This window comes from Tiliqua scincoides, chromosome 8 (genome assembly GCF_035046505.1).
Source record: "Tiliqua scincoides isolate rTilSci1 chromosome 8, rTilSci1.hap2, whole genome shotgun sequence".
Lineage (NCBI taxonomy): Eukaryota > Metazoa > Chordata > Lepidosauria > Squamata > Scincidae > Tiliqua > Tiliqua scincoides.
This window is the reverse complement of record NC_089828.1, coordinates 47559943-47700909: the sequence shown is the minus strand read 5'-3', so window position 1 is coordinate 47700909 and position 140967 is coordinate 47559943. Positions and strand designations below refer to the sequence as shown.

At 46.2% G+C, this 140967-nt stretch overlaps 6 protein-coding genes and 4 pseudogenes across 6 annotated transcripts in view; 7 read left to right on the top strand and 3 right to left on the bottom strand.

Annotated features, from left to right (window-relative positions):
- The window catches only part of LOC136659325 (apoptosis-inducing factor 3-like), a 15370-nt gene extending 11089 nt beyond the window's left edge, over positions 1-4281 (top strand). The window contains exons 13-17 of the mRNA XM_066636462.1: positions 97-173; positions 256-373; positions 1475-1573; positions 3693-3768; positions 4173-4281. Of these exons, the coding sequence (XP_066492559.1) occupies positions 97-173; positions 256-373; positions 1475-1573; positions 3693-3768; positions 4173-4281 (479 nt within the window). The remainder of the gene's footprint in view (positions 1-96; positions 174-255; positions 374-1474; positions 1574-3692; positions 3769-4172) is intronic.
- An 18799-nt stretch (positions 4282-23080) lies between these two features.
- On the top strand, positions 23081-45287 carry WDR81 (WD repeat domain 81). The gene is made up of 11 exons (XM_066636326.1): positions 23081-23161; positions 24591-28231; positions 31442-31549; positions 31707-31897; positions 34082-34272; positions 35913-36078; positions 37039-37153; positions 37694-38371; positions 41418-41563; positions 41664-41843; positions 43909-45287. The coding sequence occupies exons 1-11, from the start codon at positions 23082-23084 to the stop codon at positions 44227-44229; spliced, it is 5817 nt and encodes a 1938-aa protein (XP_066492423.1). The 5' UTR covers position 23081; the 3' UTR covers positions 44230-45287.
- Positions 29676-29792, bottom strand: LOC136659569 (5S ribosomal RNA; annotated as a pseudogene).
- On the top strand, positions 40697-40813 carry LOC136659709 (5S ribosomal RNA; annotated as a pseudogene).
- Positions 45288-48389: 3102 nt separating the features above from the next.
- SERPINF2 (serpin family F member 2) lies at positions 48390-58762 on the top strand. Its single transcript, XM_066636461.1, has 7 exons — positions 48390-48452; positions 50711-51149; positions 52357-52500; positions 56030-56233; positions 56684-56826; positions 57267-57471; positions 58437-58762. The coding sequence occupies exons 1-7, from the start codon at positions 48390-48392 to the stop codon at positions 58760-58762; spliced, it is 1524 nt and encodes a 507-aa protein (XP_066492558.1).
- On the bottom strand, positions 52074-52193 carry LOC136659700 (5S ribosomal RNA; annotated as a pseudogene).
- A 6229-nt stretch (positions 58763-64991) lies between the features above and the next one.
- SERPINF1 (serpin family F member 1) lies at positions 64992-76484 on the top strand. Its single transcript, XM_066635849.1, has 8 exons — positions 64992-65023; positions 67705-67778; positions 68540-68744; positions 68829-68984; positions 70868-71071; positions 71863-72005; positions 73264-73474; positions 75346-76484. The coding sequence occupies exons 2-8, from the start codon at positions 67713-67715 to the stop codon at positions 75597-75599; spliced, it is 1239 nt and encodes a 412-aa protein (XP_066491946.1). The 5' UTR covers positions 64992-65023; positions 67705-67712; the 3' UTR covers positions 75600-76484.
- Positions 68141-86634, bottom strand: SMYD4 (SET and MYND domain containing 4). The gene is made up of 11 exons (XM_066635848.1): positions 86501-86634; positions 86239-86383; positions 85913-86002; positions 82802-83909; positions 82473-82655; positions 80931-81100; positions 80192-80324; positions 79273-79389; positions 77461-77584; positions 76649-76835; positions 68141-68787 (listed from the first exon to the last, which is right to left on the bottom strand). Exons 1-10 carry the CDS (start codon positions 86632-86634, stop codon positions 76682-76684), a joined length of 2358 nt encoding a protein of 785 aa, XP_066491945.1. The 3' UTR covers positions 68141-68787; positions 76649-76681.
- Positions 78380-78499, top strand: LOC136659667 (5S ribosomal RNA; annotated as a pseudogene).
- A 4247-nt stretch (positions 86635-90881) lies between the features above and the next one.
- On the top strand, positions 90882-138642 carry RPA1 (replication protein A1). The gene is made up of 17 exons (XM_066635653.1): positions 90882-91042; positions 97237-97284; positions 97593-97671; positions 98909-99017; positions 100722-100810; positions 106044-106139; positions 108496-108625; positions 109537-109639; positions 114607-114675; positions 115282-115474; positions 116062-116201; positions 117062-117210; positions 120114-120246; positions 125812-125988; positions 129780-129887; positions 132626-132712; positions 137592-138642. The coding sequence occupies exons 1-17, from the start codon at positions 91010-91012 to the stop codon at positions 137700-137702; spliced, it is 1854 nt and encodes a 617-aa protein (XP_066491750.1). The 5' UTR covers positions 90882-91009; the 3' UTR covers positions 137703-138642.
- The last annotated feature ends 2325 nt before the right edge of the window (positions 138643-140967 follow it).

Sequence of the window (140967 nt, the reverse complement as noted above, 5' to 3'; positions counted from 1 at the left end):
GAGACTGCAGGGATTGAATGTACCTGCTGCCCAGGCCAAGGTAAGCGTCTGCCTGCCCTCTCACTTGCCTTTTCCTCCTTCTCTTCTCTCCTCCAGGTGTCATTCCCAACTCTAGCTTTCTCCAAGGCAGTCCCATTGCGCTTGATGAGAAAGGCGCGATCCTCGTCGACTTGGTGCGTTGAGCTTGGTGGGAAGCCACTTGCTGGAGGTACTGCGCTGGCTGCTCCTCTGACCTGCCTCTTCTCTTCCCTGCAGTTCATGCGGACCAACGTCCCCTCCATCTTTGCTGCTGGGGATGTGGTATCATTTCCCGTCGCTCTGCTTGGTGGGAAGCATCACCAAATCTGTCACTGGCAGATTGCCCAAAAGCACGGTACGTGGCCCTCTTTGGGCATACACTAAGTATCCGGAGTGGGAGGGGAAAGAGGAAAGCTGTGCATTCCGCCCCTTAAGCCAACCTGTAAGAGTGGCATTTAGAGCACATCATGTCATCTATCCCCAAGGCAGTGTTGCTTTTTTATTTACTTATGGCAATCTTTGAGCTTGTATACCTGCAATGGTAAGCTCCAAAAGCCCTGGTGCCCCACATCTCATAGCGCGGATTTCTCATACCTAGTTACTTCTCCCTTCTCTGGCAGAAATGGTACAAATTTGGCAAGAGATGAGATGAACTACTCCACATTTCATGCATTTCAAGCAAAGTAGACCTTTAAACTAGGAAGTGCAACCATTACACATTTAGGTTCAGTTTCGCTTCCATACCCTGATTCAGACTCTAGCATTTAAAAGTGGCTTTGTCACTGAAGTAGCCATTAGTATAGCATAAACACAGGCTTTGATATTATGAATGGAATGTAACTGCAAACATTTTAACTTGGGCCACACCATTTTTTAAAAAGCTATTTTTTTTAAAGGGCTCTCCCCACAAAAAGCACATACCATTGGATGTTAAAAACCAGATACTAACCTTACACTGAAAGCTGGATACCTGATTATTGAACCATGTATTCTGAACTGGCTACTGTTTTGTGTGTTGGGATGGGGGTGGGGGTGGTTCCAATTCAGATCTAAGGCAAGCAGGAGACTCTAAGTGACGGTTCATGGAAAAAGCCTCTCTGAATCAGGGTTTGGGTTCAGGTCATACTTCTACTTGCCTCTGTTGACTGGTAGCAGCTCCCCAGGGTCCGGAGAAGGTCTTCCTTCCCAGTCCAATCTGGAGACGCTGTCAGGGACTGGATCTGGGAGCTTCTGCCAAGCCCTATGTTACTGCTGAGCTATAATCTTTCTCCAAAGATCAGGCAACCTCCCCATTTTAAACCTAACCAAGCAAAAGCCTCAGCTGAAAGAACACAAACTGCTTCGATAGCTGACCAATTTAGCTGCTTCGACAGCTAATAGGACCCAGTAGTCAGGAGAAGTCTCTTTCAATATATGAACTCTGGCCCTTTGGGGTCTCCTGCTTCCCCTCTTCCAGGTCATGTGGCTGCACTCAACATCCTACAGAAGGAGGTGAAGCTGCACACAGTGCCTTACTTCTGGACCAGGCTGAAAACAAAGAGCATCCGCTATGCAGGTACAAGGGCACTGAGCTTGGGAGCTAGGAAGCAACAGCTACTTCCACTGGCTCATGATGTAAGAGGAATCCAAGAGTCTGGTTTTTAGACGTTGTAGCCCCAAAGCAGACACTGCTCCTTTGGGGCTAAGCTGGGTTCAGAGAGCACTGGCTGTCAGCCTCGCAGTTGCAAGCCTTGTAAGGGTGAACTCCTTCAGGTCCCAGCTACATAGCTCATTCTGTAGCTGTGAACCTCCACCCGCACTGTTACCAAAAGAGCCTGGTTTAGTTGTTTAGGGGAATTAGTACACCTGGTCTATTGGAACACTGGGACCTTAGACTGGATGCGAACCTGCGTTCTGCAGAAATTCCCTTTACGTAAAGAAGAGACTGAGAAAAATATTCCAATAAATCAGTGATTTTCAACCTTTTTCATCTCGCAGCACCCTGGCAAGGCACTAAAATGATCAAGGCACACCATCAGTGTTTTTGACAATTGACAAGGTACACTATGCTGGCAATGGGGGCTCACATCCCCTAATGGTTCTATTGATAAATGACCCCCTCCCAAATCCCTGTGGCACACTTGGGGACCATTCGCGGCACACCAGTGTGCCGCGGCACAGTGGTTGAAAATGGCTGCAATGAATGATTACAACTTTATTAAAAGGGACACAAAATAGATATCCAAAAGAATCAGTACAGGACTATTGTAGTGCTCTAACCAGAGTGTCCTATAGTGGCGAGTGCAGTGCAGAGTGAGAGGGTATTTGGTGCATCCAAAGAAATCAGAAAGAGGATGGTAGGGAAGGATTTCAGGGATCCCTGCTCTGCCAACACCAGCTGCTAGCTAAAGATGGGGAGAGAAGGGAACAAGGGGGGTGAGGGAAGAGAAAGGTTTCGAAGTGCAAGGCACAGCTACCTGTCTGGATGTCTGGTCTGTGCGCAGCAGTTTCTGTGAGCAGCATGTGTGGACACCCTGGAGAGTGACCCCGTGTTAGGGCACTCAGGAGAGTGACCATTTGCTAGTCAAACCTCCTTAGTATTTAAGGATATTGAAGAGTTGCTTACGTGCAAGCAGAATGTTTGGGGGATAAATGTGTAACTTAGGGTGTTTGCTTTTAATGTATCAATAGGTAACTAGGGTATGAATGAAGGGAATTCCTCTTAATCAGCCAGGATGCAGGTAAACAGGGCTAGCAGGATTAGCTGAAATGCAGATTAGCTTTTTGGTGCCAGAGGATGTCTGGCAACTTTAATTGAGGTTTACCTAAGTTTATGCAAAATACAGGTATAATCCAATGTTTTGGTACAAAATACAGAAGTTACTGAAATTGCTTTCAGGAAAGCAAACACAAACTGTAGATACAATGGAAAACTGTCTGGCAGGATTACTGAGTTTCATTCAGCTAGAGCAGGGGTGCCCAAACCCCGGCCCACTTGCGGCCCTTGAGGCCTCTCAATGCGGCCCTCAGGGAGCCCCCAGTCTCCAATGAGCCTCTGGCCCTCTGGAGATTTGTTGGAGCCCACACTGGCCCAATGCAACTGCTCTCAGCATGAGGGCGACTGTTTGACCTCTTGCGTGAGCTGTGGGAAGAGGGCTCCCTCCACTGCTTGTTGTTTCATGTCTGTGATGCAGTAGTGGCACCAAAGGAAAGGCCATCCTTGCTTTGTGCAAGGCCTTTTATAGGCCTTGAGCTATTGCAAGACCTTAATTCATTCATATAAGTTCATCTTTAATATATTCATTTATGTAAACTTATGTAAATTTTTTCAAATTTTAAATATAAATTAATTTTTATTTCCCCTGGCCCCCTGACACAGTGTCAGAGAGATGATGTGGCCCTCCTGCCTAAAACTTTGGACACCCCTGAGCTAGAGATACCATTCAGGATTATCAATTCCAGGATGCGTGATTGTGAGGGGAGAAGAGGGAATACAAACAAACAACCAAGAGTCTGAGCTTGACCAAAGTGGGAATGAGGCCTGTAGGCCGGTGTTTTCTGGGAGAATAGTTCATTTTGCCTGCTGGCATCCATATATGAAGGCCTGTTCTTGATACCAAAGTAGCATAACCAGAAATACAATAAAATGGGGGGAGCTGTTGCAATGGACTTAAAAACCTACTCTTGTCCCTTAGGGTGTGGAGTAGGCTACACAGACACTGTGCTGAAGGGGGATCTGAACCAGGAGAAGTTTGTCATCTTTTACTTAAAGTAAGTAACTTGGAGCTTCACTTGGACTTAACTGTCTTTACCCATAGTGAAGTTAGGGGGCAGACAAGTTAGGGGGACAGACAGTATAACATGGGGTCAGGCCCTCTCATTTCCTAAAGTTCTCATGCTCATGGCAGGTGCTGCCCTACCTCCACTCCCTACTTCCTTTCAACTTCATTCCCTTTCTGAATCCAGGAAACAGAAGAAACCCACCACCATTGCTCTCTGGATCCAAGAAGGAAAAGGAAGTGTAGAGGAGAGGAGGATGGTGGGCTAGAGCAAGACAAATCCAGGAAGTGGGAGTAGTAGTAGTAGCAGGAACCACCTGAGGCAGCTGCCTTAGTCGGCCTCATGAATGGGCCGGTCCTGTGGCTTGATCTCACAACCTGTTATTTCCTGCACAGGGATGGCTATGTGATTGCTGTTGCCAGCCTGAACTTTGACCCCATAGTCTCTTTAGTGGCAGAGGTCATATACTCAGGGAGTCGCATCTCCAAGCAAGAGGCAGAGTAAGTAACTCCTGTGTAATGTAGTATTCCCCCATAAGGGATCCACGCCACTGCATGGGTCTCCCCCACTGGCTGTGCTCACTCATCAGCTTTTCCAGATGCATTGTGACGACATCAGACATAACTGGATTTCCAGAGTTTGGCTTGGGTTTGGGCTTCGCATGACAACCCAAAGAGGTAGATAAGCCTGGCAGCCAGTAGCTATTGCATTCAAGAAATAGCTGCTTCCCAAGTGACTCCTTACATCTCATTTCCTTGCAGGGAGATGACTTACGAAAAGCTGAAGAAGAGCCACGCTAAGGCTACCTCTAGGCAAAGACTCTCAGAGGGAGAGAAAGCTGGCCCAGCTCCTACCCAACATAAATAAATCAGGGCAGCTCCTGGGACCAGACTCTCTTCTAAGATTGCAAGGGGCCTTGAGGGGGCAGCTCCACTCAAGGAGAGGTCACACAATCTGCTGCTTTGGAGGAAATCTCTTCTCCCTCCTCCCTCCCCCCCCCCACACCTTCAGCCTTTTTTCATTTCTGCCCAGCCCACAGGGGTACCATTTGATCCCTGTTGCATATCTGCAACATACAACAGAAATGGCTTAACCAGAAAAATTCCAAGCGCTACTGAATGCCAATGTTTTTTTGAGATTTAAGTCTAAACTCTGGGATTGTATTTTGGGGAGCACCTTTTGAAAAAAATCTTACGCCTTGTTTTCTTGTAAATAATTTTTATTGGCTTTAATGTGCTAACCAAATTAAGGCAATGTTAGACTCCAGTTGATTGTCATTCCTTATCCCTCCCCCCTAATTCTTGAATACATCATCAGTAAAACATGGTAAAATTCCAGTCAATACATTTGGAAGTAAATTCCAATCAGCAAGATTGGACTGAGTTTTCTCCTGTTTGGCTCAGAGCCCATGAACATTGTGTCTGAGAAGCTCCACCCTGAGAATGGAGACTAGCAATGCCACTCTTTTGCCAGTAGATAGCGCACTTGCTTTAGTTATCACAGCTCCAAACTATCTCCAGGCCACCTTGTTGCACATTTAGAGAAGGGGGTGGAAAGAGCCACTTCATTTGGCAAGGGTTGCCTCAGGACAAGGCAGAAGGGAAGGCCTCACATGGACCCCCTGCCCTTCACTATCTCACTATACAAACATGCTACACAGTAATTCTGCCTGGGACCCTGCAACAGTGTGGCTTTCCTTTCTGTCCCTGAAAGTTTTGGACCAGCCACAATGTTTATTGGGCAGTCACTTTAGAGCAGGGTCTCTTATGCAGAGATCCATGGATGAGCTTCAGGGAGGTCAATGGATTAGCTGCAAAGAAGTGTGAGTACATACATACACATGCATTTTTCCTCGGGGAGGGGTCCCACAGCTTTCCTCAGATTCTCAAAGGGGTCCATGACCCCATGAAAGGTTAAGAATAATTGTTTTAGAGAGCAACAAGTATATTTAAGCAACACCCTGAAGCAGCTGCATCCCAAATACAGGTGAGAAAATGAATGGGGGTGGGAGGGAAGACAATATCTGGGGAGGGGGGAGAAGGGCAGGATCACATAGCAAAACTGAAAGGCCACAAAGCTGAGGCCAGCCTGCAACAGAGTTTAATCTGCAGCCTATATGGAAAAAGTTACTTGGTTGGATCTCCTTTTTAGTAAGACAAGGCATGCATCTGAAACAGAATCACAAGTGGAGGGGACTAAGTAGGGGAAGAGAAAGACACATTTTTCTAGACTATCTTTTCATTTATACTGTTAAGAGGCATTGGGGGGGCTCTAGAGGGGCAGAAGCAAGATTCCTACATGCCAACAGCATTATGGGGATAGGGTTAGCCCCCTCCCAACACAAGGATTCTTCCTGTTCCACGCTCCCTTCTCAGGCCCAGAACATTTTCTGTTCTCCCCCCACCCCAAGTCATTTGATTGCCTTTCCTGCCAAGTCATACCTCACTGAAAAGTTGTGTGGGAGGAAACCACACCGTGTGTTCAAGGAGGGCTCATAGCTCAGGGCCAGAGCACATGCTCTGCATGTATCAAGATCCCAGTTTCAATCTCCAGTATAGAGGCATGCTGTGTGGCAAAGGTCTCAGACAGCCACTGCCCATCAGAGCAGCCAAGAGTGCACTGAAACAGACCAAGGCTCAGGCTCTGCAGACAACAGCTTAGTAGTGATAGCTAGGGAATGGGGAAGAATGTCATTTCCAGGCACCCTCCTGCTATGGGGACCACCACACTCTCCTTCAGCCAGATATTGTACATATCCACTTTTTCTGCCCAGGGCTGAAAAAAATATGGCTGTAAGTAGAGGCCAGCGTTAAAAGCAAACCAAGGAAGCCAGCCTCCAGCAAGTTAGCCTGTTGCCCCTTGGCCCTCCCCATTGCTAGTTGTTAACCACTGATGCAATGAAGATAATCTTGGGGGTTGTGCACTCAAGGATCCCCCATTCCCCCCCCCCTCCTGGAGTCTGCAGCACAGATGCCCCTCCCTGCTCTGGCTTGGCCACCTCCCAGCAGCCTCTGCTCAAAGCACAGGCCTCGCAACCGCCGAGTCCATCAGTGCAGCAAAGGGCTAGAAGGATCCCAGGGGCCACCACAATACTCACATAGGCAAGGAAGCAGCAAAAGTCTGAAGAGGTGGTGCTGGGCTGCCACCACTAGTCCCCCCCCCCCCAATTCTTGCTCCAAAAGTCTCCTTGGAACTCCTTAACAGATTGTAGGACCAGGATTTCATTCCTGGATGTGCATGCAACACAACTGTAGGCATGTCTACCCAGAAGCAAGCCCCACAGAGTTCAGTGGGACTTTCTCCCAGGTAAGTGTGGATAGGACTGCAGCCTTTGGCACTCCTAAAGCTCCAACTACCATCACTTCACCCTCATCCTGCACACTTTTGAGAGGTTCATTTCCAAGAAACAGGGGACGCAATCCTGTCTGGAAGCTACACTCTGAATTTAGAAGCTCTTACTGTGGGCAGGGTGGGGAGGGGGCGTCACTATTGCTGAAGGTAGCGGCCTGCATATGGTTTAAAACCACACCAAGACAGGCGTTCAACACTGGCTCAGACTCTTGACTTGACTGCACTTGACTTGACATCAACACTTGACTGCAGTTGATGACAGGGATTTAGCTCGGTCTTAATCTCTGGGGTCCACACAGCCAACCAGACCCTCACAGTTCACATCTAGACAACCAGCCTCACAGGTAAGAGAGATGCAAGTTGCTGTGGGCCAACCCCAAGAAGGCTATAGCAGAGGCAAGCCCTTCGGTGCCAAAAAAGTGCCACCACCCCACCACCACCTACAGCCTCAGCCAAAGCAGCTTTGACCCATCCACCCCTCACCCACTCACCCCCCAGCCAGAGAAGACAAGACTTTAAACTTACCAGCATGGCTGGTGCCCAAAACTGCACCCATCAGGCCGAGGAGAGTGGCTACGGTCAACAGTTCTTCAACTGGCAGCTTTAGCTGCTAGAGGGGACATAAAGCGTGCCACTGAAGAACTGCTGCAGGGTAGCCAGAGAGGAGGCACCAGGAGGCTGCAGGAGAAGGAGAAAAGGGGGAAAGCTAAGTCATGAACTAGTGAGGGGGAGGGGAGGAAGGAGAAGATATCTCCTCCTTTACTACATATGGCTGATCCTTAACAGAGAAGGCCAGTGGTGTAGGTAGAGGGGGTGCAAAGCACTAAGTTTTGCAGGGAGCCTCACCACAGCATGCAAAGCCTCCTTGCTCCCACCACCCAGAATGGCTGTGAAGGGGAGGGGCTGCTGGCACACTGCAATGAGGCTCCCTGCAAAACTTAGTGCTGTGCACCCCCTCTAGCTATGCCACTGGAGAGGACCTCTGCCCCCCCCTTCTGTAGTTACCCAGAGTGACTAAGCAAGGAGGTGCCTGTACCACAGGAGGGTCAGCAGGGCAAGAGGAGCACTGCTTGGCGAAGGCCCCCTCCCCCGCCAGGGAAGCGCAAGGCACTGGAGGAGCTTCCGCCAGCCAGCCGACAGTGACTCATCCTGCAGGCACCAGCAAGGTTTTCCAAACCCTTCCATCTCGGCTCTAGGCAGGGCACACAACCAGGGACCAGAGAGCAGGCTAGGCCCACCTCAGTCTCTCCCCTCCCTGTCCAGACTCCAGGGCCAGACCCAGCTTCAAGCCCCCAGCCACTCCTCCCTGGCACACCACCTCACCTCTTTCTGCACTAGCAAGCGGGTGGTTGCGGCCAAGGGGGGGATCTGGGGAAGGGGCTCAGCCATCCAGCAAGCCACTTCCAATGGGGGTGACCCAGCTGGAGGGGCACTTAGGCTGCAACCCCTAGCCACACTTACCTGGGAGTAAGCTCCATTGACTCCAATGGGACTTACTTCCGAGTAGACCCGCCTAGGGCAGGGCTCATACCCCGCCACCAGGAGGCCCCCTCGAGCCACCAGATGCCCAGCATTCCAGGCACGCTTGCTCCAGATGCTTCGCATTCCAGCCCGTCTGCCGGCCCCTCCGGCGCTGAACTTCGGCCCAAGGGCGGGAGGGCCGGCTCCACCCCTTCCAGCCCGGGCTCAGAGGCATGAATCAGCAGCAACGCCGGAGCGGAGGAAGGCCCTGCCCGAGGCCCCGGTGGGCGGAGAGCCCCGTCCTTGAGCCTGGCGCCGCTGCCCAAGAGCGATCAGGGTCTCCCCCTCTAGCCCGGCAGGGCCAGACAGGCGCCCCACCCGCCAGAGTTCCAGCCACACTTACCTGGGAGTAAGCCCCACTGACTATCATGGGACTTACTTCCGAGTAGACTTGCCTAGGCTTTGACTCAGGCTGCAATCCTATCCACACTTACCTGGGAGTAAGCCCCATTGACTATCACGGGACTTACTTCCAAGTAGACACGTTTAGGACTGGGCTCTCAGGTTGCAATCCTATCCACACTTACCTGAGAATAAGCCCCGTTGACTATGATGAGATTTACTTCCAAGTAGACATGCATAGGATTGGGCTCCTAAGCAGAACTTTCCCAGAGAGCAAAAGTCTCTCCTGCCAGCTGGTGGCACAGAACCGGCTCCGTCCAGAAGGCGGGGAGCCCCCCCCCCCGCCCCAAGTCAGCTAAGCCGGGGCTGCGGTGGGGGAAACGAGCTGGGGGGGGGGGACTCCAGGTGTAGGGCCGGGGTCTCCCCAAAGGCCAGAGAGAGCCAAGGGAAGGTCGTACAGCCACCAGGCCTGGCACACCCGGGGTGGCCAGGATTACCACCCAATGCATCCTTGCCTGGGAGTAAACTCCATGGCGCACAGTGGGACTTACTTCCGAGTAAACACGGCTAGGCTTGCTCTCTGGAAGGCGTCCATCCCCTCCACTCTCATCCGCCGTCCATCCTGGAGCGATCCAAGACCCCTTCGCCGGGGGCCAAGCCCCGAAGGAGGGGAGAGAGGGGAAGGTGACCTCCGGCAGGGGCGCGGGGCAGGGGAGGAGGAGAGGTTGCCACCCACTGAAACCCTATAAGCGGCCTCTGATTGCATAAGCAGCAGTAACGCAGCCGGGCTCCGGTCAGCCGCCTCCGCCGCTCCCCCCGGCAGATGGGCTTCAGGGAAGGCCCTGCGAGACTGACCCGGCCAGAGTGCGACCCTCTCCCCAGATAAGGAGGCAGGACCCCCAAGAGCGTGGAAGGGAGCAGGGGGCAGCAGCTGCGGGAAGCAGGGACCCCCCAATGGGGCTGGGGGTCCCTGGGGGTGGGGAAACTCTGGGGTAGACCTGGGGAACCTCTGGGGTGGGGGCCCCCTTTGAAGGGGGCGGGGCAGGAGCAGCCAGGACAGGGGGGAGTCGGCTCGCTCTTTCCAGCTGCTGCCCGGCGCTCCGCACTCACCGGCTCCGCTGCCTCTGATCAGCTGGCGGCCTCGCCTGCCGCCCAATCACCGCCCAGCCGCACCGCCCTCCGATTGGCAGGCAGGGGGAGCCAATCGGTCCCAAGCAGGGCCCTTCTCTCCTCCTCAGTTCCCACCCCTCTCCATTGAGCCAGTGGTGGTGATTGACAGCAGGAGCCAGAACAGGTCCCAGATCAGGGGGCTGGGCTCGAGAAGGAGGCATGAATTTTCAATGCGGACAGGGGTGCACCCCCCTCGTCCGCGCAGAGCCTGCTGGGAAATGTAGTTTTTGCGGCACCCTCCCATCATGCTCAGCGCACTGTGAGTTGGCATTTTCCAAGGGAGTGAGAAATGGGAAGGTGGGGAGGGGGAAGTCCCCGAGATCTGAGAGGTTCCCCAGTCTGGATGCTTATTTTCCTATCAATGCAAAGACCAATCAGTGCAAAGACCAATAAGGGAACCTGCAAAGCCTCTGTAGAGACCAATAATTGAGGGCCCAATCCTAACTAACAGCCCAATCCTATGCACGTCTACTCAGCAGTAAGTCCCATTAAATTCAGTGGGGCTTACTCCCAGGAAAGTGGATAGGATTGGGCTGTAACAGCACCTTGTCCAGTACCTGTAACAGCTCAATCCTATGCACGTCTACTCAGAAGTAAGTCCCATTAAATTCAATGGAGCTTAATCCCAGGGAAGTGGATAGGATTGGGCTGTAACTCTCCAACACCAGTGCAAACCACAAAGCACCCCAAGTGAGGGAATAAATGTCCCCATACCTCGAGGGATTGCCTCCCCACCACAGGATGCACTGCACGTCCCATTGGCATGGCTGCACAGGCAGCGAAGACCTAGAAAGACTAATCAGTGCAAAGACCAGTAAGTGAACCTGCAAACTCTTTCACCCATCAGTGAACCTGCAAACCCTTTGCAAAGACTTTTCAGCTGGGACGGTGAAAAGGATGAAGGTTGCAATTATAAATGTGCACTTTGCATGGTTTGCACTAAGAAGGAAGCAGCTCAGAGAGAAGCCAGACTTTCACCCACCTCCTCATCCCCCCCCCGCATCTCTGCACGCTCCCTCCCCTTCCTGCGCACTGCCACTTTAAGAATTCTTGCCCAGTGACGCACAGAAGATTCCGAGAAGTTGTTGCAAACTGCGCGAGCCAATCCGAAGTGGAGCTGTCTGCCGCCGCGCGCCAATCAGCGCCCGCAGAGGGGGCGTGGCTCGGGGAACTCGGTTGAACCCAGTGACTTGGCAATCCTGGCGGGGTGGACGATGACTGTGCACATTATTTAAAGGGCCAGGCGCCCGCTCTTTGCTCTTCCTCCTGCTGTACTCACTGCGGCTGGGGAAAGATGGAGAGGAAGCGTTAATGGACAAGGCTCTGCTGGGGGGGAAACCCTGGATATTAGGGGGGATGATGATAAATGAGCAGTGGCGTAGCTAGAGGGGGCAAAGCATTAATTTTTGCAGGGAGCCTCACCGCATTTTGCAGGGTGCAAGGGGTCCTTCCCTTCGGAGCCAGTCCAGCGTGCTCCTGCCTAGAATGGCTCCGAAGGGGGGGGGAACCCCTTGCACACTGCGGTGAGGCTCCTTGCAAAACTTAGTGCTTTGTCCCCTCTCTAGCTACGCCACTGAACAAGAGTGTACTGGAGTACGTGCAGAGGGTTCATCAAGGCAGACTTTCAACCCCCCCATCTGAGATTATTGCATTCATTCCAGGTTCCCCCCCCCCCAGGCTAAACTAGGCTGTGAAGTCTGAGGTCCATTCATCATACCATATACAGTATATACTATATAGGATGACTGTGAAAATGAGGTCACCTGGGATGGGTCACCAAGGGTATCTGGGGGAAATACGTTTGAATAGCCTACGTTTACTACAAAGACCATCATGTTTACGGATGAGTAGTTCTATTCACTTCAGTGGGACTTCACCTGCACCACGGGCAAGGTGAGAGTGTCTCCCAGGTAACCTGCAAGCTTTCATAATACAACAACAAAAAAACCTAACACGGATAGGTAAAGGATATATTGACAGTGGTTCCTGCACTGGGTGGATTGTGTGCAACTAGTCTGTAGTGTAGACAGTGCCTCTGAGCACATGCAGAATGCCTTCCCTTTTCCAAACATCTACATTTCTAGCTTTAGAAGGAGTATGCTTGAAGAAGAGCATTGAACTTGCTCCAGCACTTAGAGCCGGCTGTCCAGCTGTCTCTTTGTTCTGGCCCCATGACACAGAGACCAATCCTATGCATGTCTACTCATAAGTAAGTCCCATGACAATCAATGGGGCTTACTCCCAAGGAAGTGTGGATAGGATTGCAGCTACACACATCAAGTGTGCACAAAGACCCTCCCTCGACCAATCCACTCCCCTTCCCTTTCACTCAGGCAGCTGGTCCTTTAAGAAAGTTTGGCTGCCCTTCGCCCCAGTAACAGCTGATCAATGCAAAGCAGCAACAGGGCCCTGGGGGGGCCAATCAGCTGTTTCCACATCCCGTCCCCGTGACTCCCACACACCCGAAGAGCCGCAGCGGCAACTGTGCCTGCCTGGGGTGTGGGGAGGGTGAGAACCCACATGCGCCTTTTCCTTGGTAGGAGCTGAGTGGCTCTTAAAGGGGCCGCCCCTCCAAGTGCTGGCAGAGAGAGGAACACTGGAGGCAGGGCACTGATTGTGGTTCTGCACATTGCGATGAGTGCTCTTGCCCGGAGGCTTCTCCCTGGATGATGACCCTTGACAAGCAGCTGTTTGTCTGCCACCTGTTTGTCTGAACAGAGGCTACAATCCTACCCACACTTTCCTGGGAGTAAGGCCCATTTACTATCATGGGACTTACTTAGGATTGGGCTCTGAGCTCCCTTCTGAGGAGTCAGCCCATTTAGCCCAGGGAGGGTCTCTTTGCTAGGTGGCAGTGGCTCAGGGCTGTAGCTAGAGGGAAGCCAGGGTGGGCAATGCCCACCTGAGTCAGCAGTTTGCCGACCCTTGCATTTATGGGTCTTGATGTTTCTACATACTTTAATTTTGCACCACTATATATACCTGACATTATTGGCCACCCTGGAAATATAGTTGCCCACCAATCTCTAGAATCCTGACTATGGGGCGTGCAAGGCTGTCTGGAATCCTGTGCAAAAGAAGGAATTTCCCAGCCCTTTAGTTCCATTTTAAGGGAATATAGCATGCCATTGAACCTGGGAACTTCTGTGTTTATAGCAAGTGCCTTACCCCTGAAAGATTAGCCACTCACTCTTTGGCAAGTCTGATCTTTCCTGACCAATGAGTGCTGAGTATATTAAGGCTGCAATCCTATCCACACTTACCTGAGAGTAAGCTCCACTGACTATAAGAATTACTATCTTAGAGGATATAATTATAATAAGAGCTAGGATGGTGTGGTGGTTCGGGATTTGGACTCAGACCTGGAAGAGCCAGGTTCAAATCCCTGCTCAGCCACGAAGCTTCCTGGGTGACCTTGGGCCAGTCTCAGCCTCACCTACCTCAAAGGGTTGTTGTGAAGACAAAAGGAGGGAAGGAATTATGCACACTATCCTGAGCTCCTTGGAGGAAGGGCTGTATAAAAATGTGAAAATAAAATAAAATAATGAGGCTTACTACTGAGTAGACATGCCTACTCAGGATTGGGCTTTGAGGCCATTCTAAAGCAAACTTGAAATGTCCCTCCTGACTTCATTGCCATCATTCATTCCTTTTGTGGCATCCCATCCCATGCCCCATGCTAGTTAACAGCAAGAACCCTGCCCACAGGCTCTTGGCTTAATTAGTGACACAAAGAAGGAGTATTTCAGAAGGCTGTCAAAGGCTGGGCATAGAAGTCAAAAGAAAGCAGAAAGGAAATCCAACAGAGGAAATGAGAGAGTATTGAAAGATGAAAGAATTACAGGAGATGAATAACAAACTAGAAAAACCTAGGCAGAAAAAAATATATTTTGCAATAGTATTCAGAAGGAAGAGAAGAAGCCAGGTGGGTGGATGGATGCAGGGCAAACCTGACACCTTCCAGCAGTTGATGTGGGCCACCAAATGCTGCCCCCTTACCCAGCAGTGCACCAGTCACCTTCTCTACAACTCTTCCTCCTCCTCCTGTAACTTGGATTTGGAAAGGCAGAGAGGAACAGTGTAGGACAGGGGTCTCCAAACCCCAGCCCAGGGGCCAGATGTGGCCCTTGGAGAGCCTCTATTCGGCCCATAGCCAGCCTCTGATCCCCTGAGAGCCTCTGGCCCAGCTGACCAAACAGAACCAGAGTTGTGCTTGTGTGTGCTTTATTTCCTTGGCTAGGTTGGTCCTGGACATTTTAGCCCATTCATTCATTCATTCATTCATTCATTCATTCATTCATTCATTCAAGTTCCATCTCTAATGTATTTATTTAAATTTTATATTTAATTTTTCCCCGGCCCTCGACACTGTGCCAGATATTTGATGCAGTCCTTTGGCCAAAAAGTTTAGAGACCCCTGGTGTAGGAGAAGCAGCAGGTCAGAGCATTATAGACACTAGGCTACTACTTCATCTTCTCCACTTCCTCTATGTCCCAGTCTTCCTTCTAAATTTCAGGGGAGCAGGAGGAGAGCAGCATAAGCGGGCAGATGGAAGAAGGGCCAGGAGCCCCCCTGTCAATCTGTTGCCTAAGGTGACTGTCTTGGGCCAATCCTGAATAGCGAAAGACAGAGAGTTCACCTATCCTCAGTCTAGGCAGTTTTTCGTGGGCATCACCTTTGGAAATATTCTATGCCATGGCAAAGATGTAGAGAAGCAGTAGAGATAAAAGGGCAGGAGTTGGCACCTCCTTGACCTAGTGCGATGGGGCACCTTAGGAGGTTCTGTGGACCAAAAGTGAGCCTGGGCTCTGGCCAGCAAGAAAGAGAGATTTAAGTCAGAGAAAATATCCCAGCTGCTTTTTTTTTTTTTTAATCAGGGCCTGCAGTGGGCCCTAAAGCAGTGGTATAGCTAAGGCATCTGTCACATGGGGCAAAAAATATTTAATACCCCCCATGGCCTCCTTAGGCCTCAGAAGGCCTTTTTTTGCCTTGGGTCCACAGTTGGGGGTGCACATTGGCATTCCCTCAAGACGTGGTGCCCAGGGCCCTTGTCCCGTTAGCTACATCACTGCCTTAAAGTGAGAAGGAAGCTTTTAACGCCCAGGTACTGACACAGCTCTCTAGTCCCCACCTCATGTTCTGCCCTAAGCAGAGATTTGAGTGTTCTCTTTGGTGCTCTTCCTGGTAGCTATCAGTTTATTTTTCAAGGGAGTGACATGGTACCCACATCATCTCTGCTGCTGGAGGACCTCTCACTCTGGCACGTGGCAAGTCCTTGGCCGCCTGCCTCTGATCAAGGCTGTTTGCGTTGTAACCAGACACCCCAGGAGGCTCTTTCAGCCGAACGCCTGGCTGTGACACTAGGGGGCACAGAGGGCCTTTAGAAAGGGCATGGCAAGGAAGCCACATGTCAAGTGCCAGCTCCTCAGTGTTGCAGATGGCCTTCTGTTTACCCAGAGAATTTGGGCAGTGGCTACATTGGGGTGTGCCTGCTGCTTCCTTCCTCCAGGGCAGACCCCAACTCTTTTCTTAGAGGGAGGGCGTCTTCTTCACACAGAGAGACATACTGTATATTCCACCCAGGGCTGGTGTGGTCTGTTTTTGCAAGGCTCCTGAACAGGACCTTCAAGGCCCCTCCTGCCCCAGTAGGGCTGGGCCAAGAGCTATCAAGCAAACCAAGCTGCACATGAGCCAATCCAGCAGGAATGTCAGCTATGTGCCGCCACCCTTCCTGCAATGTGTGGGCCTGACCAAGTGAAGCACAGGGCTGGCTCAGCATCGGCAGCAGTCACCCAGGGAGTCACAAAGCTGCCTGATGGGGGCCACACAGCAGCAGCAGCAGCAACAGGAGGCTGGGTTGGCTAAAACCCAGCTCCAGAGTTGGGCGGACAGCCAGCCAGTCTGGGTCAGCAGCAGGAGGCAGTCCCTCTGGCATGGGGTTCTTCTGCTAGGAGGAAATGTCGTGTTCTCCGCCTGCTTTGAGGCTCATTCCATGGACTCAGACAACTGCCTGGGCAGCAAAGGGGCAGCCAGCTCCCCAAGTTGTTGCTGAGCACTGATAGAACTGCAAAGGGAGCCTGAGTGCAAGGGAGGGACAGCAGCCTTCGCAGTTGGACCCTCCACCCACTTACAGCGCTCCGGGGCCTTGAGTTTTTTTCCCAGACATTCTGAGATGCGTCACCAAGGCCATGTGATTTCCAGGCAGAGGAGGGCTGCTGTGGCCACTGGTACACAGAACCAGCCGCTTGCACCTTCCCATTCCTTCTTTCCCAATCATCTCAGTCCCAATGTATCCAATGAGGCCTGGAGGTTCGGCAAAGGCCTGAAATCCATTGACCAGTGACTGGAGTAACACAGCTAGCTGTGTGTCGGGGGAGGGCTGAAAATGAACCCACACAATAAGGTGTTGAGAAGGAATAGTGACTGAGAACAGGGCAATGCACCAGGCCTGCATTGCTGCTTTCATTGCTGCTGGGAAGCCAGGCACAGTTCATAGAGCTGAGTGCCAAACAGGGGGGCAATTGGGAGAGGGTGGCAGGAAGCAGCAATTGAACTGCACTGGAAGCCTGGCCTGTAATCCCTGTTAGAACTGGGTGCAGTTGTTCCATGGAAAGGGGACTCTGCCCATATTCAGACATTCTTTTCTCCAAGGGACCCCGCCCCCCACGTCATATGGAAGATGGGAGGCATGGGATTGAGAAAAGAAAAATAAGAGGATCTAGGACTGAGCACTAGCAGAAGACTGCAAACTGAAGCCCTTGGGCACTTCCTAGAAAGGGCACCACCGCCCAGCCACCCCAGGCCCTGGCAGCCTGAACGATTTGGGTGCTATTGGGATCCTTTAAGAGCAGCTGCCTCATCAGCTTGGCTTTTCAGATTCCAGGCGACAACCCCGGGCGGCTTTGACGTTGCTCTGACCTCAGCAGAGTCTGCCAGCTGAATGCAGCTCTTCTCATTCCAGCCCTGGGACTGAAATAACTGCAGCCATGCTATACATAGGCACCTGCCCGGGGCATCAGGCTGGGCCTTACATAACTCACATTTGCTGCCACCAACCTGGGCCCACCTGCCCACCCAGGGGGCACACTCATCAAGGTTACACCCATCCACACATCCACCCTTTGGATGTGTTGCACCCATCCACTCCTTTGCTTTTCAGTCACATGTGCTTGTTCAGACCCCCCCCCCCCAGCAAAAGCTTAGATTAAATGGTGACTTGTGAGTGACAGCCCTTGCAAGAAACCTATGAGAAGGCTCCTTCGATTCCCTTTTTCCAGATAGGGGACTGGAGTTGAAAGAGCATGATTCATTCAAGGTTGTCCCAGAAATCTGTGGAAGAGGGAGAGCCTGCAAGAATCTGGATCTCCCTAATCCAGACCCCTTCCCACAGTCACATTGTGCTTCCTTCTTGCTTAAGACACCTTGCCTCATCTCATGCCACTTCTTTTCCTGCCCAGTGCACAGAACATAGGCACAGCCATCCCTTGGGCATCTTCTTTTCCCAGGGTAGGGTTATCAATTGACCAGGAAAATCAAAGGTTGTTCCTGCCTCCTTAACAGTAGCTTAATCTGAAGCTATTAGGTGGTAATTTTAGCTTCAGGCCATGAAAAGAGTCATCTGCAGATTAAGATCCCTTTAAAGGCATAGCTGTTGAAAAATTGGCAACCCCTGCTTCCTCCCCCTGCTACTGTATTCATCTCCTCTCTACACTGTCTAGACTGCAAGTTCCTCAGGGCAGGTAGTGCACCCTTCCTGGGAAGTCAGTCTAGAAGTTTAGAAATTGAAACAAACAACTTTCCTCTCCTTTGAGAGGAACACAACACAGGCCAAAAATGGTTGAGGGTGCCATCTGCCGGCCACAGTGTGGTGCTGCAGCAGTAATGGAATTTGAGTTGGGAGAATGGAATTGTGGATGCCCAAATTCCATCTCAATTCTTTGATGTCCAGGATGCCCTGACCATAAAGCCAGGTCAGTCCAGGTAGGTTGTGCCTGGAATGATCTAAGGCAGTGTTTCTCAAACTGTGGGTCGGGACCCACTAGGTGGGTCGTGAACCAATTCCAGCTGGGTCTGCATTCATTTCAATATTTTATTTGGAATATATTAGACTTGATGCTACCATGGTATGTGACTGCATTTGGGGAAATGTTACAGACCTGTACTTTTAACAAGCTACTATGTATATTCTTTTAACAATGATAGTCAATTGGTCTTACTCCATGGTGTGTGGGTAGGATTGTTAATTTTCCTGTTTGATGATATCACTTCTGGTGGGTCCTGACAGATTCTCATTCTAAAAAGTGAGTCCTGGTGCTAAATGTGTGAGAACCACTGATATAAGGGAAGGGGCATAAATCTATGCCAGAGAAAGATGAGATGCCAACTCACTGAATCAACTTGTGGGTGCATCCCAAAAACATTCATGATGCCACAAGGTGTTCTGGGTGTGTGTGTGTGTGTGTGTGTGTGTGTGTGTGTCCCTTGCTCTTCCAAGGGCAGCATAAGTCAGGGTATTAAACTCATTTCATACAGTGAGCTGAATAGCATTCATTATGCCTGCTAAGGGCTGGAAGTGATGTCATTTAAGCAGGTAATGTCCTGAAATAAACCTTTTTTCTCACCTAGGAAATCCTTAGCTGCAAATGGCAGAAGAAGAAATATGCAAATCTTGATCATATTTTCAAGGTATGGGAGAACCCAATGATCATGTGGGCTACCCTTTCAACACTGACACCTCAGCACAGCTCAGCAGCTGAGATCAGCTGATGGTGCTGGAAGAGCCTGAGGATAAACAGCTTCCACAGACTGCATTTGGCCCACAGACCTTATGTTTGACACCCTTGCCTTAAGCCAAAGGTACTACTTCCTCAAATTGGTGTTGGGGGTGGTGTATCTGCTGCAAGGCCAGAGGGAGAGAGCAAAGAAGAGTACCCCAAGCACCCTAAAAACAGGGGCAAAGAAAGCAATCTGGGCACATTCAGGGGAGAATGGGCAGGGAGTGTTAAACAGTTCAGGACATGGCAAAGAAGGTAAGGGGACTGCTTTGCATGCAGTCCAAGGTTTAATACTGGCCAGCATCTCTAGGTAGAGCTGGGAAAGACCTGTCGGATACCCCAGGGAGCTGCTACTGGTCAGTGTAAACAGTATAGAAACTCTAGTTAGGTCTAGATCAGTGGAGACTGCAGACTGCTGCACAATGGGAAAGATGACCTTGGTGCAACTGGTGCTTATGGTTCGGCTGGTGAGCCGTACTTTGCCGCCGCCAATCTCCCCCAAACTGAGCTCCAGCTTGCCACGCCTGCCCAGAAATGTAGGCACACTGGGTACTGAGGTGAGGGAACCCGGAAGGGGCAGGCCAGAGCTCAATTTGGGGGAGATCGGCAGCAGGGATGGCTCCCCGGCAGAACAGGAAGCACCATTCACATGGGAGGGAAAAGGCAGGGCACTGGATCCAGCCTGCAGGACAGGGTCTGGAGAGCGCTGGTCTAGACAGATAGGTCTGTCTTTAGACTTCAGCTAGACTAGACCAATGGCCTGATTCAGTGAAATTATATAGAAATGTCAGGCTCTACAAGGGCTGTGGAGAGGAACAGAGACATGGGATGAGATCTGTTGAGAGTCAGAGGGAGCAGTGGCTGAAGCATGTGCTCTGTTTTCAGCTCAAGGAAAGTTGGGCCAGGGCACTGGAGGTCCCCTCCATTTCAAACACTGCATTACACAGATGCCAAATAGAGGAGGGTATAATCCTAGCAGTTGCCACTAGGGGGCATCACAGGTCCAGATGCTACATAGAGAAAAAGTAACATGGTTCTTGAGCTGAGAGAAAGAAGTCTGGCAACTCCTCACACTTTGAACACTGGGAGAGGTACCCTAACGATGGTACATCCATCTCAGTCCTCCTTCTTGCCTCAGCTGCTCCTCCACTTCCCCCCCCCCATTGGAAAAAGAAGAGGGGAACAGGGAGAAAGAGGAAAGGGAAGGCAACTGCTAAGCTAGATCATTGGAGAGTGGGAGGAGTAAAGGCTGGCACATCATCAGGTAAGAGGGGTAGCATTTGGCATGCCACATCAGGAGGTCTTGAGCCAGCTGTGGCTGAGAGAGATGGTCCCTCAATTATATGGGTCACTTCAAAGCCTCACACAACTGGACCTTAATGTACACAGACAGTGCAATTAGCGTAAGACAGGCTGGATCCGTGTGGATCCTCCATCAAAAGTCAAGGAACCAACCCTATGTAAAGTCAAACTTGCAAGTTGCAAACTGCCGTGACAAGGTCGGCCATGCTCAGGAAGGAATGGTGAATGTATGATCCCCCCAGCCACAGCTGAATCTCAGAAGGAATGCCTGGGTCCAGGAGCATTAGTGGGCAGGCACCTCCCCTGGTCAGACAGGGAGGTTGTAACAGAAATGGCGTCATACTGTCACTCTTCCAGAGCCTGTGTCACCTCCACCAGCAACACCTCTGCTTTGTCTGGATTCAGTTTACAGCTGCTCATCCTTCCCCATTTGTCCACTGTCTCCAGACCCTGCAGCAGCTTCTGGCCACTCCACCGATGAGTCACACAGTGTCTTCATCATATGAGCAGCACCTGATCCCAAGGCTTCAGATGAACTTATTCAGTGACTTCACATAGATGTCCACCCATGACTCTAATGGAGGCAGTTGATTGGTAGAGGCTGCCTCTTCTGCACTGCTTCTTAGAAAAGAAAGCACAGAGGAGATGAGTCTGCAGGGCAAGAGTGTCTCCACTCTTATCTCCTCCAATCTTCCCCTTCCATGTCATTTCCCTCTTTTTAACAAAGAGCACCAGGGGACTCTGATGATGCACTAACAGCCACTGGGTAAAATAGTTTCAGTAGCAGGTTGCCTGATAACAGTCAGATGTGCAGAATACAGGCAGGGTCCTCCTCCAAGACTCTTGCTCTCTTAATGCAGTATTTGCAATGGGAAGTGTAAGGCACTGAATTTTCTCTGTACTTACAGTAAATTGTAAGAGCAGTTCAGGACCAGGTCAGGGCTGTTTGACTCAGCCTCCAATCTGGATGGCTGATCTCATCATCCCAGGTGGTGGGGTCGGGGTTATTTCTGTCAGGGTCAAGTCTTGGCATTTGTTTTCAATGCCAAATCTCAACCCTGAAATCTATCAAGTAAGAATATGGGGAAGTAAGAATATGGGGAAGTGCTCCTGAGCAAGTGCAGAGCACATTTCCTTAACTACCAAACAACTACAGAGAATCCCAGACACACAAAGAATTGGGGGTAGGACCTGACCTCTACATCAGCATATCTGAGCAGTGAGGTTGAGTTAGAATGGCTCTGGGGATGTAACTAAGAAATTCAGTGGTGAAAGAGACATTTCCACATGTTTAGGACACCTTCATTATGTAACTTCATGGTTTGCCCTGCTAACAAAACTCTCCCTCCAGTTTAACCCTGAAAAGGCCCCGCCCACAATGGTTCCAAGCCTGTAGGCTTTTGACTCAGGCTGCAATTCTATCCATACTTACCTGGGAGTAAACTCCCATTGACTATAATGGGGCTTACTTCTGAGTAGACATGCATAGGCTTGGGCTGTCAGTGTCTAGTGTGAAACAATGATCACAGCTCCTCAAAAGCCCCAAAGTCTTTGGGATACCAGGAAGGACTGAACCTTACAGCCAAAGTGGAAAGGAGAGCCAGACACCTGTCCAGAGCCTTGTCAGGCATTGCTGCTCTGCAGAAAAGCCCCATAAAACAAGAAGCTCCTGCTGAGGTGGTCGGGTGATCTCTGAAAAAGGAACAGGGAAATGGGAATGTTCTGGCAGCTGACAAACAATTAATCCAGTGTTTCTCAACATTTGTCCTCCACCCTACCACTTCACAAAGCCCACCTATTTGATTAACCACCAGAAGTCACTGGCAATGACATCATTGCCAGTGACTTCTGGGTTAGGAGGCCAGATGAGATGTGACAAACACCAGTAAGAGGCTCAGGGTGGATGGGAGGGCTTTTTTGAGCACAGAAAAGCATGTTTTGAAGTCTCTTACCTCTGTTTGTCCTGGTGTGTTCCTGGTCTCTGTGTTCCTGCTGCTGGGCAGCAGGTGTCCAGAGGTCTTGCGGTTCGAATCCCCCCTCAGCCATGAAGCTTCCTGGGTGACCTTGGGCCAGTCCTTTTCTCTCAGCCTCATCTACTGGGCATTATGGTCTGTTAAACTGTTTTTATATTATGATGCATGTTGTATAGAATGTGTGGCTGAGTGTGATTGTTGGAATTGTAGTATATATTTATGCTTGTATCTCAAAGGTGCATAAGTTTCCTTGTGCTGTAGCACAATGACAAGAAAGTTACTCCTCCTCACAGGGTTGTTGTGAAGACAAAAGGAGGGGAGCGCTGTGTACGCCACCCTGAGCTCTGTGGAGGAAGGGCGGTATAAAAATGTGGAAATAAAGAAATAAAATAGCACCTCAAGTACCACAGGTTGAGAAACACTGAATTAGCCTATATAGGGCCCAATCCTATCCCACTTTCCAGCTCTGGTGTAGACATAATGCAGCCCCACGGTAAGGGAACGAGGAGCTCCACAGACTAATCACATGCTGATGGACTTTTCCTCCATTCACCTGTCCATTCCCCTTTGAAAGGCACCCAGGCCAGCTGCCATCACCACATCCTGTGGCAGGGAGTTCCACAGGCCAGCTGCACGCTGGGTGAAGAAATAGTTCCAACTCTGGGACTCAGACTAGAGGGGAAGAAAGGAGCTCCTGAGCACGTGCAGAGTGCTTTTCTTTTTCACACGGAGGAGGAGGAGGAGGGGCCGGGGCCACGGCGCCTCCCGCCCTCCCTGCGCAGCCTCCTACCTCGGCGGGCCACGTGGAGTTTGTGTCTTTCCCGGGAAGCGGCGGCGCCTCCACGTGATCGGAGCATCAGCTGACCCAACATGGCCGGGACCGGAGCAGCCCGGGCTCCCGCCGCCTCCCGGTGCTCCTGCAGGGCTGAGAGCCGCGTCCAGCACCAGCGGTGGGTGGTGATGCTGCGAGCGCAGGCAGGTCTCTTTGCAGCCCCGGGGGCACAGTGCCTCTGAGCATGTGCAGAGTGGCTTTCTGCCCCCGGCTGCAGGAGGAGTTGTGCTGGGTGGGGGTGAGCCCCTTGACCGGTCTGCCCCGCTGGCGTCCCTTTCCCTGCCCGGGGATGACTGTAGCTGATCGGGGCTGCAATCCCGTCCGCACTTACCTGGGAGTAAGCCCCATTGGCTATAATGGTACTTACTTGTGAGTAGACATGCATAGGATCGGGTTTTGAGGCTGCAGTCCTAGCCACACTTACCTGGGAGTAAGCCCCCTTGGCTAAGTGGTACTTACTTCTGAGTAGACATGCATAGGACTGGGCTCTAACTGCCCAGCCCCAAGGCTGTGAGGGGAAGGGGCTGACAGGGCAGAATAACCTCTGGGGCAGGAATGTGTGGTGGGTGGGGAGGCAGGTGAGGCAGTGCCTCCCCACCCACTTTGTGCATGGATTGTGAACACTTGAGCACCTCCCATGGTGGTGTGGCTTTTCAAAGGACTCTGGTGGGGAGTCACTGCCTCACCTGCCTCGCCACCCACTGCAGGTCCCTGCTCTGGGGAGGCAGCACCGAACAGCCCTTAGCCCCTTTGGCAGTCCTCCCTGGAGGAGAAGCATCTGCTGAAGCCCCACCCTGGTAGTGCCAGTTCTTTGATGGAGGTCCAACCTGAATTGATTGGCCTGAATTTAGCCCTGAGATTTGCAGGTGATGGGGTGCAAAGAAGTTAGGGTACACAGAGAGGTGCTCTCTTCTCCAACTGAGCTGACACAACTAAGGCCAGCAGAATACAAGACTTTGAGGGACCTGCTTTTTGCAGGGAGAAGGTCCCAGGCTTTGTACCCAGGAGGGATCCTGAAGGGATCATGGCCTGGAGAGCTGCTGCCGGTCAGGAGAGGCAAGGCTGAGCTTCAGAGACCAGGAGACTAACTCAGGCTGAGGCAGAGAAGGCAGTTTTCTATATGCCTCCGCCATCTGGTGGGAGCATTTCCAGGTCATGGGGGGGACGGGACGGGGACTTCTTTGTGTATAAGCTAAGAATTTGAGAAGTTGCTTCTTGGCCTATTGGGTGTTCAGAGTTTATTTTTAATTTTCTTATAATTTGCCTTTCTACAACAGAAGTCTCTGTTCCTGACCATGAGGACTAGAAACTTCTTGCAGAATTGAAAGGCCCTGGTTTCTATGCCAAGTGCCCTATTTAGTGCTTTTGATGCGCTGGTATGACATTGGAGCATGCTCACCAAATGGATTGTCCGTGAGCATTCTGAACAGATGGGTTTGGTTAAAGGGTAGAAAGGAAGGTCCAGGGCACAAGGGGGGGGGAGGGTTGCGTGTTGGCCTGTACCCTGAATTTGCCCTAGGTGATCTGTGGCTGTTTCTTTTTCCCAGGGAATGGTGTGGTGCCCCCATAGCAATGGATTACCTCCTGAAGCACGTGGAGAAGGACTTGAACATTGACCGCAGCCAGCTGGCTGCCGCTGCGGAGAGATCCCATGTTGTGGCTTTGGTGCCCACCAAGTGGCTGGTGAGCCTAAAGGAGCGGGGAGTGCTGCCCAGCCTGTGCCCGCGTCCGGAGGGCCTCAGTGAAGTGGAGGTGCGCACTTGCCTCCAGCACTCAGTGCAAAAACTGCCTGCTGGCTGGACCAGGGTAGAAATCCATGGGCTGCGGAAAGACCGACTGCGCTATCCTCTGGCTGTGACCCATGGCACGCAGAGTGATCACAAGGAGGGACTGGAAACACTCCACGGCTTCATGCGGAACGTGGCTTCCCAGAACTACCGGAACCTGTGGAGCCAAGCGCACCATTTATACGTCCAGCCATACTGCCATGCCCATGCCCCGCCCACCCTCCCAGCCTTGGATGTACTTCGTAGTGCCCTGCAGAAGGTCTACAACTGCCCTTTCCTCCAGGTGGGAAGAGGTGTGCCTTGCACCTCTCCGGCCAAAGAAGGGGGCTTATCCAGCAAGGCTCCCCTGCGCTGCTCCAGCATCCTTCCAGCGGAAGTGCTGCTGGAGTCGCCGCAGATGCTCTATGTCGTCTTCCCATATGTGCAATACTGCCTGCACGACATTGTCACCTTCAGCCCTGCCAAGCTCACCAACAGCCACGCCAAACTCCTCTTCGTCATCTTCCAGGTCCTGGAGGCCATGCGTGTTTGCCACCAAGCTGGACTGGCATGTGGCGCTTTCTCATTACGCGAAGTGGTTGTGGATGAAAAGCTGTGCGCTCGACTCAGAGTTCAGCTTGGGGGGTATGAGGACATGCCGGAGGAGCTGGAGGCAGCGGCAGCGGGTGATGCTGAGGAGGGCCGGGCTGCCATGGGACGCAGAGCAGTGGAGAGGCCAGCAGCAGGACGAGAGCTCCGGGAGGATCTTGGCAGCCTTGTACTAGACTGGGTGAATGGCCGTATCAGCAACTTTGATTATCTTATGCATCTGAATCGCTTGGCAGGGCGGCGGATGGGAGACCCCAATTATCACCCTGTTCTCCCTTGGGTGGTGGATTTCACCACCAGAAATGGCAAGTTCCGGGATCTGCGGAAGTCCAAATTCCGCCTCAACAAGGGTGACAAGCAGCTGGATTTCACCTACGAGATGACCAAGCAGGCCTTTGTGGCTGGAGGGGGTCTGGGAGGGGAGCAGCCCCACGTGCCTCACCACATCTCCGATGTTCTCTCTGACATCACCTATTATGTCTACACTGCCCGACGGACTCCCAAGGCAGTGCTGTGCTCTCATGTGAGGTCTCAGTGGGAGCCCAATGAGTACCCGGCGAACATGGAGCGCATGCAAGGCTGGACCCCGGATGAATGCATCCCTGAATTCTACACAGACCCCACCATCTTCAAATCCATCCACCCGGACATGCCGGATCTAGAGGTGCCACCTTGGTACGGCTCCAGTGAGGAGTTCATTGCTGCCCATTGGGCTCTGCTAGAGAGCTGGGAGGTGTCACAGGAGCTTCACCACTGGATCGACCTCACCTTTGGCTACAAGCTATCGGGCAAGGAGGCTGTCAAGGAGAAGAACGTCTGCCTCCACCTGGTGGACAACCACACTCACCTCACCAGCTACGGGGTGGTGCAGCTCTTTGACCAGCCCCACCCCAAGCGCTTGGTGGGCCCTGCACTTCTTCCGGCGGAAGCACCATTTGTTACCAGGCCTCTTATCCCAACTGTCCGGGAGATGAGAGTCTTGGAGGACTCGAAGGGCCACCAGGTGGCTGATGGGACAGGTGGACTTGTCTTGGAGGCTGCACCCTGTGAAGGTGTGTGGTCTGCTGGGAGATTTGGGGCCGGTGTGGAAGAGGAGGTGGAGCAGGGAGCCGAGGCCTTGGAGTCTTTGCCCACTGCAGGCAGAGGCCTGGAGCTGTCTGGTCCTACTGGAACTTTGCATGCTGGGATTCCTGCGGACAGCAAGCCTCTTGGCCGGAGGACCAAGACCTCTGTTACAGCGGAGCAGGTGGAAGCGGGTGAGGCCAAGATCATCATCCCCGAGGGCTGCAATCTTCTCCAGGCCTTGGAGGAACTGGAGAAGCTGGACACTTTTCTCCTGAAGGGGTTGTACGGGGAAGTGGGCCAGCTGGAGCATCCACGGTCAAAAATGCCTGTGGGCCTCTCGGACCTCTTCCAAAGGGACATGCAGGCCTTGGGGGTCCTGGTGACCGAAATTGTCTTTGCTTCCAAGCTGCGCGCATTGAAGCTGGGGTCAACCCTGCCAGAGCGCTTCCAGGCTGCCCGGAGGCTTTGCCGATATCATCCCAAGGAGATCCCAGCCCCCCTCCTGCATTTCCTGGAAAAATTACTGCGGCTGAGAGTTTTGGATTCCCAGCTTTGGAAGGGCCAGGAGGTCTCCGGCAGGGTCCAGCTGTTTGACTATGAGCCCATCTGGCAAGGGCTGCCGCCGCCGTGCCCCTCCCAGCTGCTGAGCCCTTTCAGTGGGATCCTCCCCTTCCCGCCCTACTTCCCATCTCTGCACAAGTTCATTTCCACCTACTTGTCCAAGAAGGCAGAAGACGAACGACAAGGCCGCGAGCTGGTCTTCCAACTCTGGCAGCAGCTGGAGAGAGTGCTGAGTGACATCACTCCTGAGGGCCTGGAGATCTTGCTCCCCTTTGTCCTGGCGTTGATGTCGGAAGAGAGGACTGCCATCCACGCTGCCTGGTACCTCTTTGAGCCCATTGCCAAGGCCTTGGGCCCCAAGAACTCCAACAAGTACTTGCTGAAGCTCTTGATTGGTGCTTACGAGAATCCCCACTGTCTGCATGGCCGCTTCTACCTGTACACCGACTGCTTTGTGGCCCAGCTGATGGTGCGTCTGGGACTCCAACTGTTCCTCTCCAACTTGCTGCCCCACATTCTACAGATCCTGGTGGGTGTGGAAGGGTCTGCCCAGGAAGAAAACAAGGCCCTACTGCTGGGAGGTGCTGAGGACGAGGAGAGCGGTGGGGGAAGCCCTGTGTCTTGCTCCTTTGGGGATGAGATCAAAACTGACTCAGAACGGGGTTCAGCAGCTCTGGAGCTCCTGGACTACATGTCTGGAGTCAGCTTACATGACCAGGCCTATTTGCCAGAGAGCGAAGACTTCCAGAATGGCCTCTACATGGCTGAGACCCTGCAGGAGCCGGAGTCGCTGAGCCTGGGCCGCCTGAGTGACAAGAGCAGTGCCAGCGAAGTGTCCCTGGGCGAGGAGCGGCTGGCCACCAACGGGGAGTCCCAGAAGGAGAAGACCAGCCTCAAGTCTCTGGACAGCATCCAAGATCTGAAGCACAGTGAGGAGGAGGAAGAGGAGGAGGAGGGGGAGGAAGAGCAGCAGGAGGAGGAAGAGGAGGAGGGCGAGAGAGGAGATGGGGAGGAAGAGCATGATGACACCACCTTGGTCACTGATGAGCCCACACTGTCTCTGGCCATCAGTGAAGACACCAGCCTGGCAGAAGGAGAAGCAGAACCGGACCAGGAGGAGCGAGATGAGGGGCCTGAGCAGGACTTGACTGTCCAGGATGGAGACAAGGAGCAGACCATCCTACTGGGTAAGCCCCCACCCCCCACCATGGAACATTTAATGTCCTGTGCAAACCCCAAGCTTTGCACCAAAACTTTGTGAAACCTGAATCCAAGATTTTGAGTTTGGGAAATCTCATTTTGCAGGGTTAGACAAATGGTCTTGCTCATCAAAAAATAAACAAGGGTACTCGGTATTAATTGGCTGAAAGTGTTGCTCCCGCTCTGTCCTACGCTGCTTGTGAGTTGCCAGCCTTGTTTGGCCTCCCCCCCCCCCTTTTCCTGGTGGTTTTCCTGGAAGAAGCTGTGGGAAAGCCAAGCAGGTTAGATATTGTACAGGCCTTGCTCTAAACCAGGGGTGTCAAAACTAATTTCATACATTGGGCCGAATAACATTCATGGCACCTGTCGAGGGCTGGAAGTGATGTCATTCAGCAAGAAGTGACATCATTAAGCAGGTGCTGGCCAGAAATAAGCACTTTTTCTCACTTAGAAAATTCATTAGCTGCAAATGATAGCAGAGAAAATATGCCAATCTTGATCATATTTTCAAGATATGGGAGAGCCCAATCATCACACTTGCCACCCTTTTGGCAGTGTTGCTTCTGTTGAGGTGTCACTTGGCAGCTCAGCAACTAACGGTGGTGCTGGAAGGACCCAGCTATCATGTGGGCCTGATAAAGAGCTTCCATGAGTTGCATATGGCCTGCAGGCCTTATGTTTGACACCCCTGTTCTAGATCCTGTTGTTCAATAAGCCTCCCCCTAGACCATTAAAAGAATCTGTAAGAAATGAGTTGAGACAGGGTCACCCCAAGGTCTCTTGGCCGAACACCACCTTCCCTGCGGAGTGCCTGATACTGTGCCAAGTGCCAACCTTCTCACCCAGCATTACGACAACCATCACATATTCTCCTCTCACTCCTGGGATTTAGAAAGGAAGATGGGAACGGTGGAGGAGGGGGAAGTGTGGAGATGAGGTGGGTGGTGGGCGAAGGTGTCTCCTGTGCACTTCTTCTTCTCCATTTCCCTCTTTCCTTTCAAATCAGGAAAGCAGGTGGAAGAGCAGTGGGTGTTTCCCTGCCCCCCCCTTCACTGCCTGAGATGACTACCTCAGTCAGCCTCATGGACATAGGTTGGCAACCTTCAGTCTCGAAAGACTATGGTATAAGCCTACAGCACCCGGTATTCCCAGGCGGTCTCCCATCCAAGTACTAACCAGGCCTGACCCTGCTTAGCTTCCAAGATCAGACGAGATCGGGCATCTGCATGGTGATGCACCATTACTCTCCCCTTGCTGGTTTTTGATGGAATAGAGATATTTACTCGTAAATGTGGTTTGTTTCATTGCATTCTGCATGAAATTACACACTGAATGATATATAACTCTACTTGGTGAGTAGAGTGCAAGAGTGTTCTGGGATAACTTTCTCCCCCTTTGGTTGGCAACCTTCGGTCTCGAAAGACTATGGTATAAGTACAGCACCCGGTATTCCCAGGCGGTCTCCCATCCAAGTACTAACCAGGCCTGACCCTGCTTAGCTTCCGAGATCAGACGAGATCAGGCATGTGCAGGGTAACAGTTGCTCAAAAAGAGGTAAGAAAAGGCTGAGAGATGGATCCTGAGGATTTGGCTGAAGATTGAGGCTGCTGTGGCACTTGCTGATTTAGTGCAGCCAAACAGTCATGATCTCTTGCTTTCTTGCGTGTCTGAAGCAGACTGAGGATAGGAAATGGGTCAGTTCAATATGCCCCAGCTGTGCCTCGCTGTTCCTCTCAAGAGCTCACGCAGCAATGGGAGTCAGTCTCTGAAGGGTATGCTTATCATAAGAACATAAGAAGAGCCCTGCTGGATCAGGCCAAGGGCCCATCTAGTCTGGCTCCCTATTTCTCACAGTGGCCCATCAGGTGCCTCAGGGAACACTCAAGAATCCCTTGCATCTGGCATTCGGAGATAGGCTGCCTCTGAAACCTGGAAGTTGCATAGGGCGAGAATGGTTTATAACCTGCAATGGACTATTCCTCCATGAAGCTGTCCAATCCCCATTGAAAGGCATCTAGGCCGGGTGCCGTCACCACATCCTGTGGCAAGGAGTTCCACAGATTAATTATGTGCTGGCTAAATAAATATTTCCTTTCGTCAGTTCTAACTTCCCCACCACTCAGTTTTAGTGGATGTCCCCTGGTTCTGGTGTTGTGCAAGAGGGAAAAGTACTTCCCTTTATCCAGCCTGTGCATAATTATCCCCTGTAATAGATTAGGTTGAATTTTGTATTTTTATTGGCAACCTTCAGTCTCAAAAGACTATGGTATCGCGCTCTGAAAGGTGGTTCTGGCACAGCGTCTAGTGTGGCTGAAAAGGCCAATCCGGGAGTGACAATCCCTTCCACACCGGGAGCAAGTGCAGTCTGTCCCTGGTCTGTCTCCCTGGCTATGGGCCTTCCTTCTTTGCCTCTTAGCCTCAGACTGTTGGCAAAGTGTCTCTTCAAACTGGGAAAGGCCATGCTGCACAGCCTGCCTCCAAGCGGGCCGCTCAGAGGCCAGGGTTTCCCACTTGTTGAGGTCCACTCCTAAGGCCTTCAGATCCCTCTTGCAGATGTCCTTGTATTGCAGCTGTGGTCTACCTGTAGGGCACTTTCCTTGCACGAGTTCATCATAGAGGAGATCCTTTGGGATCCGGCCATCATCCATTCTCACGACATGACCAAGCCAATGCAGGCGTCTCTGTTTCAGCAGTGCATACATGCTAGGGATTCCAGCTCGTTCCAGGACTGTGTTGTTTGGAACTTTGTCCTGCCAGGTTGAATTAGGTTGAATAAGTCATCTGTAAGTCTCTTGGGGCAGAGCCTTTTTCACTGTTTTGCAAAGTACCATATAGAGACGGTATGATGCTGGACTCCAGATCCCACTTATGTAACAGCAAGTAATTATGTTGTGGAATGTCTGATACAGCAGATGGTTCAGACTGTAGGGAAAGAAATGAGTGGAGTTTACCAGGGACCAGGTGTCTTTCTGGTGACTGCCTGCAGTTCCCACACTACAGTAGTTGTGGGTACATGTGCTTCTGTCCCCTACCCCTACCCTACAGTACATGTGCTTCTGTCCCCTACCAGAGGAAAGGAGACTGGGCAGTGATGGTGGGGCAAAAGTAAGGATGAAACCCAGAACAGAGAATGAGCCTCTGCTGGGGTGTGCCTGGCGTGCCTGCTTATCATTTCCTTGGCCTCTCTTGTCTTCCAGACACAGCCTGCAAGATGGTGAGGTGGCTGTCCGCCAAGCTGGGCCCCACCACAACCTCCCGCTACGTGGCCAGGAACCTTCTCAGGCTGCTTACCTCTTGCTATGTTGGTAATAATAGGAGTGTCCATCTGTTTCTTTGGGGAGGTGGGAGGGGGGAGAACTGGCTATGGGTGGAAATGCCAGGCTGGGTCAAGCCTTGTACATTGGAGAAGGGGAGGGAAGAGGAGGCCTTTCTCCCACCCATGCTGCCATTTCTTCCCTGCAGGTCCCAGCAGGCAGCAGTTTGTGGCTGAAGCAGAAGAAAACAGCCCTCTGCATGCTGGAAACATCTATCAGAAGCGGCTGGTGGTGGGGGATGTGGTGTCCAAGCCAGTTTTGGCTTGCCTCCTGCACATTGCCTACCTGTATGGAGAGCCTGTCCTCACCTACCTCTATCTGCCCTACATCAGCTATCTGGTCAGTATCTCATCTGTCCCGAGTGGGGGAGCTGGCAGTGCAGCCTGCAAGGACTTCTGGAGGACTGGCCCTCCTCAACCTTTCTTTTCTAGGCTGTGCTCCATGTTCTTGGGTCTGCTGTCTGCCCACTGCTCCCAAGGCTGTTCCTGGGCAGTGTATGTTTATTGCTGCTGTAACTGCCCTGTGCAAAGGTGAAGCTTGGTATCCAGTCCAGCGTGTAGTGCCTTAGCTTTTGTTGTTTTGTTTAATACACCCGCCCCTCCCAGCCTCCCAAGCGTCTAGTCCTCATAGCTGCACAGTGTGCTCAAATACTTGGTGAACTCTGCAGAGCAGGGCACTGAGCAGGGAAGGACTCTGCTGAGCAGCTTGTGACTAGCAAGAGCAAGATAAGTAAGTGCAGGCACATTCAAATCACATGATTTGGCTCCTCTTGGCATGGCATTTGGTGTGGATTTAAAAAAAAGGAAGAAAGAAAAAGGCACAAAGTATTTACAGTCCTCCAGGGCTCACACTGTGGCCTAAGAAGGCTCAGAAAATCTTAGGAAAAAGAACCTTTTGTAGCTAGATGGGCCTCCATCAGTTGCTCTAACATGGAATATATACAAAATGCATATTGAATAGTAGTAACCACCCTGTTGTCCCCTGAAGGAGGCTTATTGCTCTTTCCCAGTTCTCTTTTCCCTGCCCCCAAATCAGGCTAGCCAAGAATCATACTCCCCACATGACCCCATTTGCATTCCTGGTGGAAAAGATGGCGAGGGAGAATCAAGCAGGCTATCCAGCTTGCCCTTCCCCCCTGCCTGCGTTCTGAGTCCCCTCAGAGACCGAGTCTCAGTTGTGTGTCTGGGAGACCAGTTGAAGAGTTTCAGTTCCTCCTCTGGATGTGTCTCAGCAGCTTCTGTAAAAAGAGAGACTGACTCATGTTGCTCTGGAGTGCAAATAGGTCTTCTGCTGGGGGGGGGGGGGCTGTGTGCTTTCTGAACAGTGTGCAGGACTGTATGTGCAGGTACATTCCCTCCTGTTCCTTGCCTTCCCTCATGTCATTCATAGAAGTCAGGGAGGAAGTAGATAGTCTTTCAAATGTGGAATGAGGTATTCTCAGAAAGAACAAAGTGCTGGGAGGTGACAGACATGCCACCCGAGTCCCCACCGAGTGGAGGCCCGTTCCACATTTAGTGACAACTAGGGCCCCCCAACCCCCAGACTCTAAATGACCAGAAGTGGCCACCCCAGAAGTAATTTGTTGGTGCATGCAATGATGTCATCACATCACTGCTGTACCACTTTCGGGTGTTGCTTGTCACTCCAGGTGAGCGAGGGGTGGGTGTCACATGGCATGGGAGGTGACACTTGCCCTGGGCAGTGCCCATGTTGGCAACAACACTGTTCAGGAATAAGAATGCAGGACTTCTTCTGAAGGACTCTACTCCTCCTTGCAAAACAGGAGTTAAAGTATTAAAGGTTTGTTAAACTGAAGTGGCTGTCCACAGGACTTGTCCTCTCAAGAACAGTGTCTGGTGGTTGAGTGCAGGTTTATATTAAAAGTGGGGCACCTTGCTGACAAGGCCTTTGGGAAACTGCGTTGCCCTTGGGTTGACCTTCTCAGCCAGTTGATACTAAAGGAGTTACTGGAGTCCAGACAGAGGCAGAGTCCTAACTGAGGCAGCTGGGTCTGTTGTTCTGGAGCTCAGAAAACAGGCTGGCCCTGAACAAACCTTGGGCTCTGAGGGCCATCTGTAAAGCAGAAATAACAAGGGCTTGCTTGTGTGTGGGGGGGGGGGGGGAGAATTTTCATACTAGAAATGCTGAAGACCTTAGAAATATCAAGGAAGAATTGCACCCGTGGGTGCTTCTTGAACTGCCCCAAGGGCAAAATGGGTCAGTGTTCCCCTACTCTTCAGACCAGTGCAGGTAGTTTAGGCCACTTGGCTGCAACTCTGCAGTCAAGACCCTCAAGACTCAAAGAGAGAGACTGTAAGTAAGGTGGGTGTTCACTGTTAATCTGCAAAACATGGCAGGACCGTCCCTCAGTGCAACCAGAGATGGCCCCAGTCTGCCATCTTTGCTTGGGGTTCTTTGGCCAACGGCGCTGTGGGTGTGGCTTATAATGGACTTTTATTCTGTCCTATCTCATAGGGGGTGGGAGAAGAGAGAATTGAACTAGGACTTCTTTCTCTGCTCCAGGTGGCCCCTGGTAGTGGAGCAGGTGCTGGTCGGCTCAATAGCCGCAAAGAAGCGGGACTTCTGGCTGCAGTGACTCTGACGCAGAAGATTATTGTGTACCTCTCAGACACCACCCTCATGGACATCCTCCCCAAAATCAGCCAGGAGGTCCTGCTGCCTGTTCTGGGCTTCCTCACCTCCTCAACCACCAGGTACATTTGAGATGAGTAACATTGCCTCTTTGTCCTGCCCTTGAAATGATATTTTCTGAACATGGCTCTGTGAGAGAGATCTGGTCTAGGGTTGCTGCCCGCACTTGGGCATGTCTCCAGGTGTGCAGCTCTGCTGAGCACCCTGGCAATGACATTGTATGTCATTGATTTCTTCAAAATATTTATGCTCTGCCTTTCTGTCGCATATAGCAGCATCCAAGCCGCAACACAGTCTGAAACTGGAAAAGAGAGAAAAACTGAGAGAATGCAATAATCAATCGGTCTCCCCAGGCTCGTCAAAATTGGGTTATCTGGTGTTGAAATGCCATCTGGGAGGGATTGGGGAAATCTCCTGTGGCAGGCGGTTCTGGCGTACCTCTATGGAGAAGACACTTTCTTGTGTTCCCACCAACCAAACTTCTGATGGTGTGAACATAAGAACATAAGAACAGCCCCACTGGATCAGGCCATAGGCCCATCTAGTCCAGCTTCCTGTATCTCACAGCGGCCCACCAAATGCCCCAGGGAGCACACCAGATAACAAGAGACCTCATCCTGGTGCCCTCCCTTGCATCTGGCATTCTGACATAACCCATTTCTAAAATCAGGAGGTTGCGCATACACATCATGGCTTGTACCCTGTAATGGATTTTTCCTCCAGAAACTTGTCCAATCCCCTTTTAAAGGCATCCAGGCCAGATGCTGTCACCACATACTGTGGCAAGGAGTTCCACAGACCAACCACACGCTGAGTAAAGAAATATTTTCTCTCGTCTGTTCTAACTCTCCCAACACTCAATTTTAGTGGATGTCCCCTGGTTCTGGACTTCCTCACAGGACACAGAGATGACCTGAGTGAGTGGACAGGCTTGCACACCAGGAATCCACAACTGTTGTTTTGGCTTCCTAGCCAGGCTCATTCTTCTGTCACCATTCACCCCTTTGTTCTTTCAGTTTTGTGCAGAGAACCTGGAGAAAACTGTGCAGAGAACCTGGAGAAAGGGGTGTTTGCCCTTTCTTCTGGGCTCTTGCAGATTGTACTACTGCTTCTTGTAAAATCCTGTGGGGAAGGGAGAGAAGCTGCTTGTCTGCTCCTCTATGGAGAAGGGGCAGGGAAGAGAAAGAGAAGTGCTTCCTCTTGTGCATGTAGGACTTCTGCAAAAATGCCAACAGTGTTTTCTGCAAAACTCCAGTGGAAAGGGCAGAAAATTCCCTTCCCTGACTCCCTCCCTTCCCAAGCTCACTGCAGGTAAAAGGAGTAGTAGGCCTTTTCTCTTCTTTGTTGGGTTTTTCATGCTGGTGGCAGTAAGGCATAGCTGACACTTCTTGCAAATCCTCCTGGTCTCCAAGGAGCAGGACTCTTGGTGAACACTCAGGAGCCTTCAGTGCTAGCTATGTCATCAGGTGGGGGAATGTTGCTCACCTGGGAGGAACTGGTGTCATCTTTCAGGTTTCCTGGCTCTGAACTGTTCACTTGGAAGTCAATGACCAGCACGAGCATTTCTCGCCTGGGGGCTGCTTGGGCAAGTGCCCACATTGTGATTCCAGTGTGGATACAGTGGAGGCTGATCAGTGTGGGGTTGGGGGCTCTGGGTGCCTGGAGGGCGAGCCAGCTGGCTGATGTCACATCCTCTTCCCAGTTTCCCCAGCGGGGTCCAGGCCCGGGTCGCCTTGTGCCTCAAGACCATCAGCCTTGTGGCACTGGTTTGTTTGCGGATCGGATCCGAGATGGTGCAGCAACACCTGAGCGACACTCTCAGTATGTTCTTTGAGACATTTTCATTGTCACCGCCACTGCTGGAGCAGGTGAGTGGATGGAGGTTGGGAGACGGGGCTTCCTTCCCCATGCCTCTAGAGCAGTGTTTCTCAAACCGTGGGTCGGGACCCACTAGGTGGGTTGCAAGCCTATTTCAGGTGGGTCCCCATTCATGTCAATATTTTATTTTTAATATGTTAGACTTGATGGTCTGTGACTGCATTTGGGGAAGTGCCACAGATTTGTTTTCACAATAGTCAATGAAACTTACTACTGGGCAAGTGTGGGTAGAATTGCAGCCTGGGATTGCAAAAATTTTTTCCCGTTTGATGATGTCACTTCCGGTCATGACATCATTTCCGGCGGGTCCAAACAGATTCTCATTCTAAAAAGTGGGTCCCGGTGCTAAACATGTGAGAACCACAGCTCTAGAGGCTTAACGGCAGGGGCCAGTGACTCTGGTGCCCCTTGAGCCTGGTAGGTAGGGGCTGGTCTGTCCTGTCTTTGCTTCCTGTACGGCAAGCATCTGCAGCTTCCCCAGGTTACAAGGCTCGAGAGAACAATCTGCCTTCTGTGGGACCGAGATACAGCAAAATCTTACTTCCCCCCCCACCACATCCCTATCTGTGGATCACTGGGAGTTCTGGTAGTGGTGACCAAGGAAGTCCAAGGAAAAACTTGGGGTGGTCTTCAGCGTGCTGGGTGGGACTTCTTTGTTTTTGAGCAAGTTGCGGGGGAAGAATTTAAGGCTACAATCCCATACCCACTTACATGGGAGTAAGTCCCACTGAACGCAACAGGACTTGCCTCTGAGTAGACATGCATAGGATTGTGTTGTAAGTAGATTTAGCAGGATTTAATACATGGGCACAGCCACATCTTTTAAAATGTAACCTTCTGCTCTTGAAGGCGGGGGGGGGGGGGCATGTGGATGCCAGCAACTCTTAAGTTGACCCCACCTACTCCAGCGTAGTAGAGGTATCTCTGTAACCAGCTTGCTTCCTGCTCAGGGTCTAACACCAGACCTGTTGCTGCCTCCGGACCCGTCTGCCTTTGTGGAGCTGCAGAAGGTTTTCAACCCGGAGATGGCTTACACCACCTTTGTGCCCTTCTCCTGCCTGCTAGGTACGACTTGGCTGTCTTTTTTTTTTTTCTTCTGCAAATGCCAAATTCATTCCTCCACTGTTTTCTGTGCTCCTGGCTGTGTGTGAACCTTTTATCAAGACGAACAGAAGTTCCGTCATCCCCTTCAATTGACACCAATTCAGTCTTTGGCCCATGAACTGTTTGCTGCACTGGAGAAGTTCTCCAGCTAACTGGAGAAGTTTTCCCAAGGAAGCTGTGAAGAGCAAATATGAAATGGTGCCCCTTACTGGGGGGAGGGGGGTCAGTGTGCTAGTTCCTCTGGATGATGCCTGTGGGGCTGTGGCTCAGTGGTAGAGTGCATGTCTTACATGCAGAAGGTCCCAGGTTCAAAGCTTGGAAGCACCCAAAGGTGTGACTGGGAAAGACCTTGGCAAGTCCCTGCCAGTCAGCTTATGGAATTGGGAGAACCAATAGTCCGATTTGGTGTAAGTCAGGATTGTGTATGTGTGATAACCAGGCTAAGAGAAAACTGAAAGCTGCGTGGCTTTGGTTATTGGATCTTCCCCCTCTTTCCTACAGGTGATGTGATCCACACCATAGTCCCAAACCATGTGCTGGTTGGACGACTGGCAGGTCTCTACCTGGAGAGCGTGAATCCCAAGAGCCTGGCCTCCCAGGAACCTGTGCTTGGCATGGCTTTCTCAGAGCAAGGCACCCAGGGGGTGGACCCCTTCTCCAGTCCTCGTGAGGACACTCACTCGGGGACATTTGGGAGTGTGCTGGTGGGCAATCGGATCCAGGTCCCCACAGAAGTTCGACAGGATGTCTCTGGTAGCCCCAGAAGCTTCTGTTCCCTTTCAGGAAACAGCCAGGAGAATGCCCTAAAGCAGGCTCTCCCGCGCAGCACCCACCTGCTGTGTGGCAACTGGCTGGCCTACTGGCAGTATGAGATTGGTGTGAGCCAGCATGACGCCCACTTCCACTTCCACCAGATCAAGCTGCAGAGTTTTGTGGGCCACATGGGTGCCATCAAGTGTGTGGCCCCTCTGAGCGGGGAGGACTTCTTCATGAGCGGCAGCAAGGACAAGACGGTTCGCCTCTGGCCTCTCTACAATCGTGGGGACGGCACCAATGAGACAGAGCCCCGCCTGATCTATGCCCAGCACAAGAAGTCTGTCTTCTATGTGGGCACTCTGGAAGTGCCCCAGCATGTCATCAGTTGTGATGGCACAGTTCACATCTGGGATCCTTATATAGGTAAGGCAGAGGAGGGAGCTGAAATTGAAGGAGTAAACAGCCCCTTTCTGCAGGGTCTACCCAGTGGAATGGCTGGGGAACAGGGGTCTGGGGTGCCGAATCTTTTTGGATACTATGGATGAAATTATTTCCAGTATGCAGGCATGCATCTTGTATTTGGAACACATAATTGGGGAGCCCAACTGAGCCCTCACCAGGCTCCAAGGTGTGTTTTTTTTTGTCAGTGAACCAGAACTGATCCCAAGCGTAGACTGTCTCAGTGGCTACCATCCTGAACCAGAATGAAACCACTAAAGACACAACCTGGTAACCAATTTGGAAAGGTGGATCAGTAATGGGAAATTTAGGGGGATCCTTTGAGGGTGATGAGAAAAGTTGCTCCCCTTACTCCAGGAGAAGCTGTTAAGAGATGTCATTTACAAAACAACTTGGGGCAGGAGTTGAGGGGGTCTGTCTTTGCATTAAAGGTGCAAACTGTTTCTCTTGGGTGAGGACAAACATAAAGATAATCTAACTGAACTTCCGGGCTTAATTTTAGACTGTAACAAGATTTATAATTCAAATGTTGAATGGGGTGTGACTGATCCTTCAGTGGAATACCTGCCTTAGTTGAGATGGTGAACATTTGCTACTTCTCAGGCCATAGCCGATGTGTTTCTTTGCTTAACAAATGCAAGGAAGGTGAATTTGATTGGGGAAGGGGAGTGTCACCCTTTCCCCTTGCACTGTTTCCATGGTTGAAGTTGCCCCATCCCTTCACAGCTGCTATAAAGCATGAAGTAGAAAAAGTTGGGTTAAGAGCCTCAGAGATGATTGGTAAATGTGTGGAGGGAAGGTGTAACTTCTTCTCCCTTGGTGCTGAGGCCCTGTTCCAGATTCTGCCTTCCCTCATGGCTTCTTCTAAATAGTGAGAAAACCATCAGCTGATCCTACTCTCTTAACCTGAGAGTGTAATTGTTCCAGGAACTTACAGACTCTTGGCTCCATTTTCTTCCAATACTTGTTTGGTAAAAGTGAATACAAGTCATGGTAGTTGAAGTCCAGCCTCCATTTTTGGAGGCAATATAACTCTGGATACCAGCTGAGAAGAAAACTGTGCCTCGGGGTGTGGGAGTTCCTATTTAAATATAGTGGTGATTGTTCATGGAAGATGAGTCAAAGGCTTTGTCTAATCCAGTGGTTCTAAAACCTTTTAGAGGCCCTAAGCTGCTGCCTGATTTATAAATGCCAAGAGGTGTGGCTGTAATGGTGATTGGGCAGCAATGCTCCCCCCCCCAAGTAGCAGCTTGCTTAACCCTTGATACACACAGCCTAATTTGCCCTGTCAGTTTTTCGACCTACCAAAAATTGGGTCATAACCCAGTGGTGTGTCCTAGACCCACAATTTGAGAACCACTGGTCTAATTCCTTTAAAAAATCCATCCAAAGTAGTAGCCTTTACCATATTTGATGGTGGCGAGTTCTGTAAGTGAATGTCTGTGCGTAGTATGAAGGACTTCTTTTTCAGTCCTGAACTGGCCTCGGTCAACTTCATTGGGTGGCCCTAATCTTCATAACAACATAAGAAGAGCCTTGCTGGATCAGGCCAAAGGCCCATCTAGTCCAGGCTTCCTGTATCCCACAGTAGCCCACCAGATGCCTGAGGGAGCACTCAAGACAACAAGATACCTGCATCCTGATACTGCTTCCTGTTGCAGATCCCTTGCGTCATCAATACTGATGGAAGGGATAGAACTTTTTCCCCTTCTCTTTCCAGCAATTCACAATGTTATGAACCTCTGTCATGTTCCCACAGATCATTGGGAATATTTTTCTTCTCTCCCCCCCCCCCCCCAAACAAAAAATATCCAAACTCACTCCCTAGGAAGATCTCCCAAAACCTTTCATCTCTATGTTTGCATGGGCTGTAATATCCTGAATGCCACATCCCAGGAATCTGTACTACACATTTATATGCACCTTGGCAAGATACTTTCTGAGCTTGGCTGGTGAGAGCGACCAGAAAAGGCCAAAGGGATTTAAAATTGTCTTTTTCTGTTTTTCACATCTATGTAGAAGTGACTCTTGCCTTTTCTGTGGCCAGGTATGATTGATGGATTTCTGGAGAAGGCACTGTTAGTGGATACAAATAGAAGCCTGTTAAAACAAAATGTAACTTTTCCCAAGCTTGAATATTTGAGCCTTGTATTCATTTTGGAGAAGTTACATTGTAAGAGTGTGATGGGTTCAAAGATATTTCAGAGTTAGCTGAGCTAGCAATGGACCATTTTTCCATTTAGTGCCGGAACCTGAAGAGTTAAAAATAATCTTATCGGTTTCACACTGAGCAGCAACTGTTACCCTGCACATGCCTGATCTTGTCTGATCTCGGAAGCTAAGCAGGGTCAGGCCTGGTTAGTACTTGGATGGGAGACCGCCTGGGAATACCAGGTGCTGTAGGCTTATACCATAGCCTTTCGAGGCTGAAGGTTGCCAACCATTGCCAAACCTTTAATTGTTCTGCTCCCTGAGCAGCATTCTGACTTTCTTAGTACCAAACTTGTTTTTGGTCTCTATATTTGTTTTTAATATAATGAGAATATAAAAAGAGCCCTGTTGAGGTTCCAGTGTCCAGCCAGCTACCTCCATAAGCCCCAAAACCAGCCACCCCCGTATATGGTACTTGAATGTATATGTCATTGATTCTACCTTTCCTTTTAACAAGTCATCAAAGCCAATGACTATTTCATCATCTTGTGGCTGTGAGTTCCACAAGTGAATTATGCACATATATATAAGCTCCTGCGGAAAATGAAGGAATTGGGCACTGAAGAGGTCTTGACTCGGGAGAGTGTGGTGGACGGGAGCACAAAGCCAGGCCTGTATTGCGTGCCTAGGTTAGGCTTAGAAACCAGCCTTCTAAGAAAACCTGCTGGAGCAGGGAGAGGAGTTATGCATCCAGATGTAAAAACAAATTGTGCTGTTCTTCCTCCTACCTTCTCATCTGTTCTTTTTTTTGCAAGGCACGATTTTAGTTATGCCCTGAATAGGTTGGTGCTTCTTGCAGGCAAACTCATCCGCGCTTTTGAGGCCCCAGACAGCAAAGTACCCATCACAGCCGTAAGTGCCATGCCGCCCCCCTACAGCAGCATCAGCGTGGCCAGTGCGGACTCGGTGCTACGCTTCATCGACCACCGGAAGCCAGGGCTGCAGGTACCCAATTGCTGTTGCTGGATGCCTGATGCACAAGGTCGGGCTGGGGTGTCATGCTGACCTTTGGCTGTAACCATCTTCGGTTTCTTCTCTTCTGCAGCATGAATTCCGACTAGCCAATGGGGCAAATGCTGGTCTCATCCGTTGCCTGGCAGTCAGTCCCAGTGGGCGGAGCGTAGTGGTGGGCTTCTCCTCTGGCTTCATGGTCCTCTTGGACACCAGGACGGGACTCATCCTAAGGGGATGGCCAGCACATGAGGGAGACATCCTACAGATTAAGGTAAGGGGCTGGTCTGCCAGAGGTCTGTTGACAGAGGCATTTTTAAATAAATGAAATAAAGTGGAAATAAGTTTTTTTTCTAGGTTGCTGATCTCACCTCACCTCAAATTGGGATTTAAATATTAAAACTTTAAGTGACCTTAAATGGCTGTTAAACCATTCAAGAAGATGCCTCTCTCCCTGTAGCCTCTCCAAGTTACTTCCATCTAAAAGACAGCCCCACACTTTGTCTAAACTAACACCCTTCCCGTACAGGGCCTTGGCCCTTCCTTGCAACAAGACCCACTAATGTCTAAGCCAGGGGTGTAAAACATAAGTCCTGCATGCTGGATAAGGCCCATGGAAACACTTTATCTGACCTTCATGATAATTGGGCTTTCCCATGCCTTGAAAATATTGTCAATATTTGCACATTCTCTTTTTGTTTGCCACTAATGAGTTTCTATGTGAGAACAAAGTGCGTATTTCTGGCCATCATCTGCTTAACAACATCACTTCCTGTTTAATGATGTCCCTTCCAGCTGACACCATGAATGGCCCACTATAGGAAATGAGTTTGACACACCTGGTCTAAGCCACAGGGCTGATGGAGACATTTTGGCAGAGACACTTCCCACCCTTTTTCATTGAGAGGCTCACTTTAGTTTTATAGTTAGTTCATGTGATTCTTGGAATGAGAGGCCAGGTTCTGAAGGCGCACCATCCCTCTTGGGCTCCGGGACTTATTTGTTCTTCCCCCTTCGCCACACTACAAACAGCAGTGAGATCCGCACCCCAGGCTGGAGTTGGTCTCTGGCAATTTGAATGTCCTTCTTCCCTGGGAACACAGGGGTCAAGATGCCATTGCTGTGATTGTGGGGAAGCATTTCTAGCAGGGGGAGCAAGACCCAAGCGAGCCCTCCCTTTGCACTAGGGAAACTTTCTGGCTTGTGTGGAGGGGGGGGGTGTCAGGTGAGGAATCTGGTATTACAAAATTCGGAATCCTGAGAACCTCTTCTGCTTTTACTTAAACCAAAAGCAAAGAATTTCTAGCTCTTGTTCAGACAGAAGGTTGATAATATGCAAGCAAAGCCTCATGAAATCTCGGAAGCTCCAGGGATTTGCCACTTAATGGTGTGTCATGCTTTTCCGGAGTAAGATGTGCCGTGACCCAGTGGATACTTAGGCGTGGGAGGAGAACAAAGGTCATTGTGCTGGGGGGAGAGGGGTTGAAGTGGCGGGAAACAGTGTGTGCGTGCATTGCGTTCTGTGCTGTCTTTTTCCACCTGATGCTGGCAGGCTGCCCTCGGGGCCCCATTCTAATGAGTAACCCTTGTCCATGTTTGCCTGCCCTGGGAGCATCATGGGCTTTCCATGTCCTTCACCCAGTGCCAGTCAAACAAAAGTTGCTTACACTTCCTCTGCTAACTGGAGGCCCCTGGGCACAGAGCACGGCCCCCCCCCCGCATCCCTGCCTAGCAGGCCCCTCCCATATCCAGGCATTGGATTGCTGGCTTTGGAAGGGTGGCCAGAATGTGCTTGCTTCCTAACTAAAAGGGGGGGGTTGATCTCTTGTAGTTCTGACTAGAATTGCGGGAAGGGGAAGGTTTGTGACTTGTGTGGCTTCTCTGAGGGTGGCCTTGGAGAAGTCAGGTTGCCTCCTGCACTGTGGGGAGCAATAAGTACCCCACTGCTGATTTGGACTGTGCTGTCCCTCCTTGGGGGTGTGGCAAAGAGGGCTGTAGAAACACTACAGCTCATTTCTGGAATGCTTGGGCTCAGTGCATATGATGTGAATAATGAAGAGTGTCTTGGTGCGTGTGCAGAGTGTCACTCATTACTGAGCTTATTTATTTATTTGCTGGATTTTTATCCTACTTTTTTCCCCATAAGGGTACCCATAGGTGGAAGCTAAGTCATAGAGTTGCCCCTAGGGCAGGGTACATCATCTTGCAGGTCTGAATCCCGCCATCTTGCATTTAAAGAGAAATCCCTGCCACGTGGGGTCCTGGGTATAGCACAGGTGTTTGGGGCAGTGTGGATGTGATCTTCTGCGCTTATGTGGAGCTTTCTCATTTCCCCGTAGGCCACCGAGAATAATGTGCTCATCAGCTCTTCCTCTGACCACTCACTGACAGTTTGGAAGGAGCTGGAGCAGAAGCCACTGCAGAGCTACAAGTCTGCTTCAGAGCCGATTCACGCGTTCGACCTCTACGGCAGTGAGGTGGTGTCTGGCACTGTGGCCAACAAGATCAGCGTCTACTCCCTGCAGGAATCGCTGTCTCCCAGCATCACCAAGCTAAGCTCTGAGAACTTTCGGGGAACTTTAACCAGCTTGGCCGTCCTTCCTACCAAGTGCCACCTTCTTTTGGGCTCGGACAATGGCGTCGTTCGGCTCCTAGCGTAGTCCCCCATCCTAACCACCTGCGACGTCTTTCATTTTCAGGGATGGCGGCAGAGCCAATGGTAGAACAGCCCCCTTGTGGGGAGAGCGGATGTGGCCAGGGAGCGAGAGGGACCAGAAGGCATTGTCAAATCCTCCTTCACCTGTCACCCCAAAGCCAAAATGAATGACGGGGCCTCCCCTATCATCAAGCAGGCTGCTGGACAGCCCAAGGCCTGAATCCTCCCATCACCTTATGTGCCTGACACTCTTTGGGAACTGGAGATGTTTCCCCAGAGAGACCCACTGGAGAGGGGCCCTGAAGCACACCCCTTCTCCCTCCTTTACGTGGCATTCCTCTCCTTTAATCTTACGGAGGGGGGAGTGGCAACCCATTTCTTTGCATTGGCTTCTTCGCATCAGCCCAGGGCCTGAGATGTGGCTGTATCAGCACCCCTGCTGCTGCTTCCCCCAGGTTGCTGTGTCTTCTGCTGCTTCACCCCCCCAGAAATGTGATCGCCTGGAAAAGCTGCTTTCCTGTGAGAAAGGAGTGTGCCTATATGTGGGCAGGGTGCTTGGATGGCAGGAGAGTGACTCTCCCCCCCCCCCGGCTTTTGTTGTTTTGGTTGTCCAAGAGTGGGCACCCCACCTCATCTCCCCAGCCTAGAATAATCTGAATGAGCCTCACAAAGTCCGAGGCTCTTCTCCTAGCTCTTCCTCATCTGTTCTTGGGCATGTAGTCCTCAAGTGGCTGGCTGTTCCAGCTCACGGTGGCTTTCATTCCAGGGAGGGGTGCCCTCCCAATAAAATGGGTCCAACTCTTACCACCTTGAGAACTGCCAGGTCCATTTCCTTGCTGGGAAGTGACAGTACTTAGCTCTGTAGTTATATTCCTGGAGGAGGAGGAGGCCGGTAGCTTCTGGGGGAAACCTCTGCCTTAGGCTTCACCAAGAACGTGGGGCAGCAGAATGAGCACTTGCATCTTTTTCCCGGGTTGGGGAGAAGAGACAGACGTGCTTGTAGCTGATTAACTGATTGCAATAGATGATATAAAGATTCTAATAAAAACACTTTGGAGCTCATGATGGCCTCTTCTCTGGTGGTGCTGAGCAGACACTTTGTGTGAGAATAGACGGAGAACCTTGCTGGATCTGAGCCACCTAGACTAGCGGCCTGTTTCCCACAATGGCCCACAACCAGTCCCTATGGAGCTCACAAGCCGGAGATAGAAGGCGCATATTCCTCTCCTGCCATGACTTCCTGCCATGACTCCCCTGTAACTGGTATTCAGAGACAGACTGACTAGTAGCCAATGATAGACTTGACTTGTCCTTCCTGCAATTGTCCAATCCCCTTTTAAAAGCCAACCAAGCCAGTGGCCAGCGCTACATCTTGCGGTAATTAATTCCACAGATTCATGGTTGAGGAAGTACTTCCTTTTTGTCCTTCCTAAATCTCCCACCCATCAGTTTCACTGAGTGACCCCCCTGGTTCTAGTGTTCTGCATAAACTGCTTTCTCTCACTACACCATGCCAAGTATCATTTTATGAGCCCCACTTGTCTTTTTTTCCTCCCGCAATGAAAAAGTCTGGGTGTTGCAGCCTTCCTTTGCAAAGCAGCTGTTCCAGCCCCAATGATTTGGTCCCCGAGACTTTAGCTCTCTTCGTGGCACAGCAATTTCCCTTTTTGAGGTGCGGAAACCAGAACTGCACTCAGTATTCCAAATGTGACTGCCTCAGAGATTTATAGAAGGGCATTATGATAGTAGCAGTTTTGTTTCCATTCCCTTTTTCTAGTGTGGAACCTGCCTTTATCACAGCTGCTGTGATGAAGATGGGTTGACGTCTTCATTTGCCACAATCCCAAGCCCTCCTTCCTGGATTAGTCCCCAACAGCTCCAACCAGGTCTGTTTTCTGAGCAGGTTTCATATATGTGTGTGTGTTGCAAGATGGAGGGGATGACCAAGGAAGAGGGGGGCTTATCCTGTTTTGTTTGCCAGGAATGTGCATGTTTTTAAGGGCAAGGAGGTGGAACTGCCTAGATCACTAAACAGAGGTTACAAATGCCCTTCATTAAATTTGCTCAACCTGCTGACCTACAGTGAAGCATCCTTCCCAGGCAACAGAGAAAGACAAGAGAGAGGTTGAGTTCCATCCACTGTCATTCAAAGACGTGACAAACTGTAAATAGGTCACATGGCTATCAGTGCTGGCACCAGGCTTCTGGGCACTCCGGGCTCCCCCATAGCACCTTTGATACTACAACTGCTACCAATGCTGAGGGTTCAGGCATGGGTCAGCCTGGCCAGCCCCTGATGGCAATTATATCTGAACTTACCCTTTCTTCTGAGTCAAACCTCCTGGTCCATCTTGCTCAGTGCTGTCCACTGAGTGGCAGCAGTTTCCCAGGTTTTCGGACAGGGGTCTTTCCCAGTTGCCAGGGACTGAACCTGGGATTTTCTGAGTGCCAGCCTCTGTTCTATCTCTTAGGGCCCTATTCCCACAACTAATGAATTCTTTGGGTGAGACTGAACCAGGGCAAAAGAATCTCCATCTTAGAGTTTCTACTACACTTCTGCCAAGTATTTCTATCCCCTCTTTTTGACCATATGCTCCCCAGGGTGGCTTACAAACAATCGCAATACTAATGTTCCTATGTCTCATGACATCTGGAGGGCAGAATTAACCACCCGTGGGTAGCATCTAGCAGAGGTTTGCTGGGCCGGAACTACCCTTCTCCCTCCCTCCACTACCTCAACAGTGAGGGTATGAAAACACAGCAGTGCTTTATACTGAGCCTGGGATGGGCCCATCCATGAGGCTGTCTGTGCTTTGCTTGGGGATTTGCTTCTGGGCAAGCTGGAAACTGATGGCATTCCCTGCTGGCACTGGTGCTCATCCTTGCCATGTGCATATTCAGAGAGGCTTGAGCGGGAATCCAAAGTTGGAGCATTCCAATGGGCTGGCCTCTGCTACCTTCCCCCATTCTCGGATATGTCACAGCAGGACTCTTTGGAAAGAGGAAGGGGTTTGGCCACAGACTCCTTCTGTGCCCACACAGTTCCTAGGCAAATGTTTAACTGGATGCAGAAAATCAATATTTGCACATGGTGGGGGGGAGGGGATTGCACAAAATAGGCGCTGCTGCTGTTGGTCGCTGGTTAGGCTTGGGGGCCAACTCTGCCCCTCCTCCATGGAGCTAGTAGCCAGGCCAGAGTGGGTGGTAACACCTGCAGAGGCACAAGTAAGCGACACTTGGAGGACCAAGGTGAGGGGGGAGTTGAAGAACCGGGGTGTGCCCAGGATGGGATGGTGGGGGGAGAAAAGAAGAGAATGGATCTGGAATGGGAGCTGGCCGCTGGAGTCTGTGCAACAGACAGCTGAGTGCTCTGGCGAGAAAGGGGCTGGATCCCTTTTGTCACAGGGGTTTATGGGTCCTCCTAGGCTTTGACGGGGTACTAGCATGACGGGAAAGGTTAGACGTATGTGTGGGGTGCCTGCATGTAGGAATAGGGAGGTGAGACAGCCTTGCTTTGCAGTAACGTGCTGAGACAGGAAACGGCAGGGAGTACCCAGCTGAGGGTCTTTACCTTAGAGCCCCATCTCTCCTTTCAGACAGGGCATGGATGAAAGCAAGCCATGGAAATATTCCCCTCGCAGACTTTTTTAAAGTTTAAACATGGTAGTGCAAGCAAGAAGCAGCTTGAGTTGGGGGCTGCTGCAGACAAAAGAGCCATTTCCTTCCAGGGACACGTTGGGAAGAGAAACACAAAAAGCTGCTTCTGAAACATTGAATCCAAACGATTGATTTGCAAGCCTTCAATTTGTGGGATGATTACGGGGTTTCTTGCGCAAGGGAAAGTCTGTCCTAGTAAGGATAGGGCCGGGACTGGGTTTTCTGACCACATCTGTGGAGATGGCCTACCTACCTATTCTGGGGAAGTCAGGCTAGGGCTAGTTAAGGCATTCCAGGTTTCAGCTTGCTTAGGGCCAAAGACCACTATAATGTCTGGGAGGAGAAAGCTCATGTCGGGTTCAAATGCCGTAGCAGGAAGGTGACTGGTCCTGCCTGTGGGTTTTCTTTGTCGGTTTCTCCTGATTGGCCCACAGAAAGTGTACAGGATCGTGGTTTTCTTCCTCTCCAGCTGTTCCCCACCCACCCACCTTTTTCTGAGAGGCAATGATGGCTGCCAACTTCGGCACTCTGATGCTCCTTTTCCTGCCTGCTCTGCATCCACACTCAAGGGTAAGTCACAGACATGCCATGCTTCCCAAGCTCTTTCTCTGTCTCAGTGGGCTTCCCACCCCAAGGGGACGAGTGGAATGCAGGGAGAAGTATCGGGGCAGGAGGAATGTCAAACCTGGCTCAGAACCAACAACAACATGATGTGCAAGTGTATCCCCAATAGCAGATGGGAAAAATTATCAGTGGTCATTCTGGAACCTCAATTATGGGCACTGAAACCATTTTAATTTGCCCCTGAAGTTGGCCTGGCCTGTGCGTTGTATATCTGGGGGCTCATTGCTAGCACCTAGTAAGTCTGGAAGGCCCTGTAGTATGTTCTGTGATGCGTCTAGTAACGCTGAGTTCTGGGGGTGAAGTGGGATCTAGTGTTGAGTCCGAGATGCCTCCTGTGAGTGTTTCATGGGCTGCCTTTTTGGTGTGGAAGGAAGTGTAGGGTCAGCACCTGCTGATTCCTCTTCTATGGGGTGATGCAGGGTGGAGGAAGCAGAGGCCTTCATCATGCCCAAAGCTATTCACGGTGTGACTTGCCACAGCCTTTGTAAAAAAATCTATGGTGTGGCCATGTTCGGACAGTTCTGGTTATCCCATCTCAAACGGCAATTGTAGTTTGGAAAGGTGGACAGAAGGGCAAACAGAGTGATTAGGGAATTTGCAGGTACTTCCTTATGACGCTTCCCAACAGTTAGTGTTCGGGAGTTTTTAGTTTTCTTTTTAAAAGTAACTAAGCAAGAAGTAGGAAATGAGCGCTAAAACTACACATAGCATGGAGAAAGTGGAACAAGAGACATTTTTCTCGCTCTTTTGAACTGGGGATCATCTGCTGCAATGGAAGGCCTATTGCTGGCAAGCAAACAATGGGAAAAGGCTGTTACCATCATGCTCTGTTTCTGGGAAACACCAGCAGGACCATTACTTGATGCTGGGCTACATGGGCTCACCTTTGCAGGATCCAGAAGGGCTCTCTTGAAAGCATGCATGCACGCACTTAGGGCCTAATCCTATCCAGTTTACCAAAGCTAATGCAGTCAGGCCGAGGGGACATGCATTGCATCCTGCGATGGTGGTGGTTGCAGTCATGGAGGCCTCCTCAAAGTAAGAGAATGTTTATTCCCTTACCTCAGGGCTGCATTTGCAGCTGCACTGGTGCTGGAAAGTTGCATAGGGTTGGGCCCTTAGTCACCCTACCGGATGGGGTGGTGGTGGAAGGTGGGATTTTTTTTTAAATTTATTTATTTAAAGGATTTTTTTATACTGCTTTTCTAAAAACCTAAAGTGGTGGGTTATGCACTTTTAATATAAATAAGTAATATATAACTCAACAGTGTTCATCTAAAATCTGGGGCAAAAGCCTGGCTAAATGAGGGATGCCTGGGGAATAATCCCCTTGAAATTATGGCTGCAGTGACAAGACTGTAGAGTTGTGGGAGGATTTGGACTGGTTCCGCCCAGAACAAATCTCCACTGCAGCCGTTGTAGTCTTGATAGCTGATGCTACCATTTCCCCCTATTCTATTTCCTGTGTGTGGGGAGAACGGCTGAGCCCAAAACCCCTTTGCCATTCCTTTGGGTACCATCTGGTGAGGATCAAGGCTAATAAAGGACAGCTGGATGTGGAGTGTTTCCTGGGTTAGAACAGGGGGCACGGCAGCTGTTTGTGCGTTTATTGCTTTAGGTCCCAAATTGGGTATCGAGAGGAAGGAAAATGTCATGATGATGATGTGTGCATGACCATCAGGAGGCTGTCCCAGTAGCCATGTCACTAGCTGCACTCAGGCTCTGGAGCAGGCTTTGAGAACTGCAAGGTGGAGGAAAGAAGGATAGAGGAAGGCCCTTGGGGGCGGGGAGCTGCTCAAGGGCAGAGTACGTGCTTTACATGCAGAATATCCCAGGTTCATTCCCTGACAGTATCTCCAGACAGAGCTGGAAAGTATCCTTGACTGAACTGTGAGGAGCAACTGCTGCTCCACGTAATGAGCTGGACAGACAGAATGCAGAAAGTTAGCTCTTTCTGTTCCAAAAGGGGTGGAAGCAAAATGGGAAGTGAAGTGTTAAAAAAGTGGATTCCAGTGACTGTCATTAATGAAGGGAATAAAAGAAGTCTAAGTGTGAGAGGCATCTCGCTAGTCATTGCTGGACTAGAGATGAACCCTTGGCCTGATCCCCAGGGAAAGGTGAAGGTTTGACCTGCCAGGACGTTTAGCAGGAAGAGGATAACCAGTAGTTTCTTCACTCCAGCTTAGCTTCTCCTTTCTTTGCAGGTCCATGCAGAGGATGGATCCATAGGTCAAGTTTCTCAACCTATTGTTGTTAACGCTTCTCAACTTGATGATGAGTTATTCCTGACAAATCAAACGGAGCCAGGCTCGATCCCAGAGGACCAGGAAGGTCTCACCAAGAACTCCACACTGCCTGTCAGTCCCCCTGCCGTGCCGGGCTTAGACAGCGAGGTTGCGGTTAGGGATGAGGGGCAGATATCCGAAGAGAACCAAAGTTCCTCTGAGAGGGGAGAGGAGGAGGAGGAAGAGGATGGACAGGACTGTGATGGTGATGTCCCTGCCAGGAGGATGCATAAGATTGCTGACGCCATGATGAAGTTCACTGCGGATCTCCTGAGAGAGGTGGAGCTGAAGGATAACCAAAGCAATGTTTTCCTCTCTCCCCTCAGTATCAGCCTGGCACTTGCTCAGTTGGCTTTAGGTTTGTATCCCTAAACCACTGAGTTCCCCTTGCACACACTTTTCCCTCTCAGTTGCAACAGAAACAAACTTTATTGTTAGAACCACACAAGATTTACCTTTTCAGTGCTTAACACTGCAATCCTATGCTTATTTACTAAGCCCCATTGCGGTCAATGGGACTTGCTCCCTGCTGTGTTTAGGATTCTAGCCTAAGATGAGAGTGATCTGCCCATAGAGCAGCCCTTGCCATACTTCTGTGTGAGTCACTGATTTGGGTAATAGGAAGGTGGCAAACCCAACACAGAGGGGTCTTTGTCCTGCATGAATGTCACAGGCAACCTCTTCTGAGAACAAGGGGATTCTGCCAGCTCTCTGAATGATCCATCATTACTGAGAGGCAGCAGGGGCTGACTGAAAGGATGCAAGTCTAAACCAGTGAATCACGCAGAGACACTGGCCGCCTCCTTGCTGGCAAGTGCTTTAGGTTTATTAACTGTCAGGTGCATGAGCAGTTTTACAGTGTGGTTGGAAATTACTCCTCCCAATAAATTCTGTACCAGAGTGGGAGGTGATCATGAGCATAGTGATGCATCTTTGTTTGGGCAGAACTGCTGAAGTGTTGCTAAGTGTGGGGGCCACCCCCTTTATGTTTCTGCAATGGGAAGAGCTTGTTCCTCTTTCTAAAGCCTGCCCACTGCCTTAACCATGGGGCTATTGCAACCCTCCACCTGCCAGTCATAGTGCTGCTAGTGGAGCAAACTGATGTGACTAGGGCTGTAGAGAAGATCCTAGATTCAAACCCCAGCCTCTAAAAGTTGGCTGGGGAAAAACCCTAGTCTGAAACCTGGAAAGCCACTATCAGGCGGTCAGCATCATAGACAATACTGAGCTCGATGGACTAAGGATTGGTTGGCAACCTTCAGTCTCAAAAGACTATGGTATAAGCCTACAGCACCCGCTATTCCCGGGTGGTCTCCCATCCAAGTACTAACCAGGCCTGACCCTGCTTAGCTTCTGAGATCAGACAAGATCAGGCATGTGCAGGGTAACAGTTGCTGCCAGACTAAGGATTTGCTCTGGTAAAAGATAGGCAGCTTCCTATGTTCCAGGTTTAGAGAAATGATTTCCCCCTCTCCTGCCATGGGAATTGGCGTTGTCACTTCAATGGGCAGAAGTTTCTGCCTCTGCGACTTGTGGGCACTAACTGTGACCTGGGACTTTTTCAGGAGCAGCAAACCAGACTGAGAGGCATCTGCTTGAGGTGCTTCACATGGAATCAGTGCCCTGCCTCCACCAGACTCTGCACAGTATTTCCCAGCACCTGGACAAGACGATGTTAAACATAGCTGCCCGTCTTTACCTGCAGAAAGGTGAGAGGTGCGAGCAGGGTGGTGATAGTGATGGTAGTGAAATGAACCTACCCTTGTGGATAAGCAGAACATCAGGCTCTTCAACATAGTATTCCTTGGTTTGGGTGTAAGGTCTGATTACTGCTGTGCAGGAGAGAAAGTGACGAGGGGTTTGTAATGTACAGTGGTGTCACGGGGGTGTGTGTGGACCACACTGGGAGACACCCTCAGGGGCGGGTGACACCACTACCGGCCAAAATTGAGAAAAATCTCTGTATGTTTGGATAAGACCATCAAGTTATGTATCGTTCAATGGGTAATTTAATGCAGAATGCAATGAAACCAACTGCGTTGACATATCTGTGTTCTATCAAAAGTTATAGCCAAATAACCAGAAAAGGAAAACACAACTGCCATGTAACAAAAAGTGGATTTCTGTATCTCAAAACTGACCAATGAGATTTGATTGTTCTGACAGCCAATGAGGTGTTGTTATGACACAGCAGGGAATCGATACAGTGTTGGTGTGTGTCAGCTTTCATTTCCATGTATCAGAGCTCATACTAGAACTCCTCTTCAGTTGTGTGAATGTCATCAAGTTGGCGACTGGTTTTTAGTTGGTTGCTGATTTGTTGGGTGACCTGCACTGTTAAATATATAACAGTTATAATAGTTAATAGGGGTTAACAGTTAACAGTTATAAATAAGTTAATAGGGGTTACACCAACCCTAATGATGCCACTGCATTTAGGTTGTGCATATGATATTGTAATTTATTCTGCATGGTCTGGTACAAGAGGAGGTCCATCATAGTGATGATGCAATGAGCTCTTGTACCGGGTGATGCAAACTGAAGTGACACCTCTGATAATGCAAATGTACACTTTGATGAGTGTGTGTGTGTGTGTGTGTGTGTGTGTGTGTGTGTGTAAACTATTAAAGCAAGAACCACACTCAGCTTCCTGTGTGAAAGTGCCAGTAGTGTAGTATGCTCTTTCCGTGATCAAAGTAGTCACCCACAACATTAAGGCTGGAAGCACACAATCATTTTTAAAAGAACCGAAAAAAGTTTGAGACAGCCATTGCTTCTCATACTACGCAGACATTTTTTAAAGTCTGCCAGACTCTTCTAGTGAAACAGGTTTTGCATGTTTCTGAAGTAGTATAAAAAGCCTGCAGCGCCTGTCTACCTGAGGTTAAAGTGGGAAGAATGTATACACCAAAACTAGCAGCGAGCTCACTCCCAAACCACTTCAGAATCTCTTATCTGCCTTCAGTCTAAAACTTTGACCACTTAAGACAGTTTTTAAATCCACAATCCAGTTTTAAACTGGATTTAAATCCACAATCCAAGGTCAGGTAATACTTTATGTAGGATCAACCAAAAGTAGCAAAGTGGAAAAATGAAGAAGCATGCTTCCAAATTCGACAGAATTCTTCATCAGATGGTAAACAAAAGAACAGGGAAAAGAAAGGGCACCATGTGGGAAAAACCTCAACACTCTCCAGACTGTAAAATCTAAAGATGGAGTTTAGAAGATTTCCTGCAGGCTGGAATCAGCTTCTGAAAGCTGTGAGATGGTTTCAGTTACAAGGTTGTTTGACAAAGGAAGCAAAAGTAACTGAGAGTTGCCTCCTGCCCCATTCTAGAGTAATCTAGAAGTAAATTCATTCGAAACTTATAGGAAATGAGGTGAATTTAGTTGGCCCTGATCTGAATTGAGTGCCTTCAGAAGTAGAATGCCTTTAAAGAAGATTGGAACTTTTAGAATTCTCTAAATTTCTAGACAAGATGTTTTTAAAAAGTGGCTTTGCGTCCATTTTCATTGGGGGCTTTTCTAATAGATATACTCTTTTTGGAGTCTCTTAGACAAAATTCCCTCATATTATTAAACGAACTTTGGGGAATTATGATGAATATCATTCTAATGTACCCTAGCAAAACTTGTAAGGTAGAAGAGAGGGGGGAAAAATAAAGAAATGATAAAGATGGACAAGTGAGAATGGAAATGTTGAGCCACGTCAAGGTATCTTGAGCATCAGATTGCAAAAGGATTGGTTGGCCTGCTGAAATTAGATGACAGAATATTGACAGAATGTAGATGACAGAATGTAGCCAGACTCCCCAGGAATGAAAAGAAGACCTGAGAAAACCATCTCATATTCCCTTGTAAAATACCTCTTATAGCTTAAAACAATGCATGGTTTAATCTTCTGCTGTCTCTGAAAAAGAGTAAAGGACGAAGCCAGGAAGCATGGGATGAGAAAAGAAACCTGGTAAAAATAATTACTGTAATGTTTATTAAGTGCCGAAGAAAACACAGTGCTGTACAAAGAGAAAATTAGCACTGGTTTGTATCCTAACAAAAGTCAGTTATGATTTAAGTGCCCTGTAAATCAATGAGACAAGATAGTTGTGCAATTTCACTGGGGCGTAGGAATCTTAGAGGGCATTCCTATACACATGTTCTTGAGAGTAAGTCCCATTAAATGAAATGGGGCTTACTTCTGAGTAGATATGCATAGGATTGTGCTGTAAACTTTCCTAGGATACAATCCAATGACAAGATCCTACTTATAGGCTTGCAATAAATTGACAGTCTAGAACAGGGGTGTCCAAACTTTTTGGCAGGGGGGCCACATCATCTCTCTGACACTGTGTTGGGGGACGGAAGAAAAAGAATTAATTTACATTTAAAATTTACATAAATTTACATAAATGAATATACTAGAGCTGGAACTTATATGAATGAATGAAGGTCTCATGATAGCTCAAGCTCATAAAAGACCTTGCCCAAAGCAAGGCTGGCCTTTCCTTTGCTACTGCTGCTTTACAGACATGAAACAGCAAGCAGTGAAGGGAGCCCTTGTCCCACAGCTCCCGTGAGAGGTCAAACAGACGGCCCTCGTACTGAGAGTAGTTGCTTTGCACCAGTATGGGCTCCAGCAAGTCTCCGGAGGGCCAGAGGCTATTTGGAAACTGAGGATTCCCCACGGGCCAAATTGGGGGTCCTCAAGAGTTGCAAATGGCCCCTGGGCTGGGGTTTGGGCACCCCGGTCTAGACTCTAACTGCACAGTTCTGTGCAAATTTACCCAGAAGAACGTCCAATTTTGTTTAATGGAGCTTACTCGCAGGGAGGTGTGTACAGGATCGCCTGGAGAGTGCAGTGAGGGGGGAAGGAGGGAGGGATGGGGGTGAGAGAAAGAGAGAGAGCGAAATTGGTACACTGGCATACCCTGGGATTGGCTTGGGCAAAATCGTAATCTAATGGTCTGGGAGCCAACTCAGGGCCCAATCCTATCCAAATTTCCAACACCGGTGCAACCGCAACACATCTCCAAGGTAAGGGGACAAGTGTTCCCATACCTTGAGAAGACCTTTGTGACTGCCTCCCTACTACAGGATGCACTGCATGCCCCATTGGCACAGCTACAACGGCACTGGAAAATTGATAGGATTGGGGCCCTCACTCACTCTTGATGTTCTGGCAGGATAACTCAGTCTCAGCTGGCTCTGCTTGACTTGCCCTTATGCTGAGCTCTTCCTAGGATTTCAGGTCAAAGAGAAATACCTGGAAGACTCTGAGCGGTTCTATGGAGCAAAACCAAAGACCCTGTCTGGTCAAAACGAAGCAGACCTTGCAGCCATCAACGGATGGGTGAAAGAAGCAACCAAGGGGCAAATTCCCACCATCCTGACTGAACTGCCTCCCAGTGCTGTGATGGTCCTGCTCAATGCAGTGCATTTTCAAGGTGAGTTCTGCTAATCTTCTGTTTTTTTTTCCACCCTTTCCTTGCTGGAAGCACTCAGTAGCTGTGGGCAACCTCTCTATTAAAACCATAAAGAGCCTTGTGGCATTCTTAAAAACCAGTACAGGCCACAAAACCTTATTTGGAAATAAACGTATAAGTCTTCAGAGTGTGACAAGACACAGTCTTTTGCTGTAACAGAAAAAAACACAGCTGGAAATAAAATTTAAATTAATGTTTGAAAATAGCTCATTTAACTTAGTCTAGACTGTTCAAACTCGGTTTCCAGGAAAATGGCCCATCATGCAGGGATTTCTTTGCTGAGAATTCTGGGCATTGAAGGCTTTCTACCCAGAAAGCAAGTGCTGTTTCTAAGCAATAGGCCTCTTCTGGGTTTTTTCTGGGTAGTGGACCATTCTCTACCTGAGCTATTATTCTTGTGTTTTTGGGCAGGATTTTGGAGGGACAAGTTTGACCCTGACTTGACTGCACCTGGTGTATTCCATCTGGATAATGAGTTCATAGTCCCTGTGCAGATGATGAATTCTCGGAAGTACTCCCTAAGCTGGTTTACACTGGATGCCCTGGAAGTTCAGGTAAACCTCTGTTCTCCTCCCCTTCGTCTTTTGTCTCCCTATGTCAGTAGCTAGATCACAGCAGTGACTTGGCCTCTTATTCCTTACAAAGAACCATGTGGCATTATATAAATAATAGTAAGACCCCATAGTGATGGCTCAGGGTTTTGTTGACTATAGACAAGAATCAAATGGGCTCATGAGGGTGTTCGGGTCTGGAAAACCTTTCCTTCTGACACCTCTCAGAATGATGTGGGAAACTGGGCTATGTGTGAGAGTGGAACTCCTTCCTGTTCTGGAAAATGGAGGGGTCAAGGTGAGGCCTTCAAGCATCCCTTATTCTTCATACCCATGTGATGCCCCCATCAGCCTGGGTGCTTGCTCTGTACCCAAGTAATTCATCATAGTTTGAGCTGCTTCTGCTGTGCTGTCCATCCTTTTGATCAACTTGCCTCTTCCAGGTTGCCAGGTTCCCCTTCAAAGGAAACTTAAGTCTCGTGGCCATTGTCCCAAACCAGTTTGACAGGAACGTCTCCCAACTACTGTCAGAGCTCAACAAGGCCAACCTTCACAGCCACTTCCCTAAAGAGAGGCCCACCATTGTGAAGATGCCCAAGATGCACCTGGAATATCACCTGAAACTCAATGAGGCCCTCACTCAGTTAGGTGAGAGTGTGGGCCAGCAAGAATGACCTGTTCTGCTACAAACATCTCCATATTCTAAAAAAAAATTTGATATTTGCCAGGTTGGTCCATTAAAAAAAAAAGTGGTAAGCTAGAGCAGGGGTCTCTAAACTTTTAGGCCAGAGGGCCACATCAAATATCTTGCATGGTGTTGAGGGCTGGAAAAATAAATAAATTTTAAATATAAAATTTAAATAAATACATTAGAAAGCCCAAGGCCTTCAGACAGCCCAAAATGTCACTTCTGAGTTTTCAGCAAGAAGTGATGTTTTTAGGCCTATAGAAGGCATTCTGAGTGGAGGTGATGGCCTCCCCAGCCCTCAGAACACCCCCCTCCCGACGCAACTGGAGCACAGCACTGATCACATTTGGATGAGCAGGCCAGAGGCTTGCAGGGGTCCAGACAGAGGCTTGTCATAGGTCACATCTGGCCCCCAGGCTGGGGTTTGGAGACCCCTGAGCTAGAGTGTCTTTGATGCTCTAGCCAACCACTGTTTTCTCTACACACTGAAGTAGCAGCTGGCATGCTGCCAGGTAAAGGGGATGAGCTGCTTGGTCTAGGTATGTGTGCTTGCCCCTCCCTCACCTCCTGTGGCACTGCCTGTGTGTGGCTTGAAAGTGCCCTCCAGCTTGTCTCCTTCTATGACTACTATGCCTTGCCAGCTTTGACTAACTTCAGTCTCCATATAGTTGCACCACTTCAGAAGTGCAAATCATTTAAAAACCAGGAAATTGGAAGAAGTAGGAGTTATGCACCTGAGGCAAAAATATACAAATACTTTATTTCAGATGCAGATTGCAGATGCCGAATTTGATGTGGGGAGGACTCCCTTCTCCCCCTCCACCATGTGACATGCCCTGTCAGTCAGCTGCTTCCTTTATTGCATTTGTAGCTTCATCAATGCTGCTGCCTTGTAATACTAATGCCTTCCTTGTTTTCTCTCTAGGTCTAGGGGAGTTGTTTTCTTCCCCAGATTTCCGTCACATTGCAGAGGCATCTCTCTTTGTCTCCAGCATCGAGCACCGCTCTGCCCTGGAGCTTTTGGAAGCTGGGGTGGAAGCATCAGCTGCGACCAGTGTGGTGATGTCCCGCTCGCTCTCCTCTTTCACTCTTAATCAGCCTTTTGTCTTTGCTATTACTGAAGATAGAACAGGAATCCCCATCTTCTTTGGCTACATCCGGAACCCTAATCCCAGTGCTCCCCGGCAGAGGAAAGAGCAGCAGGATTCACCTGATGAGAAATGCACAGCTCTTGACAACATTCCTAAGTAGAGAAGGAACCAGGGGTGGCAGAGAAGAAGTGTCAGCATGTCATGTCCAAGAATGGTTTTATCTTGGGCCTCTCTAACCAGCTTCTTATTGCTGGGAGCTCTCTGTCCTCTTTTGAGCTTTCTGAAGTCCTGGTGCCTGAAGCAGCATTGCTTCTGCTTGCTGCTTCTTCCCTTGCTTCTTGGATTTGAAAAGGGAAAGGGGAATGAAAAGGAAGAGGAAGCAGGGAGGAGGGACGGCATCAGAGAAATTAGCCCATGGCTCTTCTTTTCTCCCTACTTCTTCTTCTGCTCTGTCTCTCCCACTGAATCCAGAAAGTGAGATGAGGAGCCAGTAGTGGAAGGGGGCAACCCTCACTATTCTGCAGCCTGAAGTGACAGCTTCAGTTGTACCATGGATGGGGTTGGCTTTGCCTCAGATCCTCTATGCGTACCCCAAAAAAGTACAGGAAGCTCTCAATTTTGTCTTCTCATTAGCCCTTTGCCCCCTTTAAATGTTCCAAGTTTGCATCCCAGCTAGGGTTTCAGTTGGAAAACTTGTTTCCTGCTCTGGTAGTCTCCTTACCCTTGCAAAGTGTGAAAAGGAAAACATTACAGGAAGGTGTGTGCAGATCACCACACTCTGGCCCCTTCGCCTTTGCTAGCTTATCCTTGTGGCAGCGGCCAAAGCTGACTAAGAACATAAGAACAGCCCCACTGGATCAGGCCATAGGCCCATCTAGTCCAACTTCCTGTATCTCACAGCGGCCCACTACAATGCTAAGTAGTCTGCTACAACTGACTTTTCCTGACAAAGCATCTGCCTAAAATGTGGGGTGTGGGTTTCACTTTTGGCTTCAGCTAAGAGCAACAAAGTTTTGAAGAACTGGAACATGGGTGCATTTCACAGATACCTTTTGGCAAAGTGTTTTATTACATTCTACTTGTTGTTTAAAAAATAACACAATCTGCAATTGTGGCTGTGATTATCTCTTCTGCAAAACTCTGTAGCATCTGCCACTCAGATGAGGAATGAGAGAAAGGTAATCGCAATGAAAAGAGGGTGAGAGGGGAAATGTGGCTGGCCGCGGTCTCTTGCTTTCTTTACCATCCTCCCAACATTTCTGCTTCAAATAGAGGCCTGCTGAATACCAGGTTGCTTCGGAATGGGAAGCTTCTCATTCTGTGACTATACTTTGCCACTTCTTTATTGTGAGAGTTGTCACAGAATCAGGACCATCCTGTCCATGAGGCCAACTGAGAGGCAGTGGAGTGGTGGGATGAGGTGCCCACTTCTGTTATCCTCCCACTGCCTGCATTCAAAAAGGAAGAGGGGAATGGAGCAGAAGTGTGGAGGAGAATCTCCCACTCTTCTCTTCCACACTTTCTCATCTGCTCTCTTCCCCTCTTCCTTTTTGAATTTAAGGAGGAAAGAGAGATGGAGGCTAGTGTCCCCCACTATTCAGTTGCCTGAGACAGCTGTCTCAGTTGACCTCAGAAACAGGCTGGCCCTGGTGCCCCCACCCCACCCAACATACAGGTCCATCCTTGTTATACATGAATTTTTTTATACATTTGACTTGATTTGACTCAACATGAATGGCCACTGCAAATGAGAAGGAATGTGTTGGTCCCTGGAGAAGGGGAAAAATGTTTCCTTTTAAATCAGTTTTAAAAAACTGCTTTTTACTGTTGCAGAGAGATAGTCATGCAAGTGATTACAGGTATAACCTAATTATCCACAGATTTTTCTATTAGAAGTACCCTTTAAATTAAAGGAAAACAGCCCTTTAACAATAGTCTCATTAATGAGAGGGCCATCAATCATTCTCTCTCCAGCTTCACTCCTCCCTTCACCCTGAGCAAGTGAAAGAAGGCTAAATGGCAGCGATTATCACCTCCTCAGTTCTTTTCCCCTCCCTGGGGTTCCTGGTGAAGGGAGAGATTACTGCCTCCTAGTGAAGTTTAAGCGCCTGGAGAGAGACTGATTGCCTCTGTGTGCATTTGAAAAGGTCAGCAAGGTGGTTTTTCAATCACCAGAGCAAAGAGACTGTTTTTTAAATTGATTTGCTTTAGTGTTTTTTTGCCATCCATGAGTTACCAGGAGTCCTGGGAATGGAACCCTCTAAAATAATGACACTCAACCTGTACATGGATCTCAACTCTTCTGTGCCATAAATGTAGTTGTCTGTACTTGTTAAGCAAATCTTGTATTATTCTGAATGAATGTTTCTGCTCCTTTTAATTTTTATTTAGACTTACAGGATGGCTGTGCTACACTGCTGGTCTCTTATCTCCAACCAGTGTTGCTATAATGTGGCTGTTGAACCTACTCTCTCCCACTAGCAAATTCCAAAAAGAAGAATGGCCACAGTAACAGCCACCCTCAGAGAGTCCCTGGGAGCTACATTCCTATCTGTCTGATAAAGTGATGTGTTCTGTCCATGCCCCCACACTAGGCATATATTGAAAACACTGATAGCACATGGTGACATCTGATTGTCCACACCTCTTCTCATATGCAATGCACAAACATGTTGCCATGAATAGACAATAGTGCTTCCCTCTTTAGAGACCTCCCATAAGTCTCCCCCCAAAAGAGTTCAAGTCCTGCTTTGCTACCACACAGCGTTCATGCACTTGCAGATAACACATCTGTGGTGGTGGAATGTGAGAGGGAAATATGCTGTTTCCAGGGACAGAGGTTGGGGCACATAAACCAAGAAGAATGCAGACCACAACAGCAAGCTCAGAGTAGGCAACTTTATTATTTACAACTTACATGGGTAGAGAAAGTCTATACATAGAGGAAAAATCCAACAGAATACACTGCCATTGCACAATGTTTTGGGAACATTATTATTTTTTTAATGCTCTTGTACCTTTAGAAGTCTTTTCCCCCCACACAGATTGTGCAGTATACCCCAAATTAAAGGATACCAGCATGACTAGCATGGAGAATCAAGGAAACTATAAGAGGCAACAAAATTCTTTTTAAAAAGTTAAAGTCTAACCCAAATTAGGAGGACAAAAAGGAACACAACAATGGTGTCAAAAGATTGCTGAATGATGAAGAAATTAATGAATTATTGTAGAAGTTGGACCACTTCTGGTTTTATTTCAGGAGAACTTTCAAATATCAGTGACAAGAGAGAAGTTCAAGGGCTTATTAACAAATTTAAAATTAACAGAGTCCAGATGGCAAACACCCAAGAGTTCTCAAATAACTCAAGTGTAAAATTGTTGATCTTCTAACAAAAATATGCAACTTGCCCCTAAGGTCAGCATCCTTACCTGGAGTATTGGAAGATAGCCACACTAACACTGATTTTTAAAAAGGGATGGGGGGGTCCATTAGCCTAAGGTCTGATTGAGGAAGGGCACAATCCTAACTAGGTCTACTTAGACGTCCTATTTTGTCAATGGGGCTTACTCTCAGGAAAGTGTGATTAGGATTGCAGCCTAAATTGGTAGAAATAATTACACAGGTCTACAAAATTGAAGGTCAGAAAAGTCTTTCCCAAACTTTATGGTGGTTTGATATGAATTTGGGGTGCCAATTCAAAAAATGGCATCCATTTTGCCCTATCACGTCTAGTTTTGGAAATATAGTATAGCCTCATTAGTGAATGGTTCAAGCAGCTTCCTCATGAGGAAGCCTACACCATGGTTTCTCATGAGGAAGCTGCTTGAACCATTCACTAAAGAGGATATGCTGTGTCTCCAAAACTAGATGTGATAGGGCAAAACGGATGCCATTTTTGGAATCGGCACCCCAAATATACCCAGGAATTGGTGTAATGTTTAAGGAAGCAAAATGTGTGTTGGCCTGTGTTATTAAATACACAGAAGAATAAGCCTTGCTGAGGAAGAATAAGTAAGGTTTACAGCAAAGTCCTGCCTCATCAACCTTTGGAATGTCATCCCTGGATAGGGATTATCTAGTGAATATTATATACTTGAACTTCTGAAATGTTTTTAAGTTTCTCACTACATTTGTAAGTGGTTAAGTAACAGAAAACAGAGAACAGAAATAAACTGACGGTATTTAATGTGCCAGGGTGAGCACTAAAGTGATTAAGTTTGGAGATGATACCAAATTATTCAAAAATGAGAACTTGCAGATTCTGAAGGGCTCCAAAAGGAACTCTCTACTGGGTGAATGTGCAATGCTATGAGATTAATAGCCCAATCCTAATCAATTTTCCAGCACCCATGCAGCCCTGAGGTAAGGGAGCAAACATTCCCTTACCTCGCAGAGGACAGCTTGACTGCCCCCTCCCCCCCAAAGAATGCCAGGTACACCCCATTGGTGCTGGAAAGTTGGTTAGGATTGGGCTGTAAATGGAACTAATGGCAAAAAAGTCCTAACCATAGATATACTGATGGGTCTGAACTGACACTGATTAACAGCACAATCCAATGCAGGTCTAGTCAGAACTAAGTCCCATTGTGTTCAGTAGGGATTACTCTCAGTAGTGTGACTAGGATTGCAGCCTGAGAGAGATCTTGAGGTTGTAGTGGATAGCTGAGTAAACATCACCACAAAGTGTAGTTGCAGTCAGTCAAATATACGTTCCATAAATTGTATAATTGGCTCTGTTGTGCTTGTTTTTCTGTTAGTGGCTATGGGGCCATTGATCTGGATCAGGAGTGTGGGATGAGGGGCTTCAATAACCCTTTGTTTCTGCTGTAGTTCTAATCCATTTTGCAGCCCCAGGGCTATTTGCATGTCCTACTAGCATCTTCCTTCCTGGGGCAAATAGTAGGTGCGGCAAAGGGTTAAAACCCCTTCCAATGCATCACAGTCCTGATCTCTATCTACACAGCTACTTTCCAAATAAAAAACAAGCACATTAGGGCCTCTGTTGCAAGTTTGGCCCTCCAGGATGTGCATTCTTAGGAAATGGTTGAAAATACAATTGCCAGTACACCTCTATGGTGCAGCTGTGTGCAGCCTAGATGCCTTTAAAAGGGGATTGGACAAATTTCTGGAGGAAAAGTTCACCATGGGTTACAAGCTGTGATGTGTATGTGCAAGCTCCTGATTTTAGAAGTGGGATGCCTCAAAATGCCAGCTGCAGGGGATAGCACCAGAATGCAGGTCTCTTGTCTTGTGTGTTCCCTTACGCATTTGGTGGGTCACGGTGAGAAACAAGAAGCTGGACTAGATGGGCCTATGGCCTGATCCAGTGAGGCTGTTCTTATGGAACACTGTGTACACAGTTCTCAAAAAGGATATGAAGAGCTGGGGAAAGAGTGTAAAAAGCAAGTCAAATGATCATGATGTTGGAACGCTTTCCCTAGAAGGAGAAAAGCATTTGGAGTCTTTTAGTTTGGGGGAGGGGGGAACACATGTACACTCAAGGTTTATAAAACAATGCATAATGTATATTCAGATTCACTCTGTTAGCATATCCTTGTGCTCTGTCAGTGTAGGGGAATTTAGATGTGATCCTATTTCTGCTCCATTGGAGTAAGTCAGGGAGAGGAACATGCTACTATTCGTTAAAAAAAATAAATCCATGTTTCTCTTGTAGAGGCTGACACCAAAATGAGGCACATGTGTGGTAATCCTATGCTAAATTACAGGGGAACCTTTAATTCAAGTGGACCAATTTCTAAGTAAACATGCTTAGAATTGTGCTGTCAGACACATCCTCCTTTTTAATAACTAGACATCCTACTAAGCCCCTAGGTTTGTCTACGCATTTTCAGGCCAATCTTTCAACGTTGTGGACGAGGTCAGTATTTTCTAGTATAGCTCCCAGCTTTCCATTTGTTTCTGGTGGACTGGAGCCTATGAAACAGTTATCAGTGGTTGATTGATTTATTATAATCTTGTGCCAATTGTAACATGAGCATGTGCAGCTATTTACACATGTACAGAGGGGTGCTCTGTTTCAAGTTCCCTGAAAACTCATTCTGGAGGCATCTCTAGTAATCACCTGCCACTTATGATGGAAAGGTACTCTTAGATATTTGCTCAGCAGGGCAAGATACTGTCTTGCTAAAAAGTTGTAGAGTTAGCAATTCTTCAGAAAGAGGTTCACAAAACGCTTGATATAGCTGGTTAAGCAGAGTGTCAAAAATAGGAGGAGGCCACTTTAAGAGGGCCCTAGGATGCTGTAACCTGAAGCCTGCTGATGGTTGGGCTGGGATAGCGTGTTGGCAAGCTTCGGAAGCAGCGCAAGCAGATGTGGTCCCATTATAAGTGCTACATTTTCCCTGCTCTCTCACACACAGTCTGGTCAAGAAGAACGACAGTGGAGGACAGAAGCCTGAGGTAAGAAGCAGCTCCAGGCAACTGAAATTTGGGGGGCCAGAACCAGTAGACAAGGAGGTCGGAATGACAGAGGGGTCAGGTGCTTCTGAAAGGATGGAATTTTTCTTAGTACAACACTGTGAGGAAGACACATAGGAAAAGACTGGTGTGAGAAACACCACCAGGGGACAAGTGTGCTTTCTCCTCCTAGAGGTCATGGACAAGCAGTGTTAATTTTTTCTCTTTGCTTCCAACTTGTTTCTTCTTACTTATAAGTATCATCATGGCAAAAGAAAAAAATTTAAGGAAAAAAAGTTAAGGCAAAATATGGAGTCCAGAGAGAGGGCCATTTCCAAGTCTACTGGCTGAAAGATGTTTTAGTCCTGTTGGCTCCCTTGTTTGTATTTTGCATTCAGAGGAAGAAATCCCAGGATGAGATTTTATTGAAATGCAGTTATGTAGGTGCACCTTGGGGGCCAATCTGCAAGTGTGCGACCTCTGGTAGGTAACAGAATTTCACCCTGGCAGAACTAAGTCTCAACCCACCTTCTCAAAGAAACTTGCATTTGATTCAAAGCTTCCAGGTGGCAAGGACCATCCATCACCTAGCTCAGGAGCTGATTTTGGTACTTCTTAAGAATGCTCATTCAGCACCACCTCAGCTCCTTTTCCATCCTGGCTTCAGGGCAAGTGTGCCTTCTTCACAAAGTATATGATATCTTTCTCCTTTACAGAAACAATTCAGAGAAAAACAGCATCCCAGGAACCACCCAACTTTGGCTGAAAGTAGAAGTCCTTCCTATTTTTTGGCTGTGTGATTCAGGATTTTGCTAATAGGATCCAGATGTTTAGGCACACTCAAGTGCAGCAAGACTTTGGAGCAGCTTCTTGGCAAAGACAGGAAATTCTGAGGCTGGTGCTAACAATCAATCCAGGACATATGATCTCCCTTCTGAGGCCCTCTCTCCAGAATAAAACATGGTTGTGACCACTAGATCAAGCTCCAGAGCAGACATCCTTTTAAGTCTGTTCACAGCAGATGGCCCTCCCTGTGCAAATCACAGTTGGCTGACAGTTTGCTCCCAAGTTACTTTTCACTCACCTTAAGGGCTTTGTAGTGATGAGACCTACCATCACCTTATTAGATGACTGGAGCTCATCTGTTCAGTAGAAATAGAGTACAGCTTAAGCAAACCAGCCAGATCCCTGTCCTGAACTTTATATTCTAAATTTCAGCTCTGGGAAAGATCAGAGGAAAAGGAGAGGCAATAGGAATATGAGCAAAGATACAGTATATGTATTTCAGTTGGAGATTAGCCTAAGGAGTTAGGCTGAGAATATATGAAGGGAAGCAACACTACATACGTTACACATCCATGCTCTAGGAAGTACTGGTAATCCAGAACAGGACACTGAAAGCGCTTTGGTGTGTTTGTCTGCAAAGGGCGGGTAGATGGGTGGGAAGGGGCTTCTCCAGATATAAGCCTTTGTGGTTTTGTTACCATCTGAAACGTAGACTCCAGGGCTGCATTAATCTGAAATGCATGTGCTGGTTTGCCAGTTTGGCTGCCTTAATTCCTAGGATTGCCTTGCCTTTAATTGTAGGGTTTAAAACATATAAATACTGTTTCTACACAGCCCTTGTGGCGCCAGCTATCAGGGACAAGGCACACGTGTCTTGCTGGGGTTACACGCTACCCTTTGGACTAGATGCAGTGTGATGTAAGCTCCCCTTCTGCAAACAGCAGAGAGGAGTTAAAGCCAGAAATCTGCAAAATAGTCTATCTACTTTCTTCGTCCAAGGGGACCTTATCCAAGCCCACTTGCTCCATTAGGACCTGAAGGGCTAATAATAGGTGAAACAGGTACCCCTGTGGTCAAAATTGTTCCATGAACTTGCAATGCCAGAGCAGAACTTACAAACACACTGTGTATGAGAATCTCAATAATAACAACAACCTCAAGTTATGAAGAGGAAGGAACATTTGGCAACAGAATTCATGCAATAATGGCTGTCTTTTTGTGTGTTCAATGTTGGCAGATGGACAATACAGAAAGACATTCTTAAATTAGGCTGATGTAATGGTGGAGGCTCAATATTCCTACAGGAAAGCAGTCTACATGTTTTTTTTCCACTTTTGTCCATGACTGCTTTGGAACTGTGCAGTTCCTGTCACCACACAGAAGCCCTTCCCCCCATTGCCACGGACCTATTAGCTTCAGCTAATGGTGGCACACATAGGCAGATCCCCTCCCCCAACAGATGACCTCAGGTGAAAGATTGTCCTCATGGGGGAAGTTAAAACCACAAGATCCTTAAATGTATTGTGGACTGATTTTAACCTCAGCTTCGATTTGGATTTTTAGGCAGTGTCTAGTATTGGATGTGAACAGTAACTTTTATAGTCAGCTGTTAGGAATTTTTACAAGGCAAGTGGTAAGTAGCACATCATTTTATTGTTTCTGCTGGCTCAAGAGAGGAGGGAAGCCTGAGGCCTACTGAAATCCTTTCTTTTGACTTTACAGCAATATTTGAAAGAAAAGATTTCCTCCCCCCCCCCTTATAATAAGAGTGGAAATTTCTGGGAAGTTGAGGTTCTTTGTCTCAGTACCACATTGTGGAAAGCTCAGACTCTAAGGAAAGGCTGGGATCAAAGACTGAAGTGGATACCATAACATTTGTCCATTCTTTCCTCCTCCAGGCCTTGCCATGAAGAGTCTGGTGGTTCTTCTGTGGGTGGGGCTCCTAGCTGTCTCTTGCAGAAGCCAGGATGCGGTCAGTGAGCAACATAGCAGCCGACAGGTAGGTCTGCAAGGTTTAGGAACCTTCTGAAATGCTAATCACCATTCTGAAGGTAAGATATACCTTCAGATAGGTTTTTGCTGAAAAATGAACTTAGCCAACAATATGAATTGGGAACAAGCTGGATGAAACACATGGAAAACTGGGAGTGAAGACTTTTTTTCACCTTTGTATTCAGGGAATCCACCAGAGTTGTCTCATTATTATTTGAAAAATTTATATCCCACCTTTCCCATGCCAAAGCAAATGCCCAGGGCAGCTTTCAAGATTCTAAGAGGTACAATATATAAAAATAATAATGAAAACCAAGCAAAACTGTAGAGTCTGGGGGGGGGAGGGTAACTATTTGGTTCAGAGAAAAGCAACCAAGCCACAGCACCATTACAGAAGCACAGAGGGCAGACATCAATCCATAATGCAAACATCAGACAAAACAGACATGTTTTGAGCTCTCGCTGAGGGAGGGGGTAGTTCTTCATTCCCCCACAAGAGAATTCCACAGTTGTGGCTCTACTACGGAGAAGGCTCACCCATGTATCACCATCCCTCTAACTTGGAACAGAGGTGGTACTTGAAGGAGAATCCCCTCAGATGACCCAAGAGATTGGGTTGGAATGTATGGGAGAAGGTGGTCCTTCAGATAACCTAGTCCCAAAACATGAAGGGCACACTTAGAAAAGAAACACTCTCCATTTCAATACTGCTACTCAAAAAGCAAATTCCGTATCTCAAAGGATGCTGCCCATCCTGACACTGACAACACGGGAGGAACAGAGGAAGAGGAGGACCCCTTTTACAAGGTTCCTTTGAATAAGCTGGCAGCTGCTGTCTCCAACTTTGGCTACGACCTGTACCGTCAGCAATCCAGCCGGGTGCCCACTGGCAACGTTGTCTTGTCACCTTTCAGTATAGCTACTGCTCTCTCTGGCCTTTCACTTGGTGAGTGTCTGTTCTTTTCCATTCTGCTCCAGCATCACCCACTCTGGAAAAGAAAAATTCTCAGAAGTTTTTTGTGCTTCACAGGTGCTGGAGAACGAACTGAAGACATCATATCTCGTGCTCTCTACTATGACTTGCTTGACAAAGCTGAGGTCCACAACATATACAAGGAGCTAGTGGCCAGCATCACGGCACCCTCCAAAGGCCTGAAGAGCACCTCTCGCCTCATCATGGAGAGACGTATTCTTTATGCTTGTGTCTCATGGGAGCTGGGGCTGCATGGGGGGCGGCAAGAGGCACTCAAGAGCATAGTGAATGACCACTGCTATTCTGTTTCAGCAAGTAGTATCTTCTCTCCCAGGAATCAAATCATTCAAATTTAAAACTGAACAAAAAGAGGAGACAGAAACAATCCCAATGGGGATGTTTGATCTGATAAGATTCCTTAAGTGGGTAGTAGGTTTTACCCGATCTATCTTCAGTAAAGACAATCAGTTTCCTGAGCAATGGAGCTGAGGCTATTGGTACGGTAGCCATTCATAATCTCAGCCTCTCAGAGTGAGAATTTCAGAGAGGATTCCTTGCAACTATAGTAGTTTGCCCTTTGCTTCAGTCACACAGCAGACTTCTAGCACAGACAGAGAATTTCCTTAGTCATTTCATTCAAATGATTCCCACTGAGAAATAAAAAAGTATTCATTTAATATGTACTTTAATGGTAATATTTATATACTTTTCAACAACAATAAAAATAGCAGTGGTTTATATAGCCAAAAAAGAAGAACAAATTGCTCCCTTTCCTTCAATCTTCAGCTTTAGGGGAGGCACCCACAAACAGCCACTAGAAAAGATGCTATGCTGGGTTGGAATAGGGAGAGGAGTTCTTCCTTTGCTAACTACAGCAATACCCTGCATTTTCATCAGACCAGAGCATGGAGGCAAGTCAAAAATGAATGAATGTCAAAAGGTATAGCCTCATTTAACTTGCAAATTCATTCTGGCTGGTGGAAAATGTAAGTAACTAGCGAATGCATAACACATGCGAATGCATGCAAAACCTAAATAAACAGAAATAAATGAAAAATAAACATAAGAACATGGACAAACGTTGTGGAAGGTTAAATGAAATCGGACAAAAGAGGGAAGTGTGTGGACTAAATTTGAAATGTGGTTATACAGTAATTGAAAACAGTTGAAAGAGCAAAGTGATGAAAGTCAAGTGGATTTGGTTAAGGCATTTGGTGGGCCGCTGTGAGATACAGGAAACTGGACTAGATGGGCCTATGGCCTGATCCAGTGGGGCTGTTCTTATGGATGAAAGTCAAGGTATTGCTGTATAAAACAGCCACTGGTTAAAAAGTACCTCCTTATCCAGTGAGTAGGAATTGGTTAGAAGGGAATAAAATCACCCCTCCCCATTTTGCCTAAATTATACAAGCATGTCAAACTGAAGTGCCAAATGCAGGACTTCTGTGACTATAACTGTGTAGTCTTGTTGGGAATCCCCCCACATTCTTCTCCTGTGTGTAACCTGGTGCTTGAAAATACACGAGGCAAGGATGTTAGAGAAGTGGTGAGAATCTTGGGGGGAAGATATAGAAGTGCTACCCCCCCCCCCCATTTGCAGGCAGATTAACAATTAGGATTGTGGATGCCAAGGCTTTAAACCTAGTGGAAGGAAGGCTGTGGAAACCTGATTTGAAAATAGGAGATGGTTCTATTTACCCACTATAACTGAATTCTCTAGCCCACAGATTGCTGGCTACACAGAAAAGGGGGAAAAAAAGGTCTTATCTATAGGGTATTTGTTCTCTACTGGAGAACACTGTGACCCTGATTGTGTGGGTCAATCTCACAACTAATTTAGGAAAAATTACTAGTCTACAAAAGTTACTAGCCTGCCAAAGCATACCAATGCTAGTTGTTTGTGGTCAAAACTGTCTTGGAAAGGTTTCCAAACTGGAGATTTGGCAAGCAGCTCTTTCTTAGCCTGGCATAGTCAGATGACCCAACATCAGTGTTTGGCTGCTTCCAACTCTATGGTTCTATTATTATGGGTTGGCATTGTTCCACAAACTTCCTCTCAAGTACTAAGTGTGATGGATCTTTCTTGTATCCCTCAGGACTGAGAATGAAAATTGCATTTGTGAATGCGTTAGACAAATCCTACGGGGTCCGTCCCAAAGTACTGAGTGGGAATGCTCGTGCGGATCTGCAAGAGATCAACACCTGGGTACAGCAGCGGACCGGTGGGAAGGTCACTAGGTTCCTGAGGGACATACCCAATGGAATCAGCATCCTCATGGTTGGGGCAGCATATTTCAAAGGTAAGGGAAGGTTATTCATGAAAGAGGTTAGGAAAAAAAATTAACAATGGAATGAATAACCTGGCAAAAGGATATTTCTAATTCCTTTATGTTAGACTGAAACAACAAGGTGGATCATGGGCTGGATCAAAGGCCCAGTGAATTCAGCACTGTTTCTTACAGTGGCCAATCAGATATCTTGAGGAAGCTCAAAAGCAAGCTATGAAGGCAGCCACTACCTGCTGTTGCTCCCCACAGTAAATGGTATTCAGAGGCAGACTGCCTCTGACAATGGAGGTTCCATTTAACCATCACAGCTAATAGCTCTTTGTAGACCTCTTCTCCTTTGTGAAAGTGTCAAATCACTCTTTAAAGTGACCTAAGTTTTGGGGCTTAGTAATCCAGCCAGACACCCACTGTGTCCACCATTTTTTGGAGACGAGGCAACCAGAAGTGAGCATGGGATGCCAAACACAGCTGCACTACAAATTTGTATGAAGATATTATAATAGTGGTAGTTTTATTTGCCCTTTTCACAGCTTCCACAACTGAGTAGAGGTTTCATTGATAACCACGATCCCAAGATCCTTTCATTGGAAATTTGGACTCCCATCAGTACCTATGTAAAATTAGGGTTCCCTCCCATATGAAACATTTTTCACATATAGTGAACCTTATCCACCATTTTGTTGCTCTTTTGTTCCCTCTGAAGAGATTCTTGCCCTCAGACGCAGTTGCTATTCCAATAGCTTATTTTAATTGGGGAAAATGGGAAAACTCTCAATCCAAGTTTTCTTTTCTCTTCACAATAGGACAGTGGGTGACCAAATTTGACCCCACGCTGACCAAGTTGCAAAACTTCCACCTGGATGAGGACAGGGTGGTGAAAGTACCCATGATGTCAGACCCCAGAACCATCCTGAAATACGGCTTTGATTCAGAACTCAACTGTAAGGTCAGTGCAAGAGGACAATGGGCTCATCCTTCACTGGTTACTTTGCCCCACCCCTAAATCCGTAGTTAAGGACAGGTGCATGTATACACACAACCAAAACAAACAAAAATGCATACTTTTCTGCACTGAAATTGATTGTTGCAGTTTTAGCATGCATCTTTTTATTTACTGTCCTAGCCTTCTCTTATTTATTATCTATTGGATTTGTATTCCGTCTTTCTCCCCGAAGGGCACCCAAGGCGGCTCTTCCCAACAACCCCCTTCAAACATTCTCATTTATCAATGTTTTTACTGAGAAGTGAACTGAAACTATCATCTGTCCAAGATCACGCACAGAACCTGCTTTGAATATGCCCCCCCCCAGAACTGTGGAGATCAGCACTTTGCACAGTAGCTACACAAGCTATGAATGTATGCTACATATGTACTAACTACAGCCTTTGCTCATTAACCCATTTCTGCCCAACCCACAGGTGTATACATTTAACGCCTGTTGCATATATACAATGTTGGGCAGAAATGGCTGAAGCTGGGGCTACTTTGGTGTATGAGACTCTTTAATTTTTAAATGAATGTGTCTCCAGTTCATTCACAAACACCTATCAGGGCAATAGTTCTGATTCAAAGGCTTCTGCTGATAGCATACTTCCAGCTGCTGGGCTGGAGACTGAGATCCGTAATGTGAGTGTGCCTAAAGATGTGGGGAAAATGTTAGGCAAATTCAAACCTCCTCTGCTTTTTAAACAACCCTGGAACCCTTCTCCACATATCTATAGCTGTGTCCCATCAGTAAACCAACACTCTTTTCTTCACACAATTGAATGCCAAGGAATTGCAACCCTTAATCCCACTCCAATGCACAATCTGAAGGCACATGAAGCAATCTTGTTGAAGCTAAACAGGTATGGAGCTGGCCAGTGCCTAGATGGTAGTCAGCCTAGAAGCCGCATGTATGCTGTTGCAAGTTCCATCATGGAAGACAGAATATAAATTAAATGAATGAACTCACCCTCTGGCAACAGAGCTTCAGAGGTTGGAAACAGAGGGATTCCCCCTCCTCTGATATTTTTGAAGCCATCTAGGATGCTAAAAGAGTGGATGAAGATGACTGTGCATCATACTACTGGAGACACACACAACAGGGAATTTAAGGAGTTGCAGGCTGATTGAGTGGAAGATTCAATGCCATAAGGAGTATGCAGAACCTATTTTGATATTTCACTGCCTAACCCTTTGCTTTCTTTTACTTTCACACCAGATTGCCCAGCTGCCCCTGATGGGAAGTGTCAGTGCCATGTTCTTTCTACCTGAGAGCGTGACCCAGAATATGACGCTAATTGAAGAAAGTCTCACCTCGGAATTTGTGCATGACATAGACAAGCAGCTGAAGACCGTCAGTGTGGTACTAAGCATGCCCCGGCTCAAACTGAGTTCTGAGACTGGGCTTGCAGACACACTTCAAGAAATGCGTATGTACTCAAGAGGGGTCTCTAGTTTGGCAGGCTAGCATAAGCATTGCTACCACACTCCACTAAGAATAGGAAACTGTTTTATTCTAAGAGCCCATAGGCAGTAATGCAACACCATGCAGCTCATAAGTACAGCTGATGAAATATTTCCGATTGTGGGGCAGCCAGGATTTTTCCAGTTCTAGTGACAGCAACAGGTTTTTCAACCCAGCATCTGGTCATCAGTGCAGTGACACCAACAGCCAATTATGCGTTTGGCTCCCCTCTCTGCATATAGCACCTGAAGAGGGAAGCTGCATAATAGTAGGGAAGAGTTCATCTGGGTCAGACTGTGTTGTGGGGAAACTGGGAGCTTCTGTATCTTGCCCTGACCTGCTATTTGTCTCAGAGGGAGGCTATGTCAAGTAGGAGACAGGGGCAAAAGGTTGCTACTTAGGGAAAAAAAACCTAAGCACAACAGAGCCCATGACAGGCTGCCTTCAAATATAGAGGGTCACATCAAGTTATTGTAGCCAATAGACACTGGAAAGCTCCATGAACTTATCTAATCCCCTTTTAAGGTAACTATAATACTAACAATGTCATGTGATAATGTAATCTATAGTTACTTCCTTTTGTCCATCCTCAACCTGCTGCCAGTTAGTTTTACTGGAAGATTGAAGGTCAATGGAGGCAATAAGAAACAACATTTTAGGACTTACTAGCAATTAAAAAGCACCAGGCCCACATGGGATCTAAGAGTTCTTAAATAACTCAAATATCGAACAGACTTCCTAAAAAAAATATGCAATATGGCTAAAAATGGCATCCATTCCAGAAGAGAGAAATGTAGCCAACATAGTGCTGATTTTAAAAGAGAGATTCAAATCTAATAGGCCAGTTTACATTTAATTAAATTGGTGAAAAGTATGATTAAAAGATAACATTATCAGGCAGAGCAAATCATGCTAAATGAGAGTCAGCATGACATCTATGAAGGGATATCCTGCCTTACCAATTGTTTTTTTCGGTCATGAGAGTCAACAGGCATGTAGAAAGGCAGATTTGGTAGACTTCCGGATTTCCAAAACATTTTTGACAAAGTCTCTTACCACAAATTCATCTAATGAAACTAATTGTCAGGTGATTTCTGACAGACAAGGGAAAGTACTTCTTTACACAATGGCAATGCATAATTAAACTTACAGAAAACACAGTGCCAGTAGGTTAGATGGCTTTAAAGCAGGATTAGACAAATTCATTGAGATCTATCAAGCACTCCTGTTCTTTTAATGCAAAGTTCAGCTTTAAGCAAACCATCAGAAATGACCTCTAACTGCTAATGGTCAGCAATGTCCACTTCTATTTTCCTAGTTCCTTGTTTATTAACGTTCAGAAAAGTTTACAGAAAAAGAAGGAACCATCATGTCCATATCACTTGTGAATGTATAAAGTATGTTGAAAAGCATGGTAACAACTGGTGGGAGTTCTTCTTATCTAGAACTAAATGGATTAGCAGAAGGTCATCATGGCTAAGTGGAACTTTCAGATTCAGGGTCAATATGCCACTGAATATCAGTTGCTGGAGAGCAACAACATGAGAGGGCTACTGCCTTTGGACCCCATGTGTGAGCTTCCAATTGGCCAGTGGGAAGCAGGATACTCAACTTTTGATCTGATCCCTTCTTATGCCTTGTCAGAACTAGCATTCTAGTACCTCTTGAAAGTGTCCACTCAACCTTAACTTTCAAATAATCATATTGGGTTCTTCCAGCCTTCTTACCTCTTTTCCACTAGTCTCTGTTTCCTCAAGACTACCACTTTTTTTGCTAGTTGCACAGGAGATCCTGCTCTGTTCTTCCCAGACAATGAGATATCCTTTTTCTCCACAGGGCTCCAGGCACTCTTTGGAACTCCTGACTTCAGCAAGATTGCTGTTAAGGCTATCAAGCTCTCCCACGTGCAGCACAAAGCAATTCTGGAACTGAATGAAGATGGGGCAGGCTCTATGTCTGCTCCAGAGACAGTGGCTGCAGGCCTGACCATAAACTACCACCTGGACAGGCCTTTCATCTATGTGATTCGGGACAATGAGACAGGAGCTCTCCTTTTTATTGGAAAAATTCTAGACCCTCGGAGTGTCTAGATCACTCCCTGTCCCCACCAGAGCAGCTTGCAGCCACCTGAGAAACAGGTGGGAGGGCCTGGCTGCTCTGCCACACTGGGTCACTGCCCCACAACTGTTATGCTTTCATGCTGCAATAGAAGAGCTTCTGCCTCTAATATGCCCCAACAACAACAAAAATTGTTTACCTAGCCCAGAATCTTGTACTGACAGAGAAAGTGTGCAAAAGCAGATAGCGGAGGCGAGCTGGAAAGCATGAAGCAAAGAGAAAATTGTCTTTATTCTTAGTTTTCCTTCTCAGCTTCCAGAAGTGTACTATCTAGGGAAACCCTCAGACAAGACTCTGCCAAACCTATTCATCAGTGTCCCATAACTGGTATCCAAAAAAAGCCATGCATGCATTCATAGTGCTTGTTTATACACATGAGGGCATTACTAAATTTCCCTTCCAGTAGTAGCCCCTTTGAGCTTACTAGATTCTGTCCGGAGAGTCCTCAATCTATGCTTATGCAGAAGTGCTTTGCATATGCATACAAATGTCTCTGGATTTGGTGATCTGATAGCTACCTTCCAGTCCAATGACTTCAGAAACTCATCATCTCTTCCCCACAAAGTGACAGGATTTCATGGTTGCTGCCACTGGAAGGAGGAAACTAAACAGGCCAGATCTCACATTTGTAGAAGAAGATTTGCAGTGCTTTGAATCTCAGCTGATGTTCCCATCAGTTCCACAAGCATGATGGTCTCTTTCACCATTCACATGTTCTCCTTATCTCTCCTCACTCAACCCCACCTCCAAAGACTGCAGCCTGCAAAATGCATGGGGAAGCTTCAATGTTTTGGGGAGGTTCTCTTTAGGGTCGAAGGGCAGGTAAGAATTCTTCAGATAATAAATACATAAATAACACAAGCAAACCCAGGTAAGAGTGGTTTTTCAGTCTTATAGGGCAGGTTCTGCCGATTTAATGTACACCTGTCTTGCAAAATTCTCTCTTAAGTCTCAAAGATACAAGGGCTGTAATAAAAATGTATTATCCAGACTCCATTCCTTGCTAAGGCAGCAGTCTTACCGTGCAATATGCATCTTTTCCAGTTAGAACATCTTAGTTGTTGCTGCAATTAAGGTTTCCAAGAAACTCTTCCAGGCAGACTTTCATCTCTTGCAGCTCTTGGACCTGGGTACTCTGGGTACCAAAGTGTACGGATAAGACTTTCTCAGCCTTCTGAATGGTGTGCAAAGCTTCCAACACAATTCGCCTGGCCACAAAAAGAGGGAGCTTGAGGTTGAAAAAGGCTAAGAACACTCTCCCCTCAGCAAAAACTCAGAACACTTTGAATACATACTCAGTCACCCACTCTTCCCTGAGACACAATTATCAAGAGCCTGGAAGCAGTAGAAACTAAAGGAACTCAGTAAGGGAGGAGTTGGTATTTAAAAGGACTTCAAAAAAAGAAGAAAAAAAGGGGTGCTAGAAAGGTGACAACTAGAAAGAACATCCTAACAATACAGTAATGAAGCAAACTGAGGTGGTTTTTTAAGGTTTTTCCACAAAATGTGTAGTTAGGGATGCTTATGTGATCTTCTGTCTTGAGAAAGCAGACTAAACTAGGTAATCCCACAGATGCCTTCCAATCCTATAACTCAAGGAGCTAATCTCCTGTTCCCCAGAGAGGATATTGAGTCCACTTGTGGGACTGAGATTTTGAATCTGAGGCACATAACTATTCATGTGTGAAAATTCCAGCTGATTCTCCAGGCCAGTTTTGACACATCCTCCCAAGAGGACTCGCCACCTGCTGCTGTATTTCTACACGTTGCCATTTTGAAACACACAGCTCATGGACCACAACAGGGCAAAGGGGGTGATGGTGGGATGCTTACCCATTAAAGAGGACCTGTGCCAGTTTGAAGAGCTCCTGACCCACTTCTGCACTGGAGGAACCATAATGGGCCTCTACGATCTGTATGCTGCATTGCAGATGCCCTGCTGCTTCCTGCCATTTCTCTGGGTGACAGAGAGGAAAAGGGGGGGCTGTTAATCACTCTGTTAGGGAAGCAGTACTTTATTATGTCCCCCAATGTCACTGCTTCACATTTTTGCTTAATCACAATACTGTTCTATTTATTTTGGTTTGTTTGTATGTAGTTAGCAGCCATCTCATCCCTCCCTTCATTGCCACTCCCTCCATACCTCACCCATCCCACCACTTAAAAAAAAAAAAAGGATTTTGTTAACATTTGAACCAACAACTTATACAAATTTAATAAAGTACATGCAAATACAAATTGCAAAATGTTAAGCATAAAGTGGTGCAAGTTGGGGAAAAAAATTCTAATTTCAAATATACATAGATGGCGGCCTGACCTGGCAGTGAATTACCAGGGAGGGAAATCTTGGAGCTATGATGCATAGCACAAAGAAAATGTCAAGTGGTAGCAGTAAAGAGCTAATTCCATGCTAGGGAGTACCATGAAATGGAGAGAAAATAAAGATGGTAGTATAATAATACCTCATAAATCTACGGTACAGCTGCATTTAGCCAACTGTACAATTACAGTTGCTTCATTTCAAAAAGGATATTACAGAGTGGGAAAAGGTCCAGAAAATGGCAACCAAAATTATGAAAACTTGATGCATGTTCTCAGGGCTGGCTGAAGGTATTGGGTTGCTTGAGGAAACAGTGCCATGGCCCTCACTTGAAATAAACTGTGCATCCCTTACAGAACAAAAGCAGGAAGTGTGGAATATGCTGAGAGTACTCTACCTAGCATGCTCCATGCTCTCTGCTTTAAGAGACTGTACAGCAGCAACTGTTACCCTGCACATTCCCGATCTCGTCTGATCTCAGAAGCTAAGCAGGGTCAGGCCTGGTTAGTACTTGGATGGGAGACCACCTGGGAATACCGGGTGCTATAGGCTTATACCATAGTCTTTCAAGACTGAAGGTTGCCAACCAACCAACCAATGAGAGTAAGGAGAAAAATAAGGGGGCAGGATCACTGTGTTCCAATTCCCAGAGATTCACCAGAAAAAGGCAGCAAGCAGAGATAGGTTGTAGGGCTCACTTGCCTATTCAGTTCTTCCCACCAACTCACTGCTTGATGTGAATGTCATTGCTTGAGCTATGGATGAGCCAGGCGTGCACCTTGCTCACAAGGAAAGGCTAAAGCATTTAGATCTTCTTAGTTTAGAAAAAAAAACTGGCTAGGGGGAGGCCCAGAGGGAAGAGAGAACTTGAGCACCATTCAATTAAATAGACTGGCAGTAGGTCCTGGATAATCATGAGAGCCCTTCTTCACATTAAACATAATTAACTTATAGAATTTATTGCTATCTTATGTGGTAATAGCCATTGGCTTACAGGGCTCAAGCAAAAGCTTAGATAAATTCATGGAGAAGAGAGGTCTATCAACTGCTGTTAGCTGTGGGAGTGCACCACTGAACAGTTGCTGGTGAACAAACAACAAGGGAGTGCCGCTGCTCTCATGCCCTGCTTATGGACCTCACAGAAGCATCTACCTGGCCACTGCTGGAAAAACTAGGAGGATCTTTAGTCCAGCAGGATCCAGCCCAACAGGGCTCTTAAGGATTTATTAATCAGGAAATTTAGTCTTCCTAGACATAGGTGGTTTGAGGGAATGGAGGCCACACACTGGGATCTACCCTGGGCTTATTTTAAAAGGGTATCTTACCCAGGGTCACATATGCCTGTGCCAGATGATCCTCAATTTCACCAATGATTAAGTGCTCTGGAGAGAGAAATCTCTTGGCAACCAGCCTGCATTTCAGCAGCAGCTCCACCGACTGACCTGCAAATTCAAAGTGTATGAGACCAACTCAAGCATACATTATCTCAGCAAACTTTACAACAATCCAGGAAAGTAGTTAATGTTATTATCAATGTACTGTAGATGGGGTGAGGTGGAGAAAATGTCTTGCTTAGGGGATGCCTAATGAATTCACTGTCAAGGAGAGATTTCAACCAGGTTTCCTGGTTCACACCTCCACTCTCAGGATCAAATTAGTTGTGCACATAAACATGTCCTACACAGTCACCCTTCCAATTGGGAGCACCTTTATTGGTTAATAATAGCTGCATGGAGTTGTGTGTGCACAGGGTATTCTGGTAGAGACTGAGATACGCAAGGAAGTTTACTTTTCCCCTGGCACGATTCTAAAGCTAAAAAAATGCAACCTCAAAGAGGCAGTTCCCAAAACTGATTTGAGGGGGGAAAATTGCCACTTTAGGGGCACATCACTGCTCCAGGGGGAAGTTTTGCCTTTAAAATGGCATGTGAGGGAAGAACAAATCTCTTTGTGTATTCCAACCAGGGTCACTCCCCTGCCTCCAGTAATTGTTTTTAACAAATAAATGGTACTTCCAATTGTAAGCACACCTGAGTGCTTGTCTTAGTTTGGCCCTAAGCCATTGTTCTATACTAGCTATCTGGGGATAGACACTGTCCCAGTTTTTGAAAGTCTCATATTTTTATTTAGGACTGGCAATGCTAGTTATCCTCTTTCAAAAGTAATGCTGCCATCTAGTGGGCAAGAACAAGATTCTTTCCACTTGTGTAAAGTTGTCAGCCAACAGAGATAGAAGACTCTTACCTGGTTTGCCATTTCCAAGAAGCTCCAAGGCTGTCTCAATTAGCAGCTGAAGATCATGTAGCTGGCATTGGAAGCGATCCTCAGGGACAAGGACTTTGCAGGCCTCACTAGAACAATGGAGCATGCCACTCCCCTAGGAAGTCCACTTTATAATTATTTCCGCACAAACACAGTTCGCAGCAGATCTATTCCCTCTTAATATTACATAGTTATATCAAATCTATTCCCAACCACATGGTGCAGAAAAACAAGGGCTGCCCATAAGCCTATTTAGATCTCACAACTTCACAGCTGGCAGAGACAATGGCCTACCCATGCCAAAAAGGGTAACCAGACTATCTTTGTACCACATGACAAAATATTATTGTATCATTCATCAATGCTGTTAACACTTTGCGACAAACATAAAGCTCTAGGTCATGCAGCTGTCATACAACTTAAGCAAAAACAAAGAATCATAAAGGTTACTGCTAGGACAATACAGCTGTGAAGCTACAGAGTATAAAAACACACATATCCTAGCTTATGATTATAGGAAAACCTGCGATATTGTGAAAGAACCCAAGGAAACCAAAGGTACGTACAATGGCTTTGAAGCATAGGACAAGTATGTTGCATGATCATGAACAGAGAACTTCCCAAGCCCAGAAACTAGCAGGCCTTATACTTCCAACCCTTCCCTGTACAAGATATGGCTCCTTGGTCCAAAGTTAAATCAGGGATCCTACTTCAACTTTACCTGCATTGGCATGTGGCAGTCAGGACAGCAGAACACATTGTGGGGGGCTGCCTTTTTGGTGGAGTTTGGACAAAGTTCAGCCAAGCAAGCCTGGCACTGACATTCAAAGAAATATTGAGAAAGGAGCTGTTTGCGCCTTTCAATAGCTATCATTCTGCATCTGTGAGGCCCTGTTAAGAGAGGACAAAAAATGTCAGAGGATATAGAGCCAAGAAGGGAGACAATCCAGAGAATAGGGTATATGTATAAAATGTATATCAGAGAAGCAACAGCCTTGTTTTCTTTTCTTTGAAAGTATGAGGCCAGGTTTCTCCTAACTTTGCTTTGAAAATACAAGGAACACTCAATGAAGATTCTAATACCATTTCAATATTCAGTCTTGCACTGCCCCCCCCCCACCATTTAGGCAAGCTCCCAGGCGTTAAAAACAATTTCTAAGGCACATGCCTTTATTCAATTTAATATTCATTTTTTGTCTTTTAAAAATTTATTGTGCTTTTAAAAAAAAAAAGATTTTAAAACTGCTCTAGGCTGCATGTTAATTGCCAGTCAATCAGTGCTGGCCATAGTCAGCTTTCACTGGAAACCCAATTTTCTTTGGGCTTGGTCCTAGACAGGAAGAGGATATCTGCCCATAATATGGAGAGTGCACTTTCACAGCACCGTAATTCCTCTTTCTTTATGCATGTTTGTAAACATTCTTTGCTTTGACTTGCATTTTCATTGAACTGGAAAATTTCAAGACACTTTTTGGTCATCCAGAAAAATAGTGCTGATAATGCTTTAAAAGTTGATATCTCACAAACTGTTGACTAGATACTCAAAACTGGCTTAAAATCTCAGTACAACAATTAAAATTAAAAATCATTAGTTTTTAAGCTGCTACACAGGAATGTGAAACTAATTCTCAGTGCTTCTGCAGCATTTCTAAAGCCCGTCACAAAAACAAAATGGGCTGATCCATGCTTATAGGGTCATATGCCCCCTTTTCAGTAATGAAGGGGAAATGGGCAGGAGCGTTCAGGAGGTTGGGTTGCCTGAAGCTAAGCAGAAGTGCAATATATGCCTGGGAGACAACCAGAAGTTGCTGCCAAAGGTCATGACCCTCAGTGAGAGAGACACTGACATGCATGCTGCAGTGAGAGGGCGCACTGGAATGTTGAAAATGTCAGTCAGCAAGGAGCGATAACAACTGGAGATCCCCTGGGCATGATTTGTGACTGTCTACAAAGATCGAGGCAAGTGCTGAGCAGCTAAGAGAGATGACTACACCGTGGAAGAAAACCATCTGGAGACTGAAGGATTCTATATACAGTACAACATTGTTAAAACCTTTATTGGGTATAGGACAACCAGTTTATATAAACCACCTTAAGAAATATCTGATGAGAAAGATGATAAGAAAGGCAGTAAATAAATACAGAAATAAATAAAAAGGAAAAGAAACAGAGAAGCCAAGGACCTTCTATCTTGGTATGTCATGGCTTCGCTCAACAGGCCACCTGACTCCCTTCTAAACAAAGCAATAACAAAGTTACTTACCATAGCAGTGGAGAATCTCTTGCCCTCTGAGGACTGGCTGCAAAGCTCTGATCTCAACAGTGGTGCCATTGAAAGCAACACTGGTGTTAGGGTCACAGGAATGGTTCAGGAGACTAACCACGGGGAAGATAGCTGTAGCCAGACGCACCTGCTCACTGCTAGCAACTGGTCCATCTCCAGAACCTAAGTGAAAGTGAAAGGTTTTAGGGACAAGAGAGATCCAGAGTTTGGAGACCTTTAAACCTTTCAGCTGATTAGCCGTATTTAGTATCACATCAAGCATCCAGCCAGGCTAGTGAATCAAGCAGAACTAAACCTGTCTCACGGACCTGACTCTCGGAGTGTAGTGATTGCATGTGCATTGCACCGCAGCTGCAGCATATGCCTAAGCATGGCCTCTCCCAAGATCTTCAATTCAGGAGATGTCTTGGCAGCTTTGGATTCTCCTGGACACTCTGATATACTTTTCCCCACAATTAAAGCTGTTAGACCAGTGTCTTCAAGTCTCTTGCATAAGGCTGCTATGCACAGACTGCAGAGGAACTGGAATTCAGGACTATGCTTTTCAGTATGTGGCAAAAGACTGAAGACAGTCTGATAAGAACTGCTGTACTGTCCATCAGCATCACAGCCAGGAATGGAGGCAGAGTCTCCCTTAGTAACTGCCTTGCAAGACTCCACTACGTCACCACCATGCAACTGCTTTACTAAAGTGCAAACTTCTGTAAAGCCTGCCACCAGAACCGCTCTTAGGGTGACATGGCAGAGGACTCCCAATGTGAGAAGCAGTCCCCCAAGGGAGCATTCGATCCTGTGGTAGTTCTTCCATGCCAACTGGGCACACACAGAGCTGCAGTACTTGGCATAGCTGCACCCCTGGCAGGGAACAGAAGCCACTAGTTGCCTCAAACAACAGTGGCAGTGAAGATCTTCATTATCATGCTGTTCATCCAGTGTTGCCTTAGTGGTGCCTTGAAGTATGAAGTTTTCTCCTGGACAAAGTACGCTTACAAATGCTTCTTCCCTCAATAAGATTTCACCAGGAATAATATCTTTGGCAGCAACCAAATGGCGCCCCTTGCATGTAGAAAAGTCCAAGCTCAGTGACGCAGAAGCACATGAAATCCTACTATTTTCTTCCCAGTGCTCCAAGTCCTTCTGGGCACTATCAAGTCCAGTGGGCTGGGAGACTAAGCTGTGCTTTTCCTTACAGGTTTTCACTTTCATTTGACTGAATTTATTAAGCAGCATCTGGTGGGTGGCAGCTTTCAAATTTGGGTCCAAAGACATTTTGTTCTCCAGATCGCTGAGGGTTTCTGCTGCCTCTTGCAATCTTCCTAGAGAAAGAAGACATTCAGCTTTCCGTCGCAAAATCTTGGGATACAACCTGTTTGGGTAGCCCTCTACCTGTGCTCTCCCAATATCTTCCAGACAAACCTGTAAAAAGAGAAGTTAGGCCTACTAAATACTTTGGTAGTGTTCAAATATCCACTGACTGCATTGCTCAATTCTATGATGAAATATATAGCTAAGAACAAGCTCTCATCCATCTCCACCTGCCAACATGACTGTGATGAAGATCACATATCCATGCAAAGTTCTCTCTGCAACTGAGCCCTACTATTAACAATATGAGGCAAACAACCACACAACTGTAGAGCAGAAATACTTATTTGGAAATGATATATTTCGAAAGGGAAGCAAAGCTGAGAGTTTGCTTCATGCAAACATGCAATCCTAAATATATTTACTTGCATGAAAACCCTGCTGTAATTAATCCAATTTGCCTCCAGGATAACACACTCAGGGCACTGATATTGGATGTCAACTCCAAACATGGTACGTAGCTTTAACACACCATCAGGTTCAGCCATTTAACAACAGTTTTTAATTTGCACAAGAACTAGTGAGCATAGTGAGAACTGGTACAGCACAATGCTTAAGAGTACAAAGCTGTAAATTCCACAAGTGCATCAGATAGGCTTTAGAAAGTAACTATTTCAGGATGCAATTCTATCCACACTTTCCTAGAAGTAAGTCCAATTGAACACACTAGGATTGGCTTCTGAGTAGACATGCATACGATTGTACCCTCAGTCCTCTAGATGCAATATGTGTAGAACAGCAATCTGCCTTATAGAACTGCTGTATCAATTACTGAGACAATGTACACAAAGTACCACAAATATCTGATACCTAACACCTACTCAAATCACAAGAGAATGCTCTTTTTTGCAGTTTAGTACCTGCCATGCAGGACAAAATGGTGATAGCCATTTTTAAAGAGCTACCCCTTCTTTTTGGTAATTTACCAGCAGCAGCTAAGTAAATTACAAGTTAGTACAGCAGTTAGTACAAGTAACTGAAATAACCACATAAAATTCTCTGCCTTACCCCGCCTCCATTCCTCTCTCTCTTTATAACTGCGTCTTTTTATACTGTAAGCCTCTCAGGGTAGAGGCCTGTCCTTATTCTGTTTAAAGCACCATGTAAATGGAGGTACCATATAAACACACACAATGTGCATTTTGGTGCTGACACTGGATTGTCTTTTAAGTCTAGTGAGTTGTGACTAAGTCCATGATTAATTATAATGGTTTAGGATACAACACCCTATATGTAAAAATGGTAAACAAATTCTGCTTCTAGGGATACATAACTGAATGCAGAGCTTCCAGCCAGAAGAGACTCCTGAGCAGGGACCCACAACTACACTTGCTAGCTTTGCCATGGTGAGGTGGATGAAGTCATACCTCCATCTCTACATTGGAGCTATGGAGATGAAGGAAACCATCCTCTCCAGTTGCTTAGAGTACTGGGGAGCACAATGCAGAGATGGGAAAAATCTCTACCCCAACTCCAGCTCCAAGGCTAGAACATGCCTCTGCTGCCCAGCACCAAAACAAGCCCTGGCCTTTCCCTCTAGTTCTAGAGAAAAGTTTGTCATAGGGACCAAAGATGCTTTAAATGCCTTGCCTGTCCAGCACCAAAACAGTCCCAGTCTAGAGTTGAAGCAGGAATAGGAACGTCTGACCACTGAAGTCCATCATAATTGTAGGGGCCCCACTCACCTCCTCCATAGCTCCACATTTGGAACTGAGGGAAGGAGGCATACAATTGTCCCTGACTTTGCACAGGAGATGCAGCACAAAGCCAGAAGCAAAACAGCACAACACTGAAGCAAGTTCCACTCTGACGCATTTACTTTCAGGTCAGCATGCACAGGATTGCAGCTAAAAGAATTCTATGTACATTTAACTGGCAGAAAGGCCCACTGAACATAATGGGAATTACTACCAAGTAAACATACATGGGAATGCAATAAATGGGAGGGGCAGATTCCTGCTAACAACACATTTTTGTCTGGTTACTGAAACTAGACAAAATTTATTCGAGCCTTGCTCGTGACTTGAACTATGACACATTTTACCCAAACTTACCTCAAACTGACCCAAGTAAAAAAAGGCTGCAGAACGGTTAGCATAACATACTGCCATTTCTGGACTGCCGATCTCTGTGTGGGATAAGGCCTGCAAAGATTAGAAAGATGAGCCGGTCTAAGCATGGTGGCTATGTGTACTAGCTGCAAAATTCATGGAAATTCACTGGAGAGGAGGTTCACAAATATCAGCCATATTACAGGACTAATGCAGGGGCAAAACATCACTATGCCTTCAAGGGGGCACTCCTTCCTCCACATTCATTACTCCTGTAAGTGGACATGATTTAAAGTGTCATCACCCCATCAACAAACCCACATACTTACCTTGGAATATAGCGCTGCTGCTGACCTGTATGCCTTTTTCTGAAATCTTTCATTCCCTTTCTCTTTGTAGGACAGCGCCAACCTGGGATCTTTCTTCACACAATGATACCTGGACAGGTTGTGCAAATATTCATTGTCCTCAGGACTTGGGGGGAGGGGGAGAGAAAAGAGAGACCTTTGAGTCTGGGGGTGCTGGAGACTTGATTTGCAGGTTTGTCGACAATATCTGTAACACTTTAGTTGCATGTCTGAAGTTACTTACTGGAAGTGGGTCAAGGAGAGAAGAAAGATGTCCCTGAGTGACGCTGTATGAGACAGCTTCTTTTTCAGTGATGGTGCCAGCAAAGACCATTTCTGCGTAACATAAATCTTCCATTTTTCCACAGGCAAGTCCATGATAAGCTAGAGAGAAAGGCAAGTATCACCAGACTGGAACAACCCATCCAAATTTTGATTTACTAACTATAGAGTCAAGCAGGCAGACTAAAATATGAACATATATGAACATAAAATATGAACTATAGGGTGAAACTAGATAAAAGTTGGGGGGAAAAAATCCAAGATGCTGGATCCTCATTCAAGTCTTGCATTTTTAAAAATAATAAGTGCACCAGATGTGTTTTAGGAAATCACTCTCTCTAAGAACAGGTAAAATGATACCTCTTCACCAAACCAATTTGGGATGGGGTAGAACAGTGGTTCTCAAACTTTTTAGCATTGGGACCCTCTTTTTAGAAAGAGAATCTGTTGGGACCCATTGGATGTGATGTCGTGGCAGGAAGTGACATAATCGAGCAGGAATATTTTTAACACCCCCATATAACAAAATCAAATAAATTAAGTAAATTAAAAGTTTATAATAAGTATAAATTGAAAAAGTTGTTTAAAATAAAGTAGAAACCTCCTTAACCCTCCCAAGTAGTTGTTGAACTAATTTAAAAAAATCCCCAAACACCCCAAAAGCTGCAATCCTATCCATGCTTACCATGGAGTTAGCCCCATTGACTATCATGGTTAAAAGCATATACATAGTAGTCTGTTAAAAGTACAGATCTGTAATGTAACTCCAAACTCAGTCACATACCATCAAAGCATCAAGTCCAATGTATATTTTTAAAAAATGCACACCCAAATGAAATTGACTCATGACCCACTTAGTGGGTCTCGACCCACAGTTTGAGAAACACTGGGGTAGATGAATAAACAAGCTTTAGAGTTATAAAAGGCTCTTCATCAAGCGGAAACATTTTGAGCATTGCTGAAAGTTCTTATTCTATTGAGAACAAAAGATAGAGTCAGAGTAGGATGGCTTCCTAACTACGATTTTCTGGGTAACCCAGGTGGAAACTTCACTTTGGCTCAATTTCACAAACAGTTAAGAGCTGCGATGGCTAAATTAGGAATATCCATTGTATAACTGCATAAAGAGCATTTGATATTCCAGAATATCACATTTAATACAACATAAACAATAAAAACAATTCTGGCTGTTTGATAACGGTGTGTAAAAACATTTTAAAAATTCATCCTTGATTTTCTGCATAAGGCTGAAACATAAAATGTAAAAGGATTCTTTTCTAGTCCTACGCTATTTCAAAATAAAGTACTGTATAACGTTCTGGCAGAAAAAAATGGTACATCAGAAATACATCAACAAACAGATTGCACTACCACATTAAAAGAGCATATTGCTCTTCTTCTAACAGATTTTCATCATACTTTTACAAGTGCTGGACACGCGTTGAGAGGAAGGATTTGGGTTTTTTATAAGCATGAGGGTACCTCCCCAATTCAGGAGAGCACACTTGTTTTAAACACTTGCACTTGGTATTGAACAAGAGAATTGTTCAATACCACTGAATAGCAATCTGCAAGCTTCTCAGATTTGCAAATATTGGGGAACCTCCCTACCACCTCAGAAACCAAACATCTTGCCTGAAGTCTGTTTTTAATTGTACGTAATTACACATTCCAATTTTAATTGCCATATTTAACAGTAAACTGTATATAATTGTATGAAATAAGCATAAACAAATATTTTCAAACATTTACAAACAAAATTTTTATCTATGAAGGGATAGATTCTGCTGTTGCATCCTCTTGCATAAGCTACTTTGCAAAGCCCCATGCAACGGCCTCAATCTACAAATTACACAGAATGAGGTAGAATTGTGAACTCTTCCACTTCAGACTGCTGGTGTGTTGTCATTTTTTTTAAATCCTCCAACTCAAAATGCATCCTACATGTAATAAGTCACTAGATTAGTGAGTAGCTTCCTACAAAGGGTTTGTATACATTATTAACAATGCAGTACATTTTCCTACGTTCTAAATTACAACCACCACCCCCATCTATAGTCTGCAGCAGAACAGTTCAGAATTATATTACCCCACCCTGTGCTTAACTGGTGATGGAGGTATACAATTGGCATAATGTTTGCAAGTGGCCCCTACCAACTGTATCCTTGCTCAAAGAGTTAAAAAACTGAAAACTGTTGGCTTACAGCTTCCCTGTCTCACCCCTTTGCTACCTCACAAGTTGGTAGGTTTCCTTTTTTAAACATAAACTTTATTGGCATATAACTTCAAGAGATGTTTAAAGGGGAAGTAAGGGGAAGTAAAGGAGAATAAGGGGAAGTTATTAAAATCCTTCAGAGTCTGATCCTAAAAGAGGCTCTATCTTTCCCCTCATCTGCTCTACCCCTGCCTGCAACCTGCCAGGTGTGCTGGTCTCTTGTGGCGGGATCATCCGCCCAGCTCCATGCCACAGTGCCAGCGCAATGCGCACTGCCTCTTATCCAGGGTCGCAGTGTCATGGCACAGCTGGCCTCCTCACCAACTGCACTGGCCAGGGAGCACCCCAGCAGGCCTTGTGCCATACCAACCAAGAGCATCCTAGGAAACCAAGTGCTATTGGCTCATTTGCTTCTGCTCAGAGGCCACTGACTCATGGGTAAGTCAACCCAGGTTTTCAGGGTCAATTCTGAACCTAAATTTTTATACAAAAATACATACAATAAATGGTTAACCAAACAAAAATATTTAGAATGTTGGTGTTAAAATGTTTCAGCTTTCTCTTTTATTAGTAAAAAAACTGTATTTATCTTAAATATTTGGTAGCCCAACTTTCCCCTCCACATCTAGAGGAACCTACCCTGGCTCACCTTAAAAGACAAGATGGGTTTTACACTATTTATTTTTTCCAGTGCATTAGTAGAAACGGCCATAACTGTTAACTGATGAAGGCAGAAACAAAACAGCATAAAATCAAAATTTTAAAGGTTCCCTCTTTAGCCAACTGCTTATTTAGACAGTGTGTGTGTGCTTTTTAGTAGTATGTGTCTCTTGTTAATGTTTTTGTTTTGCTGTTTGAAAATAGCACTTAATAAATGAAAATTAAAATTAATAACATTAATGAATGAAAATGCACCTCATGCTTTAACTTTTATACTTCAATCAATTTGACTGTACAGTTCATAGGTAACAATTATTGACAAGTTGTTGCACATACGTGAATGACTCTCCCTAAGTTTTGCACTCCACATCCATGTTCACAGCAAATTCCATGACTTTTCTGGTTCAAAACCTACACTGTTGCTGTTCAGTACAGCAGCGTTTCTCAACATCCTTGTCTTCCACTATACCACTCTGCATAGTCCACCTATTGGAAATACCATCAGAAGTAACTGGCAATGATGTCATCATCAGTTACTTATGCACTGGGGGACCAGATGCCACACAACAAACACTGATAAGAGGCTCAGGGAGCATGGGAGGGTTTTTCTGAGTGTGCAACAAGCACATGCTGGAGCCAAGCCTCCTATTGCTGTTTGCTGCATCGCGATGCTGGTCTTGCTGTCAGGCGGTACGTGTCTGGGGGTGCTGTGTGCACCACTGGACACCACCACCTTAGTCCCATTACAGTCAGTGGGGCTCACTCCCAGTAGAGTGTGGATAGGATGGCAGCCTCAAAGCCCAGTCCTATGCGTGTCTACTCAGAACTAAGTCCCATTACCGTCAATGCGGCTCACTCCCAAGAAAGTGTGGGCAGGATGGCAGCCTGAGAGTCCACCCCACTGCTGTCTACTCAGAAGGAAGTCCTACTAGAGTCAGTGGGGCTTACTCCCAGGAAAGTGTGGGCAGGATGACAGACTGAGAGCCCACCCCTCTGCCTGCCTACTCAGAAGTAAGTCCCATCAGAGACAATGAGGCCTACTCCCAGGAAAGCGTGGCTAGGATTGGGCGGCCTTGGCCCGCTGCAGGTGCGCAGTGCCCGGGGGCGGGGCGCACTTCCCCTCCAGAGGTGTGGTGAGGAAGGCGGCCAGGCGGGCCCCTCTCAGGCGGGCTTCCCCAGAGGCTCCCCTCCCCGGGCAGCCGAGCACCGCGCCACCCGAGGCAGAGTCCCCCGCCCCTCCCCCTCAGGTGCCCCAATGAGGCCAACGGCTATTCCAACAGCTCGCAATCTCCCCCACCCCAGCCGAAAGGCGGGAAAGCCTGCTTTACCTCTGACGTCACGGCGGCGCGAGCGTGTGAGGGGCGGGGCTTCCCTCAGCTCCCGCCTCCCAACACGAGTCCGGCCGCCCTCGGCCAATGGCGCCGTCGGGTTTGTGTCACGTGACGCCCACTGGAGGGGGGAGTCAGCGCTGCCTGGTGCTAACTGCGCGCGTAGTTGGCCTGGTGTGTCCATTGGCCTGAGGCGGGCGCGGGGCGGACGGCGCCGCCACAGCTGTGGGAGTTCTCTGGCACGCGGGAAAAGCCACGTCGTCCGAGGATGGCGGTGCGGCTGAGCGAGGGAGCCATCGCGGTGAGGGGGCGCCGGGGGAAGGGGGGCGGGCTGTCGTCCGCGGGAGGCTAGCGCCTCGTGGCTCCGAGCGCTGCTGAGGGACGCAGGTCTCCCCACTCGCCCCCACCGCCTAGCCAGTGGGGGGGGCGGGGTGAGGGAGCCGTCCATGTCGAGCTGCGCCCCTCGCGCCTGCACATGCACCTGGGCTGGCTGTGAGCACAGTTCTAGGCATGTCTGCTCAGAAGTAAGTCCCATTATAGTCAATGGGGCTTACTCCCAGGTAGGCGTGGATAGGGTTGCAACCTGAGAGCCCAAGCCTGTGCCTGTCTACTCAGGAGTAAGCCCCATTACAGTCAATTGTAGCCCAAGAGCCCAATCTTATGCATACTACACAGAAGTAAGTCCTATTTGAGTCAGTGGAGCTTACGCCTGGGAAAGTGTGGAAAGGATTCAGCCTGAGGGCCCTTTCCTATGCCTGTCTACTCAGAAGTAAATCCTGTTAGAGTCAATGGAGCTTATTCCCAGGAAAGAGTGGATAGGTTTGGGCTGAGTGTTACTGTAACACTATCCATGAACATGACACTTTTTTAGGAAGTGAGAGGACAGGTCTATGCCCTGAGGAGTTTGCAATCCACACCAGTGGCTCTCAAACTTTTTAGCACCAGGACCCACTTTTTAGAATGACAAATCTGTCAAGACCCACTGGAAATGATGACATGTCCAAAAGTGAAATCAGCAGGCAGGGAAATTTTAACACTTCTATATGACAAAGTCAACTTAAATTAAGTAAGGTTTGCATTAAGTTTACATTTTAAAATTTATATAAAGAAAAACTCTCCTAATCCTAAGCAGTTGTTGATCTGTTTAAAAAAAATTCCCTAATATCCTAAAGGCTGCAATCCTATCCACCTTTACCCAGGAGTGAGTCCCATTGAGTATCATTGTTAAAAGCACATACATAGTGGCCTGTTAAAAGTACAGATCAATAACATTTCCCCAAGTGTAGTCACATACCATGGTAGCATCTAGTATATTAGAAATAAAATACACCTTTAAAAGAATAGGGACCCACCTGAAATTGGTTTGCAAACCACCTACTGGGTCCCAAACCACATTTTGAAAAGCACTGTTCTAGAGCAGTGCTTCTCAAACTTTTTAGCACGGGGACTTGCTTTTTAGAATGTTAATCTGTTGGGGCCCGCTAGAAGTGAGGTCACTGAACAGGAAAATTTTTTATCACCCCCTACAACAAATTCAAATTAAGTAAAATTGACGTTTACAATAAATATAAGTTTAAAAAATATTTAAAATAAAGACAAACGCTTCTAACCCTCCCAAGTGGTTGCTGATCTGTTTTTCAAAAAAATCCCCAAACACCCCAAAGGCTGCAATCCTATCCACACTAACCTGGGAGTAAGTCCCATTGACTGTCATTGTTAAAAGCATATACTTAGTAGCCTGTTAAATGTACGTATCTGTAACATTTCCGTAAATACAGTCACATACCATGGTTACATCAAGTCAAATATTAAATATATATTGAAATCAATGGGGAGTCACTTGAAATTGGCTTGCATTTCACCTAGTGGGTCCCAACCCACAGCTGAGAAACAGTAATCTAGAGTGGTAAACAGAGTAGTTTAATAGAGTAGGAAACTAGAATAGAGAATACTTATTGTGCCATAAAGTATGAGACTGGGGACGCCACTATTGATCCTGCACCCCTTCCCAGTACCCTATCCATCCACCCTGTCACCACCTACTCCTTGCCCTTGTAATACCCTCCCAGCACTGTTCTTTGTAACCAAATATTCTTATTAGAGAGTGCAGAAAAAGTGACCATGAAGCCCAGCACTAGTGAAAGCTGTTTTAGCACCATTGCTAAGAACCTGAGCAGGACTGGGACACAATCTTGTGTTAACCTGAAGCGGTACACTAGATGTTTCCCCCTTTACTTGGTGGTCCTCCAGCCCAGGGGTCCCCAAACCCCGGCCTGGGGGCTAGATGCAGCCTGCGGCAAGCCTCTATCCAGCCCTCGCCCAGCCTCTGATCCCCTGATAGCCTCTGGCCCAGTTGACCAAACACAACCAGAGTTGTGCTTGTGGGGTGGGGGAATGGCAGTCCTTTTAAGTGTGTGCTTTATTTCTTGGGCTGTGTTGATGCTTGGAGAAGTCCTGGACATTTCAGCCCACTCATTTATTCATTCATCTTCCATCTCTAATATATTTATTTAAATTTTATATTTAATTTTTTTCCGGCCCTCAACACTGTGCCAGATATGTGATGCGGCCCTTCGGCTGAAAAGTTTAGAGACCTCTGCTCTATCCCAATGCTCTTCAACCTTTTTTGTTTTCATAAGTTGCTGTGACCCCATGACTGAGGCTTCGCAAACCAATTGGGGTCTCGACCCCAAAGTTGAAGAACATTGATCTAGAGGTATTGACCCAAGGGAGACAACATGGGGGGGGGGGGGAAGAAGGCAGTCAGGGATAAACTAGGTACCCCCTTGTCTCTTAAGATCCAATCCTGTAACACTTTCCTGGGAGTAAGCCTGATTCAGGGCTGCTGAGAGCTGGCATTGGGCCTGAGGCAAGATGCCTAATTGGACCCCCCCTTCAAATAAATAAATAAATACATTTTTAAGTGTACTGTATATTGTACTTTGATTTGTCATGGCCCTTGCCCTCTGGAAGTCCAGGCTCTGGGAATTTTGCCCACCTTACTGTCCTCAGGCCTGACCCCATTAAATACAATGAGTCATACTTATGAGTAGATATGCTTTTACACTGTTGCCACTCAGCTTTAGGAGATGTATATGAAATAATTAAATATTCTTGCATGCTTACCCTGTTGCCCTGCCTCTGTCATCTCCCCTGTATCGTTTTAGATTGTGATCCCCTCTGAGCAGGGACCTGTTTTCTATTTTAATGCATCATAGCCTATCTGTTGTAATGCACTGATAGCATATCAAAATAATAACATGAGAGGAAACAGATGTGATAGTTTTAGTTATGTGCAGGGGTAAGTACTACTATGTTGTATGATGGACACTTGATAAAATTACTTGGCTTGGTGATGAATATTTATGGGGTGTATTTGTCATTTGCTCTTATTGGATTGGTCTCACCTTAAGAACAGGGTGGTGGTGGAAAGCACCTGTTTGCTTTTTGCACCTGTTCAAATACTGTAGACCAGTGGTTCTCACGCATTTAGCACAGGACCCACTTTTTAGAATGAGAATCTGTCAATATTAAAAATATTGAAATGAATGGGGACCCACAGTTTGAGAAACACTGCTGTAGACAAAGTAATGGAAATAGGGCAGGTAAACCCATGTGTAGAACAGTTTCTCCCAGGTCATTCTTTTCTCCCTCCAAGTAGCAGGCTTGCTGTGCAATCTGCTGCTGTCCTATTTCTGAGAGGCAGACAACAGACTGAGAAAAGTGAGGCCAATAAGGCCTCTCTTTCCAAGGAAGTGTACCTGATTGCTTCTGTTTCCTTGTTGGAGAATTTGTTGGCTTCCAAAATGGCAGGAAGGAGGAGGTTAAGATTGGTGACTCCTCTCCCAGAGGCTTAACTATAAAAAAAGGCAAAGGACAGCACTAAGAAATCAAAGGAAAGTGAATGAAGCTGCTCCATAGCTGAGGCAGAAAGTTTAAGGGATTCATTTGTCCAGTTGTAACAGGCCACAAATTGTTTGGGGGCTCACTGGAGATGCCCTTATCAAAACAAGAGACCAAAGGAAAGCCATGAGTTTCAAGGGTTTCAAGAAAAGCAACTGTCCCTTGAGCCATTCCTTTCGGTCTTTGAAAGTAATTTAGATCTTCTGGTTTTCATAGTCTTAACTTCTAGACCAATTCTTGGATCAGAACTAGAGCCCAGAGCAAGACTTCCCCAGTCTGTCATGGATCACTCAACTCTCAAGCCCAGCAAATATTCATATCAAGCAGTAATGCTCTTTTGTCCTTGTAGGAGGCAGTTTTTCCACATCTGTGAAAATGCCATCTTTGATAAATGAGTGCTCAAAGACAGTTATTCATTAAACTTCATGCCATTTCCTCTTGACGTTTAACACTGTCTCTAAGATTCAGGGAACCGAAGAAATTGACAGCCCATCTAGTATATGCACATCTGACTATCTGACTATGCACATCTAGTCAGAAGTAAGTCACTGTAGTGAATGGGGCTTACTCCCAGGTAAGTATGGATAGCGCTTATTGACACCTTATTGTCATTGTATGGCTTTCCTATGAGAAAAAATTCAGTAAAGCAGTCAAGTCAGCTCTGTTGCCATGGCTTTATCTAGCTCCAGGATTCAGTATCCTGTAGTAGTTGCTTCTTCTGGGCAAGGTTCCACTCCAGACTTCTTTAGTGGCTCCTTCCTTTTCTGGCAATCTGAGATGGTCACTAAAAGACACATTCTCACATGATGATGTGTGGCTGGAACTCAAGGCAATTCTTCTCACCTTTGCTTAGTTCTCTCCATACCTAACCAGTTGACACTTTCTGATCTGATTGACAATGTCATGGCCAAAGCACACAGCAGCTAACTTGGAGGGATCAGGTCCCTCTGACTCATGAATGAGTTGCACCCTCTGTTCTCCTATGCTAGTCAAGATGGTGCTGATTCTCACAGCTGGTTCAGGTGGTCACCTGTCAGTGGTGGGTGCTTTCCTCCAAGGTCCCTTTTACCTCCTGTACTTTGAATGGCTGCATCTGTGTATGTGGAGGCCAAACAGGTGATTTTAAGATGTGACCCCCCCAAAAACACTTAAATTCCATAAATGCATCTAGACTGCTTTCAGCCCTGCTAGTCCAAGTGAAGTACCAGTCCTCAGCACTTATTCATTCTTAAAAGGAACCAAGGATGCCTCGCTCACTTGACATCCTCACAGCAAGCATATTCTGAGGGTTGCCTCCCTCTTATTCCCATCTCCAATCCATAAATTTTCCACATTGTGAGCTCAGTGATTCACTGTGTTAGCAGTTGATTTTTTTCATGTTGTAGACTTTTCAACAGGTCAGTCATCCTGAGGTCATTATTGTGTGTTTTTTTTAATCACAGATAAATTTCTTTTAGCTTTGAGACGAAACTGGGGGAAGTTGCCTCCTCCCATGGGTTTAGGAACTGTCTCATTTGCATAGCTCTGACAATTTAAGTGAGGAACAACCTGTGGAGGAATGCTGTCTGTCCACTAAGTCCTATGTTTCTATTAACTCCAACCCCTAAACCTAGATAATCTTTGAACCTTCCAGCAGCCACTCAAAGGAGACAACAGTAGCAACAGACACTTCTGGCTTGAACTGGAAGAAGAAAATAAGTGAAGGGCAATGTGCCCATGGTAAAGAAAACATGTTAGTTCTATTACTAGGGCTGTAGCAGCAGAAGCACACAAAGTAAGGAAGTTCTTCCTTGTTTCAGCATCCTTTTCTGTACTAGACCCTTTTACCCCATGGCTCTTCCCTTCCCGCTGCTTGCAGGTTTAATGAAGTGGAAGGCACTTAGTCCACCTCCTAGAATATTATTTTTGTTGTTGTTAAGGTATGGTGATAATATACAGGTCATCCCTTATTATCCACTGGGGTTCCATTCCAGAACCCCTAGTGGATTAAAAAAAATCCGTGGATAAAAAAAACAGTGGAAAAATAGATTTAAAGACCCACTTCCAGGTTTCTTGCCCCTTTGTTGCTCCTAATGGAATAAGGGCGTGCCTCAACATCCTCAGGGATTTGATTCTGGGACTCCCTGCTGATACCATATAATGTGTTAAATAAAAGCAGTTTTAAAAAATTAAAAAGTGCATCCCTTCACAATTGTGGTTTAAAAACAGCTCCTCTTACTGTTGTAGAGAGGCAGTCAGCAGTTAGTAATGCAAAGGACCCCCTGCCTTTGCCTGGCTCAGCTGAAGAATGGAATGATCACTTGCATGACTGTCTCTCTACAACAATAAGAAAATCTGTTTTTAAACTAATTTTAAAGGGATGGATTGTTTCCCCTTTTCCAGGGATCAGCATATTCCTTCTTATTCGCAGTGGCCATTCATGTTGAGTCAAATCTGTATATAAAAAATCCATGTATAACAAGGTTGGACCTGTATTATATGGGGATGATTTCTTAGTTCCAAAAAACCTTGTGCTGAGATCTGGCTGACCAGTCCCCTCCTGATTAAAGATACTAGCGCATGCTCTTTTTCTCCCTTCTTCCCTCCTTTCAGGCCATAATGCAAGGAGAAGATGTTGGAACTCCTGTCTTGCAGCTGATGGTGAGTACTGTATTCTTGTTGCTTGCCTATCATTGCTTGATACGTATCTCAGCTTTTTTAAATAAATGCATAAAAATGCATAAAATGCATTCCTTTACAATGTAAAGGAAACATTTACAATCTTGAGTAAAATGGCAAAACAGATGGAATTCTGTTGGTGCAGAGAAGCGTCCAACAATTTTAATAATGCATTTATGTCTGAACTTTACTTTGTTTCTTCTGTGATTACTTTAAGTGAGCTATCCTTGCTAGTCAGTTCTCTGTTCTTCTAACTGAATGAGGAGTAAGAAGTTCTGTTTTCTCCCCAGACAATCCGTCCAATTGCCTCTGGGAATGGGGTGCCAAGATACCGAATGCTGATGAGTGATGGAGTAAACACGCTTTCCTGTAAGCATTAATGCATGGAGGTTGTTGGAATGCTGCTGCTGCAAGCAATTTTTAGGCATTGACACTGACATCTGAACAATAGAGGCAGCATAACTTGGTACTAGAGCATATACTTTTATGCAGGAGTTTTCTACTATCTCTGGTTAAAATGGGTAGCAAGGCAAGGAAAGATCCTTGGCGATCTGGCCCCACACTAGTGAAGTTACTGACCTTGTGATTTATGTTCCTCTTGGCCATTTGCCTGCATTGCAGAAAATTAGGAAGAGAGGCAGGATACATATTTTCTGTGTTTTTTCACAAGAAAAAACTGGGCATGATAACTTGCTTCACAGGACAGTTGTATGGATAACATCTAGATAGTAGTCATAATAATTGTTGTAGTATTTTCTGAACATATAAAGTGCTACACATTCAGTATCTTGACGTTGTTAAAAGAGGTACAGGTCGGGCCTCAGTATTTGCGAGGGATCTGGTCTCATACCCTCCCACAGATACCAAAATCCATGGTTTCAGTTCCTTTAAAGCAGCGGTTTTCAAACTCTCAGGGAGTTTGAAAACTGCTGTAAGTCCTTGCGGGCGCGGGGGGGAAGCAGCAGGGGCAGGGGGGAGGCTGTAATGGCTTGGGTGCACTTATCAGAGCCTCCTGCAGCCTCCCGGGGATGCAGGAAGCCCCGCACGAGCGTCTGCAGGGCTCCCAGAAGCTGCAAAAATGGAAATGGAGCGATCACGCTCTACTTCCGGTTTAGCGGACAATGTTGATCTTGGACTGACCTCTGTTCTTTCAGCTGGCCTTGGCCAAATCAGTGGGTCTCCTTCAGTTCATTGTTTGCAATGGCAATTTTTTAGTGAACCAAAGTACTTGTGAAGACAAAGAATTATGAAGGTCATAATGTTCTTTCTGCACCTACTGATTTGCTTTCATTTTCCCTGGTATTTTCCTTCAGTGAGACTTTTTGTGAAGAATAACATTGCGCCAGCAATTCTGTAGTCATATATATCTTTTGGAAATTATTTATTTTTTTATTATTAAATTAAATTATTAAACGTTGGTGTTGCACCTCAACCAAATCCATTATGTTGGAATGTTTGTAGATTATGGGTTTACCAAACTGAACAGTTTTTAGATTTCTGAGTAATGATCTGCAGTCTTGTTCTGAAAATGCTCAAGTGCATGCTGCCGTTTTGACCTTGTATGGGCTGTTTTGAGTAGGTTGCTTCTCCTGTTTTTGTTCTGTAGCTTTCATGCTGGCAACACAGCTGAATTCTCTGGTTGACAATAAGCGCCTGACTGAAAATGCCATCTGCCAAATTAACAGGTTCATTGTTAATACACTGAAGGATGGAAGGTAACAGTTTGCTCTATACTTATTGCATGTCCATTCTATTTGTCAAGTGCCAAGTGAGACAGAGGAGATAAAATTGTGCAATTTGGTATTTTAATCTGGTTTCTTGATGTGGCCTTTGAGATTGCACTGGTATTTGTCCAATCAACCATGATCTTCTGTTTATTCCTCAGGGGCTACTACAATGACTTGGCCTGCAACTTTTTTCTTAATAGTCCATCAGTCCACTCATACCTATGTTATTCACTTGTAGCACATTGATAATCTGGAAGGGGAAAAAAACAACTAGCTTTTTCTTTACTGGGAAAATGCTCATTTGTGTTATAAAATGTAAGAGTGTCCGACCCAGGATTGGGTTCCCTCCTTTTGGAAGAGCAAACATATGGATGGAGTCATGAGATGTTGTGAATAAAGTTTGGATGGTTTTTCAAAGGACCATTTGGCAAATAGAAAAGCGGCAAAGATGGTCATTTTTTCCCCCCTCTCAAAAAATTATTATGAAATGAATCCTAAAATGGGTAATTTCAGATTATATTGTATTGTCTCTGATATTATAGATTTTAAATTGCATTTTAATTTTTTTAATTGGTTATGTGTTTTGCAAGCTGCCTTGAATATTTCAGTTTCACAATTTAATGCAGGCTTATTAAAAAAAAACCTCAAAATTAAAAAGTGAAAATTATTTCACAGTAATTATAATAAAGGCCAATTAAACTGGATATATCATTGTTTCAGAATAATTCTAATAAAAAATTTATACAATGTACCCGAAAGATAACAAATTAATTATAATTCTGATACTATATCATCTCTATCTTTACGCTTTCTATTTTTTTTCTCAGCTGTTTTTGCAGACATGCTTATCTCTCAAAATCACTTTTGATTCATGGTTATCTTCTCACCTCACATGCAGCAAACATGGAGGGGGGGGGGTTCTATCATGATTGGGAATTGACCTGTAGATTCTTATTGACATTCTTTCCCCTTGACATAAGGCATGCTGGAAGCCCGCTCTTGCGGAGCTTTCTCTCTTAACTTGCCTGTACCTGACAATGTTATTCCTCAAGTTCTAGAAATGGAACTGTGTAGCAGGAGAAGAAATTAAATGCTCTCTCAGTTATGTAGTAATTACCATTAAATTATGTTACATTAGTTGCAAAGGAATGTCATCTCCTCTTTATATAACTGGGCAAGTGCAGAGAAAGACCTGGATATTTCTTTGGGGAGGGAAAAGTTATGTGCTAAAGGAACCAAGTAAGCATGGTACGAAGCTACCAAAGCAAGGGTGAACATCAATTTAGCATGTTCAAGAATTCTTCAGGGTGGCTTTTTGCAACCACTCCTTCATTCCATTACTGAACTTTTATGTTCAGTAATATACCTGTGTATATTCTTAAAGCATAAGGTGTCCTGATAGTTCTTTGTGGGTTTCAGAATAATGGCTGTCTTCCTGGTGTTCTTTTCTCAAATGTTTCTGTATTCTGCAATCACCAGTGAAGAGCTGTATTTGTTTAATAATCTCCACTTCTGCCTATGTGTTTTTGAAGAATGTATGCTCCTGAAGCAGTTGTTAGAGTTTCCTTCTCCTTATCTGTCTTATGGTGATCAACCAGATAGGAGGGAAGTGCCCGGATCCTCTTTGCACTTTCCAATTCGTGGTCTCAAACAAGCAAATAGTCAAAACTCAAAGTATTTTTGTCATTATAGGAGAGTGGTTATCTTGATGGATTTAGATGTTGTGAAAACTGCTGATGCGGTGGCTGCTAAGATTGGCAATCCAGTGCAATATGGTGAAGGTAAGAAGCTTTTCACAGACAGTGGCTCTGCTTCTTGTTCTAAAGACTTTAACTGCTACGCTGTCATTTCCATAATATGTTTTTCCATTTTAGTGAGAAATGGGGATTTTGTGTTTGATTTAAGGGCTTTGTGTCTGGATTAATTGCTTCTGTGTTCCCAACATCCCCTGCATGCTGGGATCACTTCTGAGATTTATTCTCCTTCCCCTTCGGTGTACAGCCTTCTCTGTTGGGGTGTGGCATAGAGAGAGTCAATGTCTAAATGGTAGACATAGCGCTTCTTGGATGTGTGATTAAATGTATCTGTCTTTACAGAACATAGTAGGTAGTAAGGGAGAACTCTGCTGTAAGGGTGTTTGGGCTTATTTTGTAAGCCACTGACATGAGAAAGAACCACAGATTGCAACCACATGGTCACCTGCAGTGTTGCTATGATATTGACTTGGGGCAGAACCATGCCATTTGTCTGACCCAGGTAGTTCCTCTTTGTTTTATTAGATCCATCTGCAGTGACACCTAAATTTTCTTTTTGAGAGTGCATGTCCCTTTGAGAGTTTTGAGAATTACAGGTTCTAAAAAAACACTACTCTGGCAATAGAAGAGCTGTTTTCACTGTCCTTTTGTTGAATTGGCACAATAAATAGCTCTGCAGATTAGATCTCACTATTCATCTTTGCGGCTGAACTTCCCAGCATCAGATGGCCACACTTCTCAATCTATTAGTTTGTAGGTGCTTTGACGTTTCAAAGAGCAGGAAGAATTGCTGGTTTTCTAGACTGGCTTCTGTGTCCTGAAAGCAGCTGTGAGACTGACAAAAATTCAACAGATGTCATGTTTTCCTGACATGGAAATGTGGGGAAGCTTTTCTTATTGAATTTCTCCCTATTTTGCAGCTGTTAATGGCACAAGAACCATGCTGGGAGGGAGGGGATAAGGAACCTAGTGACCCACATAGATGGTGGTGTTAAAATTTAAATGTGCTGCAGTGGTTGCAATTTAAACAGTGAGCAGAAATTCCTTCATATGTTATTCAGCAGAGAGATTTCCTGCTAGTTCTTACCTATTTATTACACTTAAATCTTACCTTTCTTCCATTCTGGTATCCTTGGCTGTGCACATCAGATTGTTGAGCAGCCTTTCACCCTGGCACTGATCAAAGGCAGACCTACTGCATCCTGTACCTTCATGCCCTCTTTTTTTTTTTTTTAATGATGTGGTTAATTCTGACTCACTGAAGACATTACTGGTCAGTAAACTGATTGCCTAGTGCTATTGCGTTGGGAATTAAGAACATAAGAACAGCCCCACTGGATCAGGCCATAGGCCCATCTAGTCCAGCTTCCTGTATCTCACAGCGGCCCACCAAATGCCCCAGGGAGCACACCAGATAACAAGAGACCTCATCCTGGTGCCCTACAAATTCTCTTCGCAGTCTGGCTCCCCTTCTCTTGATTTTGAGGCATCTTTCATAGACCTTTCTGTTTCAGCAAGCTTTTTGTGTGTCACTTTAAATCTTGCTTTTAAGGCTTTATATCTGCTATTTTGAAATGTCTAGGAGGTGTTTGCTGCCTGTCTTGTTCTTGATACTGTTTTTTTTGTTGTGACTTTTATTGATTGGTTAATTTGTAAACCGCCTTGAATGGTTCACAAGAAAAGCAGCTTATTCACAATAATAATTGCCTATCTGATAAGATAGCATACTTCTAATAAACTGTAGAGATCGGTTTCGGAACTGTCATTGGGTTGTACAGCTGTGAGTGCCAGCTGGTAATTGGAAATGTTTCAGAGATGCCTCTTTAGGTAGGCAGATACTTATTCAGAGTTTACATTAATGGGTTAAAGCACTGAAGCATGCTTTTCAGTCTCCTTATCTTAGTTTAATATTATGTTACACACCTATTCTTTCAAATGACTGCCCATTTCCCATTCTGCTCCATAGGCCTGTCCTACATGAAGCCACCTCCCTTCAAATCCTTTCTGAAACCCAGTCCACAGTTCCTGACATTGACAACTGGGTTTTGTGTAACTAATTTATTCTGGCAAAAGATTTGGTGGGTTATAGCCTACTTAATCAGATGCATGAAGTGAAATCCTCAGTGAGCAGGCATATGTGTACATCAGTACAGAGAAGGGGAAAAAAAGAGTGAACAGTGGCATTAAAGAAAGTGGTGCCATCACTGACAAGTGTTATCTGAAGTTAAGTGACAGATTCATAAGTGGTGTTCTAGAGGGAGGTCAATGGGTGCAAGGGACCCTGGGCGGTGCGGTTGGGGGGCCGTCACCACCACCCCAGCTGTGCTGCCCTGGGGACCACTCACACTTACTGCTTTCCCCCCCCCCCCGGAGATGTTCTGAGACCTTGTAGAGGCCACTATGATTCACAGTCACAGCAATAGCAGAAAAAGCCTTTTCTTTGACTGTCCTGAGGTCGTTAACTATTGAGTCAAGAACGATGGCTTCCTACCTGTGAATGAAGGGGCCATATGGCCATAGAACATGAGAAATGCTGTGGCAACTTCTCATGTGAAGCTAAAGTGAATGAGCTAAGTGTAATGCTGATTTACGTCAGGAAGGATAGGTGATAGTACAGTCTCTCTAGCTTAACGTCCTGTAACAGCCGGAAGTTTAGTCAGAGAGACAGTAGCTTCACCATCACAGATGTAAATTTTCATTATGCTTAGTTACTGTGTTTAACTTCACAGTCACCCACAGAGATTCTCACTTTGTATGGCCATTTGGTTCTTTCATTCACAGGTGGAAAACTCTTGTTCCTGCTTCAATAGTTAATTAACAGAAATTGCTTTTTCTCCTGTACTCATGTTCATTGTAACTGCGTTCCTACATAATCATTTCCACTGATTGCACCTCTTCAGTCCAATCACCCTTTAATCTACTGGTTCCCAGCCTATGGTCTGTGAACCACAGGTGGTTTGCGAGACCCTGAGAAGTGGTTCGTGAGGTCTCAGGGAAAATAAAATCACTTTTGATCACTTTCAGTGTCTTGCTGAGTGAGTGCTCCCGCCACGAACCAGCAGAGAGGGTGAAGAATGAACTGTCTGTAGCCAGCACTGAAGTATCCGCTGCAGCTGTCAGTGGTCCATTTTCTGCCCTCTCTGGTAGTCTGTGGGGGGGGGAGCGCTTGCTTGGGAGCATTTCCCCATTGATTACAAGAGAGGTAGAGAACGGACTGCCCACAGCTGCACCCGGCAACTAAAGCAGCTACCGACAAAATCTTCTCTAAAAATAATACAACTAATAAATCTCCCAATAAATCTTCTCTAATTTTTACAAATTTAAATATGTTTTTTGAATACCGGGGAGGTTGGAGGTTGCCTGTGGTCCATGACAATTCCAAGTTTTGCCTTAGTGGTCTGTGGGCTCCTGAAGGTTGGGAACCACTGCTTTAACCTCATACAAAGTTGTGAAACTTTGTAGTTTCTGTGAAGACTACATTCAAAATCTTGTGCTTATTCTCTCCACAGTAAGAATTTTAGTTCACTAAAACATTTTTTGAAATCAATTGGTTAGTCTTTAAGAGCTTTAAGAGCTACAAGACTGTTGATAGTGCTTGCTGCATCAGGCTAATACAGCTGCCCTATCAGTAGGTTTTATGTGTGTGTGCCCAATAATGTATATATTTTTTTGTTTGTATTTTTTGGATTAAACAAAATAATCCAAATGGTTAAAATTCCAGTAATATGTTTTTATATAAATAACTTGAACACCAAATAATGAAAGAATAAACAGATTCATCTGTTGTATGCTGCTATGAGTCAGCTAGAATGTTCAGTCTTGTTCCATAGCCTCCAAATCTGTCAGATTGTAGTGGTGATGAGCAGTCAAGGGATGCTAGAACTTCTAGTGCCTTGCTTCATTGCCCAGAACTTTTCTCCTTGAGATTTCCAGTCAGTGGCTGTGTTCAGTTAGATAACTCCTTGTATCATCTAAATTATTTTGTCAGTGAATATTTGCAAGAAAATATCCACAAAGTATGTTCTTGTTTGTCTTTTTTAGTGATCCTGTGAGGCTGCCGTAGCCCAGATGGTGTTGTGGGAAAGCAGTGCACACAGCTCATGCACCTAACTTTCCCATGCACTCTCCAGTATTGCATGGGCCATGAGCCTCCTGGAAAAGGAGTAATTGCAGTCAGCAGGAAGGGAAAAGATGCAAAATAGAGCACGCTTCCTCCATCTCCCTCCCATTTGGAAGGGGGAATGAGTCCAATTACTAGGTTCTCCCAGCATGGAAGCCGGCTGCTAGGGAAACCATTTCATGTGACCCCCCCAACTCCTCAGCGCCTTTCCTCCTTAGCATCTCCTTCCTCAGAACCTTCCCTGAATCTTCAAGGAATGAGAGGCAATAGCTCTGTCCTCTGATTTGAATAAGGTGGGCATGCTTCTTGAAAAAATAAGTTTATCAAGAAAAGTAAAAAGGAGAAGAACAGGTGGTGTCAAAAAGACAAAAACAGGCACTTGTTCTTAGAGGCAAAATGAAAATAATAAAACCTGACACGCAATGACCTACATGCTAGCCCTGTCTAAAGATCAATTAGGGCTCAATCTTAACCCCTTATGTCAGTGCTTTCCAGCACTGACATAAGGGCAATGCAGAACAAACATTCCCTTACTTTGAGGAGGCCTTTGTGACACTCAACTGCAGGATGCAGCACATGTCCCATTGGCACCGCTATGCCAGTGCTGGAAAGCACTGACATAAGGGGTTAGGATTGTGCCCTTAGTTGCTGTTCCCCTGTTCACCTCTTTGGGTGGGTGGTGGAAGGACAGTCAGAAGTGTACAGGGAGCATTCGTAAGTGCTGGAACAGCACACATACTGCTTCATGCTAGTTAACTGTTTTTCTGAGATGGGGGATTGAGATTTTAGCTATTTAATTGGCTAATACAAAGGAGGGAAACTTTTAGTCAAACCAAAACCTTTCCTTATGCATAGTCGAATATATGGCTGTGAGCAAAATCCAACAGTGTCAGTGGTTTCTGTTTGTCCCCTTGTTTCACCTAAACCAGGGCCAGCCACTCTGGCATGCCCAATACATACTTGTGGTTAAGCCTTCCTAGTTGACATGCAGATTACCAAGATCAAAATGCAGAAGCTGCCCAACTAATCAGCCAAACTAATACTGTGTTACCTACACATGCACAGAGGTGAATGGGTTCTTTTCACATCTTCATTGCCCACTTATGACCCTGAAGTGGTCTGTCTTCTTTAAATTGCCAGGAGCTGGGCAGATGGGGCAGCAGCAACAGACATTTGCTCCAGTAGCCAAGCAACCACCAGCCAAGCCACTGCAGCAGAATGGGAATCTGGCATCAGGTAAGAGACCTTTCACCTAGGTTGGATGGTAATGAGCAAAAAAAGCAGTGTTTGGAATAGATCTGAAGAATGACTGGGAAATTATGGGGAGATTTGACCTCCCTTGCTGAATCTTTTGAACAGAGTGGCTGTTTAGAGCAGTGGTTCCCAAACTTTGGGTTGGGACCCACCAGTGGATCTCAATCCAGTTTGTGGTAGGTCACAAAACTGACAAGGCAAATTAGGCTATGTGCATTATGGGTTAAACAAGCTGCTGCTGGGGAGTGGGGAGTCCTGCTGCCCTATCACCATTATAGCCACACCCCTTGGCATTCATAAATCAGGCAGCTGCAGCCTTTATGTCTGTAGCAGAATGGTCCCAATCCGATGAATGCGAATCTTAACAAACAAGTAGCCAGTGTCATCCCCCCAAATAGTGAAAAAGATAAAAACAGAGGCTTGAGCAGCTGGTATAATCAAACACTTTTTAAGGCTCGTAAAGCTAGGTGGGTCCTGATAGCGTCATTTTAAAAAGTGTGCTCTGGTACTAATGTGTTTGGGAAGCACTGTTTTAGAGCAGCCCTGGCCAACCCTCAACCTGGGGCGTGGATGCAGGGTTTGGCCAAATCCTTCCCAACTGGGACCAGTGCTTAGTGTTCCAGAGCACTGCGGGACCTCATGTCCCAAGATTGAAATGATGCAATGCCCCAGGCATTCACCGCTGTGGCATTGCGTCATAGATGCAACTTGCCAGAGTGTCGCATTGTCCCGATCTGGGGACATGAGGTCTTGTGGCACTTTGGAACGCTAAGCGCCGATTGCACTGGGGAAGACTTTCGTGGCACATACCGGTCTCTAGTTTGGGGCTGCTGGTTTAGAGGTTTCTCTTTGCTCAACAGATGTCCATTCCTAAAGCCAATGCCATATTCTGTCTCTAGGTGCTTTTTTTTGTGCTGTATGTTGCCTTTGTTCTGAGATTAGAGAATGCAAAAGTACATAGTAGCATCAGTGACAGGATACAACTTGTGGTTCTAGGGCTCCACCCTGTACTTTTTTCTGTGAAAGCCCTGTTAAAATGAATGGAAGTTGCACAAGACACTTGAGAGCTTCCTGGAGAATTGGTCTCCTGAGCTTTAAATGGAAAACAAGAAAACTTGATAGGCATATAAAACAGTAGGCAAAAGGATGTCAAATAACACATGAATTGATGACAGTGGTGTGCAGCACTTGCTGATTGCCAGAATCATCTCCCAGTGTGTTGTTCACAATGTCTGAAGGCCCATTCAAATGCTTTTCATTGGATCCTGGTTTGTTGGCAGTAAATGTTTATAATTAAAACGCTCTTTGTTTCCAAGAGAAGATTGGTGTTACTGGTAAGATGATGATGTACTTTTGAAAAGCAACTTGAAAAAGAAAGCTAGAATGGAAATTGAAACTGAAAAATCATTTTTAAGTCCTGGCAGGTTGCAGTGGAGCTTCATTAATAATGATAGAGCCAGTCATTTTTGTAGCTTGCTGAAATTATCACAGGCATGCACAGTAATTGTTGCCTAAATGAGGAAATGCAGCCCTCTGTTGGCAGGTGATAGGCAGCTTAATTTTGTGTGTGTGTGTGTGTGTGTGTGAATTTTTTATTAAGGCATTATTTCACAACAAAACAAAGTACTGTACAAAGTGCTGAATAATTCAGGGAAAGGGAAAATAAATTATAAAGAGTTTATATATCTGACCTGTGTATATGTTAGTATAATCATATAAAGCACACACAGATGTGGTGTATTAGCTAAGGAGTTTTTCTTTTTGTGTATGACAGAAGGCAGAGCCGTCCTTTGTATAGGGCAACTGGGGTGGCCGCCCTGGACCCTGCACTTTCATGACCAATGTGGCCATAATAGCCCCCACACGCAAACAATGGTTGAGTTGCTCTGGGCCTGCCCCCTTCCTGCACCATTGTAGGAACTGTTCTGACAGAAGGGTAGCCAGTAAACCTGGTTTTCTACAAAACCAGGTTTTGTTGCTTTTTAATTTTTTTTTCTTGGGCAGCTTGCAATGCACAGTTTCTGTGGAGGGGGCAGCATTTGCACACACAAACTACAGAAGAATGCAAGATACTTGCATGGAGGCAACTGTGAACTTTGAGTGGAACAGGATGACCACAAAGGCTAAATGCCAAGAAAGCTTGAGAAGTTTGCTGTTGTGGTAATAGCTGTACACTTTTGCGTTCACTGTATCTGATGCATGACTGGAAGAGTGGCTGAGTGGCGCCAGACCAGACTGTCTTGGTTTTGGGGGTCAATACACAGAGAAAATGAAAGTGCCAGCTTCTCTCATATTGCTGAGTCCTGCAGAGCTGAATCTCGAATATCTCTTGCCTTAGGATCTGCAGCAAAATATGGTGGCCCTTCGAAGTTGCATGAAAATGCAGGCAGCTCAAGCTTGCTGCGTACTCCTGGGGGCTCTCAGGCCAAAGTGGTACCCATTGCCAGTCTGAACCCATACCAGTCCAAGTAAGTTGGTCAACTTGGGGAACCTCTTGCTCCCACAAAGCACTTCTTTAAAACCCTACGCTTCCAGAACAATACAGCTTTACATCTGGTGTCTGCTTCATACTTCTGTGTTTTGTTGCTCTTATTGCTAACTGTAGCAGCAATGAAATTAGCCTCTTCAGTCTGGGCAATAGACTAGTTGCTGAAAGTTGATTCTAGTATCTGCAGACACCCTTGTTTGTAGAGGTTGTTACAGCTGCATAAAATCTGACAAAAGCGACATTGTGTCTTTCCTGATTACTGTTTGACTAGTTTTTCCTCCCAGCAAAACTGTGTGTTCTTTTTGACTGTGTGTTCCTAGCAGGTGGTTTGGGCATGGCAGGCTTCCATTGTGCATATTTTATTGTTCTTATTCTTAGCATTCTGAGTTCTGATGTATTGCATTTCATGAAGCTGCAATGACTAGCTGCAGTCATTGGCGTGATTGTGGGGGAGGGCAAAGAATAAGAGGCTTGCTCCTACAAGCAGCAGAACAACAGGGCCTTTGTGCTATGAGTTACACAAATGAATAGGTTAAGTGTCACCAATTTCATATATGTATTTCATGAAGCAGACTATTGCCTACACAAGGTCATGCCAAATGTACTCATTAGTCTCTGCTTTTATTGCTTAGTAGGCGGTCTGCCCTAAGCAGAAGGCACATGGTATAGGAGATAGCCCCGGGGTCGTGGAGGTAAGGTGGTGTAGGCTGGTCTGCCCCACAATTTGTCATGAACTGTTAAGAATTACTTAGCATGAATGTACTTAGATTATAGCATCCAAAGTGCAGTTTTCCCCTAACTTTCAGGTTTGAATGTTTAACATTTCAGTAGGAGATGTTGCTAAAGACCTCAAATCAGTTAATACACTCCCAATTTTTGCTGTGTTTTCAGGTGGACTGTGTGTGCTCGGGTGACCCAGAAAGGCCAGATCCGTACCTGGAGCAATTCGCGTGGGGAAGGGAAGCTGTTTTCCATAGAAATGGTTGATGAAAGTGTAAGTGACATGATGAATGAATTTATGATTGCATTGTGCTCCAGAAGATGCCCAGGTGGATACTGCAGCCACAGAAGGCTAAGAGAAATGACCCAGTGATCTACAAGCAGACTTTAATCAAGGGCTTGCAAATATTGACTGACTTTTGTAATCAAAACTTGTGCTTATCAAGCCATTGTCCTGGAGTGGCGGGGTTTTAATTTGACTTCCAGCTCAAGGTCAGTGATGAGCCTTAGTCCCCTCTCCAGTTCCAAGCTCAAAAAGAGCTGTCCAGAGTGCATATGAACTTGAACTGCCCTTCTCTTCAGGCCCCCCCCCCCACATCTTAGCCCTAAGCATGTTAGGTGATCCTGACCTCTGGCAGTGCATCCTTACCCCTTCTAGTCTGAGGAGATTAGAGGAGATGGTTTGCTTGTATACATCCCGTGCAGTGGACATTAGCAGTAGCTCATTGTAAAATAAGTTCTTAAAACAGAGAGATACTGGAGAGGGAGGATGATAGTGCAGCTTTGTACTTTGAAGGGGACTGTACAGAATAGTCCCCTGCCCTCCAGAGCTTGGGAGGCGCTCCCTGCTGCCACTTCTGCATCTTCCCCCTCCCCCCATATCTGTGACAGCTGTTACAGCCATGTTTTCCCATAATTTAGAGCTGTGAGTGCCAAACCTGCAGGCTGGATCCGGTGCCCATCATGAACCTTCCCCTGGGTGAACAAAGCTAACAATTCTGCAGGGGAGCCTCCTCCATGTGCCTCAGATCACCCCCAGACTGTGTGCTGGCCAACCACTTCCATGTTCCATTGCCCCGGCAGACTTTTGCACTCGGATTTCCAGACAGATACAACTGGCCAGTGTGCAGTTTGGGGGCAATTGGAGGCACATTGAGAAGGTTTTCCGGCAGAACGGCAAGCTCTGTTCACGCTGGGGAAGGGTTTGCTGGTGCAGAGCAGTCTCCAGTTTAAAGACCGCTGTCTGAGAAGGAAACCTTCTCCTCCTGTCATCTTTCAGGTGAGCTAATGTAGCACAGGGGCTGAATTGCAAATCAGGACTTCCTTGTCCAACTTTGTCATGAACTTGCTAGGTAGCCTTAAGTAAGCCAGTCGCTCTCGGCCTCAGCTGCAGTATTGAGATAAGTCCTGTTATCTTACAGGGTGGTTGTAAGGAGTACACCATGATAATGTATATGAAGTGCTTTGCACACTTGGAGAGTGAGATACAAATTATGATGATGATTCTTTGCTCTAGGAAGTATATGGCTCGTGATGATCTGCTACTGCAACTGTTGGTTCAGTGTGCACACAACTGTTCCAGTCAACTTGGCCTTAAAGAAGTAGGGGTGCCATGGGCAGCAACTGCTCTTGTGCTGAGAATTGCTGGGGAGGAGGCGATGAGAGCCAACACAGTTCAGTGGATAGGTGTTAGCTTGGTGTTGACTTGTACTTGTCAGAGTGGGAGGGAGGTCATTGCTCCATTGTGTGTAGCCAGTAGATTTGTTGACTCTTCCTTTAACTAAAAAAGTGACAAACCTCTTGTCTTGATGATCAATTGAGTGATCCACCTTCTATGTAATGTTTGGTTTCAAATCATCTGCCTCCCTGGGGCAGGGGGAGCAGTGTGACTAAGACAGCATTTCTCAAAGTGTGCTCCTAGGAGCCCTGGGTCTCCCTGAGAGACTCCTTCAGGGGCTCCACAAGCATGCCATAAGTGGCCAGTATCTGACTACAGCCCAGTTTATGCCAGCACTCTTGGGGCTCCCCAAGTCTTCATGTATGCACTGGTGGGGCTTTCTCAATTTAGGAGTGTAAGAGACTCCAGAGACTGAAAAGTTTGAGAACTGCCAGACTAAGATACTTACATGGAAACGTCGTCTCTCTGCCACTGTTACTGGGCCTGTTATAGTTCAGCCATTTTTTCTTCCCCCTTGTCAGTCCCAAGCCATCTAAACCATCTCTTTGGTTTCATATCTGCCATAGTTGGTGGTGCTTCATATGTGTGCTGCATTCATACAGAAATGGTTACTGGCTTCGGCATTGTCATGAATATGTACAGTTTAGGCCTAGTAGCATGTAGAGCCTGAACCGACCTAAACCAGTAACAGAGAAGTGGCTTGCAGTTCCTAGCTGCAAGGATGTGAGTAACAACAGCCAGTGAAATTAACAACTCAGTGGAAGGTGATAATGTAGCACCTATGCAGAAAGGCGTCCATCAAGGGGGAATGCAGCTGTGTACCTCCAGTGGGGAGGAGAGAACTGAGAGGGCTAGTATCCAGCTGCACTTTACTCTTGGGGAAGATTCTGTCCCCAAGAGTTTCTGATTGGACAGTTTAAAAAGTAGAGTCACCTCCATCCTGTTAGCCTGAGAAGTATAAGAACGAAGCCCAAGGGGTGTGTCTGTGTCTCTTGGTGGAAAAGGTTGTGGGTGCAACATCCTGCAGGCGGAGAGCCTGGTCCACCAGGACCATGTGGCCTCATAGGTAACCTGGGACTGAAAGACCTACAAAAGAAAGCTGACCCAGGTGAGAGTTAGGGAATAATAGAGATAGCCAGTTAGCTTTGTTATTTTAATGCTGATATGTTTCCTAGAAGTTTTATGCCTCTAGCATTTGCTGCCTTTTGAAACTTATGTAACCCTATATATTTAATAAAGTAAAAAATCATTTTACTAAGTTTCATTGTCTGTTGGGGACAAAGGTTCAGAATCCTGCCTAGCTGTTCAAGCTACCAAATACTCATTGAGGACTAGTAACTTGAGGACTGAGGCTTTAATTAAAGAAAGTGCTCAGTGCCTGCAAGGGATAGAATTAAGCCTAGAGGGTCTCAGTGTTCCTGGATGGAGACATTGGCACATACAGGGTGGTGGCAGTACTACTGAACAGAGGGTCCTTAATGTTGCTCCCAAAAACTCTGTCCAAGAAGGAACGGGACACACCCCTTGGGGCACTCATTATTATACTACTTATGGTAATAGTACTGAGGTGACTTCATACTTATTTAGACTGTCCAGTCAGACCCTAGAGGAACAGAACCTTCCCGAAGTTGGCCTGGTTGCTAACTCCTCCTAGTTCTTACCCCTCCCAACTGGAGATCCATAGCTACACTCCATCACGTTTGATCAGGCGCCTCTCTATCTAAGGTGCTAAACATTCCAATGGGTTATAATTCTTGTTATCTGTTCTTTCTGGCCAGCAAAGGAGATACAACAATCCTTTTGTTTATTTACTCACGTTCTTGCAACTTTATTTACTCACATTGTTGCAGCTAGGAACTGCTAGCAACTTCTCCATTCAAGCTTCTATTGCCCGCCTAGGCCTAACATGTACATGTTCATTGACAGAGCACCTATGAGTTCTTTTTGTCAACTTGATCCATCAAAACCTAGGATGAATTTAAAAAGAGAGCAAGTTTCTTAAACTTCCTGCTGCTGTGACTCACCTGTTCTGTAGCAGAGGGTGCTGTAATCCACCTCCATAGGCCTCTGGAAGCAACCAGAAGTCACTTCCACAAACCCGGAAGTAAACCAGAAGTGGCTTTCTGGCTACTTCTGGAAGCCTGCAAAGGCTTTCTGAGGCCTGTGGGGGGGGGGCAGTGTGACCTCTGATTGCATCTGGAGGGTTCTGATTTGGAGCTAACTGGATGCAAGGCTGGGTGGGAGAGTCCAATCCAGACATTGGGTCGCAACACACTGAGTGAGGAACCTTGCTTTTAGTGGAAAGCTGTCTCTGCTTCCCCTTGTGCAAGTCCCCTTGTGAAAGTCGGGAGGTAAGGCAGTGATTAGTGTCTCTAAACAGAACATCTTTTAAACTAGGAAATAAATAGGTGACTTGAGTAAAATGCTTCTAGTTTGTTGGGGGGAGGGGAGTGAAGCTTGATTAATTAAGGCCTATATTTAAGTTTCATTATTCTTGATCAAACTACAGCTTTTTAGCTGTGCAGTGGCTTGTTGCTGATTGGTGTGTGGAAAATATTTTTAGTACTGAAAGGTGTGGTTCTGAACTCCTGGCAGATCCTCATCAGCTGTTCATTTTTGCTTCCTCTCTCCCTGCTGTCAGGTTTTGACTGACTATTTTTATTACAATTTTAATACTCCTGTTGCATAAACATCTTAGCTGGTGGTGCTCTAGCTCTGCTTTTAATTATCACTTCAGGAAGGGCTTGTCACAACACTCTGGGTGCTGCTGCTCCATGTGTGATGTCACCAGCTAATTTGTAGAACTAGAGGCAGGTATTAGCGAGCCTGTAACTTGAGGTGGCTCAGACTGCCTGTCCTGAGCTGGGTTGGGTAGAAGGTGCTCCTTACTACACAGTGCTGTGTCTGGATCTGTTGAGGACCATTCAGTCCGGTGAGACTTCTACATATTGGGGTGAAGGGGATTGATTATGGGCATTTATTAGGGTTCTCCACCAATTAAATGTTTTCGTTAATTAAATCATCTGCCTTTTAACAGATTATCATTGATTTAAGTGCAAATCTATTTGCATTATTATCAAAATCTGCCTCTTTGAGATAATGAAGAGATAAAATAACTTGCAGTTTAATAAACAAAGGCTACACTTCATTGTTAGAAGGTAAGGGTAACTTTAATAGAAAATTTAAAAAAATTAATGTATAGGAACTAAAATGGTTTGAAACAAAAGGGGAGGTTACCTTAATGTTAATTTAATGCAAAATTGACCTCCACTGATGTTTTAGATAAACATTTGATCACTTAGATGAATTCCAGGACTGTGAGCTTTATCTAGAGTTGCAGCTTGGACTTGGAAAGTCTTTCAAGTCAAGCATCTTCTTTCTCTTTCTAAGCAGATTAAGGTATGTAGGTATCCCAGAAAGGTGCCAGTGGAGTATAAAGCCAAGGTGTTGAGGAGGGTGCATGCTTGGAAAAGAGAGCTTGGAATACACAGAGAAGTGGGAAGGGCACTTTGGCCTGGGGCTCCTTCTAGTTTTAATTGTCTTTCCTGCCTTTTTTTCTTCAGGGTGAGATCAGAGCGACTGCCTTTAATGACCAAGTGGACAAGTTTTTTCCTCTCATTGAGTTGAACAAGGTACAGTGCAGTTCTTGGCTGGCTCAGTAGGGTGCATACTCAACATGTGGCAAAGGGAAATGTGAAGCCCTAAGTGATGGCACAGTCTTTTTTCCCCTTCCCACCTCCCTTGTCGGGTTCTCCCCCTTCCCCAAGCCTGAGAATCCATTGCTAGTATCTGTCTCTTGCCCAGTCTGATAACTCTGTGAAGGCTGTGCAGCAAGAGTGAATTCTGTGCTTCTTTCTAAGGAATAAGTAGCAAGGGTTCTAGTAACCATGCATGTCTTAATTCCTTTTCTAGTACTATCTTGAGTGTGTATCTGTATATACTCTCACACACCCCTCACTTGTAAGGAGAGACTCCTGTCCTGTCCATTGTCTTAGCATTTACACTTGACTGCAAGATGAGAGCACTTACACAATGCTGTTGTTTCATTCCCAGAAAATAGAGAATGGGGTTGCCTGAGAATGCTTCTCTTGTATTTCTTGATGTTGCTCACTTAGCTGCTGAGTGTTGGCAGTGTGGATACTCCTTAGGCTTCCCTAGACAGGGTAGTAGAGGTGGGAGACATGTGGGATGTGATTGCAGGTGTGCCCCATACTTTATCACGTTTTTCTCTTTCTCAGGTCTATTATTTTACCAAAGGCAACCTAAAGACAGCCAACAAACAGTTCTCAGCAGTGAAGAATGATTACGAGATCACATTCACAAATGACACTTCCATTATACCCTGTGAAGATGCACAGCACCTCCCTTCAGTCCAGTTCGATTTTGTTTCTATTGGTGACTTGGAGAATGTAAGCAAAGACGCAGTTGTAGGTGAGTGTTGCAGACAGAACATTTAAATTGGGGGGAGAAAATACCTGTCCTGGCACTGTAGGTGTGAGCTCTCTCTACTTGGCCTGTTGTACCGGCAAATGCCTGGTACTTCCTTTTATTGCCAAGAAACTGGCAGTCCCACGCTCCCAGGCCTAGTTATCCATGTATGTTGTAATTTGTGTTCTATAAGAAAGGATCATAGAATTGTTAGTTTGTCATAGATAGGGCAGTGTAAAACAGTAATATTGTTGCCCACTTGAGCCTTCAGAATTGGGCAGCTACAGTTCAAGTTAAAAAATGAAAGAGCTGTTGTGCTGAATGTCCTACTTATGAGATTCTGTCTTTGGGATACACCTTATCTATTGTAAGATATTAAAGTGGAGCTTCTTGAATTGGAGTTCTTCGCTTGGTAGCTCCCCTAAACTGGGGTTTTCTTTGGTTCCTCTGAATTGGCCATACAGTACTTAAGACAAACTTCTCTTTGGCAGTCTTTTCTGGAAAAGCCAGAACCCTAATTATTTTCCAGAAGCGCTGTGAGGCCTTTCTCTGTCAAGTTATTCCTAACCAATTCTCTGGCTGTCTTTTAGATGTAATTGGAATCTGCAAGAGCTATGAGGATGCCACAAAAATTACAGTAAAGTCTTCCAATCGAGAAGTGTCCAAGAGGAATATGAACTTGATGGACATGTCTGGAAAGATGGTGTCGGTCACATTGTGGGGAGCTGAAGTAAGTTCTTAGAGGTGGGCAGAAGGTTGAGTCTGCAAGAGGTATGGCCATTGCCTACCAGTCTTATGTGCATCAGTACGAATAGAAGCCATCAAGGATAGAATGTTCTTTCTTGCTGCAGAAGTGGTTGTACTGCATCCTCCTGTGGGGCAGGAGGCGGCGCAAACAAATAGTTACTCCTTAATATCAAGGCTGATAATGGTGAAGTTATCAATATTCACAAGATACTTGACCCAGGGTAGTAGCAGTCCAGTGGCTGTTGCTAGTGTCTGCCTTGTACTTCCTTTTTGCTTTTAAGGGCCCTTTGAGTCTGGGAGCCACTTTCCTATTTCTTTTGCTGTGGAAATTGCTTTGTAAACTTTTTTTGAAATACTTATCATAATTGTTTTGCCTTGGGCAAAGAAGCAGATTCATATCTCTGACTGATTAAAAGCAGGAAAGATCTTTTGTTTTTGTCCTCCTCTTGCCCCTTATGTTCTAAAAAATTATTTGGTTAAGAACTGGAGTCATACCTTGGGTTAATTGCCTGGTGACTTCCATGTGCACCCAGCAGCAGGTTGATATTGCAGATACCTGACTCGTAGGGTTAGCTGCTCCTATCTTGTTCTGGAGCATTGAAGTTACTAAACATGAAGTTTTGTGGGCGGGGAGTTGAGTTGTCTGGTGTTTGTGCATAGAAATTTGAGAGCAGATAGTAATGAGTGAAATGATGTTCTGGCACCCAGAAGAAGAGTTCTTAAATCTTTCTGGGCTTTCGCATTTATACCAGAAATGTTTAGTTTCATCCTTTAGTTTCATAACGGCTCCATATGCCAGTTTGTTCACACATATGGAATGGGTGCTTTTGTCTATCTTTGCAGGCTGAAAGCTTTGATGGCTCTCAGCAACCTGTAGTGGCCATCAAAGGAGCCAGAGTGTCAGATTTTGGCGGCCGGAGTCTGTCTGTTCTCTCATCAAGCACCATCATCATAAACCCTGATAATCCAGAGTCCTTCAAGTTACGTGGCTGGTATGTTTGCTTCTATGAGTTCAGAGGGTACCTATTGTTTTAAATAACATTGGGGAAGGGATTTTTTTCTTTCTCTGTGCCTAGGGTAATCTTTTGCAAGCAAAAATTGGGTGCCAGAAAGGGGGAGACATGTCTTTGAGGGGCTAATCTAAGACACCCATAATCCTGTCACAAACCTGCTGACCCAGAGCTATGCAAGGTAGCAAGAAATGAGATTTCTACTGTGGAAACAGATGTGGGCCTGACTGTGAGGCAAGGTGAGGCAGTTGCCTCAGGTGCCAGGTTTTTAGTACTCTGAAAAGGCAGCAGAGAGAGAGAGAGATCTCACCAATGGGGGAGCAATCTCTTGGGAAGTGCCTGCTCTTGCACTGGTTCTGTTTGTTTCAATGAGGCTTTTACCCTTACAGGATTGATCGTTTTCCATGTTCATATGAGGGTGTTGCCATTTGGATTTGTCCCTCTTGTGTACCAGAATATCTTGTTCCTGCCTTGTTTGGAAGACTTTTTTGAGTGTATTCCTACTGCATGCTTTCATTGCTGCAGGATTCACAACTTAGTGTTTAAGAGGAGGTATTCCACTTCATCATTTTAGAAAGCAATACACTCTGGCCTTTTCTGTTTAGTGTGGTGTTTGACATAATGCCAAAAGTGCATTTAGTTGTTGGCAACACAAAACTATACTTCCAGAGTGGTCTGCTGGCACCTCCGTGGTGCAGGTTCTTGAAGTGGGGAGGGGCAGTGTTGACCCTGTTTTACCAGGTGTCCTGTGGTTCATCCAGGTATGGAAACTTCATGGTTTTAGATTTCTTGTCCTGAGTTTTGGCAAGTCACTTTAGTTGACCTTGAGCCTCAGTCTCTAGTCTTAGAAACAGGACTCATACAGTTTATTTGCCTTGTGTGTTGCTGAGGACAAGAATCCATTAGTGATAGAGGTTGTTTAATGCACTCAGTTTCATTTGGTGCTTTGTTCCCCTTAAGTGCTCTCAGCACAGTCAAGGCTGTGCCAAGAGACGAAGAGGCAGACCATCTCCCCTGCTGAATTTTTCTGTTTGAATTGCTGGCCTGTCTGAAAACCCACTGAGAGATTTGTAAGGCAGGGGGAAGGGTGATCTCTCTCGCGTGGACTGTTTGGTTTGAATATCAGAGCGTGGGCTGTATTTGTGGACTCTGCGGGCGTTTGCAAGGCTTGAAGAGGGATTTGAAAGGAGCCTGCATCTGCTTTTGGCAATAGTGTCAGTAAAAAAAAAAACTGAGCACACAAGGGAGAGAAATGCAGTGGGGGGCAGGGAGAGAGAGAGATGTGGTAGTAGTTTAAGAGAGAAGCAGTGAAGGTATGCTGTGATCAAGGATGCAGAGGTCTGGTGATTCAGGAAAAGCCTTATACCTTCTTGGGGCTGAGCCATATAGAATGCCTTCTGAGGTGTTTCAGAGCAGTGCTTCTCAAACTATCTAAGGTGTTGGACTGGCAATATATTTTTTCAGTGTGCCAGAGACTAACGACCAATGATTCACAGATGAGCACTAGTGTACAGACCACAGTTTGAGTAGAGAACAGACCATCCTAAGCAACTCATCTCAGATTCTGCATTAAACATACTGAACCTAGGCCTCAATCCTGAGACTATGGTTCTCAAATTTTATTGGCATTGTCTTCTTGGAGATGGGTGTGGCTGCAGCCCTCCAGAGAGTGGTCTGTATCTATGGTTAATGTTGTTAGCTACTGGTGAGTCACGCACTGTGTGAAATGGGGAGAAAGAAAAGTTGGAGTGGAGAAGAGTAAACAAATGGGACAAAACCTCATTTTCCACTAGCCTGGTGAATTGCAGCATGCCATTCATCCCACGGAAACTTGGCAGAGGTGGGACTTGGGTATCAGGGCTTGCTGCAAGACCTTCAGGAAAGACAAACGGAAAGCAAATTGCATGGAAATTTTCTGAGCAAAGCCCCATGCCCATGCTTTGTTTCTTGCCACCTTACTCTTATGATTGCCCAACTCTTTTCTAGCAGACTGCCTCTTATCTTGGCTGTTGGCTGGGGAATTATTTCTGTCCAGAGTGTTTTGCTTCAGCTGTTGCATATTTCCACTTTGTGTGTGTGCAGGAGTTTCTGGCTCCTTCGGAAGCTGGCAAGCCTGTAATGTTCACAACTGAAAAATACAGCTTTCAACCTTTTTTCACAGCCTGATCAAATTCAAAACTATTTTGTGGAAGGGGTGGAAAGCTTGGAAGGAAGCACTTCTGTTTTTTCACACCAACAGCTTTTGCTGCTGTTCCTACTTCTGTGCTGCTGTTGATGTCAGTGGCTGCACCAATACTGGATAGGTAGCTGCTGAGCTATTCCCCTCTTCCTGATGTGAGCAGCTGTCCTTTGCTTGTTAGCTATGCCTGACGGGTCTGAGGAAACAAAGCCAGTGGTTTACTAAAACAAATTAAATTGCAATACTGTTTTTGTGTAGCGGTGGTAGTACCAACTTATCTGGTAGGCAGGGGGAAGCTGCTTCTGACTTCAGGCACAAGACCTATTAAGCCTTTTCTGCATTTCTTTCCAAGCTTCTGCTAAGATAACAGTAACATGTAATTTAACTCTCACCATGCAAATGTCCCAATGCCCTTACATTCTCTGAAACAGTTGCAGTGCTGGGCCATGGCCACTAGCTGGTGTGGGAGTGAAGCAGAGCTTGTCCCCATTTCCCAAGATTAAAAAATATTGCACTAATTAAAATGGAGTATTGGCTTATCCTGAAATGCTATTTTAGTGAGTAATATACACAAGTTACTGTAATTGTTTCCTGTGCAAGCCATTGATAAAAAAAAATTCCTCCTGTATTAAGCGCAAGAGACTAAAAATAAAAGTCTTATGTGCTTCTACTTCCTGGAACTGGGATAAATCTTCTTGTCTTCCAGGTTTGATTCTGAGGGGCAGCTTCTGGAATCCATCTCCATCTCTCAGGCACGGGGTGGAGCTGGAGGAGGTGGAAACACCAACTGGAAAACGCTGCATGAGGCTAAATCTGAGAACCTGGGGCAAGGTGATAAGGTAAAATGGGGCCTCAAAAGAATTCTCAATGTAGAGGGAGAATTAGGTGTGCAGAATTATCTGGGCTCCTTTGAGGAACAGCACAGTTCTACTGACTGCAAGGATTTTTGTGGGATTCAAATTCTTGAATTTGTTCAAGTTTCCCTTCTCTGAAATGGGACTAGTTATGACCTGCCTCACAGGGCTGTTGTGGGATAACAATATGATGAAGGGTTGCATATTTAAATTGCTATATCTGTCAGTTGTCAAGAAACCTTTATTGGCATATTTAAAATGCAAACAGTGTGAAACAAAAGATAGGATGGAGGGATGCATGAATCAGACAGTTCACTGCCAGCCTTAACCAACCAGATCTTACTACATAAGATCTACCATTTGTGACCATCATAGAGACATGTCTCTTGATTATCATATTTACATATTTAGCTACCACCCCAGAAAGCTCTTCATTTGCTCCACTGAGTATGTAGGCAATTTTATTCTGGTCACTTGGACCTGAGAAAGCGGCCAAGATTGGCGATAAGTAACTTAAACAAAGATCCTGGTATATTGGACAGTGTAATAATATGTGGGGGAGTGTTTCTATATTTCCCTGCCTGCATGGACAAACTTTATCTGCAACTGGGATGCCCCCATATCTGCCAAGTAACTACTCAGATGGAATGATGTTACATCTTGCGAGGGTAAACTCCCTTCGCTCTTGGGGGCATTCCAGAAAGTAAAAATACTTAGGCCTCCTTACAGGTAAAATGGGATGATAGAGATGTACTGGAGAGCAGATTTTGTAAACATTACTATAGAGATCCTGTTGTTCTATGTCAAGGAGCCTTTGTTTCATGGCTCAGTAGGCCTGTCCGGAGCATAAAGCACCTAACAAATCTGAGGAGAGCCCCTTAGATCAGATTTTCTTGCTCAAAAGAGCTAAGCCTGGAAAGAGTAGGGAATCGGATAAGAGACCCCGAATCAGGCTAACTTGATCTGTCTGGTGATACATTCTAAGCCAGCCATTTTCAACCTTTTCAGCTCACGGCACACTGACAAGGCACTAAAATTGTCAGGGCACACTACCAGTTTTTTACTTACATTAAATTACTACATTACAGTTAATCTTGAATTAATAAAATTAAATCATTACATGACAAAAAAATTGACAAGAAGCATGGAGAGGGAAGTATATGTGGTTTCTGAAAAGGAGGAAAAATCCTATGTTCAAATTCTTATCAAAAGTGCCAGAAAGTGTTGGCAAAGACTGGGCAGGTTGATCACATAGTGGGTGAGGGGCAGTGAGGCGAAATGATTGAAACAAGTGCAGGATTAAACGGGGTGGGGGGGAGAGAAAGAGAAATGTGAGGCAGTGATTCTGTATCTTTGGAAGGTGTGGACAAAGGAGGGAAGGGACACTAAGAGTTGCTAACTGTGATTGTGAGATTGGGGGGGGGAAATATGCCTGGGGAAGGGGGTGGGGAGAAGAGGAGAGAGAAGTGCCAATTGCCTGCTTGTGTATTTAAGAAAAAAGAGTGCAACCAAAAGCCCAATCCTATGCATGCCTGCTCAGAAGAAAGCCCCATTATAGTCAGTGGGACTTACTCCCAGGTAAGTGTGGATAGGATTGTGGCCCAGCGCCCTTCCTCTAAGAGCCCCAAAGTGCAGGCTTTTAGAGGAAGGGTGCTGGGCCACAATCCTATCCACAAAGTGCAGGGAGGCTTACTTTGGGGAATTGCAGACAAACTGGCAAGGAAAGGGGACTTTCAGGAACCCTTTTCACTGCCAGCCAGTCCTTAGGTTGGGGGCCTCAGCAGACTATGTACCTGTGTGCCCGCTTCTGGCTCCCTCTTCTCACTCACTCCACAGCTCCCACCTCCTGGCTCCTCCAGGCTTCTCTGGTTGGGCAGTCAGCATGCAGGCAGGCAACAACCGCCTTTGTGCCCAACCCTATGCATGTCTACTCAGAAGTAGGCCCCATAGTAGCCAGTGGGGCTTACTCTCAGGAAAGTGAGGATCAAGTTGCTGCTTGAGTGCTCAGTAGCAGGAGCAAGCTCCAAGTGGACTCTTCAGCTGCTGCGTGGGATGCAAAGCAGCTGCGACCAGCCCTTTCCCTGGCTGCTCTCTTGCTTGTTGTCCCTGCCAAGGGAGGCTCAAAGGAGCCACTTCTCCTGTACGCGGGACGCAGCCTCCTCTGATCCCCATGGCTCACCTGAGACAGTCACAGCAGTTCAAAACCACTGCTCTAAGCCAGTATCTAGAAGGCCTGCCAGGGTTTCCAGTCTGTACTGTCCTCCTTCCAAACAAAGAGTTGCATAGGCTACACCAGTAGTACTCAAACTTTTCTGGCCAGTGGCTCCCTTGACCCCAGTGGCTGTTGGCCATGACTCCCCATCATGTTTCTGAGGGCTGGAAGTGACATCATTAAACAGGAAGTGACCAGAAATATTAACTATATTAAATGTAATATTATATTATATTATATTTATTATAATATAATATTTAATATTATAACTATATTAATATTAATTATATTAATCATCATTAATTAAATGCAGATCTTAAAATATATTAATACACAGCAATATACATGCTTTATAAATGATCAGCTGCTGATCACTGTTGGAGACAGGATGCTAGAGTAGGTAGATTTTGTGTGGTCCAGGAGGACTCATTTTTTAAAACTTTGTAAGCATACCAATAGAATTGTTTTATCAAATGAACTTTGAACAACCAGTCTGACCAACATTATACACACACACCCCTGTGGACCCCAATCCAACTAGTCATTTCTCCCATTCTCCTTGGATAGGATTGAACCCTTTATTAATTTAATGAAATCAAATTTTTGCAGCAGCTGGTGGGGAAAACAAAAATAGACCATGAAAATATATCATGTTGATAAGGGTTTGGTTAGGAAGCTGATTTGTATCCTATACTAGGAGATGCACAGCTCAAGCCTATGCATGTCTACTCAGAAGTAAGTCCCATTAGAGTCAATGCGGCTTACTCCCAGGAAAGTGTGGATAGGATTGGGCTGGCAATCACTTCATCATTGGCTGATAAGTATTCCCTTTAAATAGCAAGATGCATCACTTTAAAAATACAGCCTTTCCTCTTCAGTCAAGCATGCAGAAGACGGCTCTTATTCTGCCCAGGTGTGTGACTATCGCTGCGAGAGGACATCCCGCGCCTCCCTTTTGAGTTCCTAGCGCCTCCCTAAAGAGCCGCACCGCACAGTTTGAATAACACTGGGCTATACAATGTGGCACCCCCTAGGATCTTGCGTAAAAACATCGCCTGCACTCTCTCGATGGTACAGTCAAAGGCCGATAACCAAATGGGAATTCTGTATAAGAGCTGGGAAATTGTTTTTGTGTTGAAGACCAACAGTGCAGCTGGGATATAAGAGTTACCCCTAGTAAAGTGGAAGCGCATGATTGCTTGGGTTGAAACCTTGGCTAAATTTGCTGCCATTTTACAATGTGTAGCCCACTATATCTGTATATTTTAAAATTTGTCCGACTCTCTAAAAATTTGCAAATTAAAAAACAGTAGCATAGTAAAACTTGCTGAATAAAATATTGAGAAACAACTCATTCTCTAGTGGGCTTTCCATGGTGGGGTTAGTCATTCAGATGGTAGCTCCTCCCTTACAGGCAGGCAGGTCAGGGATAGAATCTTCTTGAGGGCAGGGGCTTCCCTTGCTTTTCCAGATTGACCTTGCCTCAAAGGAAGCAGGTCAGGCTTCCAAGTCTTGCTGGCCAGCTTCGTTGACCAGTGCATTTTTCTCTTTTTTTTCCAGGGGCTCTGCCCCTTCCTTGGAAGCTTTCAAGCTCCCCTTGTTTCTCCAATGCTGCAATGCTTCGGCCATTTTGCATGCTCAGGAAGCATGTGTGTTTGTTTTACTTCTTCCCTAACTGTCACCTGAGGGGGCAGGAGAGAGGTTGCAGCCACCAGCCAGATAGCTTTAGGGCCTCCACTCTTTAATGCTCCCCTAACTGCTGCCTGAGGGGGCAGGAGAAGGGTCCCAGCCACCAGCCAGACAACTTTAGGGCCTCCACCTTTTAATCTCCCCTAACTACTGCCTGGGGGGGGGGCAGGAAAACCGACCATTTTGAGAACCACTGCTCCAGACTATCTGGTCCTCAGCAGGTGCCCTGCTCCTCCTGCTTCTGCCCCAAGATCCTCCAAAATTGAGATCTCGCCCCCTGCCAAGAAGCAAAAGAAATCTGGGGTACCCAGTATCAGCAGACGCACCAACCAAACACCCCTGAACGTGACTCTGACAATGAGGAAAGCCTTCTGATCTCCACTTCTGAGGTGGGAGAGGTTTCAGAGGAGGACGCTACACTCTCTGACCAGCAGAGTACCCTTTTGTTTTCCCTTGAGCTCTTTCCTAAGCTTTTCCAGGGTATCGCATTCTAGAGCTCCAGCACTCTCCGGTCTGTGCTCCTGAGGCCCAGCAAGGCCCATGTCACTGGGGGAGGCTGTCCCAGTTTTTCCTAACCAGCAGGAGGTACTTCAGGAGTTCCTGGCTATTTTAAGAAGAGTGGGCTAAATAAAGAGTGGGCTACCCTGGCCAAGGCTCATGACTCCAGCCTTCCCTCTAGTAAGTTCTGCAAGATAAACAAAGGAGACCTTCCCAGATTTTACCCCTAATGGATGTACCCATGGCAGCGCTGGGTTCCCCTTCAGTTTTGACTTGGATACCAAGGGCCTCCCTCTACACCCAGTTGACAAAAAAATTGAGATTGCTGCCAGACAGGTTGTTGAGGCCTCAGCAGGTTCCCTTAAGGCTTCCTCCCTGCATGCCAGGGCTCTAGTGCAGTCTGAGAAAGCAGGGGAAGCCCATCCCCTCAGGAAGATTCTATGCCTGACCTGCCTGCCTGAGGGAGAGGAACTACTATCTGGAATGACTGACTCCGCCATGGAGTCCACCGAGAAGGGGGATTTACAAGTAAACTCCAATCTCCCCGATTCCAGCAGATAGAGATTAAATATAAAGGATGATTTATAACACACAAGGATGATTATTGTGTTTAGACATCAGTGAAGCAAGACCTTTCTTGTGTTAAGGAGAAATATCTAGACTAGTGCCAGTCAGATTCCTCAGCCAGCTCAATTAGCTCATTCTCTCAATAGCTAATCCATTAATCAGCCAATTAAAACACACACTCAGACTTGCACAATATCTCAATTCAGGTAATGTGTTGAGGATATTTAATGGAGGCAGTTCTTTATCTTGGCTCCTAAATGGCACAGAAACGCCACTTAACTCACTCTCAAGTGTTTGCTTAGCCCTTATAAAGGAATGAATCTTATGGTTTTAGTCAAGAGATGAGACAACCAGTAGTATATGCAAGTGCTGACTGAGCACAAGGTTCAAGGGGTGGTGCAGGGCTAATTTAACATCATGGGATCAAAGTGTAGTTAGAGTATGATTGGAGTTGTGAATGTTTGTCACCCTGGGGCTCTGGTCTGCTGTCAGAATGGTTGTGTTGGTCTTAGACTTTTTGCACATCTGGAAAACAGAAGCCAGCAAACCTTTTTTTTTTTACACTTGCCGTTTTTCTCCCTTAGGCAGACTATTTTAGTTGTGTGGGCACTGTAGTGTATTTACGCAAGGAGAGCTGCATGTATCAAGCATGTCCATCCCAGGACTGTAATAAGAAAGTGATCGACGAACAAAACGGACTGTACCGCTGTGAAAAATGTAATCGAGAGTTCCCCAACTTCAAGTATCGCATGATCCTCTCGGTAAGTTCAGGAAGAACAGGAAGCAGTTTTCAACTGGTCATGTACCCTTTTTAGCCAGATCCTTGATGGTTTGAGAGCAGATTGTTTTGTCTGTGGTGTGGCCTGTCCTGAGTAGGGTGCTCTTGGGGGGGGGGCAGGCGACAGCTCAACATAGATTGGGGTCAGCACTATCGCCACCCAAGTCTTCAACCCTCACCGTGCTGTCAGTGCGGAAGGCCTGGAGCGGCAGGTGAAGCTTTGCACTCAGACGTTTCTTTACCTTCCAAAAGGGGGCCTTCCAAATCGGGGAACTCTGAAAGCAGTTGGCAGTGACATGGCAATGTCATCGTGTCACCCCCAAATTTCTAGAGCACTGAGTCTCTACATGGTAAGCTCCCTACTAGGTGCTGGCCAACCCAACAATGCCGCTGTTTTGTCTGTATGTGTGCATGTCAGTATGTGTTTTTTTTTCATACAGAAAGAATGGCACTAAAGAGCTTGTTTTTTATACTCACATGAGTAAAGGAGGTTTTGCTGAGTTCATTTATGTTTGTCATGGTCTTGATATGAATATGCCTTATCCTGGAGCCTGTCTCCCTGAAGATGTGTGTTCTGTCCTAGAGATGTGCACTGTTCACATGCCATGCAGTGGGTCTAATTAACTTTCCTTCTTTCCATGCTTCCTTCCTATTCCTTTTTAATGGAATAACCATGGTTCTTATGCTATCTGTGCTTTTTTCAAAGATTACCAGGGTCAGGAAATGCCAAAACTTCTTTACAAATGAACTTGTACAGGTTGAGACTGACTATTCCTGTGGGTTCAGTTCTAAGCGCTCAGTGGATGGCAAAAAATGCACTATAGCAAATCAATTTTAAAAACAAAGTTTCTTTGCTCCTGTGATTTAAAAACAGCCTTGCTGACCTTTGTGATGTAAGATAAGAGTCATTAACAAGACAATCCATCAGTGTCCTCCTCCAAGAGCTTACAAAGAGCTGAGAGCTTACACTCAGTCCCTCCCTTCACCAATGCAAAGGGATCACCTTTCTTTCATGTGCTCAGGGGGAAGGGAGGGGGCCACTGGGTTGATGGATTGTCAGCCAGCTGCCCCCTCACTCTCATTAAGGAGGCTACTGTTAAAGGACTGTTCAGTCTTTTAAACTGTTCTTAAAGGGATGCATTTTTCCCCTTGTCCAGGTATCAGCACACTCCTCATTTGCAGGGGCCATTGGTGTTGAGTCAAATCCATGTATAAATAGGCCGGACCTGTATTCTCTCCTTATACTGCCTGCAGATTTCAATTCAGAATGAGTGTATAATGCCCTTTATTGCTATGCTTCTTTCTTAGTCAAACTTATTGTGGGTTTTGAACTACTATTGGCCGTTATGTGGTGTGGTACAGCACAGATGCTGCAGTGGCATTAGACCTTCATTCTGGGTACTAGCATATTAAAATCCCCACAGCTGGAAATAACAGTGTCCTTGTGTGCTGCACTTAATAGTTGGCTCTCTATGTATCTGAGAATTTCCCAAGTGTCCAGTGAGGGAAGCAGAATGATATAGGAGTGTTTGACCCACCTCAGGAAGGTTGTGGGTCTTTGCACCCAACTTAACTGGGGAGCCCTCCTCTGTAGCTCTTAGCCTTCTGCTGAGTTTAGCTCTGAGGCCTGATTCTGCTGAGAGTGCACCACACCTGGGAGCCCCAATTGACTCTACATTGTAAGCATCACAGCTTTTGCAGAAGCCTTGCTAGCCCACGTTTCTTTATTAGGAAGATAAGCTAATATGGAATGGCATTTCTGGAGAATGGTAATTGCACTTATTCAACTGCTCCCTATATTTAGTTTGCTCTTTTGTGGCTAATGTTCTGTGTCTTATGCATTAACGGAACCTGCTTCGGAGTGGTATGTCTGAGGACTGCCATTGTGACGCCTGCTTGCACCACCAGAACACTGCTGCTTTTTCATCCTTTTTGTAAAAGTGCCCCAAAATTAGGGTCCTGTGTCTCACCTTTAGAAGCTCCCATGCAGGGAGCCTGCTAAGGGGAGATTTAGCTACTGCTGGAGGCTTCACTTCAGCAAATAGAGCGACTAAATGAACAGGCTCTCCAAATAGATGGCTTCACCTTATTAGAACATTCGAGAATATAAAAACTTTCCCCCTGGGGAAAGGATTTATTGTGTGGAATGGAGCAGTGTGGAGGGAAGAAGTGCTTATGAATTATGGGCCACTCCAAGTTTTTTCCCCCCTGGTATTTGTTCTGCAGTGGCAAGGGGTTTCACTGAATGTTTTAACAGTTGACATTTAATCCCTTCTTTACCCACTCCCACCTTTCCTCCACACTTCAAGTAGTGGGAATGACATGGGGGAGAGAAATCTCTCAGACTATTTTAATGTGATGCCCAGGTACCATGTGGCTTGTGTCAGTTTTGAGGGATTTTTTGTTAATTCCTGCAAGGAAATCCAGACCTAAAGCTCTTGTGAGGCCTTCACTCATTACACTTGGGCATATATTTGGATAGTTTCTCTTTTCCTTTTTTTCTCATGCCCAGTTTTGTCCTGAAAACTTTGACACTTGCAGGGTGGTATGTCTTACAGCAGGGGTGCTCAAACTTTTTTGGCTCGAGAGCTACTTTGAAACCCAGCAAGGCCCGGAGATCTACCAGGGGGGAAGGAAGCGTCTGACAGACACCCCCTTTAATGTATGGAGCCCCTGCTGGAGTCTAGTCTCGTCAGTTTTGTTGCTGCATGCCTGAAGAGCAGCTAAAGTGTCAGTTTCAGTGTCAGTTTAGCTAAATATGTCGGTTTCGTCTAGTCACTAGACGAAACTGACATATTAATAGTTTGGAGAGACAGGGCTCCGCGATCTACTCATTTTGCCTCGCGATCTACCGGTAGATCGCAATCCACCTCTTGAGCACCCCGTCTTACAGCCTTCCTTAAAGGGATGATGTTATCAAACTTGCATACAGCAACAACTTGTTCTGCATCCATGATATGCCAAGCATGATGTCTTAGGCACAAAGACGGGAGCAGATGCGTCTTTGGCTGCCCTCCAAAGTGTCTTCATCTGATATGCTTGCACCCACAACTAGGTAATCCAGGTTGCTAGTCTCATGTGCGTGTGCCTTCTTTGTGAAGAAGAAAAGACAAATTGCTTTCATGTAACTGAGGTTCTTTGGGTGATTTTTCTGTGCAGTCATGCGACCCGCCAACTGCAGATCTGAGATCTTATTTGATTTGCTGTAGCTTTCAAGGAACTGAGTGGAAAAGTGTCCTACCCTCAAGACATGCAGATAGCATAGAGATTCTATGCTTGAGTGCAGGGGGGGAAAAGCTCTTGTAGAAGTTTCCAAAATGCTACTTCACACAGTTGCAGATTCCATGTGACTGCATGGAAGATCACTTGTATGTCAGTTAACAATAAGCAACCTGTCCTGTCTCAGATTAGGGAAGTACATGCATGCACATGCATTCATCCTCTGACTTGTTATTCTGAGGGCCATTGGTTTCGCTGTGTATCTGGTGCTTGTGTTTGACTGTTGGCATCCCAGGTCTAGCCTCTGTATTTCTGTGAAATACTGATGTATGTATTCACCGCTGACATCTACAAGTTGTAGAGAAAAGAGGTTGGGGCAAATGGTGATTTGAAGAGCACAGGCACAGTGGGCTAGTTGGATGGACTTGGAAGACCTGCTGTGAACTACAGGCTCTCTTCTGTGGAATAAAGGGTTGCTATAATGCTTCAGTGTCCATAAAACTGCATGGCTATGAAATGCTAGGATTTTTTTCCTTCTTTCCCTCCCCCCTCCAGGTAAACATTGCAGACTTTCACGACAATCAGTGGGTAACTTGTTTCCAGGAGGCAGCAGAGGCTCTTCTTGGGCAAAACACGGCTTACCTTGGAGAACTGAAGGAAAAGGTCAGTCAGCTAATGTTGCTTCTTTGTTAAATGAGCCGGCAATAGCCTCAGGGGTTTCTTCCCTTTTAGTCACCTGATGTCAAGATACTGGCAGTGGCTGCAACATTATTACTAGGTTTGCAAAGACCTCTTGGTCAGTTTGACAAGAATGAGCTCCCTTGGGAGAGGAAGTTGTAAGCTTACAGGAGGAGACCCTTGTGGCATTTATGGCAGCTGTTGGGCTGCAAAGTCAGTGGTGTGAGCTGTAACAATCTGAGGTTGCAAATTGGTGTGAGTTGTATCTTGAGACCCACTGTAGTCTCAAAATATGAAACATTATGCCTAAGTGTCTCCATTCAAGATAAAATGGTTACCTTGAATAGAGACATTGTTGCATAATGTTTTGTATCTTGAGACCACAATGGGAGAAAAATGTCTAAAATCTGAGTCACTTTGTGGGGGAGCTTGGCTTGCTTTTTCTTTCTTAGTTTCATTGATGAGCAGGTGACCAATTTAAACTTTACCTGGAATTCTTTCAAAAGGACATCTCTTAAGAGGTGCGAACTGATGCTGAATGTTTATTGAAGGCAAGACTATTGGGTTTCTTTGGAATTGTTTGGGAGAGTGTTGATTCTGCATGATACAGGGGGGTGATCATGAATACCAAAGTTGTTTGGACTTCTGCAAAGAAAATAACCCTTGTGTGAAAAGGGTAGGGTGGAGCAATCCCTACCTGGTAATGTTCACACAAGCATATAGTGCAAAGATAGGAATATATGTGCCTCCTGTATAATTTGTAAAAGAAAGGTGCTGATGCTTGAGATTGAGTAGAAGCCATGCGGCTTGCTTAAAGAGATTATCTTTCCAGATAAATTTAGAGTGTGTTGCTTGCTGGTGAGGAGAGGTGCTCTGTACATACTCAGAGCACTTTCTTATTAAACAAAAACTTTCAAACCTTGGCTCTGATATTGGAAAAAGATTTCATGGAGCTGAGCCTTAGCACGAATTGAGCTTATATGTCTCTTTCTGAGAACAGGAGTGGAAATTATGCAAGACTTATTTAAATTAGGCATTATCTAGCTGGCAGAACATGTAGGGGGGTGTATTATATGTTTATATATATATTTTTAGTAAGTGGTATAGTTCTAAATTTTCATTAACTCTTAAAGACATTTCTAGTCTGTATAGATTGGAAATGTAAGAAAATATATATTTTTTAAAAGCAGCACTAAAGGTGTGATTGTGCTGTGTTGAAATCACTGGGAGTTTTGACGCTACTGGGTTTTGAATTGCACCCCAGATATTCTGGGTCAGTGATTTCAATCAGTGTGTCACAAATGGCTTTTAGGTGTACCACAGGAGTTTGAGGGAGGGTCATTTATTAGTAGGGCCATTGGGGGATATGAACTCCCTACTGGCAGTGCTGTGTACCTTGTCAATTGTTAAAAAAAAAAAAGAAAAGAAATCCATGGTGTGAAAATTTTAGTGCCTTGTCAGTGTGCTGTGAAATAAAAAAAGTTGAAAATCTGTGTTCTGGGTCAATACTGTGTAGTTTCAGAAAGTTCAATGCTTTGTACACCATTTACATTTCATTTGATGGCCTTTTTGGTTTCATTCCTGTGGAGTAGAGTCTGCATTTGTGTTAGCAGTTTATCTGCTCACATGATCTAGAAAAGAGCTTCCAACTGGCAGAGTTAAAGTTCTCTGCATGTGGTTCAGCATCTGTGTGGTGATATGCCTCTTATTGGGCAGACTCGGGGGAGAGTGAAGCATTTTCTGTGACTTGGTTCTCAAGGAACTGAGCTGTTGTGAATGGCACAAGTGTTGTACTCTTGTCAGGGTAGGTGGGCAGTGGTGTGTCTGTAGGCCATCTTGCTGTGTTGCTTTCAGTGCAACTTTTGGCAAGGGAAAGGCAAGCTTTTAGCACAACAAGAAAAAGACATTTCCCTGTTCTTCGGTACAGTACTCCCATTTTTCTTGGAAGACATTACCTGATCATTCATCTGAAACTGAGATTGTGCTAGCATTATAATTCTAGTGCAAATGAACCTTAATTAAAAAGCTTGTGCAGCTCCTCTCTTGTGAACTGAGGGTGGAGGTGCATATTGGAGGCACAATGATCATGTATGGTTAACAATGACCAGCTGTTGCAACTGTTTTGGAGTAAGAGAGTTAAGTTAGATTTGGGGCTGGTGGAATATTTGAGTAGAAAAGGTGGGATATAAATCTTCACATAAATAGCTTGCTCAAGGAACTATGGTAGTTCTTCTGAATTTGCTCTGGGCCCAAGTTCTTGTATCTGAATTGCCAGTTCATCTCTCCTCTGTAGGCATTGCTGTCGATACCTCTCTAATTGTTGCTGTGGATACTGAGCATTTTGCACCTACCCCCAGTAAAATAACTAGAGGTTTAGGATGTGGTTCATGAGATAAGCAGGAAAGCTGACTGCCACTGATAAGATACCTGGCAACAGGATGACTGCCCTTGTTTGCAATTTTAAGAGTTCATAATTAAGCATCAGCTTTAATCACAGCTGTGAAACCTTGCACCTTCTGCCAGTGTTGTCTCAGTTTAGTGGCAGATCTGTTCCTAAGGGCCTAGAAAGATACTTTTTTGAGTTTGGAGCAGAAATGCTGCCCTTCCTTTCACGCCAACAGGTCTGGTTCTGGAGTTTTTCTTGTTCTGCGTCCTCACTATCCTAGTTAGGGTGATCTCACTGCTAAAGCTAATACTGTCAGTCTGTTCTCTTCTTTCAACAGAATGAGCCTGCTTTTGATGAGGTGATTCAGAAAGCCAACTTCAACACCTTTGAATTCCGGATCCGAATCAAACTGGAGACATTCAATGTAAGACAGATGTGGGCACTTTTCCACACTTACCTCTCTAGAAAAAGCGCAGATATGTAATTACCTTATACCAAGTCAGATTATTCTCCTTAGTCTGTATTTCTTTTATATTTGTAGTAACAGTCACTTTTGCACAAGGGCTCTTGGAGTTATCCTTCTGTGTTTTTCGCAAAAATAGGGTGTGCTGCTCAGTTCATGTACTTTTACATAGGCAACAGAACTCATTTATCAAAGCTCTCCCTAGGTCTAAACACCCCAGGGGAAAAACATGACTCTGTCTTGAAACTAGAAGTATCCTTAAATTTTATCTCTGCAGTAAATAGCTATTATGGTATTCTCTTCTTTGACTATTACACACTAGGAAGGTGCCAGAACCTAAGGAGTAAAAAAAATCTCCTAAAATAAATAAAACTTCCTTAGCCTTAGTGGCTCATGCAGTATATCAGATGCTTAGAAGGCTTCTAGAAGACCACCATTAGGAGAGATTTCTATTCCTACTTGCTGTAGGGTACTGCTGCTTCCTAGGTTATTCAGTCTGAAACCATGAGCAAGGAAGTGTGGAGATAGGTTTCTTCCACATTCTGGCATTGATCTCCATTCCTGGGTGTTTGGGGCACTGCGGTATTACACCCTGGTTTCTGAAAACAAGTATAAAGAGCTCTGGCTTTAATATTGTGCGGTACTCAGGACCTGGTTAAGTCCTGGTTAGGACCTGGTTAGAGATATCAATGTTACGGAGCCTTTGGGGAACAGTGATCATGCTGCGATCCGTTTTGACATGCACGTCGGGGGAAGAATACTGGGCAAATCACTCACAAAAACCTTCTGATGGGCGGACTTCCCTCAAATGAGGAGGCTGGTTAGAAGGAGGTTGAAAGGGAAGGTAAAAAGAGTCGAGTCTCTGCAGAGTGCATGGAGGCTGCTTAAAACAACAGTTATAGAGGCCCAGCAGAGGTGTATACCACAAAGGAAGAAGGGCTTCACTAAATCCAGGAGGGTGCCCACATGGCTAATGAACCGAGAGGCTGTAAAGGGCAAGGAAGCTTCCTTCTGTAAATGGAAGTCTTGCCCTAATGAGGAGAATAAAAAGGAACATAAGCTGTGGCAAAAGAAATGTAAGAAGGTGATATGGGAGGCCAAGAGAGACTATGAGGAACGCATGATCAGCAACATTAAGGGGAATAATAAAAGCTTCTTCAAATATGTTAGAAGCAGGAAACCCGCCAGAGAAGCGGTTGGCCCTCTGGATGGTGAGAGAGGGAAAGGGGAGATAAAAGGAGACTTAGAGATGGCAGAGAAATTAAATGAGTTCTTTGCATCTGTCTTCACGGCAGAAGACCTCGGGCAGATACCACTGCCCGAACGGCCCCTCCTGACCAAGGTATTAAGTCAGATAGAGGTTAAAAGAGAAGATGTTTCAGACCTCATTGATAAATTAAAGATCAATAAGTCACCGGGCCCTGATGGCATCCACCCAAGAGTTATTAAGGAATTGAAGAATGAAGTTGCTGATCTCTTGACTAAAATATGCAAGTTGTCCATCAAAACGGCCATGGTGCCAGAAGATTGGAGGATAGCAAATGTCACACCAATCTTTAAAAAGGGAAAAGGGGGACCCAGGAAACTATAGGCCGGTCAGCTGAACATCTATACCATGTAAGATGGTGGAATGCCTCATCAAAGATAGAATCTCAAAACACATAGACGAACAAGCCTTGCTGAGGGAGAATCAGCATGGCTTCTGTAAGGGTAAGTCTTGCCTCACGAACCTTTTAGAATTCTTTGAAAAGGTCAACAGGCATGTGGATGTGGGAGAACCCGTATACATTATATATCTGGACTTTCAGAAGGCGTTTGACATGGTCCCTTTCCAAAGGCTACTGAAAAAACTCCACAGTCAGGGATTTAGAGGACAGGTCCTCTCATGGATTGAGAACTGGTTGAAGGTCAGGAAACAGACAGTGGGTGTCAATGGGCAATTTTCACAATGGAGAGAAGTGAAAAGCAGTGTGCCCCAAGATTCTGTCCTGGGACCGGTGCTTTTCAACCTCTTCATAAATGACCTAGAGACAGGGTTGAGCAGTGAGGTGGCAAAGTTTGCAGACACCAAACTTTTCCAAGTAGTGAAGACCAGAAGTAATTGTGAGGAACTCCAGAAGGATCTCTCCAGACTGGCAGAATGGGCAGCAAAATGGCAGATGCGCTTCAATGTCAGTAAGTGTAAAGTCATGCACATTGGGGCAAAAAATCAAAATTTCACATATAGGCTAATGGGTTCTGAGCTATCTGTGACAGATCAGGAGAGAGATCTTGGGGTGGTGGTGGATATGTTGATGAAAGTGTCGACCCCGTGTGCGGCAGCAGTGAAAAAGGCTAATTTCATGCTTGGGATCATTAGAAAAGGTATTGAGAACAAAACAGCTAATATTATAATGCCGTTGTACGAATCAATGGTAAGGCCACACCTAGAGTATTGTGTCCGGTTCTGGTCGCCGCATCTCAAAAAAGACATAGTGAAAATGGAAAAAGTACAAAAGAGAGCAACTAAGATGATTACTGGGCTGGGGCACCTTCCTTACGATGAAAGGCTACAGCGTTTGGGCCTCTTCAGCCTAGAAAAGAGGTGCCTGAGGAGGAACATGATTGAGACATACAAAATTATGCAGGGGATGGACAGAGTGGATAGAGAGATGCTCTTTACACTCTCATATAACACCAGAACCAGGGGACATCCACTAAAATTGAGTGTTGGGAGAGTTAGGACAGACAAAAGAAAATATTTCTTTACTCAGCGTGTGGTTGGTCTGTGGAACACCTTGCCACAGGATGTGGTGATGGCATCTGGCCTGGACGCCTTTAAAAGGGGATTGGACAAGTTTCTGGAGGAAAAATCCATTATGGATTACAAGCCATGATGTGTATGTGCAACCTCCTGATTTTAGAAACGGGCTATGTCAGAATGCCAGATGCGAGGGAGGGCACCAGGATGAGGTCTCTTGTTATCTGGTGTGCTCCCTGGGGCATTTGGTGGACTGCTGTGAGATACAGGAAGCTGAACTAGATGGGCCTATGGCCTGATCCAATGGGGCTGTTCTTATGTTCTTAAGAATTGTGACTTCGCTTAGCTATGATTTCTTACTCTGCTTATTCCAAAGATGGTGGCCCACGACATTCCCTATGGTTTTTTTGTTCTGGGGGAAGAAAGTCCTTTGAAACCCCAGAATCCTTTTTTCCCCGGATATTAGGCTCTGCTGTTTGTGCTAGAAGGAAATGCAATAGCAGAAAACCAGAGGTGGAAAGAAGTGAAAGTTGTAGGTCAAATGTTTCTTGAAGAACTAGGTGCCCTACCTTTTGAGCAGCCATTTATCCTTGGGGGCAGAAAAAAGTCCTTATATTTTGATGACTCATACAGAACATCAGTATCAATCTACCATATTGAAATCATGATTAAAAGGGGCAACACATGTTTTATGGGCTAATCTGCATATAGAGAAAAAAATAATAATAATACAGGTATTTATATACCGCCTTTCTTGGTCTTTATTCAAGACTTTATTCAAGGCGGTTTACATAGGCAGGCTGATTAAATCCCCATAGGGATTTTTACAATTGAAAGAATGTTCTATCTTTCAAGAACCACAACAGTCCAGGTGTTTCACTCTGATCTGGTTTCACATTCTGGCCTCCATCCTCCCACGCTCAGAGCAGATGGAATCGCTCGGCTTCAGCTTGTCAGCTGCTTCAAGGTCGCACGGTGCCGGTGGCCTCGAACTGGTGACTTTGTGGATGTTATCTTCAGGCAAATGGAGGCTCTACCCTCTAGACCAGACCTCCTGCCCCACCAGACCTCCTGTCCCCAGAAGGAAAGTGTTTTTATAAAATGAGTTCCACATAGGCATATCAAACCTTAGGGTTGTGGTTGTGGTGTTACTCTAGTCAACACATGATAATGTGTTCGTAAAAAGAATTGTGCGAAGAATTAAAATTAAAAATTTGTCTCATATAAATTACACTGTATATCAAATCCATAGAATGGTCAGTTTCAAATAAAGCATAAATCTAACATTCCATGTCCAAAAGAAATTAAATATGAATAAAAGTAAAGCATCTGGTGAGAAACCTTTCTAAAACAGAGGAAACCTTTATAGCATGTCTAGCACAGCATGAGGGAGATCTCTCAGCCTGCACTTCACACAACAGATATGCCAACTCCCTTTCAGAAATGCTGGTAGTAGGAAGGAGGGATAGTTCACTTGGGTGGTGTTTTCCTTATTCTGGCCCCAAGGACTGCCATCCCACAGAGCTTAGATTGAAGTGATGAACTAATTCCCAGCTCCAGCTTATACTGAGTACCTTTTTGTCTTTTGCTATCAAGAACCTAATAAGCAAGGACTCGTTACAAGAAAGGATGTCCCTCAGTCCCCTCATGACAGTCGTTCAGGGGTTAATGTCTGCGCTCTCAGAATCCGCTGAGCCTTGTTTTCAGTAGTATCTGCAAATCCACTGCTGAATCAGATTCAGGAACTAGGAATGGTCTGTACTTTTTTGAAAGCCTGTCTTTTTCTGGTAGAGATGTTGCATGGGCGCACAGGCCAATTTTCTAAATCCCAAGTGAGGTCTGGGGTCTGAAAGTGGCTACTTTCTGCATTTGAATAGGCTCATAATGCATGCTTTAAACCACTGTACTGCATCAGCATCCTGCCCCTAATACAGAACTTAGTTTTTGTCAGAGTATTGGCCTCTAAGAATTGAACTTTTCCAATTGATTCTGGTTTTGCTTTTAATGCTGGGAACTCTGAAACCACGTCAGGCAATTGCCAGCTACTTGCCAGCCCAGCTACTGATCTTTGTCCTCACCTGATGCTTTCCTTTTCCCAAGGACGAATCGCGCCTGAAGGCTACAGCGATGGATGTGAAGCCTGTCAACCACAAGGAGTACAGCAAGAGGCTGATCATGAACATCAGGAAAAATGCTGCACAACTTGGATGAGCAACTTGGCACCAGTCATCTTGCAGGCAGGGCTTGATCCTCTCTGTAGAACTGGAGACAAGGGTTAAATTGGCTTCTTCCCAACATGCACAGCCTGATTTGGTGTGAGTTCCAGAATGCTTTGTAGTCTCTTGATAGAATTGGTTGCCCCCCTGTGTTTCTGTGATGCAGCTGAGTGCCAGCATTGGGGGAGGTAAAGGGCTGATGGCACTGAGGAAATGCCCATATTTCAGGTTGAACTTCGGGGGAGATGATAGGCTGCAGCAGACCTGTGAGTGGAACAGGCATCAGGCTGAGGCCCTGTTTTATTTAGGCAGGGTTGGACATTAAAGGTGAAATTTCTTATTTTTCCCCCTGCAACTGTGGAGAAAGCTAGCAATACTTGAGTTCCAGTTAGAGGAGGAGGAGGAGGGTAGGGCATATGGTTCAACTTTTCCTAGAAGGTACAGTGAGGATGGCTCTATTAGTACAATTGAGGCTTCCCTCCCTTCCTTTTTTCTTTGCATTCAAAGACCTTCTGCCTTCCACAGGTGCCAGGCAGTTAATGCTTGGAATGGCAATATGGTAGAATTATTAATCAAAGACGTATCTCTTATATCTGAAGAATATCCTTCCTTCAGGGTTTAATAGACTGAGTCAGATGGGCCTGATATTAATCAAAATTGTCTCTTCTGAGGGAGGCTGATAAGCGTTGACTCTTCATCCCCCAGGGAAATCTAGGCAACTACAAAGCACTGCTTTAGTTTTTCACTTCAATTAATATTGCATTTTTTTGGCTGCTAATTGCACAGCCTTGCTACCTATATATCTTGTATTTGTATGTGAACAAAATTCCTTTTGGATTTGTTTGTAACTGATGGGGATGAATGGGGAAGTGAACATTCAGATTGGGGAGCATTTTCTTTTCTTTCATAATAAACGACGTTTGGTTCTTGTGTTTTGTGGCTTCTGCTTTCTGTGAACGCCAGCAGTTTCTCATTACTGGAAAGCAATTAATTAGTTTTCACAATATGTTTTCACTTGGGGAAGACATTACCTTATTACCAGCATTGAAATCAGCTAGATGTAGTGGTGATTTCTCAGCCTTGTGTTGCAAGCACAGATAATGTTACTGTATTTTACTGGTGAAGGTGTATGGATCTGGCATTGGGGAGGGGGGGCTAAGTTTGAGCACCCTGTACCTCATTGGGCTTTGAGATCTGCGCATGCACAGTGAGCTGATGGCTAAAAGCAGTCATTGTGCTGCTGGACATTTCTCTGAGCAGAGCAGGCAAGCTCTGCATGCTCCTGATCACATTAATTATGCATTCTCTGGCTGCAGCAAAGCATTTGGCTGCAAAGTTCCCAGCAGCCAGTGTTGCAGTTGTTGTTGTCCTATGGTAGTGAATCAGGTTGCTTTGTTAGCTCATATGAAGTTGCTTTCCATGAGTTAGTTCGTGTATGTTCTTTCTGGTGATAGACTTGAGTGGACTTCCCCTGTGCCCAGCCCAGCCCAGCGCTCCCCACCTCATGTTGAACAAGAGCCTTGTTTAAGTATTTGAAGTTGACTTCTGGGCACCTGCTCTTCTGAAGCTTGTTACAGGAGGCACTCGTTCCCTCTGACCTTGCTTATGAAGCACTGACTGGAAAATTATGGTCTTTCACACACTTTGCGATTGACAAATTGCAGGTTTAGAATGATCATCTTTCTTTCTGCTCTGCTAACCAGTCTTTTGCTTCTGCTGCCTCTCATTTACTTTCCCTCTCTGGAATTGGGAAGGATGGAAACAGGTTGTGAACAGGAAGCTTCAGGTCAGGGTGGGTCTTTTGGAACTGGGGAGGGGGCAGGGGAATTTGGTAGGGTTTTTGTCGCCCCGCCCCCACTTTTGGCATCCCGGTGAGCAGGCAGTTGTAACCAAAGTGAGCCAGGCTCATCTTCCCTGCTGTGTGTCTTAATTAGGTGCAGGCATGGAGTCATTGGCTTTCTCTTCAAAGCAAATCAGTAATAAAGGGCAACCATGCATTGTGCACCTGGCAGCTTTCACTTAACTATTGGGAGTGATTGGTGGAGAGTTGCATCTTCTCTGAAGTTGCTCCTAAGCTGGGAAGGTGGAAGAGAACCAAATCGCTTCACTTCCAGTTTTTAAGTGTTTCCTGAATCCTCTTGTGTCTTATTGTTCAGGGGACTGAAAAATAGATAGTGATAAATCCGATTCCTGACTATTTCCAATGCTTTATGCTTTCCATTAAGTCCCCAGATGATCTCTAATGGGCCTCACTGACATCTTAAATTCGTAGGTCCAAAATACCTGCAATTCTGTTCGTTCTCTCTCTCTCTCTCTCTCTCTCTCTCTCTCTCTCTCTCTCCTCCCTTCCCTTCCCTTCCCTTCCCTACCCTTAAGACTGTCTTTGACAGTATAAATATTATTGATCCAGGTATTTAAAACACTAATGAAACAGACAGATATTGACTGCGTAATTAATACACTCCCTCAAAGTGAAGTTTGGCAGCACAGATAGAGAGCCATATTGACTGGTGCTGTTCTGGCAGAGTGCCTGCTTGATGTTCTTATTTATAGAAAGGGAAGCCAGTTTCTTTTCAGGTGGTGAGTCAGGCCCACTTGCCACACGCTCAAGAGCTGCTTTTCCTCTTACCTGTTTGAAGGTTTCCATTTATCTGCGGGGGTGCTGAAATTCTCAGCATTTAGCTTTTCCACCTATTGTACTGTTTCTTAGCACAGCAGAGTGATTTTGTGTGTGTGTGTGCGTATACATGTGTGTGTGTGTGTGTGTTAATGGCTTTATCGCTTGGAGTCTTTATTGAAAGTTGAAGCACTTGGAGGCAAGCTCCTGCAGTGGGAGTGAGCCAGGAGCTTGCAAGTTATGGGGTCAAAAAGACTTGGGAAATTTATCTGCCTTGGCTGAGATCATGCCCTGTCTGAGTGTCTAGGGGGAGGGGAATTTCTGCCTGCTGATTTGAGCAGATTAACTTGGGTGGTCCTGTGCAAGATATGCAAGATAAAGATTTGTGCTGGCCCCCAGTAGATTGATTCAAAGCACCAGTTGGAGTGGCCCAGGAACCAGTTCCAAAGAAGAGAGGTACTTTCTAACATTTGTCATTGAGAGTGTTTGGGACTAGAATTCCTTCATGGCAATGTGCCTTGAAGTTCCATGTCTCCAGCCTCAGGGAGTCCCAAACCTGTCATTTCCTATGTTCTTGGAATAAAGAGTTGCTGAGGAAAACACACGTGGTTGGGATGAAGCCTTTCTTGATTCTGGGAATTGG

Coding starts and splice junctions, on each gene's coding strand:
- WDR81 (XM_066636326.1), top strand. CDS start 23,082: ATGGCCGGGACCGGAGCAGCCCGGGCTCCCGCCGCCTCCCGGTGCTCC. Junction 28,232..31,441: donor GGAGCAGACCATCCTACTGG/GTAAGCCCCCAC, acceptor CTTGTCTTCCAG/ACACAGCCTGCAAGATGGTG. Junction 37,154..37,693: donor GCCCTTCTCCTGCCTGCTAG/GTACGACTTGGC, acceptor TCTTTCCTACAG/GTGATGTGATCCACACCATA.
- SERPINF2 (XM_066636461.1), top strand. CDS start 48,390: ATGGCTGCCAACTTCGGCACTCTGATGCTCCTTTTCCTGCCTGCTCTG. Junction 48,453..50,710: donor CTCTGCATCCACACTCAAGG/GTAAGTCACAGA, acceptor CTTTCTTTGCAG/GTCCATGCAGAGGATGGATC. Junction 52,501..56,029: donor CCGTCTTTACCTGCAGAAAG/GTGAGAGGTGCG, acceptor AGCTCTTCCTAG/GATTTCAGGTCAAAGAGAAA.
- SERPINF1 (XM_066635849.1), top strand. CDS start 67,713: ATGAAGAGTCTGGTGGTTCTTCTGTGGGTGGGGCTCCTAGCTGTCTCT. Junction 67,779..68,539: donor CTTGCAGAAGCCAGGATGCG/GTCAGTGAGCAA, acceptor CGTATCTCAAAG/GATGCTGCCCATCCTGACAC. Junction 71,072..71,862: donor TGGGGCAGCATATTTCAAAG/GTAAGGGAAGGT, acceptor TCTTCACAATAG/GACAGTGGGTGACCAAATTT.
- SMYD4 (XM_066635848.1), bottom strand. CDS start 86,634: ATGGACTTGCCTGTGGAAAAATGGAAGATTTATGTTACGCAGAAATGG. Junction 82,656..82,801: donor CACTACACTCCGAGAGTCAG/GTCCGTGAGACA, acceptor ACTTTCACTTAG/GTTCTGGAGATGGACCAGTT. Junction 76,836..77,460: donor GCACAGGTCCTCTTTAATGG/GTAAGCATCCCA, acceptor TTTTGTGGCCAG/GCGAATTGTGTTGGAAGCTT.
- RPA1 (XM_066635653.1), top strand. CDS start 91,010: ATGGCGGTGCGGCTGAGCGAGGGAGCCATCGCG. Junction 100,811..106,043: donor TCCAGTGCAATATGGTGAAG/GTAAGAAGCTTT, acceptor TTAAATTGCCAG/GAGCTGGGCAGATGGGGCAG. Junction 120,247..125,811: donor ACCTGGGGCAAGGTGATAAG/GTAAAATGGGGC, acceptor TTTCTCCCTTAG/GCAGACTATTTTAGTTGTGT.